Below are 101141 nucleotides of genomic sequence, written 5' to 3'. Positions count from 1 at the left end.
CAGGTTTGATCCCAAATAAATTCGGGTAGAGCTTAGAAGGTTCTTACCTAAAAACCTGGAGAGCAGCCGCCAGTCAAGGTAGATAATATAGAGATCGTGGACCAGGGTCTGTTTCAGTATAAGGCAGTTTCCTACATTCCTATGGGTGATGGGCTCCAAACCAGAATGATCCCTAGCAAACTCTTTTCTACTACACATTACAGCTGCCACTGTGCTGGTGGAACGGAATAAATATTCAAATGTTTCCGGATAGATGGAATCTGAAGCAAAGCCTGATAAGACTCCTACTTTGCTTTCTACCTAACTGAGAATTCAGGTTGTCTTTTTTCCTTCAGTTATCCTACATCTTCTCTTTTTCTTTAGGATGGGTTTACTTCCTTCTCCTCAGTTCTTGCATGGCTGCAAACTAGCCACTTTTGTCCTGTTCCCCCTCCCATTTTTTGGGGGGGAGGGAGATAAAATCCATGAGAAGGCAAAGTTTGGGGTTATTACTTTTTCTAACTGTTGCACAATTTTATGGCTTTTGTAACATTTGGGGAGGCAAGCTGGAAAAGTGGTTTAAAATGGAAGTATAACTGTATATATAAAGGTATATAAAATATAAATATATATATGCATATAAATATATGAATTCTCTATGGAAATTTATTTCACATGAATGCAAAAAAAAAAGAAGGGGAAAAAAAGCAGCTTTATAATGTAAGCAAACAAAAATGTCAGAGAGTGTCCTTCTCATGTTTGTTAACTTGATGTGACCAGAATATTCTAAAATCTTTCAGTATCTTTTGTAAGTGAATCAGAACTGTAAAGCGGTGTGACTGTGTTGGATTCTTTGTTCCAGTTTTTTGAAGCTGTGGCTGTGAACAAAATGATCACTGCTAAAATTTTATGCTATATTTTTGGGGCGGGGGAGGTGGGTTTGTCAGTTTTATTCTTGGTGTTTCAGGTGCAATAAAATAGCTACAAACTCTTGAGTATGGAAAACGCTGATTCTCACTAAATGACTCTCAGAGTCTGCCTTACTCTTTATTTCATCGTGCTGCTTCTACCTTCAAGGGATATCATATCTGGATGACAAGCAGGTACTCAGTAGAAAGGGGGGATTGTGATTTGAGGCCTGTCTGCTATTTTTATTTTCACTGACTCCCTCAAAAAAAAAATCCATTTCTGAGAAGCTGAACTCAGAACAGGTTCACACTCGTGTGCATTTGTACTCTGATTCTCCTGAACTGGTTCCAGAACAAGAGATACAGTATCCCCTGCAAAGGCAAGGTACAATTCTTGATGGACACTAGCTGGTAGCTTACTGTTGTGCCAGCTCCAGTGCATCTCCACCTGTCTTTTTTTTAAATGGGGGCACACAACACTAGTCAAATTCTGTCTCTTTTTACTCAAAAACCCTGGTTGGATCAGCCAACTGATTGCAAAATCAGATCAACCCATTTGTCTTCCAGGTGTGGCCGATGGAAACACTTTGTGGCAGGCTCAAGCAGAAACAGTGATTGGCCCAACGCTTTGATGCGGGCAGTCCTGAAACGTCTGAAGTCAGCAGTGGGGAAGGACGGTGTGGCCAGCAGAGGCCAGAGTCATTGAAAATGCAGCCAGAAAAACCATTCTTGCTGCTTTTGAAGCAACTGGTGTGCCCACAGTGATAAGGCTGATCTCCACTCATGGCTGCCTGTATTGTCCTACAGGAAAAGTAAAACACTTCACTTCCAGAAGCCAAAATAAGTAGAGGAATAAACATTCTCTCTGTGAAAGGATAAAGTAAATGGCCCTTCAACCAATTAACTGAATTCAGCTTTAAGTCAATATATTTATGGAGCGGAATCATGCGATGCAAATTTTCCTGAAGTATACCACATCAGATTTCAGGTTAGATTATTACATGTTTGGAAGATTCCCCTTAGGAGAAGAAACCAGTTCAGTGCATATAGAAAACTAGCCAGATCAGGAAAAGAAGGCTAGCATGGAAACTTCCTGACATCCTAGTCTTCTCTGTGCTAGGAATATTTTCCAGGAGGAGCATTCATACTTGCAATTCTCTACCTATAAACTGAATGTTCCAGTCCAGGAAAATCTGCACCATGTGATTTTTCATTTTTAAACTGGTTGTGGAAGCTATCTTCTTAAACAAACAATGCAATCATAAAATAAATGAATTCTTATTTGTGTTATTTGCAACAATAACATGTTCAGAGAATCAGAGCTTCCATGTTGAGCCGGGGTGACAACATATTTGCAGGTGTAGTGATGGGAAGACTGAACACATTTACTGTAGCAGTAACTCTTCATCAAAATCCAGCAAAGCTAATCTGCATGTGTAATAAACCCCTGCTGGTTCGGGAAGAGCATATGCAGATAGATGCTGCCCATACAGTCAAAAGGGCAGGATAGCTGTGTTTAGCCATGGAGATCTGTGTGCCCAGCTTTCATGGCAAGATTGGAAACCACATGGGCAGCCCTACAGTGCCATAGTGATCATTTGTTATGGAAAGATGGTGGGGAGGACTCTGTGTCACTAATGGACACCTTTTACAGTAAATTAATTACAGATAATAATAATAATAAAATTTATTTCTACCCCGCCCTTTTTCTAATAGGACTCAGAGCGGCTTACAACTAAAAACAACACCATTAAAACATACAGAAGTATACAATTAAAAAAGAATTAAACTATGAGAAAAATTAAAACCATAAAACATACGTTAAAAACAGCTGACAATTTAAAATAATAAAATATTAAAATATTTAAAATAATAAAATCATATAATATAGTCACCAATCCTATGACACTTAATCCTGGTCGTTCTCTATCCCAAATGCCCGTTGAAATAAAACAGTCTTTACTTGTCGCCGGAAGGACAGCAAGGAGGGAGCTAATCACACCTCACTCGGAAGGGAGTTCCACAACCTAGGGGCGGCCACCAAAAAGGCCCTATCTCGTGTCCGCATCATATGTACTTGCGAAGGTGTGGGGAGCACAAGAAGGGCCTCACCTGAAGATCTCAAATCCCGGACAGATTCATGTAGGGAGATACGATCTGTCAACTACTACCTAAAACTTAGTTGTAACCACTAGTTAACAACATTTTAGTAAACATAATTGGAACAACTTTATAAAGTAGTTTCAACTACTTTTTTAAAAAAAACTACTCCCCCGTTGCAAATTTAATTTGAGGATTTTGTTTGGCCCCTGCCAGAGCATCCCAGGGATCGTATCATAGATCAGATCTATCCCTCAGAAACAGAACTACAGTGGTGGAGGGGGAAATCCAGTATTGGAGCCTCTCACATGTCACCAGTTTCTCCAAACCCCTGGCCCAGTGGATGGTGGTGTGGCAAAAAAAAGGGTGTTCTTGAGGCATTCTAAGAAGTGGCTTGACTCCAAAGCTCCCCTGGTCCTCTGACGCCCCTCAGACTTGAGGGGGGAAGAGATTTGAACATGCTTCTGAGCATGTCTATACTTCATCCTCCCTTTTACCTCCCATTGTTTCCAATGCTTTTACCATCGTAATAGATTTGTAAGGTCCATACCAGGGCTGGCGCCATACATGACTGGGCCCTTGGGCACCAGCCTGCCTGGGCCCCCTACTCCCAGCCCCCCCCAGACCGGGCGGGACAGCTCCACCTATCTCTTCTGTCTTTCTGTGAATGCCCTGCATGCTGGGCCCACAGGTTGCTGCCATCAACAAAGATGGCAGCCGAGGCTTCTCTAAGGGTCTGATACCCCCGCCATCATCTTCGTTGATGGCATGCATGCACGTTATGCGGTGTGCACGCACATGCCTGCCATCAATCAAGATGGCAATAGGGCATCAGCCCCTTAGAGAAGACTTTGCTGCCATCTTGATTGATGGCAGCTTTGCGCACAGCACGCAGGACATTCACAGAAAGGGAGGAGAGGTAAGTGGAGCGGGCGGGCACCACAGGCCTGCACGGTCTGTAGGGGGGGTGGGAGCTCCATCTCTGCGATCTGCGGCAGGGTTGGGAGTTGACCCTGCTGAGTGTGGAAGAGGAGCTCTACCCTCACACTCTTAAGGCCTCTGGGCTGCAGGGGCCCTCAACTAGGGCCCAACCTGGCCACCCTTTGGCACCGGCCCTGGTCTACACTTTATGTTCAATGGTAGCTTCAAATCTGTTGTTTTCCATCCACACAAGTAGGCGTTCCTCTGGGAAGGATTAGTGTAGCTGTTTCCTTGTAGCCCTGCCCTCTAATTTTACATTTTTACTTCCTCCAGTTGCTCAGTTACTGGGCATGTGCAAATTTATTGACCTGAGCAGTATTCCTCCTGCCCCCCGCTTCCTAAAGTTTGGTGGTTGAAAAGAAGTGGGGTCACCTGCCCCCCTTTCTCTGCTGCCCCTTCCTGTTTCTGAGTTAATTTCTCCCCGCTGAAAAAACAAATCAACATTAATATCGATTTTTTTAAAAAAATCAATATCAGTGTTTTCTGAAAATATCAATACCAATATTAATATTTTCTGAAAATATCAATATTGATATTGATATTTTTGAGGTGACTTTTTTTAACCCACTTTAATTTTTTTAGGAAACAAATGGAGTGAAGGAAGTGTGCTCGGGGAGAATGGGAGAAAAGAAGGGAGGGCTGCAGCAAACTGTGAAGGGGGGAGGACAAAGCAGTCAGAAGTTGCTAGATAAACCACCAGAAACAAAATGGAATTCATGGGAGAATTAGTGGGCAGAGAAAGGAGAGCAGATGAAAGTGGGGATTCACCCACACACTAAAAAGCATCAAAACAAACTGTCTGCAAAGACATGTCGAGTGGAGTGGAGCCGTATTGTTCTAAACTTTTTGTATTATCAGCAGATTGGGTTTGTACGGATTTACAAATAGCTTGTTTGCCAGTAACGTCATGTGAACCATGTGAATTAAAAGAGGATGCAAGCAGCACTAAACACAGACTAAACCACTGCTTAGATGAGCCCAGAGACAGACAGGAAACAGATGAACAGAGAACATTATTCTGCCCTGATAGCTTGAGGCCAGTAGGGCTTTGGATAAGGTAGAAGAACTGCCTTCAGATGTCCCACACATACACACACCTTAGCAGTAGGGTAGTGGCAAATTCAGAAGTGCAGTGTCCCTTCATGATAGTCACACCCACACCCCCTCCCATTTCTTTTTTCCCCCTGCTGGGTTGAGAATGAGATCCTTGTTAATGCCTTCTCCCACATCAACAGACATCCCAGGAGCCAATCAGCTTGAAAGGGGAGAGTGAGAGCTACTGAGAAGAGTCTTCTCAGTGGCTGACTCACCTCCTTTCACTCTGGTTGGCTCCAAGCAGCAGGAAAGGACAAGGAAGCATGTTAGAAAATTCTTCTCTGTGGCTAATATGCTCCCCTTTCATGCTGATTAGCTCATAGGATGCTGGAGACAGCGGGACCCTGCTGAGATCCTGCTCCCAAAAAAGTAAAGGGTCTAAGACCCCCTGAGTCCCTGGATGACTACACACCTGCACTGTAGGATTTCAGCCTTTACTCTCCTTTTGATAATATTTCTAATTAACAGTACAATCCTAAGAGTGTTTACTCAGAAGCAAGTCTCATTTAGCTCAGTGGGGCTTATTCCCTAATGAGTGTGTTTATGGCACACTTACTATTGAACTCAGTGAGACTGTACTGTAAGACTCTCATCCCAGTGACAAATACATGTAAAAAGGAATCAGAACAGGCCTGTGAGCAGCAACTTCCATGCAGGTCTTTCCCAGCCCTGTGGTAGTGTTGTTCTCTTCCTGGGTTAGGTTGAACTGCTAGAACAGGGATGGGGAATCTGTGGTCCTCACATGTTGTTGGACCATGGCTCCCATAATCCTTGATCATTAGCCATCGTAGCTGATGCTGATGGGTGTTGGGAGTCCAATAACATCTGGAGTGCCACAGGTTCCCCATCCCTGTTCTACAATAATCAGCGCAGCCAGACTCTTTAGAAATGCTGCAAACTGAGCATGGTCCTGGCAGCTAGCTGTAGGAACTGAAAAAGGTTACCAGTTACCACACCCTCTGCTGGTAATTGCCGTATTCTCTTGGAGCCCCCACCCCACCCCCAGACATCTTTTTTATGTGCATTCATGATGATTTCTGCTGGTATCAAGGCAATTGTACACAGCCCTGCTTTCAATACTGTTTGCATCTGCAATAGTTTGTGGGTGGACACAGACATACCGCTTTGTTTCCAGTGAGTGCATGTCCCATAGTTTCCTTCTAAAATCCTGTAACTTCTCATACCACAAATGTTCAAGGGGGAGGGATTGTGTCCTGCTTTTGTTGTGTTATAATGCAAGAGTGCCCCTCTGGATAGCAATAATGAAATATCATTTGGGATGCATCACAGAAGAACTAGTAAAGCGGAATGATGCATGGACAGTCCAACATAAATCCACCACTAATGCACTATCATTGCATCAATGGCATATCGCAGAATACACGTGCAATAAGCCCACCAGTCTCAAGGGACTTTTGGTATTTATACATAGTTTTTAGCATAATAGTATATAATCAATTGTTTACATCTTTTTCCTCCTAGCACATGAAAGTAATTATTTTTACTAGTTACAAACAAAATTGGTTTCATGTTTCCATTCAACTACATGAAAGATAGTTTCACTACTCCCTATGACTGCTGAATCTATTCCTCACTGACCTGTTGGACAGAGTTGACATCAGTTAGATATGTGTGTGCAGTGGTGCATGTGTAGCCCTCTGCTACAAGTATGAATCTTGGGATAAGAACCAAACTAAGCCTTCAAAAATACTTATGGCTTACATGCTAAAAAGGCACTTCATAAGGTGAACAGGAAATTCTTAGAAGCGGTCAAGAGGAAATACATTTTTTGGGAAAGCTTCCTTAATTAGATGAAGTTACTGTATAATTGAGGACAATAGCGTAACATGGATGGAATTATTTTGTGAGTGTTTGTTTATTAAGGAGTGCTAAGTAAGGATACCCCTTCTCTTACGGTATCTACTACTTATAGATTCCTTTGTTAATGCATTTACAGAATAAAAGAAACGAAAGAAATATTAAAGTTAGCCTCTGTGCTAGCAATAATTGTTACTAACAAATTCTAATCTCACTAGGAGATGTTGAATGAAAGTTTGTAGTAGAATATCTGATTACAAATTAAATCTGGATGAAACTGAAGAAGTGAATATGGATAATTGTATAAATCAACGATCTCCGATTCATAAGAACTTGAGGAAAAGCAGTCCAATTGCATCTAGGAATATATGTGACTAAAAATAAAATACGAAAGTTATTGTTCCCAGGTTCTGAAGATACTGGAGAAATGATCTTTACTTGTGTATTTCAGTTTTCAAATGTTGCCTATTCATGTTTTATATGGCACAAGATAATGAAATGTATAAAGGATGGGGAAAAGCCTGGATATGTTTTCTAATTCTAATTCTGATACCGTAAAGAAAGATATGGCAGCTACTAGTATAATGAAATATTAGCAGCCAGCTCAGTTAATGTTGATGAAACATTGGCAAGCCAGCAAAGAAAACCTCTCAATATGAGAATTTTATGAGGGGTGTGGTTTGCCATCGGGCAGAATGGTGGCGTAGAGCCGAGTCTCCCACATTCATGGGACAACTATCGCATGTAAAACCCTGCAAATTGTAAGCAATTTTCTTCTAACCATTAAGGATCCCCAGCAAAAATCCTAAAATTCAGCGCGGAAGCTAAAATTAGTACAGACTCTGCAGACCTGTCAGATGCAGAGAGTGAAACTGACATGGCACCGGGAGGCCAGAAGGCTCTTTAAGGCGGGAAACAGACAAGCTTTATGTCAAACATTAGGACCCAGATGATTACATAGATAAAATTATGAAAGCTCTCTCAGCTGATTGGGCAAAGGCACTACAGCCACTGGAGGGGAAAACAGAAAGCCTTTCAACACAAATGAAGGAAATAACCAAAACGGCTAACGCAGCCATGGATCTAGGTTTTAGACACAATGAAAAGTTAGAGAGGCTAAAAATGGCGACTAAAGAATTAGAGCTGAGAGTGGCAGAACAGGAGGATTGAGCCCGAAGAGGCAATATTCGGGTGAGAGGGGTCCCTGAAAAAGAGGAAGGGGCAGATATGCCCAAGTTTATTACAGACTGGTTTAATACTCTTAATCTGGGAGTGACTCTCTCAGCTGAAGACATCGAGAGAGCACACAGGGCACTGGGAGCTCGCCCCAAACCTGACGGTCCTCCAAGGGACATTATCATTAAATTTGAGTGTTTTAAAATAAAGGAGAAAATCTACAAAGCACTATGCAATCTTAGGGAAATCAAGTACAATAACAATATAATTGATATCTTTTAAGATCTTAGACATGCTGAGTAGGTGGAAAAACTTTAGACCATATGCAGCAGCACTACAAGAGGCAGGAATGAGATATCGATGGGGATTTCCCTTTAAGCTAGTGGTGATCTACGAAGGGAAATTCTTTATGGCAAGCACAGAAAAGCAAGCAGAGAAATTACTCTGCGATCTCCAACTCTCATCTCGCCAAAATAAACAGCAGGACGGATGAGTCTTTGACTCAGATGAAGGGAACAAACCATGGGAACATCAAATGAGTAATAGAAGCAACAACAACAAAAAGACCCTATAGCACAGTCAGAAGGGGAGAGCAGCAGAAGCAGTGATCCTACTCTGGCAAACTCTGATGATTGAGTGCACCTATCCATACCTGCACCCGATCCTGATCTACATACAAGTATGCAGGGTTAATTGAGTAAATTATATAGGCTATCATGGCCACACCTCTCTCATCGGTCCGTGAAGGGAGAGGACCTATGTGCAATTACGGTCCCTGCTAACCCACCACCACCCGAGTGGGTTGAGGCAATTCTCGGCACTGTCTCATGGCAGTCAGCTAACTATGGACTGCCCTCGCCAGTTTGTTTGTTGTTTCTGTTCTGTTTACTTTCTTCCCCATGTGGGTTTATAAGGTTTGGAGTACAGGCAAGGCACCATCTCTCTGGTATCAAAAAAGCAAAACCTCGTTTGAACACTCTCACTCTCCCCTCTCAATATTATGAACATGAGGATTAGTACGCTAAAGATACTCTCTCTCAACATCAATGGCTTGGGGATCCTCTGTCAAACGCACTACAGTAGTAACAGCACTTAAATGCAAACTTCCAGATATAATTTGCCTCCAAGAGACTCACCAGACTAAAAGATTTCAGGGCAAACTTCTGAAAGGGGGCTGGATAGTTTGTGCCTCAAGAACTTCAAAAGCTAGGGGGTGGCCATCCTGGTGGCTAAAAAGTGCCCCCTAGTGGTGATCCGTGGAGCAGAGTGGTAAGCGGCAGTAACGCAGCCGAAGCTCTGCTCACAGCCGGAGTTCAATTCCAATGGAAGGAGGAAGTCAAATCTCTGGTAAAAGGGGTTGAGGTCCACTCAGCCTTCTATCCATCCGTGGTTGGTAAAATGAGTACCCGGCATATGCTGGGGGGTAAAGAAAGGCCAGGGAAGGAACTGGCAATCCCACCCCATATATACGGTCTGCCCAGTAAACGTCGCAAGACGTCACCCTAAGAGTCAGAAACGACTCGCACTATAAGTGCGGGGACACCTTTACCTTTAGTGGTGAGTGATAGTTTATCGGACCGAAATGGTCGCTATGTAATAGTAAATGGTATGATTTAAGGGGAGAAACTAACTTTCTGTTCCATATATGCTCCCAATAAAGGACAACTGACCTATCTAAGAACAACACTACAGACTATAGAGAACTTTGCTCACGGCCCAATCACTATTGGGGGAGACATTAATAGCTGTCTCAATAGCAGGCTGGATCTCAGCAACAGTAAACTAGGGGAGCACAACAGCAATACTGGCATATCAGACCTATTTACATCCCACAACCTGCTGGACCCTTGGAGATTGCTTCATCCATTGGAAAGAGACTACACTTTTTACTCCCAAAGGTTTCATTCACATTCAAGACTGGATCACATTTTCATCAATGAAGAGGCATGGGAGTGGGTAATTGAGGCTGAAATAGGAGTAAAAACTGTATCAGACCACGCTCCAATATCACTTACACTGTACAAAAAGTCAACCTTGAGGCAGACTATCTCATGGAAATTCAACTCCACTTTACTCACTAATGAAAACTTCAGATCCAACGTGAAGGAAACCATTGATCATTACTTCCAAGAAAACAATACTCCGGAGGTTGGGTTGCATGTGATTTGGGACGCTATGAAGGCAGTCCTAAGGGGGCATTGCATCAAAGAAGCCAGCTTCCTCAAGAGAGAATGTCAAAAACATATCAAATGTATCCTGGATGACATAGACAAACTGGCAGAGAGTTTAAAAGGTCTGGAGATAGGAAAATAGGTCAAACATTGAATACTAAACAAAGAGAACTTCAGTCCCTGGAAATAGAAAAGGCACATGTGGCAATGGCTTATACAAAAAGACAATATTATGAATTCAGTGACAAAGATTCTAAACTACTAGCTCATGCCCTTAAAAAGCAACGATCTCGAAATCTCATCCCAGGAATTAAAAATGAAATGGATCTTTGGTTCTAGACTACAGGAAAATTAATGAGGCATTTGCAACGTACTACTCGAAACTATACACATCAGACAAACCAGATGACCACAAAATAGAGGAGTACCTGGCACAAATAGAATTGAAAAATCTCTCTCCAGATCAAATGACTTATTTGAATCAACCAATGACAACTGAAGAAGTCATTGATACTATCAAGAATTTGAAAAATGGCAAAGCTCCAGGTGATGATGGATTCACTAGCGACTTCTATAAGGCATTCAAAGTGGATCTTGTTCCCTGGCTGACTAAACTATTTAATAGCATTCTGTCGGGGGGAACAATACCTGACACTTGGCGTAACTCAAAAATAATAGTACTACTAAAGCCTGACAGAAATCCTAAATCATTGAGCTCCTATCGCCCCATAGCACTTATCAATCCAGAGGCCAAATTGTTGACTTCAATAATGGCTAAGTGACTGAATGTATTTATCAGACAAATTATATCCCCAGATCAATCTGGGTTTATGCCAAGACGTAATATTGCAGATTCAATACGCAGGGTCCTGAATATTATACAAGTTATCAATACTAACAAACTTTTTGCAGCTTTGGTATCTCTTGATGAATTTAAAGCCTTTAACAGGGTGGAATGGGGGTTCCTAAAAAGTTGTTGCATAAGATGAACTTTGGAAAAGCGTTTTCACATCTGATTGACAAACTATATTCAAAATCATCAGCAATAATATGCACCAATGGTACAGAATCTCCCCGTATAGAACTGGGAAGGGGAACTAAACAAGGCTGCCCTCTATCCCCTTATTATTTGCCCTCACTATAGAAGCCTTAGCACAAGGGGTAAGGCTCAACCCAAGGATAGAGGGCATCCATGATGGAGGTAAGGATCATACTATTAACTTATATGCCGATGATGTGTTATTGATGCTTAAGAATCTGGACAGGGCAATCCCCTTTATAAAAGAGGCTCTAGAAGAGTATCGCAGTCTTGCAGGCTTAGAGATCAATTACTCAAAATCAGTAATGTTATGCTTTCATATGTCACTGGCTGAACAAAATCGGTTAAGCACAACCTCAGGCTTTCAATTAAGCCATGGCGGTTTCCGCTATCTGGGAGTATTGATCTCTAAAGATCTTAATCAACTTAGGTGGCACAACTTTAACAAAGTCACAAAGACAAAAGTCAAAGAACTGATGGGTTGGTAGCATCTGAAACTGTCCTGGATGGGCAGGATACCTGCCATCAAAATGGTCATTTTATCTAAATTATTGTTTCTTTTCCAGCTACTCCCGATTTCAGAACCTAAACAGTGGTTTGGCAAATGGCAGAAAGTACTAGAAAAAATTATTGCGAAGGACAAATACAATAGAACAAGTGCAATGACCAGATCCAGATCCAGAAATATGGGTGGCCTGGGGGTACCTAATCTAAAACTATATTATGATGCTTTCCAACTCAGACAGCTTTTGCATATCATTAGGAACTCCGAAGATACAGTGTGGGTAACCATGGAAGTGGAGAGATCAGTACCCTCAATTCGAGCATGGTCCTTTCTGTCTCCATCATGGCCACAACTTAAATAGATTCCTAACCCTTTCCTACAGGCAACCTTTTTGGTATGGAAACAGTGGGGGAAAACGTTAGCACCCAGCCTTTCTCCTCTCACCCACTTCCTAGACCTTCCTGAATTCAGGGATAAAGACAAATATGCTCAATACAAAGGATGGGAGGAGAAAGGCTTATATAGGATTCAGGATCTACTTGTAAAAGGCCAACCCATATCAGAGGACTCACTGCACAGAAAACGAAGATACATCCTATAACTGGATGCATATAGCCCAGATCCGTTCATCAGCATACAAATTAGGGAAAAGAGCTGACACAAAACACACACTTACAGCATTTGAGAAAATGTGTACGAGCTCAGCTGCAGAAACAAAAGGGGTAGCAACTTCAGTATATAAAGTTATTATAGCAGCCACAATGGGCAACACTTTAGGTCTTAAGATGAAATGGGAGGAAGAGCTAGGTGTAGGCATGGATGACCAGCAGTGGAATCAACAATGGTCTAAGCCTCCTATAAGAACTGCCTCGGCTAGAATCCAAGAAACAGCTCTTAAAATACTTTTCCAATGGCATTGGACGCCTTTAAAATTATACCACATAAATAAATCTCTGTCCTCTCTATGTTGGAGAGGGTGTGAAGTTGTGGGCTCTTTTTGCCACATGTGGTGGAACTGCAAACCAGTAATGAAGTTCTGGAATGTGGTTTTTGGGAAAATCTCGGATATGACAAGGCAATTGCTAGCTCCGGATGCAGCCTTGGCCTTGGTGTCCTATACAGAACATTTGAACATACCCATTGCGCACAAAGACCTGGTCATCCTGTTGCTAGCAGCAGCCCGCATGGAAATCTCACTTCAATGGAAATTAGCAGACAACATTTCAACTGAACGATGGATGGGCAGAGTATGGGAAATAGCACTTTCTGAAAAACTAATGCGACACGATAGAAAAGTTTGCGGCATAACAAAAACAGACAAATTTGACAATGTGTGGTACCCGTTCATAGATTATATCAACAAAACTCTACCAGTTTTGTCTCCCCTGTTATCCCAGGTCTTGCTATGGAGAGGGTCTATCTTTCACACTAACACAGAGAAACTTATAGAAGGGCACAGAGAATAAAGTCAATGGGTGAAAAGTAATTATAAAACACCATTTTTTATTAAGGTTTGGATACAAGATTGGATTGTCATTATCATTTGTATATACAATGTACTCCATGTTTGATTATCTGTTCATTTTTCTGTATATCCTGAAAAATAAAATAAAAGATAATTATAAAAAATATATGTGAATTTGGACAAGAAATTTCTAGAATATTATTGGGAAATCTTTAACACTTTAAACAGAAAGGAAGAGGCAATTCTGTAAAGGAAAAATTATATCTTACATCTTCTGGAACAGAGAGTAGCTCAATAAAACAGCAGGGGGGTTATGTGGAATTGTTGTTTTTGTAAGTTAGTAAATCATGCCCAAAACAATAGCCTGATTTTCTTTTAAGACAAATTGAACCCAGCTAGGTAGACTTAGCCAACCCACTCTCTGTCAGCCTTCCTGTCTGCACTACGGGATAATAATACTGACATCCTACAGGGTTATTGTAAAGATTACAACTGGATGATACACGTGAAGTTCTTTGAACAGTTGAAAATGCCATACAATGTTTTGTTTTGTTTGTACAGATGCCACACACACAAACACCTCTCTCTCTATCTGTCTCTCTCCCTCCTCCTTGTAAGTCCACAAAACTGCATGCTGAGAGACAACGCAACAATACTGAGAGACAATATTTTTTAGGAACATTTCTTAAGCTATCTCTGAACATGACATCTATCAATGTCTAAATGTCCCAAAGTTAAAAATAACAGAAAGGCCAAGTTGAAAATGCCACAAACTAAGGTCCAAACAAGTTGTGCCACAGACCCTGTATCAGAATCAGGTTTTGGCTGAATCCGTGTTAGAGTGGCCACGTGTCCTATTTTACAGAGGACAGTCCTCTATTTGAAGAGCTATCAGAGAACAATCCTCTCTTTGAAAGCGTCCTCTGTTTGAAAGGCTGTCCAGTTCAAGTGTGGTTGAAAGATAAAGAACCATAAGAAGGGAGAGCAGGAGGGGCCTTGAAGCTGCCCGTCAACAGTTAGCACCTAGACAGCACACAGGTCGCCTGGTCAGAATCCTCTCTTTGGCGTGGGATGTGTTGCATTTCTTTTTAAATTATAGTAATTGTTTCTAAATGCAGGGCCAGTGCCAGGCAGGGGGGGGGCTTGGGCACCAATACCCCCTCCTGAAGCAGCTGGTGCGGGCTTAAATAGGTTCAGTAACCCCACTTCCTGTGTTGTTAAGCCAGTGTGGTGGTGTACTGTGTGCACATGCCTTCACACACATGGGGCAGCTGGGAATATTTAAGCCCACCCCAGTTGCACTGGGGGGCAGTGTCACCTGAGAGGGGCTGGGAGGGTGGAGCTCCTTGATTGACACCGGCGTTGGGCTGTGTGGCATGATTTGTGGCGCATGTCAATCCCTTTCCTCAGGCCGCAAAACATGCCCCGCAACCTGACACTGGCACTGTTCGTGGAGCTTCACCCTCCCAGCCCCAGCCTATAGGTTGAGGCAGAGGCCCTTCTGAGCCCCAGGGCCCTTGTGGTGGTGCCCAATCTGGCTGTCGCCAACCCTGTCTACATGTACATCTATATAAACAAATTGGCATATGCTAATCTTATGTAAATCTATGGTGCATAAGTGGCCACCCTACCCTATGAACAGGAAGAGTGATTCGAGGTATATTAAGGGAAGAGGGAGTGTGGTGCTTTCTCCCCCCCCCACGTGCCCCATCCCGAAACCACTTTTACCATTAGGGGTCTGATCCCAACCACTGGAGAAAAATGGCTGCAAAGATGCAGCTTTGGGTAGGAAAGAAAGCAGAGGAGGAATTGTTTCAACTCTATGCCTCTGTCCCCCTCACTTTAAAGGTTGTAACTGTGACCTGTATCAGGTTGTGTAGCCATTACGCCTGGTGTGTTGCTGTTTTCCTAAAAAATGAGTGAAAAGAAGCCAAAGAAATAAAAGATTTCAAACGCAATACTGCCTATGGCCGCAAGATGTCAGCAGCTCACTGTGAAGAAGTTTGGAGCTGTAGTTTCCCAGGATTATGCCACTTTGTGTGATGGAATGCTTCCACACCCTATACACCATAAAAAAATCCCTGCCTGTGGAAACCTAGCATCCAGAGATAAAGGTTTTTGACATGCAGACAGTTTTGGGCTGTTTTTTTAAGCATTCAGAGATGCTCCTGCAGTCTGACGTGGTACACAGTCCCTGTAGGACTATTCTTACTGTGACTGTGTATGTATGAAAGGCTGCTTTCAGACATAGGGCTTATTGCATTAGTTTAATGGGTTAAAATGGTAGCGCTTCTGTCCCAATTTTTAAAGTTTCTTTCACACTGCAGTACCTGTTACGTTAAGGAACAGTAGCTTTTTCAGCCAATGTACCGGCATTTCACACAAATGTCTTTCGCATGGCTACAATGAACAATGTCTTGTTTCTTCCCTCACCCTTTGTACACCTGCACACTGTAGTTCCCCACTGTGTAGGAGGTCTAAGATCTCATCCCATCGCCATGCAGCCCCTCTCCTTTAGCATCTGACATATTTTGTTTTTAGTTGTATAGACACAGGGTGTCTGTGTGTGTGGGGGGGGGAATGCTGCTGCTACCCACACCTACCCCGCAATACTGGTACAATTTTTGTCAGGCAAAACAAAACAAAACCCGTTCACCTAAAGGGCAGAAATGCACTGCATGCTGGGATGCCTGTCATGTGAGCAGCTGTAGCTAGTGAAAAAACCCCACAATTTTCCAGTTTCCCAAGCTTGCAAACACATTATTTCTGGTATTATTTATCACAAAAATTAGCACTAAACTTGCACTATATTCCACTAGAATTCCAGAACTAGCTGGTATGTTGTGTGAAAAGTCAAATACAATGCCCAAATTACCAGGTAAGAAATTGTCAGAATAAGGAGTAAAGTGCAGTGTGAAAGCAGCCACTATCTCTAGCGGGTGGGGGTGGGGTAGATATGTTGGGGGACTAGAAGAGATATATTTGCTATGCTATTGAACAGAAAGTGATCTTGTTTTAGACATTGCAGCCCCCAAATTTCTCTTACCCTGCAGTCCTACCCATAGTTCTATGGCCCACTGATATAATGCAAATAAGCATGTTTGGGTTTGGTCTGTTAATTAATGGGACCACTGGTCTACACTCTCCATTTTTCTGAGGGGAATTCTTCATGAGGAAAGGAGTGACTGGCTACCATTGGGCATGGAAGTGAAGTTTCATTTTTAAAGGCCTCATCCCAGAGACAAGATAGAGTTAAGGGTTTGGCCTTCACTCCTGGAAGCCTCACAATGAGGCTGTTCTCTCAGGAAGTTGGCACCTGCTGCTAGAGTTCATTCAGTCCTGTTCCAGGCCTTAGGAGAAGCTGCAACCAAAAGCCAGGGCATTTAAAAAACCTATAAAGTGGTGGAGGAATCCCCCTCCCCCCCCAGCTCTGATTCCCCACCAGTGAACTCACACCTCTCCTTCAGTAAAGTGCCCTTTTCTGTTCACTCAGGCTGTGTATACACATAGCCTTTGAAATCCACAGGGGTCATTTTTTCATAGTGCGCATTTGACCAGCCGGTTTGCAGTTGTACACACCTTTATGCAATAACATAATCTAAAGCGGCGGCTACTATACGGGTTGTCACACACAGGTAGATGTGTTTTCAACCCTCCCTCCCCTCAATTATTGTTTCCACTGAGCTATTTCTTTATTGCAATCTTTCAAAAGAAAGTGGCTGGAAACTGATGTGTTGATATACTGATATACAGGGATATACAAGTCTGAATCCCAGCAAGATGGAGGCAAGTTTGGATAATTGGTCCATTGCCTGCTTTGGATGGGGTCATACTCCTGCTGAAACAGCAGGTTCATAGTCAGGGGGTGCTCCTGGATCCAACTTTGTTGCTAGAGGCCCAGGTGACCTAACCAGGTGGCTAGGAGTGCCTTTTACCAGCTTTGGCTGGTAAGGCAGCTGCGGCTGTTTCTGGACCGAGATAGCCTGCCACTGTTGTCCATGTACTGGTAACTTCCAGGCTGGATTACTGTAATGTGCTTTATGTGGGACTGCCCTTGAGGTTGGTCCAGAAGCTGCAGCTGGTGCAAAGGCCTCCTGCAGATACCATCTTATGAGGAGGTCCTTTCTGAATAACACAGGAAGCAGAACTTTAGTGTTGTGGCACCTACCCTTAAATATTAAGGGATATCTGTTTGCTGTCCCGGACTCCTACTGGGAGGAAGGGTGGGATATAAATAAAATAATAAATAAATAAATAAGACAAGCGCCATCTCTGTTACCTTTTCGGTGCCTACTGAAGACCTCTTTCAACAAGCCTCTGAAGTAGAGACCTTATCCCAGTCCGCATCTTATGTGTTGGAATTGCTTTTAAAGACTTCTTTTAAAAATGTTTTGTTTTAATATGTTTTGAAGTCTTTTATTTTTAAGATGTTTTAGAATGCTTTTAGTGTTTTTGTTTGCTGTCCTGGGCAGGATATTAATTAATTAATTTAATTAATTAATAACATACAGAAGCAACTAAGTTACCATACTGCTTCATATTTTGCCTGTTTCATTTATAAATAAGTTAAACATTGGGGAGGGGATAGCACAGTGCTGCAACGTCAGAAGGTCTGGTGACTTAGGAAAGCGTTCTCTGTGTACACATATATGCAGCAAGCGCTTGAGAAGTGCATTCTCGGCGCAAAAAAGATTATAACCATTCCAGCAGAATGCGCTTTAGATCAGCAAACAGAGCGGGACAGGGATGACATGGGGATGACATTGTGTGTACAGCACCCAAAAAGGCACATACATCACACTGCATGCACATTATCACACATAGTGTGTATATGCCCTCAGTTTCTTTCTTCAATATGAGGACATGGACTCCACTGACCAATCCTATGTCCCTTCTTAGTAAACTCAAATTCTCCCCCTCAAACATCTCTTTCACACTGACCCCTCCAAAATGTATTGTTCAGATCCCCACACCGAAAGGGGTTAGCCTTTCCCAACGTTTGGGTCCCCAGCTGTTGCTGGACTATAATCCTCATCATTCCTGACCATTGGCCATGCTGGCTGGGGCTGATGGGAGCTGTAGTCGTAACAACATCCGGTGACCCAAAGGTTGGGAAAGACTATACTAAAACAAATGACAAGAATAACCTTTGAAAACAATCAGACCTGTCTGAAGGCCCAGCTGGAAGCTGGGAATGCTTACTGATTGACAAGACTGGACCCCATTGAAATAAACGCAAGCTAAATATGTTAAATATGAGGAAAATTTGAGGAGATATTAAGTGCTCACTTGAATAACTTTGTATCTTAGAATAGAAAGATGCCAGAAAAGAGCCTGGGAAATTTCCCCATATCTAGGCTGTTGTATGGTTTGTGGTGCTAGAGGGTATGGAAGGAGGGACAGAATCTAACCCTGCCTTGTTAAATGCATAATAAATAAGAGAGTACTTTGGAGGTCAAGGGAAGAGAGTTAGCTTGTTTTCATCTCCTTGGAGGATTCCACGCATTCCTTCAATCCGTTGCCTTTTCCCTTTGCCTATATGATTATGGAGTGGTCCAGTATGCATGCAATTCCTTCTCCTGCTGCAAACAATTTGTTGTCCCACCTTCATAAACAGACAGCCCTAAAGACCAACAGGAAGATTCTACTGGAATGCAAGAACCAATCAGAGTGCAAGCAAGAATCTCCATGCACTCTTCCTCTCTGTGAGTGACAGGAAGTCCTACATTTCAGTCTGAGTTGTCAGCAGCTTAAGGAACTGAGGTGTATGCATAATGCCAAATGCTAAAAGAAATGCAAAAGGAATGCCTACAGAAAAGCTGCAAAATGGCTTAAATTGACAAGGATTTTTGTTTGTTTGGCCAAGCACTTTTCAACTGCTGCTGTTGTTACCACCATTCTGTCCAAGAAAGCTGTTTTGGAATTAAAGGAGATGGGTAATACTCCCCAAACAAAACAGAGAATACCTGATTTTTTAAAAAAGGAAGGCAAATCACTCCTTACAATTAGAATTACAGAAGATATACCAAAAACTGCCCAGCGGTGCTGTACAAAAGAGGCAACCAATAAAAAGGGAACTAAAGGTGTAAGGCTTAATGTGAGGTTTATCTTAAGAATGGGGGAAAACATGTTGCTCATAAACTGGTGAGAAACACAAAAGTACACAAAGAATGGAACTGTTCCAATTACTAGCAGTGTAACTGCTGATGGAGAAGATCATTGTTAAATGTAAGTGCTGTATTTCTTTAATCACATTTGCTGTTAAAATGCATTCACCACAATATCACTATATGTTGTAATCTGTATTTTTATGAAAGTTTAAAAAACCCACCAGTGAAAATGTCTTTCAAAAAGCATTGCGCAAAGCCTATTTGCCCATCAACTGATTTCTTTTTTGGCCACTTACATTTCAATTAGTAAACAGTTTGCTGCAATCAACACTTGCTATGTGTTTAATCTGGTCTGGTTTAGTATTTAGTATTTGAAACAAGAAGTTTATGCCTTCTTCCCTCTCATCTTCCCACAAATTCACATCATGAGCAATTGTTTTTCACATGGTCTATCATTGTTACCTCAGCATGCCCAAGTCCTTAATACCACCTCCATTCCAGCTCTCTGTAGTAAGGGCCAAAGTCTGTATGACTTGCAGGTGCTGGAGATAAATTTGCAGGTGCTGCAAAATCTTGGCACCTGATCATCATGTTGCAGTGGCCAGTCAATGACTTTATGGAATGCAATATGTTCTGGAAGGATATTGTATGAGCTCTGTTATTTGCAATGCCCCTCTACCCTTTTAAGACTGCTGCCCCATGCACGCTTATTTGGGAGGAAGTCCCACTGGGTTGGATTCAGAGTTCTCGTCCAGCAGGGCTTTGTATGATCAAACTCTGCTGAGTTCAAGTCAGGATTGACCTCAGGATTCGGCTGGTGTATCTTTGAGTACTAGTTGTGGGGAAAGTGCTGTTCTTGTGGATTTCATAGACACCTGGTTGGCCACTGTGAGAACAGGATACTGCAGATAGACCTTTAGTGGCTGATCCAGCAGGGCTCTTATGTTTTTATAACCCATAGAAGAGTATTATTATCATCAGGTCTTTTTTTGTGACAGTACTCACCAGTACAGACTTTTTTTACTGTCTATGGCAGCCATTTTGTGCTAGCACCCATGGCAATTTTATCTAGATATGATTACTGACACCTCATTTTTTTACCAAAAAAGCACTGATTATCATCATCGTTACAATTTAATTATATACCTCTTTTCAACCAAAAGGACCCCAAAGCAGCAAACAACATATTAAAATAAAATATACAACAGAGTACAATACTGTGCCATGAACCAATCAGCAAGTGAAACAATACAAGACAGCAAATCACAGCATTGGAGGGGCAATGAAAAGCCTTCCTGAGCTAGAGGATTGGTTTTCTTTCTTACTCTATGACCCACTTACTTTGGGTTTAGAAACCTATGCAGACAATGAAAAGTGTGAAAAAAGAGAAAAAGCTAACCTTAGCTAGAAGAATTAAATGTACTCTCACCATAGATATAGGGTAGTGGTTGTCAATGTGGCACTCCACAGAGGGTCCATTGCCTCTCCTCCTCCTGAAATTTGTCTTGAAAGAAGCCAGTATTGTATCCAGTAAAACAGGCTGTAGAATGTGCTTGGTTGAAGTGTGTGTGTGGTGCCCATGACAGTTTCTAGCCGCAATGGTATGTTGTTCCTCCACTGTCGGAGACAGTATGCCTCTCTGAATATCATTTTCTGGGAATCACAAATGGGGAGAGAGCTGTTGCACTTGGGTCTTGCTTGTGGGCTTCCCATAGGCATTTGGTTGGCCACTGTGAGAACAGGAAGCTGGACTAGATGGGGTTTGGGCCCAATCCAGCAGGGCTTTTCTTATGTTTTATGTTCCCCAGTTTGCAAATGTGCCCATGAGCCTCTAAGGGTTGCATTCCTTGAATAGTGGAACATGCATTGTACTGCGCATCTGTTGTTTTTTTTGGGTACTCACTCTAGTTCTAATAATCTTCAGGAACTATTTGATGGTTTATGTTTCAGTGGTAGCAGAATGCCCACCTGTAACTGAAATCTGGAATGAAAATTTGAATTACTGAGGCTGGCCTCCATTGAGATATTCTACTCAGTGATATAGATCAGGGCAGTTTCAGTTTGACTAGCCAAACAAAGCCATTTCTTTGCTTCAACAAAATAAGCCAATTTTTAAACACTTCCACTAAGCATAAGCCTTCATCTCTGTCCAAGTGATAGTCTTTTCCTGAAACCCTACACAGTAGCTATTCTCCATAAATTATATATTATATATGAACATAATCATTATCTTCTTGCAAAAGGCTATAATTGAAACAAAGATGTGTGTACATTATTCTACTGTATACACTATTATAAAACTGATTGTGACCAAAACAGTGCTGAAGCACATTGCTGATAGAAAGAATAAATCATTTCTTTTCTGTTTTTAGTAATAATTCCTAGCAGGCCTTGCAGCACCTACCCTGTGGAATTCCCTCCCTTTGAATATTAGGCAGGCGCCATCTCTGCTATCTTTTCGGTGCCTTTTGAAGACTTCCCTCTTTCAACAAGCCTTTTAGGTTGAGACCTATCCCAGTCTGCATCTGTGTTAGAATTGTTCAATATGTTTTTTAATAACGTTTTTAACCCTTTTTTAAAGTTGTTTTTTAAAATGTTTTTAACCCTGTTTTGGTTTAATGTATTTTAAGATGTTTTTATGATGTTTTAAAGTGTTTTTAGCGCTTTGTTTGCCGCCCTGGGCTCCTGCTGGGAGGAAGGGCGGGATACAAATTAAATAATAAATAAATAAACTAGCTATCTGATCCTTTGAAAACATTTACACCAAGAAACAAGGGTTGCTTCCCTGCATTCTAATAGCAATTTTCTGCTTCTTTTTGCCTTATCCGTGGGCACTGCACTGCTAGTAAATGCAAGACTAGGTGGGGTGGATGATTCAGCTGAGCAGCACAGAATCTGGTGAACTAGTAATACTAAAACATTTTCATAACCTCCAGCATTAAAAGACCTTATATAAGAAAAAGCAGTATGAAATAAATCAGTTTTTTAAATTCAGTTTTGGTGCTCCATGCAGTTATGGAGGGAGTTCTATATTTGGGGGGCCACCATAGAGAAGGCCCTGTCTGTTGCACTTGCCTTCTGTACTTAAGCTGTTTTCCCACAGTTTCTGTTTTCTGGGCTCCAGGCAGGGTGAGAAGGATTGGAGGAGCAACCAGGTATAGCCTTTGTATCACATATTACATAACCTATTTACTCTACACATAGATATATTTGTGCAATGTTCCTGTTTTCTACTTATGACACACTGCAGGCTGTGTTGAATGGGTTAATCTCCGGCTGTAGAAGACTTCTAGGTTGGCAGTCCAGACCCTAGGCTAGAGTTGGAGTACTAGGTGACCTTTGGTCACCCATGTAGTAGTTAGGCACAGAGTATGGTGGCCAAAGGACATACTTTTTCTTTCTTTCTTTCTTTCTTTCTTTCTTTCTTTCTTTCTTTCTTTCTTTCTTTCTTTCTTTCTTTCTTTCTTTCTTTCTTTGAGCTGCTGGGCACTGACCTCTTTTATGAGCCTTACCCAACAGCTGAAGGCCATGCTGGCAGGGGCTCATGGGTGTTGTAGTCCAAAACATCTGGAGGGCAGCAGCTGGGGAAGGCTGCCTTTTTATCATCCCATTTTGAAGCTTGGGTCCGTCTGTGGGTCCAGCTTTGCAATCTGCACGGTACCTCAGGAGACTTGAGTATGAGGGAAGACACATTACATTACATATGTACATTGGACATAATATTCTGTTCTCTCTTCTTGCTGACCTTCTTGCCAATTATATGTGTAAATTATGTGTGTTTGTAGTGAAAGTCTGTGTAGGCCCCAATGAAGAGGGTTGCTCTAATGTCCATGTGTCTGTCTGTTGATGATGTCCGTGTGTGCAGGTTTTTTTTCTTCATGGAATGATACGACAGTCACAGGTAACAGCAGCCATAAACAGAGCATGAGAGTGTACACAGGGCAGAAATATGCATTTATCTGTTGGTTGCTTTCCTATCCTTTCTCTGCAGCATAGCAATGACATAAGATGTTGGATGAAATATTTGACACAGGCGCATGGCTCTGTAAATGGTTTATAAACATCTCTTCAGTGAACCAGGAGGAAGTGTTAGATCAAGTTAGGGCAGCTTGGCTTTATTCCCATGAGAATTCAGACTCTGAGGAAAAGTCCCTTACTATGGCAACGGGCTTATCATCTCAACCTTAACTCACCTTCCCCTACGTCCATTATATTGCCATCTAAGGAGGAAGGACTCTCAAGAACCCTCAGTACAGGGATTTTCACAGAAACACCTGTCCAGAAGGCAGCTTTTCTCACTGCTTCATGATTTAGTTCTGTATGGGAACTTCTGGAAGAAGCACTTGAAAAAAACAGTGAGAATAAGGGCTGGTTCACACATCTGACTTGGCCGTGTGTCTTTACATGAGATATGTGGAATCGACAGGAAAAAGAATAATTTGGGAGGGAGGCAATGTGCCTTCTGGGGAATGGGATGTGTTGTCCCACATGTTAGATTTCTGAAAGATAATGGTATATTTCATATTCATGCTTCCATCCTAAACATATTTTCTTCGAAGTAAGTCCAATTAATTTTGATGGAATTAACTTTTATGTATGCCTGCATAGCATTACAGCTCTATTTTAATTTCCAATTTATGATTCAGTTATAATTTGCATGTGAAAAGGGCCTTTGCATCAAGGAATTACAGAATCCAGCAATGGAGAGCAGGGAGGGGGAAACTACTTATTGGGGTGGGTCACTGCCCCCCTGGCCCTGTCTATACCTGAGAACAGCCTCAGTCTGCACTTGCTTGTGTTTACAAAAAGGAAACAGCATCTGGACCTCTACTGGGAGCTAGCAAACTAAAGTGGTTAAAAGACTGAACTGTGAACCAGGATATCTTCACATCTTATCTCTGTCAGAACTCACTAGATGATGTCTGCTGACACGCTATTTCTCAGCCTCAGCTTTCTCCTCTGCAATATAAGGCTCATGATACTGATCTACCTTTATAGGGTTGCAAAGCCAATATAATTGAAGGACTTTGAACATTCCAAGGCACAAACATGTTCTTTTGTTTGGATTAGGGAGCTCTGCATCATTTCAGCTTTTTAAAATCGGTATGCCTGTCACTCAAGCAATTCTCAGCCTGAAACATATACACCAGATGAAATTCACACGAGTATAGGCAGTGTAAGCTGGCTTATCTGTCTTATCTGAGCCAAGCTTTCAAATTATCCATATACCCAATATAGCTTAAGGCAGGGGTGGGGAACCTCAGTCTTGGGGGGTCAACTGTGTCCCTGTGGGTCTCTCTATCTGGCCCTCACGACTCACACACCCCTCCCTATGCCACACTCCCCAGCAGCTCTGCTCCACAGCCTGCCTAGAATGTGCCCTTGGATTGTGATAATGCCTCTTGCTTGCCTGGGTGAATGATAGCGAGAGACGTGTGTGTTGGGTAGAAATCTCTGACTTTTGAGTGGCTGAAACGTAGCTTGCTGTACTGTGCAAAGACAAAGAGGCACATGCATTGATCTGCCCACTTTTGCCTTTGCCCACTCACACCCAGGGCTTGGAAAAGTTACTTTTTTGAACTACAACTCCAGTGCCGGATTTAGACTTGGTGAGGCCCTAAGCTATATAAAGCTTGGAGGCCCTTTGTTAAAAAATTACACCATATATATATATATTCAGTACACTTAAAATTTTAAAAGCCCCCCCCAAAACAATCTGAAATTTTTTGAGGCCCCTGCGGATTGTGAGGCCCTAAACTGTAGCTTGTTTAGCTTATGCCTAAATCTGGCACTGTACAACTCCCATCAGCCCAATCCAGTGGCCATGCTGGCTGGGGCTGATGGGAGTTGTAGTTCAAAAAAGTAACTTTTCCAAGCTCTGCCCACACCACTGGCTCGAGGCCCCCAGAAGCTTCCTTACAAAGAAAGGTGCCCCTCGGACTGAAAAAGTTCCCTACCCTGCCGGGCAAGCTGGAGAGAGACAAGTGACTTCGCTCTACCTGCCGGTGTCAGAGGGTACTCATCTTAGCTATTGCTTTTGCTAGTGTTGTAGCAAACAAGCCAAGGCATTAGGACCAGGATATCTTAAGGTAAGAAATGGTAAAGCGCTTGCTGAAAGACTCGGACACAAAAATATTGGTACAACCATTCTATAGATGGCTCTATAGACCCCAGAGGCAGTAGTTATGCAGCTACCATTGAACAACATGCTCAGTGCTCTTGTTGTGTTGGAATTACTGTCCCCTAACACTCTGACCACTAAGTCCAGTTGCTGATAAAACTTTTTCGTGCCTCTGGGAAGTGCCATTCTCCCACTTAGTTTGCCGTGGAGACAGAACTTGTGCCAGTGTCACAGACAGCAAATAGGGTACCCATCACAACAAGGCATGCCACAAGCCCCACCACTGTGCCTACCCATAACCATTTATAGGACTCCATCACTGCAAACACAGTTTTTCCCTCTCTGATGATCCCTCCCACCCCCAACACTGGAGTTCGTATCTCCTACAACAGTGTTTCCCAAACTTTCAATATGCGCGTACCCCGTTTGAGACATTGATTTTACCGACGTACCCAACTTTCACAAAAAATAATTGGGAGAGGGGTAAGGTATTATAACACATTCGTAATTCCTATAATTTTATATGAAATGTTTATAAAAAAAAAAAACAAAGTAAGTAATAAACATTTTAATAATAGAAATAATATTTCTATAACAAAAATATATATTCAAAAATATAGAAATAATTCATATACTAATAATTAAAATAACTATTATTCAAACAAAAAAACCATTATGGAAATAAAGAGTGTATATCTCAGGAACCAGATGACCTAGAAACTTAGGTGTTTTTTTTAAATTGAAGCTGAGAGTCTGGAGATTAAGGTAAGTTAGCTGGAGACCCCGAGGGGACCCCCCAAAACTGGAAACTCCTGCCAAAAATCATGCAGCAGGTTTACAGAGGCAGCGCTTGCCTGGGCTGGAGGTTTGAATCTCCCACTGTTTGGCTGCAGAGTGGTTTTTCCCCCATCCTGCCTGGGAAGCTACTCAGACACGCAGCCCAAGAGCAGGCAGGGGATTCAAACCTCCCGCCTAAAATTCACAACTGATGAGCGGGCAGGCCAGGCAGGATGGGGGGGAAAACCGCTCTGCAGCCGAAGAGCGGGAGATTCCCCAAGAGGGAAGTGGCTGGCAAGATGGCCGCTGCAGGGCTGAAGATAGAGGAAAAAACCCACTTCCCCGCTTCCCGGTATGAACATATTTGTAGTCGAGCTTACACATAAATATCTTTGTGGTGCCATCTGTCTGTTTGTAGAAGCGTTTTCTGGTGGCCAAAGTCATTGCGAGGGAGTCTGAGTCTTATGAGAAACTGGAGGGGTACACGAAAAGACAAGGAATGCATTGAGAGTGAAAGAGACTACGCGTTGAATAACATCGGGATAAGCCACTGTTATTATATTGATCTTCCCTCACATGATTGTGTGAGAAACTGGAGAAATCACAAGAACTGTATTTTCTCTTAAAAGAAAACACGCACGTTTTTTGCCGCTAAAACCCAATGATAAAGTACAAAAAAAACCATTCGGCCGCGTACCCCTTGAAACCCTTTTGCGTACCACCAGGGGTATGCATACTACACTTTGGGAAACACTGTCCTACAACGTGAATCAGCAGCTGTCTTTCCCTGAAGTAGCATTATTTTCAGGTTGCAAGACTATCCTTAACCACTTTTATTACATGGGGATAAGGATGGAAAGATCCGTCTGTTTTAGTTGTCTCCATATCCCATTTTTCCAATCTTAAATTCAGTTCTCTACATTTCTACAGCGATCTGCAAATATATTTTTTTTAAATTCCTCATGAAAATTCTCTACCATTTTAGTGTGAATTTCTCAAAATAAACACATTTTTGTAGGCAGTTTTGACAAACGTACACATTTTTGCAAGCCACTTCTCATCATTTCATGCCTTTTTGCATGTTATTTTCACTCATGTTTTCATTTTTATGCACACTTTCCCCTAATATATGCATTTTTGTAAATGTTGTTTAATTGGCAAACTGCATCCCAAAATTCTAATAAATGTGAATTTCGAAGGGTGGCTGTGTTTCAGTTCTCATACTGTTTTGGAAATTGCGAATTTGATAAATTCTGCTTGAAATGCGAACTGAATTGAAATTCTCACCCATCCCTACATGGGGATAGAAATATTGCTTGGCTAATATGCCAGAACAGAATGGTGTTATTGTACACGCATGTATATGCAGCAAAGAGTCCAGAAGGACCATCAGTGCCTCCTATTAAAATAAACCCTGGGTGGGATTAATGCAGTGAGATTGTCATAAGAACAATTTGTCCAGTGTTAACAAATATAGGACTTCCCTTTCATACATCGAGGGTGGGGATGTTAAGGGGAGGAAAGCCTTGGTATGATGGCATGGTGTTGCACAGCATTCTCCAGGATATGGCTTTCCTCACTGCGCTGCCACATTTTGTGGATGATGCGCGAGAACCGATGGGTTCACAGTAAGTATTCACATGGAAAAAGACTAGTGAGAGAACTAAACTGAACACATGGGGTCTGTCAGCCATTTCTGTGATTGGGGCTTCATTTTTCCTGCAGCAAACACTGACATGGCAGCTGACTCCTTCTTTGTACAGCCTGGTTTACACTACCTTTTCTCTGTGCAGTAATATATCCCATGCACAACAGAACAGAGGAATGTGACAGTACAAGCAGGTCCTCAGTACAAACAGGCTTGTGAGCTTCCCGTGGGTATCTGGTTGCCTACTGTGAAAACATGGGCCTTGTCCAGCAGGGCCCTTCTTATGTTCTTACCTTCCTATTGCACTATGTACTCACTGCACTGTGTTGTAAAAGTACAGGATTCAGAACATTTTGTCTGTGATCTCTTTCGGAGCCAGCCAGTAACCTATCTGGTAATTAGTTATCTTTCCATGAACCAATAGTGTCCCTCTTTCCTGTTTCTTCTGAAATCAGTGTGTTTCTGGGTTCCCAAGCACTCACCCAATCAAAGGCAATTTGGGCAATTAAACCAGCCTCTCCTTGGGTAAACAGTGTCAAGGTTAGAGCAAGTCATTCATTGTAGTCATAAATCTTTATTGCAACCCCCCGCTTCCCATCCCCCATCATAAACTAAACTTTCCATAAACTCTACATTTATGGTAGGTCTTCTAATGATTAACTTGATGCCTAGCAGCTTGCAGTCTTCCAAAAGATTTGCTCTGCAATAGGCACCAGTAATCCTGGAACCTGAAGAAAATGTGGGAGGTGTCTGCAAGGATGCTTGCAGTCTTCTTAGCGTGAAGTAAAGGCTTATGCACTCATCTGTAGAAATAACTGCCTGATTCCTGCTTTTATTAAGAATGCAGAACTGGGAAAGTGAAGAATCCGCTAGATTCCTTTCCAGTTAAATAAAATTATAAGAACGTAGCTTTCCCCCCTTAACATCTGTAACAGAAAGGAAAGTATTGTTATGCAGATTGAATGATCTTCTTGTCAAAATAGCTTAATTCCATGTTCTAAATGGATTGCATCATTTTTCCAAAAAGCCACACACACTGAAATGTTGGTCTTGGGTTGCAAGCCAATAGTACAAACCTGTCTCCTAGATTAAGGATGCAATCCTAAAGCTGGACAAAAATTGGCTGAGTGGCTGCTAAATGCTGCAAAATGCCAGCACTTCCACTGCTGGAAGACACATACACACACACATACACATATAATGACATGGGTGTTCCACTTGGGCCGGCAGTGAGGGGATTGGGGTGTATCACAGGAATGTAGGAAGCTACCTTATACCAAATCAGATCATTGGTCCATCTAACTTCATATTGCCCATACTGAATGGCTGTGGTTTTCCAGGGTTTCAAATTGGGACATTCCCAGCCCTACCTGGAGATGCCAGGGATTGAGCCTGGAACCTTCTGCATGCAAAGTGTGTGCTCTGCCACTGAGCTGTTGTCCTTCTCTCTTTGGGGCATGTCAGGATGCCTAAGGATCTGCAGGATCCTAAGTCCGTCTTTCCTCCAACATTCTTTCCAAAGGAGCCTTCAAATATGTGCCAGCCCTAGAGGTGGTGTAGTTAATTCCCTCCCATTTATTGCAATGTGAGGGGTGGAAAATGGGGAAAACAGGTAGGACAAAGCAGCAAGCCAGTAAACACAGCTCAAATATAATAATAGATATTTCCAATCTACTAAATTAGATAGATAGAACACAATCACTTTATTTCTGGAGTGAAATTCTTAAAGCAAAGATCCATCTGTAACTGTGTTGTGGGACAGAAATATGGGCCTGTAACAAAATGCAGGATTAAGGAAACAATACAAAATCCGTGAAAATTTGGGATGGAAGTATTATAATCAAAGGCACATCCTGATTGCCACTTGTGTAGCTTAGACTCCCCTTGATGGGAAACAATAGGTTGTTGAAGGTGTGAACAAGCTATAAAGAAGTGTGTGTGTACTCTCTCCTGGCTGGTTTGCACTAATGAATTCCTCCAGGTGATCATGTGCAGGGATCCCTGACTGCATGAAGAAAAGTTAGTGTTTGGACTGGGCTGTGGCATGCTGGCAAGATGGCAGCCATCTCGGTGTTCATACAGGTGCAGGGAGGGGAGTGCAGCTGTAAATAGACTTGGCACTAGCTCACCCCGTCATGCAGCACCCTATTTACACAAAAATGTCTGTGCACAACTATTAATTTTTGTACACAAACAAATGAAGGAATTGGGGTATGAAATGTGAATTAGCCGTTAGACAACAAAGCAGCTTCCTTGAGGCCCTATTGAACTCTATGAGATGCTTTGGGCCCTAACAGAAATTTAGGATTAGGACAGATGACAGTAATATCCCAAGCAAGCTTACTAGCATTTCATAATAAAATAAAATAAAATTCCCCTGAGTTTGGAGCGCTTTAAATCTTCACTGTCTTGCATCATACTAATATTATACCAACAATATTACTTCTAGAATTGTTTGCAATCTTGGGGAACATAGTAAATATGGCAGTGTAACTTCTAAAGGTTTCTTTATCTAGTGCTATCAATATATGTGTCCTTTACTGTGTACAAGAGGACAGGCCCTTACCAAGAGGGCTTACAAGCTGTAGGGCGGAGGGAGGAAATGAGGTGTGGCCTGGGGGGACAGCTGAAGTAGCTGGAACAGTGGAAGGAGGGGGGAGGGGAAACCCACTGCAAGCAATAGGTTCTGACCAATGGCAAGAGCGACCTGTCCTGAGCGTTGCTTGGTAGGCATGGAGGCAGGGCCAAGGGCCAGTTAGAGAAAGAGGGAATGGAAAGGAGGTGGCAGAAAGATCAAGAGAAAAGGAGTTTCCCCACCTGCTATTGGCTCTGGCCCTGCTTATTGTTGGCCTTGGCCCTGCCCACCATCACCATCTGGCTGCCAGATTGCCCCTGAAGGAATGTGGCTCTTGACCCAAGAAAGGTTTCCTCTTCCTGCAGTAGAGCACAGGGATTAGGGCAAGGGAGGGGAACCCTTTTCAGATGAAGGGGCTGCATTCCCATGTGGGCAATCTTCCAAGGGCCCCATGCCTGTGGTGGGTGGGGCTAGAGAAGGAAATGTAGAAACAACACGGGCACAATTTACCTTTGCACGGTAGGCTAGTTTCGACACTCAGACTAACAACTCCCCCTATCTATCCTCACCCAGGCAAGTAAGAGGCATTATCAGAGTTCAAGGGCATATTCTAGCCAGGCAAAAGCGTTCAAGGAGGGCATGAAGTAGGACTAATGGGTGTGTGGCCTGGGGAGAGTCCCAAGGGCCAGGTGGAGAGGCTGGAGGGCAGCATTTGACCCCTGGGCCTGAGGGGGTTGAGCTGAAGGCATCATGGAATAGGTGGGTTTTCAGGAGGAAATTGGGAACATAAGAGCCTTGCTGGATCAAAGGCCCATCTAGTCCAGCAACTTATTCTCACAGTGGCCAACCAGGTGCCCATGAGAAGCTGACAAGCAGGGCCCAAGTGCAACATTGCTGTCCCCACCAACTTGTATTCAGAGGCACACTGCCTCTAATACTGGAAGTGGTACCCAGCCATCATGGCTAGGAGTCACTTGACAGCGTAATCCATGTATTGGTCTAACCACCTTTTAAAGCCATCCAAGTTGAATGGATGAAGTCAGAGAGGTGGCATCATGCAGGTGTTCTGGAAGGTAGTTCCAGATGTCAGAGGCTATGAGAGAGGTGGGAACCATTTCAGGAAGAAGGAGGTCTTGGATTGGCTGGAGGTGGTGGAACTGGAAGAGCGATGATCCCACATTGAAATGCATTCCTTGGAGAACATTGAGGAAAGTAGCATAAAGAGTCTTATTAATTTAGATCAGGAGTCACCAACCTTTTGGGGCCCATGGGCCTGTTTGCAAGCCAGAGGAAGTTTTGTGGGCCCCACCCACATCTCTCAACCAAGCACACACTGCAACCTATTCTGATGGCTACACTAGCAGTGTAGTTTTGACATGAACTTCAGTTTGGGGAGGTCTGGGCACCTGTGCACCTGTGGGTACCATGTTGGTGACCCTGATTTAGATGGTATACTCCTCAGGGCAGGGTCCTTGTCTGTTTGATTTATGTTCTGTAAAGTATAGTGTCAGCAAACAGCAACAACAATAATGGAAATACAGGTAAGTTTAAGAGCTGTTTCTTCTGATATGCTTGTCTTGTGAATTAAGAGGCTAGTTTCCTATGCTGAGATACACTAAAATGAAAACTAATCTGAAAATAAAATGTCATCAGTCCTGTTAATTCTTAGATGGAACAGCATTGTTTCTGTTTTTATGTAGCTACACTGGAAGCTGATCCAGGCAGAGCTTGCTTTGGGCACTGAGGGAATTCACCAAGAAGTGATATCCAAACTGCCTGGAAATTTCACATTGGAAGAAGCAAGCAATAACAAGTGGAGCCTTCTTTTCCACTCTCTGGTTTGCATAGTGAGTACCAACATGAGTGAAAGGTTCTTTACTGGCTATGGGAAGGGGGCTTCTTGTCGGAATGCTTCTGAGTTCCTTTTTCTGGGACAGGAGCTAAGATAAATCTTGGATAAACAACATGAAAATGTAATGTTTTCATGATATCAGTACAGTGCAAACACAATCATTAAAGAAATGAATTATTTGTGCCATTTATATTTTTTTTATTTTTTATTTTTAAATTTATTAGGAACATTTATATCACACCCTTAACCCTAAGGTCACAGGGTGGGTTACAACAGCAAATGGCATAAATGGGAAATACAACTATTAGCCACCAACTAAATTACTAAAACCATTATATCTAACAATCTCACTCATAGCATCTCAGATCTGGACAAGTTAATGGATTTGCCGGCCATTGTTTAAATTATAAGAATCGTGCTGGAGAGTCAAGTCAGATATAAACATAGGGTTGTATTCAACTAAGTCCTATTCAGAGTAGACCCACTGAAATTAATGAACCTAAATTAGTCATGTCTATTAACTCCAGTGGTCCAGTCTGAGTAGAACTAGCATTGAATACCAGTCCATCCAGTATAGTTTACAGCTACTACTAATATTTGAAAGCCCAGCGAAATAAAAAATGTTTTCAGCTGTCGCCAGAACCCCCTCAACATAGGAACCTGCCGGATGTCAAGGGGGAGCTCATTTATACCCCAGCACTGATATATCCTGCCAAAGGCAGCTAACAAACAATAGAATCCATGACAGATAATATCCAAACCACATATGCAGGCTTCTTTGGGAGGAAGAGCGGGATAAAAATCACTCAAACAAATAAAAAAGTAATATCAAAATAAAACCGTATAAAAATCAGGTAGGAGTAGGTTAAAAGTTTTTTTTTTTAAAGCAGCCAGTTAAAAACATAATTAAACTACAAATACAGCTTAAAACACAGAGCACCAGATAAAAACAAATCAGCTCAGTGACCAAATGCCTGTTTAAATACAAAGGCTTTCCTCTAGTGTTGGAAGGCTATCAACAAGGGGAATAGATGAGCCTTCCTCAACTGGGAATTCCCAAAGTCTGCGTGCAACCGCTAAGAAGTCCCTTTTTGAGTTCTTGCCAAAGACACGTCAGATGTTGGCAAAACAAAGAGAAGGGCCTCTCTGGACGATCTCGAAACCCAGTCAAAAGGATAGTACGGAATTACAGGTGGAGATATCAAACACAAAGGTCAGCACGCAACCCTAATGTTTTAAAATATAACTTTATTGGTGGTAGGGCATCTGGTTTGCATGCAGGAGGCCCTAGGTTCAGTTCCTGGCATCAACAGGAAGGTCTGGGATTGGAAGGACTCCCTGTCTGACATCTTGGAGAGCTGCTGCCAGTCAGCCCTGACAATACTGAGCTACATGGACCAGTGTCTCACTCAGTAAAAGGCAGCTTCCTATATTCCTGAAAAGTTGGGAAAGCAAGGGAGAGGAAAGCAATTGGAAAGTAGGCTATACGTTGATATATATACTGCTTCTGATTTGGTACTCTAGATAGAAATGGTACTCTGCTTGCTGCTGCTGCTGCTATTTTCTAATTCACACAAGACATGGGACAACACTTTGTGTGCGTGTGTGTGTGTGGTTCACATTTATACAAATGTAATCAGTTAATTGCATGATAAATTAGTTTAAAACTCAATGACATCAACATTTTAATTGACAGACAGGCTTCACCAGGCATATTTATTTATTATATTTATACCCCACCCTTTTTTCAAGGCCCCCAGATTCTCCCTCCCTCTGCTTTTTAAACTCATAACAAGCCTGTGAGGTAGGTCAGGTGAAAAGAGAATGACTTGTCCAAGACCGCACCCTGTGAACCTCATGGCTGAAAGGGGATTTGAACCTGGGTCTGTCCAGGTGTACTCCAACACTCTAATTTAGAGGTGCAGAATCTTTTTCAGTCTGAGGGCATCATTCCCTCACGGGGAACCTTCTGGGCGCAACATGCCAGTGGTGGAAATGACCAAAGACAGTGGGTGATGTCACTGTAGTCTTTTGCATATCTCTGTGATATAAGGAGCACAGCGGGTTCCGCAGGCATTTCTTGCATATTATTGAATGAAGAGAAGCCATACAACTGGGGAACATTTATAGTTAAGAATGGCCATAGAAGGGCAAGTTAAATCTTAGTGAGTGTGGAAAAGCTGTATATCTCACAATCAGCCACTGTTACCTCATCACAGCGTGAGGTAGAATAGGTACAGGGTGCTGCAGCAGTTTTCTTTCATTTGTAACAGCATCCAACATTGTTCTTGGATGGTACATAAATATTGTAAATGAAAAAAAATGTCATTTGTGCCGGGAAAATAGGGACTCCAAAGGAAGTCCCTTTAATTGGCTTTAATGTTACTTATATCCAATATTGGTCCTCTGAATTTTAGTCTAGTATTTAATTTCTATTTCTTTTCTTTTTTCCTGGAAGAAAGGAAAGCAACAGGGTGTGGGAATCTGTCGACATTATGAACTTGCAGCTGGAGTCCATTATACGCTGCCAATGTTGCCGTCCCATAGAGCTGATGACAAATGGAATTTTTGCTGCAGGGGAAATCTTGACATTTTGAACAGCATTTCTGTTGTGAAAGTGGAAAGTGTGCGCGTGTGTGTACACGCACAGACAGATGTTAATTTTCAGGCAAAAACAATGAAAGTCGAATTATTGATGCTAAGAAGAAAACATTGACGATTTTCAGTCAAAGAAAAAAAGGGGGGCTTTTTCTTCTTTTTTGCTGTGATTCAAAATGTTTGCTTCTTGGCATTAAAAACGTCAACCAGCCGTTTGAAATGGAATTGAGCTTTGGTGCATCCAGGTATAGAATGTGCTTTTGCTGTATGTACTTGTGGCAATATGAACACTTTCCTAATATTTATAAACAAGCATGTAAATAATTAAACACGGGGGAAAGATCCCTGCCCTTCATTCCAAGAAAGAGGTTCTGGGCTCAAGTCTTTCTGGAGACATGCCCATCTATTTCAAAGCCATTTCACTAAACTCACAAAATGCAATCCAGGACCTTAATTTTAACATGTAGCCCCATTTTATCTTATGACAGCATCCATTAGAGACTATGTTACCCTTTCTGCAAAGAAGGTATGTAAAACAGGATGTTGCTCTTCTGAACTATCTCCTTACCCTTTTATTTCCAGTCCTGAAGTTTATTTAAATAATCCACATGGCAGGCAGATTCCCTCCCTTAGATGTTTCTGTGATGAGGTGACCTATCTATGATTTCAGCTTCTTGCGACAGAAAGAATTGAGGGACAAATACTTTGCATCCCTGGGAAAAGGGAGGAGGAAACCATCTGAATACATTTGAGCTGTGACTCTCCATCCCCAGATGATTTACACATAAATCTCTGGTTACCCCTTCAGAACACCTGCCTTAAGGTGGGAGAACAAAAGAGGGAAGGAATATTCTGCAATGTGTGTATGAGGGCCTCGTACCATCAACATTCAAATTGCCATGCATCTCACAACTAGCATTTCAAAGGTTCCCAAGCTCTGATGCCTCCCTTTCAGAAAGACGGGGAGGAGAGAAGTTGGCTACATTTCAATGACCTGATGAGAAAATGTATGTCGTTCCCTCTCTGTCACCCCCCCCCCCATTTCTACATTCTTACTCATTTTTGAAGGCACCTTCAACTTTGCTCTGTTGATGTAAAAGTTCAGAGAACCTATTTAACATGCTGAATTACCCATGTTTGAACTCTGATAATAGAATTTCTCTTTCTCATAAAAGTCTCAGCGGTTTAATTTTTGAATTTGTAACCTGTTAGTCCAAGCTTCATTGAGCAGAAATGTAGTTCCGATTTCAGCCATCACTGTTTCTGGCATTCTTGGGATAACTGTAAATAATTTATTGCAATCCTGCTATCTGTTTACATGTTTCTAAGGCAGGGCTGGAGAACTTGTGTCCCTCCAGATGTTGTTGGACTCCAACTCCCATCAGCTTCAGCTAGTAGGACCAATGCTCAGGGACAAGGGGAGGGGAGGGCAGTAGCTGCACAGGTTTCTCATCACTGTTCCGGTTCACATATGCAAGTTCATTATTTGATGACTGTTATATTCAGTGAAGAGATGTACACATATCACAGAAATAAGCACAAATTATGATACAGCGATTCTTTCACCTCTCATCACTTCAAATACTGTGCTTTCCAATGGCATCAATCCACAATCAGCTGACAGTTAGAAAGCATGCAGTAATCAAGTGCAGAGAGCTGTGTGCATGTGTGAACCAGGCCTAAGACGTGGGTGAAAAAGACAGTGAGTGCAGTGCTGTGAGCTTGGTTGGGCAGTGAATCCACAAGGCAATCAAGATGAAAATTCAGCCCATGCTGTGAGATTCTCAAAGAGTGTGTCTAAAACTGTGCCTAGAGGGGTTGTTGTCAAACAATCAGTTTTTTTAAAGTCAAGCCTAATTAACTCATGATAAGTATCACCAGCATCTAGTTCCATTGACCTGGTTAGAACCATCTTTATGCATTTTATGATGTGTTAACCTTAAGCACACATATGTTCGTATTATCTGGGAAATCAATCCCTTCAAAATATGTTTAATGGGCCATTATTCCACGCTAATCTATACATTTTATTCCAGATTAATGAGACTGCCATGGTCTAATAAAAAACCCACTCATAAAATTACCATTCCACCCATTTTATTGAAATATTAATAACATCCAAGTGATGTGAAGGCCAGCCAGAGACCATGCAACCATGCTGCACTGGTAATATAGGAATCAATCATCTGTGCTGCTGGTGAAAAACAACCACAGATATAGCTTTGCAACACATGCAAGGTATTTGCCTGTTTCATGTTATATGTGTTATAGATTAGTTGGCAGTAAAAAAGACATAACTGTCCACTGCTTTTCTGAGCATATTGGTATGTGTTGACGTGTCCAGACATGTACCCTTAAATGTATTGCAGATATTAAGTCTACCAATGGAGATAAGTATCCTCCTTTAGACTGTCCTCAGTGGACAGACAATGTTGCCTCCTTCTTGTAGTTGACATGCAATGAGTATGAATAGTGGACATATGCTGTTTAGGTGACCTGAAGTGGTTTATTTTCATATGTGTGTGCATTATGTATGTGTAGGGCATAATCTTGGGGGTTATGGTGTGGGCTGCACCTTTGACCCCACCCCTGATGTTGCATCTTCTCCATTCAAAACATGTATTGTACATGGTTGTCTGTAAATAAGTATGGGAGCTCCTGCACAAGAGTAGGTGCTCCATGAAATTGGAACACTTGGCTGTTCTAGAGTCCCAATTGTGCAGAGCCCATACACCATGAGGGTTTTCTCTTACCTTGTCATTTCACCAGAGGCTGCAGAGGGCAGTGAACAAAATGATCATGTCACAGATGCTCATGGGCATGGAAGAAGTGAAGGAAATAGGCAAGGAAGCCTTCCCATGCATGCAAAAGTGGTGTGTGTGTGTGAGCATCTATCACTTCTATTGTGAAGGGTCAGTGTGCTTATTTGGCATACATTCAAGCTCTAATTGAATTGTCACTGGCTGCAGTTTTTGCATTTCATTTCCCGCTGATATCACTGCTTAGAATCCTTGCCCACTCATGTTTCCATAAGCATGTTAGCCTTTATGGTGCCATAAGACTCTGTTGCTTTTGCTGCAAATTCTTTCTGGTACAGTTAGCCAGTGATCTGTGATTTTGGTTTTTATTGCATATATTTGTTATACCACTCTGACTTTTTTTTATGAAATGGAGGTATATACATATTTTTTATAAATAAAATAAATAATTCAACACAGATTAGTATGGCTACCTATCTACAGGATTTCCACACATGCACATCAACAGAAGCTTAAAGTTCCTTGAAGTGGCATGTATGTAAGCTTGGGGGCTTCTCATATGCATCTGCTTGGCCACTGTGAGAAACAGGATGTTTGACTTGATAGGCCTTTGGAATAATCCAGCAGATCTCTTACGTTCTTCAGATGTTACAGGCTTTAAAAGATAAATTAATTGTAAGCATATTGCTCTCGTGTCTTAAGACTAGCGTTCCATTAAAAAAAAACACCTAGAAGACTGGTTATTTTAATATCGAACAGTATATATACACACACACTCAAGAACACACATCAGTAGTTGGAATACATTATAAATGTTGGGCAGTGCAGCTGAGCATTAGAACTGCTCTTTAAAAGGGGATTAGATTCTGACACACAGACGTCACATGTGCACTTACAATACACAGAGATGTGATCAGGAACCTATTAAGTTTTAGAAATGCCAGATCAGAGTTTTTTGTCTATTACATTATTTACTTACAAGGAAACAAGGACTTCTCAGCACCCAAAAGAGGCTTGGTAGAAAGGTTGTCTAAAGCCTGGATTCTCCACTGGTTTTCATTGGGGTTTGAAACACTTCTAGATAGATGCACATTATTGTTGGCAGACTCAGGAAAAAAGCTTATGTGGACAATTAGTCCTACAAGATCATCTGGAGCCAGCCTACAGAGATCCAAAAGATTTCTTTCACTTTTTCTCAGCCAATTATTTTTAGCAAAATCTTAAAATATTGCTCACTAATGGACTGCTTTTTTCCCTCTGATCTATGACTTCAGAGACAACCAAAGAAAAGTATGCCAACAATCGCACAGAAGAACAGAGTATCTGCGCTAGGGATGGGATATGTTAGCTGATGCTGGTTCGAAAGCATTCCGTTGACCTAACAGCTTGGCATCAATTCTAGTTTGTTCTGTATCTGCTAGCTGCTGCTTTCACCTATCCAGATTGTTTTTTTGCTCAGAAAAAATATTGATATTAATATCAATATTTTAAAGGAAATAATATTTTGAAGAAAATATCAATATTCTAAAATATTGATAAATTATCAATGTTTTAGAGGTGGATTTTTTTTAAAAACTCCATCTTTAAAACTAACCACAGAAATTTGCTACATTAAAATCTGATCCTCAGTGTCTGAGAATAAGTGAATTAATGGAAAATTCGGTGCCAATTCCGAACTGGGTGGAATTCTAGCACATCCCTAGTCTGTGTTAGGTAATGGAAACCACAGTGCCCTTCTGCAAATTGAAAGTCCATTGCCCAAATTGTACTGGTTTAAGGAAAAACAGGAAAAGGCCAATTAGAAAATTTAGTCATATGAGGGGGTGGGAAACCCCAATTACTTATTGTAGGGATCTTTTCCCTCCTGTTGGATTAGTGGTACTATCCATTCACATGTCTCACACAATTCAGCAAATCCCAGTCTGTGCTTCACTTTGACTGACAATTAGCCAATAGGTAATGACCTCACACAAAAATCCCTTGTCCATCTTTCTTCACTGAAGGAGGTGGGAAAATTCCTTTTAAAATCCAGCTTTTACCACTTTTCTTCTAAAAGTGTTTTTCTTTTCCTTCTTTAGGAGATGAAAGAATGACAGGTTCATTGCATTGTTTCATAAAATAGCAGTGTTTCCTGCAGTTCTGAAAAATAAACTTAGAATGTTCCATTTGATCTTTCCTGGTTTTTCTGTAAAACACTCTTGAGGAAAAGAGTGATCACTTCTGTGAACAACTGGCAGTGCAAACAAAACATCGCCTAGCTCTCTTTGGTAGTTCAAGCACAATTGCTCCTCCCTCCTACTATTTATGCAACACATGAGTGGTGTGGATGCGGGATAGAATTTAGAAGACAAACTGAATGTACTTTCCCATTTGACAATGATTCAAGCATAAAGCATTTTAGGCCTCACATGTGAAATTCCCAAACTACTGGGTTGTATCCAAGATAGCTCTAAGTAAGCATCCCATCAGTGCAAGGATTTCTGCTTGTGCAATGGGATTTCCCCCATGCCCCCCCAAATCTATTCCAGATGAGATTTGGGGAGGGTGTGGGGCACATAGGTGGTGGGGGGGGGGAAGAGGACAGAAAGTCCTGAAGTGCAAGGGGAAATCATTGTGCTGAAGGGACGAGTTAGTTGAATACTGCCCTATACATTTTGAAAACTGAAGAGCAAACTGAACCGTGGGCTATTTCATACACTAACCCATCCATCTACCCCTCCAGTTTGCATGTCTGCCCCTCCGCTATAACACTTCAGGTTGTGTGTGACATTGGGGCACATATTGCCATAGAAAACTAAGTCCAGTTGATGTGATTGCTCCTCCTTAAAAAGAGAGGAGGTGTCTGTAACTCAATGGTCCACAAGCATTACATGCAAAAGGTTCCAGGTAACACTGGGGAAATTCCCTGATTGACATCCTGGAGAGCTGCTGACACTCATTGTAGACAATCCTGAGCTAAATGGACAAATGACCTAACTTAGTATAAGTCAGCTTCCTGTGTTCCTATGATTGTACAAACTGGGTTTACATGTGCATATAATGGAACATGCAAACCACATCAACATGTTACCTGTATGCTTGTGGTGGAGGTAAGCTTGAACTCTTCTTCCTCAACCACCAAGAGAGTACTTAATGGCATGTTGAGTATATGAACCAACCCTTTATGTGTATATGTGAACATGAGGCAGGCTCACAAACATTTTGTAGAGTATGTTTCATTTGTTTTCTAATGAATCTTCACTTGCAGAAGCACTATTGTGCATTACCCCAGTCAGCTCCTTTATTTGGGTAGTTTTTTCTTGAACACTACTTTCTTTGCCTTTTCTGCATTGATCCGTAGGGAAAAGGGGAATTTACTTTTCCTGGATGAAACATCTAATCTGTACTATGGCAGGATCAGGCCAGGAGCGTAGAATACTTCCATAATGTCCCTATCCCTTACCGATGTCTCTATCTCTTTTGGTTTGTCGTATTTCTGAATTAGAAATCAGAATTCTTTGTTATTAGAATTGACTATAGCGTCTGGGGATTTTCCTGTTATTTATATAACAAATGTCAAACCTTGCAAAGCATTTAGGCTGCAATCCAATGCATGCCTACTCAGAAGTAAGCTCCATTGGGTTGACTGGGACATACTCCCAGGCAAGTGTGCATCACTTAGTTCAGTGAGTTCCCATCTGGGCAACCTTACAAAGGCCGCGGCTGGGTGAAGCTGGAGGCAAAAGTGGAAGCAACCAATGTGAAGTTTACCTTTGAACAGTAGGCTAGTTTCTACACATTTCTCTCCATCCCCTCACCCTGGCAAGAAAGAAGTATTATCAGAGTTCAGTGGCACATTTTGCCACCCTGGGCTCCTACGGGGAAGAAGGGCGGGATATAAATCAAATAATAAATAAATAAATAAAATTCTTGCCAGCCAAAAACACTCAAGGAGGGTGCAAAGAAGGCCAGTGAGGGATGTGGCCTGGGAAGAGTCAAGAGGGCCACATTTGACCCCCACATTTGATTCCCCATCCCTGACTTAGTTAGTAGACCATAGAAAGTAGTGGCCATTTTGGGAACACTGGTCCTTTGGTTAAAAGGACTTCTATGCTGAGTCACACAACAAAAGTTGTAGGCTAGAAACTACAAACAAATAGCTAGGAGAATGCCAAGGGGCAAGATAGTTTGGATCTGTACAGGAGGAAGCTAGTTTATGAGAGACTGGACCTTGACCGTAAGCCACTCATCCGTACTCAGGTGAGGAAGGGAAAACATGGGTGGGGGCAGGAGGCCTGTCCCAGACACTAGAGCAGCAAGACACAGATTCATTGCACATCTTTCTACATTGAACAGAAACCTCAACAACACTGGGATTCTCAGCAGAGTTCACTGCTCTGGGATGCTGAACGCATCTGGAAGTGCCAAAGTGCAACTGTGTGCAAAAGTTCAGGGGTCTGCTCCTCATGTTCTCTTCGCCTTATCCCACATGGGGGTAAGCAGGGAGGCTGCCTCTTCATTCACATCAGGCACTCATCTTCATCTTCTTCAATCTCTTTATCTACCTGAAAGGCTATGTTCTCATAGCTGGTTATCCCTCCATATTTCCTCATATGGACCATCAAAGGTTTCGGCGACTGGCTACCTGCCAGGGTGGCCACATACATGCCAGTTCTGTTCTCCTCCAGGGAAGGACCCCAGTCCATGGTTGGCCTACTAGCTTGCTGGATTCTCTGCAGGTAGAAGAACAAACAAATCACAGGAAGCACAATGATGGCCAACCCAATGTTACTTCAGCAGCTGGGAACCCAAAGAAATCCTTTGCAGTGTATGGGCATCCAAGTGCTAACCAATCCAATCCGCAATTTATTCCTGATTGTCCTGGAAAACAGTTGATAAAGAGTAGGTCTGGATTCATATGGGATTCCAGAAAACCTAAAAGCTCACAGGTGGTATTTTAGTCACTTCAAGTGCCAAAGGCATGAGAGGGATCACCAACTTAAAAAAAAAAAAAAAACCTCTGGTAAAGGTTACCATGATTCAGTTTTAATAAAGCCAATGCCACACTATAGCAGCCTTCGCCAGCTTAATGCCCTCCAGTAGGTTTGGACTACAATTCCCATCAGCCCCAGTCAGCGTGCTGATGGGAGTTGCAGTCTAAAACAACTGGAGGGTATCAGGCTGGCAAAGGCTGCTCTACAGTAACTCATTTGCCTTTCCTAAGACCTGCTTCCAGTGGGGTACACAGTCACCTAAAGTTTTCCTCAACTATAATGTACCTGTTCTTCCATTTTTGCTGTCCTGAGCTTCTGAAATCCACACAAAAGTGGTCTTTCTGTTATAATAGCACTTTCTCAAGTCCTACAATATCATTTAAACATGAATTCACTTTATTCTGAATTCTTCACACACTTCCATCACCCTGGAATTATTTTAAAGTATGGATATTTGCCACTTTCCATTTTTTTTTAATATTCTGAATTGTGATTCCAGTCCACATTCATTCATGGCTGTGAAGACAGAACCACAGTGATTAATTTCTCAAAAATAAGTTAGTGTGATTTTGTAACTGCCCAAGAACTAATGGAAACGCATCCCTATAAATAAGAATGGTGACACAGAGAAATAAGAAATAACCTAATTTAAGTATATTTTAAGACATTAAAAACCTCATGCTGAGGATGGTCTTAAAATGTAACAAATATGCATACTAAATATTTCCTGCCCCTTCCCAAGCGCTTCGGGAAGACAGCCAGGCCTTTTCTGTGTCTGACGCTACTGGCACCTCCTTTTTTTGCTGTGCTTAGCAGCCATTTTGTGCTGGTGAGGACCAGCACCTCATTTTTTTTACAACAAAAGCATTGAAGGTAACAATTACCATGTTCCAATGACACCTTACGTATGCTAGTGTACTTTGTACTATGTCCCTTGGTATGGAAGACAGTGCCGATTTCCACCGGGCTGTTGGAACAAGGAATGGTTTTATATTTGCAGCAAATTAGTAGGCATCTCTTTATGGTAGGAGCAGCAACACAGCAGCCTCATGGCACCACCTGTGGCCATAATTAATTCTAAACGTACTGTTGTGAACACACTCTGCAAGACACTTTACTGCTGTTTGGTTTTCAGGACTGACTGCAGCTACCTGCAGTCTCTTTTGCCTAGAAAGAGCTAGAATATTCCCAAGTCCTGCTCTGTCGTGCCCGAGTTGGAACTCAAGAACAGAATCACTTGATGAAAGCAAATCAGTTTTTATTAGAGTAATTTCCAGACATAGGCTCCTCCGCCTCATGAACTCTTAACATGAACCAAAACCCGCGACATGGAAGAGATATAAGCATTTGCAAGCTGCAAGGCAGTTCCTCATCTCTGTTTTCCCCATGTTCCTTCTTTTTCCTCCATTTGCTCTCCCATACCATAGCTTTGAAACTGGCCATACTGTCCAGAGACCATCCAGGGAGAGAATAGTTTCGTTTCTTTGGCTGGGTGGCCGGCTGAATATGGAGATTTCCTCCTTTAATCATTGAGATGCTTGCCCTCATCAAGGTATGGTCTGCTTCTTTTTCCAGTCAATCAAGAAAAAAATATGGAGAATCTACCTACCTTAAAAATATGGAGAATCTACCTTAATATGTGGGTGCTGAATAGCTATGCACTGATGTGTAATCAGTGGTTCACAGGTAACTTTTGAGGAATTTCTACATAAACCAAAATTTTGTTGAATCTTGAAAATATACATTTTCAAGTGAAAAAGCAAACTTCTAGTTACATAGATGATGTAACTTAAATGTACTTTCCTAGCTCATGAGAATTCCTACTTAGTCGCCAGCTGTGTTTTATAATGTATTTTAGGAATAATTTCATGTCTAAGGATGGTATCCACTGAAGATGTTGTGTTAGTACAAGGATTTCTGTTTGCGTAATGGAACTTCCCCTCCCTCTTTTCTTCCTTCTGTGTCCCCTGCACCTTTCCTATATCTGTTCTGGAGAGCTGGGGGAACCCAGAACAGATTTTGGGGGGTGCAGGGGTAGCGCAGGGGGAGGAGGTTCTGTTGCACAGGCAAAAGCCTTTACGCAAATGCAACTACTTTGGTGGATACCGCCTTAAGTGTTTCAATGAAAGAGCATGGTAGAACATCTCCAAAGCTGCCAAGGTAGTGCCAATGAAGGCAATCCCAACAGTGATACGTATTTTGCACAGCCGGTAAGGCTAATGAGCACCACCACGACTGTTAACTGTTTTAGCTCCAAAGTAATTATCAGCACCTGTGAAAGCAGACAGTTCTGTTAATGCTGCATGTCCTACTTGTTCAGCGATGCACAGCAAATATTTGTCTATTTATTTATTTATTAGATTTATATCCTCCCTTTCCTCCTAGGAGCCCAGGGCAGCAAATGAAAACACTCTAAAACATTTTAAAAACAAAAGACTTTAACAAAACATCTTTAAAACATATTAAAACAAAACATCTTTTTTTAAAAAAAAAAAGCTTTAAAAACATACTAAAATAATTCCAGCACAGACACAGACTGGGATAAGGTCTTTGCTTAAAAGGCATGTTGAAAGAGGAAGGTCTTCAGTAGGTGCTGAAAATATAATAGAGATTATGCCTATCTAATCTTTAAGGGGAGGTAATTCCCAAGGGTAGGTGCCACAGCACTAAAGGTCTGCTTCCTATGTTGTGCGGAAAGGACCTCCTAATGAAATGGTATCTGCAGGAGGCCCTCACCTGCAGAGCGCAGTGATCGACTGGGTATATAAGGGATAAGACAGTCTTTCAGGTATCCTGGTCCCAAGCTGTATAGGGCTTTGTACATCAAAACAAGAACCTTGAACTTAGCCCGGTAGCTAATGGCAGCCAGTGCAATTCTTTCAGCAGTGGGGTAACATGTTGGTGATACCCTGCCCCAGTGAGCAGTCGCACCACTTCATTTTGCACTGTTCACAGCTTTCAGACCAGCTTCAAGGACAGCTCCACAAAGAGCACATTACAGTAATTGAACCTGGAGATTACCAGTGCATGGACAACAGTGGTCAGGCTATTCCAGTTCCAGAAACAGTGGCAGCTGTCTTACCAGCCAAAGGTGGTAAAAGGCACTCCTAGCCACTGAGGTCACCTGGGCCTGTAGCAAGAAACATAGATCCAGGGGTACCCCCAGACTATGAACCTGCCCTTTCAGAGGGCCCCATGCAAAGCAGGCAATTGACCAATTATCTGAATTCAGGAACTACCAATCCACTGTGCCTCCATATTGCTAGGATTCAGACTCAGTCTATTGGCCTTCACCCAGCCCACTGCCAATCCAGGCACCAGTCCAGGACTTGCTTGGCCCCTCCTGATTCAGATGTTACAGAGAAACAGAGTTGGGTATCATCAGCGTACTGCTGACACCTAACCCTAGATCTCTTGATGACTGCTCCCAAGGGCTACATACAGATGTTAAACAGCATTGCGGACAGAATAGCACCCTGCAGCATTCCACAGCACAACTACCGGGGTGCCAAAATGCTATTCTCTGAAAACGACTCTGAAAGTAGGATTGGAACCAGTAATATAGAAACCACAGTGCCTCCAATACCCTTCTCACCAAGTCGTCCCAGGAGGATATCATGGCCAATCGTATCAAAAGCCTCTGAGAGATCAAGTAAGAATGACAGGATCACACACCCCCTGTCCTTCTCCTGATAGAGGCCATCCATCAGAGTGACCAAGACCAATATATTGGAATGGGTCAAGATAATCTGCTTCATCCAAGAGTACTTACAATTGCTGCAACGCAACTCTCTCAATAACTTTTTCTAAAAAGGGAGTATTTGCAACAAGGTGGTAGTTGTCACAAACTAATGGGTCCAGGTGGGCTTTTTCAGGAGCGGTTGGATCACTGACTCTTTCAGGGTGGCTGAGACTACTTCCTCCCACAAGGCACATCGACCACACCCTGGATCCACTTGGTCATATCCCATCGGCAAGCTTTAAAAAGTCAAGAAGGACAAGGGTTGAGAGGACGCATTACTGGCCACATTGTCGCAAGCACTTTGTCCATGTCATCAGGCCACATCAACTGAAACTGATCCCAAGAAGTTGCAGCAGATGTTGCACCGGACATCTCACTGGGGTCTACAGTAGATGTGGATGGGGCATCAAGATTGCTACAGAGACAAGCAACCTTACCTCAAAGTGCCTTGCAAACAATTCACAGTGGGCCTCCGAAGGGTGTAAAACTCCATTTCCTGGAGCTGATATCAATAGACCCATGACAATATGAAAAAGCTCCACTGGATGGCTACTTGAGGGTGCAATGGAGGCAGAGAAGTGGGCCTTCTTTGCCAATCTCCCCACCACGCAGTAGGTACAGTTATGATGTTTTATTCATGTCCAATCAGCCTCAATTCGCCACTTGCACCTTAGCCATTGTCCAGCCTGTTTCATTGCCCTTAGTTCACTGGTGTACCAAGGTACAAACCAGGCTCTGCAATGCTGGAGAGGGTGCTCAGGGGAACTGTATTACAAGCCCAACACATCTCATTGTTCCACAGCAGGACAAGCGCTTCAACAGGGTCACCTGCTCTATCTACTGGAAACTCCCCCAGGGTGTTCAGGAATCCAATGGATTCCATTAGTCTCCAGGGGCAAACTTTGATGCCCCTATAAATGTAATTAGTGTAAATATGGTAACTGCGGGTTTATTAGCGTATATGTGGTAAGTAGACTGAGTGAGAGGGGGGAGTACATGGGTTAGAATGTTGATGAGTGTTGTACGATGATTGGCTGAGCGGCTGGGTGTCTGAAGGTATAAATGTGAGGATGACAGTTGTGAGGGGTTCGAATGCTGAGGGGGGTTTGGAGAGGGTGGTGGTTGGTTCTGGGTTTTTGGAGGGGTGGATTGGATTTAGGTGGGTAGTGAGGCAGGTTATTTTATGACTAAGAAATATCAAGAGTAACACATCTTATGAAACCACACGCATGTTGACTGAACCTTTAAGTAATCTTGTTATTCTCTATGTAAATAAATAGTTCTTGGTTTACCAAAACGCCTGATCCTTGGCTGGGTTTCACAGACCAGAAGGGTGGGCAGGGCTTATACCAAGGTGGGGAAACAGTATCAATGGTGGCAGCGGTGAAGAGATAGTGTAACATCAGCAGGTATCCAAAACAACCCAGGGCTGTAATCTTTATAGGCACAAAGATACAGGGGGGTTGAGGCCTGTAAGTGCACCCAGACACAACACAGCAACAGGGCAGGAGGAGACTAAGGCACAGTCTCAAGGCCATATTGTTTACAGAGAGTGTCAGGTGGTGGTGCCTAGCAGTGGGATCTTGAGAGATCTGTGCTAGGGCCAGTGAGAGAACTGTTAAGAGACCAGGACCCTGAGGTGAGACCGTGCCAGGGTGGTGACCATGGGAGGGGTCCTGACACAGATCATCTTAGTCTGTCCACCACCCCTGCAGGGAGGATTGGAGCCATAAGTCTAAACTTCACCAGGAAGTGGTCTGACCATGACAATGAGGTGACATCTCCCCCCCATCTCAGACCATCCCTTCCTCCAACTGCAGCAACAACCCAAGTTGAGGATATGCCCTGCCCTATGCGTCGGGCCAGTGACAACTTGAGACTGCCCCATGGTCGTCATGAAGGCCTGAGCCGGAACACCAAAGGCAGCCTCAGCATGGACATTGAAATCACCAGCACTATCATTCTGGGCTCCTCCAATACCATAGCCGAGACGGCCTCCCCCAGCTCGGTCAGAGAAGCTGCCGGGCAGCAGGGTGGACAGTACACCAGCAGCAACTCTAGTTTACTGTCTGCTTGGCCTGACACCAGGTGCAGGCCCTCACAGCCAGCTCCAAGACAGAGTGGTTTCCTGGTGACAGAGGTGGAAGTTCCGTAGACCGCAGCAACTCCTCTCCCCCTCCCATCCCTGCAGCCTGTGCTGGTGTTGCACCAAGTATCCAGGTGGGCAAAGCTGGGTCAGATCAGCTCCCCCCAGCTCACCCACCCAGGACTCAGTAATGCACACCAAATCGACACCCTTATCCATGATCAAATACTGGATAAGTGTGGTCTTATTGTGTACTGATCTGGTGTTAAACAACAATCACACAAACCAGTGGCACAGTAGATGAGCAACGAGGAACCCATCCATGAGAGGAGTGGGAGCGAGGGACAAGCCGTAGATAGTCTTGCTCTCGTCTTCCATGGTAGCTCACCACCTCCCCATGGCTATATCTCCCTCTACCCATGATCACTGCAGTTGGGGTGGAATACGCAATTCCTCTGTCTTTGTGAAGACTGTTTATAATTCAAAAGCCATACGCAGGTACTATCCATATCAGTTTGAGATTAGCAGCAATATATGTCATTTTCATGCAAACCAAAAGTGAGGGGCTCTGCTATTTTCCTACAGATCTTCATTTGGGTTCTACATTTGAAATTATTTCATGTCTGTACAGTATGCATATACACCACTAGAGGGAACCTTCTGCCCCAGTAATATAGAAACATGATATTATTAATACTGCAAAAAGCTAGTAATTTAAATGAAGATAGAAAGCGAATGGGGGTGTTGGCATTCAGGGTATCCGCAAAATCAATTTTACAGAGACTGGATGGCATGCAAAGTTCCTTTGCTTTCCTCAGTCATCTGCATGGGTATAGTTGTCCTGGTCTCCGGGGTCTTAGACCCCTTACTTTTTTGGGAGCAGGGTCCCAGCAGGGTCCCTACATCTCCAGCATCCTATGAGACGATCAGCATGAAAGGGGAGTGTGTAAGCCACTGAAAAGAGTCTTCTAACATGCTTCCTTGTTCTTTGCTGCTGATTAGAGCCAATCAGTGTGAAAGGAGGTGAGTCAGCCACTTAGAAAATTCCTCAGGAGCCAACACTCTCCCCTTGTATGCTGATTGGCTCCTAGGAACATTTGTTGTTGCGGGAGAAGGTGTTAACAAGGATCTCATTCTCAAGCCAGCTGCAGAGAGAGTGAGAGAGTGAGAGAGAGAGACAGACTCTCATGAAGGGACCCTGCACTTCTGAATTTGCAACTAGCCTGCTGCTCAAATGGCTAAGAAATGAAATTGACGTCAGGATCAAGGTCTGAGCCTACACCCAGGAAGCTGGTGACAAGAGGACACAATGGAAAACCATAAGCTAAATGAAGCAGATTGGAAACCTGGGAGTCCATATTTTCCTAAACCACATTTCACTCCAATGTGAAATTGGAGTTGCCAATTGAAACAGGGTTGCCAATGTTTAATCCTCAAAAACGTATGGCAACTTGAGCTGAGCGGCTCTGAATGGTGCAAAGGAATAAAGTCCTTTTTTTAAAAGGGAAAGTGCATCTGAGCATAAGCTTAGGGCCATTCCTTTGGAAAAAGAACCAGCTTCAGTTTAAATAACAACAGCAACAGACCAAAGGCACATAGGAAGCTGCCTTATAACCAGGCCAGAGTGTCTGTCCAACCGAGCCCAGACCCAGCTTCTCTGACTAGCATGACCTGAACCCATCTCTTCTCTCTCTCTCTCTCTCTCTCTCTCTCTCTTTTTTTTTAAATGGAAGACGCCAGGGATTGAGCCTTTACACATGCAAAGCAGGTACACTACCACTGAGCTATGGCCCCTTCCCAAAATTCTCATGGTAAGAACAAACAGATTGCCTTTCTCTGAAAGGAAGAAATAGCTTGAGGCCAGATTGCTTCTTAGCATATGTGCATTGCCTCCGTCTACACAGGAATATAGGGAGTTGCCTTATATTGAGTCAAACCCACTAGTCCATCTACTTCAGTACTGTCTATGCTGACTATGCTGACTAGCCACTGTCTACAGGGTTTCAGACAGGGAGTCTCTCCTAGCCCTACCTGGAGATGCTGGGGATTGAACCTGAGATCTTCTGTGCACAAGGCAGATGCTCTGAGCTATGGCCCTTCCCCAAATCTTCTGAAGGTCTTAAAAACAAAAGATGATAATATGTAGAAAGCAGGAAAATAACAATGAAAACAACAAACATTCATTTTCTATGGTTTAAATATTTATGTTCTGGCACCAGATTATGAGGATAAGATTCCAGCAGGGCCCATAAAGCTTTGGCTGGTAAGAATCCAGTATGAATCACTGGCAGCGTCATACTTTCTGTGGCAGTCATGGTGGTAACAACAACACTGGTATTAGCTGCAGTAAATACAGGCTGCAGCTAGCCAAGGGTCCCTGCAGCTGGGTCTGGGAGGGTGGAACTCCTGCTCTGTGATATCCACCAGCACTTGATCGCAGGCTGCAACTGGATGGTGGTGCGGATTGTAGAGCCAGAGCTCTGCTCTCCCAGTTGACATCACCCCCGCGCACACACACAGCTGGCATGCGCTTAAATACGCCCAGTCATGCCACCTCACATGTCAGCTCCACACACCTCTGCCGCCATCTTGGATGATGACAGGCATGGGCGCTGATGTGTGAGGTGGTGCAACTGGGTGTATTTAAGTATGCCTACACACACACACATGGGGGAGGCAAGGGCCCATGGCAGGCTGGTGCCCAAGGGCCCGTGGCTGGCTGGTGCTGGCCTTCAGTAAATACACCATGGCCTCATTTAGAAATAACACTAAATCTATCGTTTAGTTTATGTGAGGGAATCTAAATGAGCTTCAGGCTTACATGCTGCTCCTTACCCTCTCTCCCTATAACACAGCTACAAGGAGATCAGAAGCGTTCACTTCCGTTTGCGGTGCTCCACTGTTTACATGAATTCTAAACCCTATAATGTGGCTAACCTTAACTGTGGTTTACTGAAACAGCCAGTTTTATAAACCAAGGTTTGCAGTTTCTTACTTCAATAAACTATAGTCAATAAACTGTATAAATGTTTGTGTGGGTTTGGACATAGGGCCAGCCAGGATATTTTGTGGCCTGAGGCCCCCGCCATTCCACATATAGAAGCCAACTGGACTGCTAATTGACTCTTACTTCAACACTGGTGACGAAGACAGACTCCTCCACTGCATCTAAGAGCAGCAGGCTGGCACACATAGCTCTATCCTCTAACAGGGTTGAATGACTGGCTAGGCTGCCCCACCCCTACCCCAACATCCATTGCCCGAGGTGGCTGACTCACTCTACCTAATGGTAGGGTTGACTCTGTTTGGATATAACTGTAACTAGTTAAAACAGAAAAGAAAGCCTCCAATCTTCTCCTGATGGCAATGCTGAGGATCCATGATTTCTTGCGATGCCTGGCACATGCCCATTGCATGCTTGGTAATGTGGATCTTCCTTTTACCATTAATATATCTAATGTCACCAACACCTGTGCAACACTGCTGCAGACATAACAAATGCAATGCTAATATAAAGTAGGCCTAAAAGGTACAAAAACAAACACCCCGGGAGAAAAGGTCCAAAAAGCTGCTTACCTGCCAGAGTGTCCCTTCCTCGTGGAGCACAGCAAAAACCATGCCCGTGGGGATCATCAGGCAAGAGAAGATTCCCATCAGGATACCCAGAACTTCAGCCCAGAATGGAAAGCGGTAGGTTCCGTTATATTCTAATGGTTCGTACTTGACTATGCTGTACACCAGCAGGGCCTGAAACAGAGCATCACAAACTTACATCAGATATTCCCCCTCCATTTTGAATTTTATATCCTACAGATGCAGTTTCAATCTCAGAAGGACTGGGATAAGACAATGTTGTGTACACACCATATACATTTAAAGCATATTTAAAACGCACGACGTCCTCCAAAGAATTCTGGGAACTGTAGTTCACCACCACCACCCACAAAGCTACATTTCCCAGCACCCTTAACAAACTACAGTTCCCAGGATTCTTTGGGGGAAGTCGTGCTTTAAATGTTTTGAAGAAATGCTGTTTATTTAAACTGTTTTAAGGGGTATTATATATTTTTCCATTTGTATTGTACTATATTCAATGTGGGAAGTCTTCTGTCTGGCCAGGTGAAAGTTGGTTAAACTGTCACTTCCGAGACCTTAACTGACAGCTGAGGAGATGTCATTATGCAAAGGAGGACAGAGCATATGCATATTCTGATTGGTGGCTGCAGGTTTAGAATTCTTAGTTAGACAATATGATTGGCTGGGGCTAGATTAGCAGAGGCAGGGGCAGAAGAAGTGAATATGTTGCGGGGTGCTAGTCAGTCCATGTTGGTTTGTGCTTGGTGTTTGTGGTGGGCAGTCAGAAGAAGAAGACAATGACAAAAGAAGAAGAAAGAAGAGCAGAGAGGAAGGCAGAGTAAACTGGTGGCTGAAGACTTACTGGGGTAGCTGAATCACTTGGCTGAAAGGATGAGGAAGAAGTAATGAGAGGCAGCGTGGAATGCTAGGCACTGGTAGGAGAGCTAGAGGAAGATTTCAAGACAGGACACCAAAAAACAGATCTACGCTTCAGTAGGGGTTGAAAAGGGCTTCAGCAAAAGCCCTCAGTTACAGTGTCGATGAGACTTAACTGGGATGGAATAAATACAAGGGTAATCTGGCAAAAGAGTTTTAAAAGGCTACTAAACTGCTTCCTCAAAGATGTCTTGTTTTAGTAATACTAACTATATCTGACTGGCTTTGTACCACGTTACTAAGATTATTGGTAATTTAAGAGTGCAAAGGGTATATGTGATATTAAATGGTGGTAGCGGTGTGGGGTTTAGGGAAACCATTGGAGTGGAAGGTTTTTTTTAATAGAATAAGTAAAGGAATACACCCCCCCTTACAACCACAAATGTGTTTTAAATTATGGTGTGTATGCAGCCTAAGATTAGCTGTGAAAAATGCTTCAGAACCAGCATGATTCTGATACCTGTTACCACCTAGCAGAGACTTACTCAATCGGCAGTGTCGATCTTGGAACTGAACCAGAAAGCTGGCCTTAGGGCTACAACATCCAATAAATATATTAATATTTATACTTTTTGCTATTTATTTTTATTCATCCTCCTACTTTGTGAAACATCTTGCCCAGTAATGGCTAGTGTGGTGGAGCAGAGCCGCAGAGCTGCCAACAGCAGTATCACTATAGCTTATCTAGATAGGGATGGGGCAAGGCAGGGTGGTGGCAAGCTTGGGACTATGCAGATGAGCCAGCATGAGCATTGAATTGATTCTGCCAGTTTGTCTACACAACCCTGTCCCATCCAGGTAAGCTGTAGCAACACTGATGTCGAGAGGGTGGCTCCACAGCTTTGCCCCATCACACCAGCCAGAATTGATCTTGCCCAATGAAGAGGTCTGCAGAACCCAAAAGCTTGCTGCTATTTTGTGACATTTTGGTCACTCCTAATAAAGATATTATTCAACTGTGGATTTCTTAGCATCGTTACCGTCATTGTCACTGGGGACAGGAACAACCAGCAGGCTTTAAAGTATATCCCTGGCTTGAAACCCAGCATCATTTGAATATCACGACAGAATCTCTTCATGCCTAGAAAGAACAAAATGATGTGTAAGAAGTGAGACATTATATTAGCTCCCTTGTATTAAATCATTAATGGCACAACCCTATGCACGTTTACTCAGAAGTAAGTCCTACTATGGTTAATGGGGTTTACACCCAAGAAATTGTGCATAGGATGGTAGTCTGTGGAACAAACCCCATTGAACACAGTTCAACTTACTGAGGAACAAACTCCATTGAACACAGTTCAACTTACATCCAAGTAACTATCCATAATGTGCTGCCCAAATAAATGTTTATGGTGGGAACAGACTTGTGACTCACCCCCAAAACAAACAGGAGTTTGTAGTACAGATTTTTTCTGCAGGGTAAACCTTTCATTTTAAGAACACAAGATGATAAATGAGTCAGTAATTGCACACTAGTGGCATTTCTGCCTTTAAAAACCAGCATGCCAAAAACTAGTGAAAAAGCACCTTGTGTGGACTTAAAGGTCATATGAACCATCCTTTTTCTGTCAGTACAACTATGGAATAAACTACTGCATCTGGACATAAAGACACAATCTGTGCAACATTTGCCCTAAATAATACACCTGCCTGATCAAAACTATAAGGAGTGGGGTGCAACCTATTCTGGACAGAGTTGTACTCCCTCAGAAGAAGCAGGTGCGCAGGTCAGGGGATGCTTCTGGATCATTCACTGTCACGAGGCACAAGTGGCCACCGTGATGCAGAGTGTCTTCTACCAGCTTTGACTGGTGGCCCACCTGTGACCTTTTCTGATTACGGATAGGCCGTCTTCAGTAGTCTACACTTTGGTAGCTTCTAGGTTAGACTACTGCAACCAATGATACATTGGGTTGCCTTTGAAGACAGATCAGAAACTGCAGCTTGTGCAGAACTCAGCAGATTATTGACTGGGGCCAAGCAGTCCAAGCATATAACACCTATTCTAGCCCAACTGCACTGGCTGGTGATTCATTCCCAAGTCCAATTCAAAGTGCTGGTTTTGACCTAGAAACCTTATATGGCTCAGCTCGGGATCCCAATACTTTATGGACTGTCTGTCTTCATACGACCCTATCTGGATACTACAGTCATCATCAGAGGTTCTTCTCTGGTTGTCCCCTCTAAGAGAAGTTTGGAGGGCAGCAACAACAGAACAGGTCCTTTTAGATGTAGCTCCCCTAGGGATGGAAAGATCTGTCAATTTAGGTTCTCTTGGTTTCTCATTTTTCCGATCTTAAATTCAGTTCTCCACATTTTTGAAGCAATTTGCAATTTTTTTTCAAAAACTCATGATAATTCTCTTGCGTTTCAGTGTGAATGTTTCCTAATAAACTCATTTTTAGGCAGTTTTGACTTATGTACACAGTTTTGCAAGCCATTTCTCATCATACAATGCTGTTTTGCATGTTATTTTCACTCATATTTATTTTTATTCACACTTTCCCCTAATATATGCATTTTTATAAACATTGGTGAACTGCCTCACAAAATTTGAATAAATGTGGATTTCAAACGGCTGTGTTCTGGTTCTCATATTGTTTAGGAAAGTGCAAATTTTGATAGATTGGGCTTGAAATGGAAACAATCAAAATTCTCACCCCCCCAACCCCCAATCAACTGGCTGGGGAACACTCCTTGGGGAGGCTTGCCTGGTGCTGTCATCTTTCTGGCACCAGGAAGAGAGATTTTTATTCTCCCAGCATTTGGGCACTGAAAACGTGCTGATTTAGAGGACTTTTTGGTAGCAGTTGATCCATCTTCTTGGTTGGGAAGGTCTTGAGATTTTTTGTGGATGAGCTAGTAGTATATTGTTTTTAAAGTTGACTTATTTTTATGTATTGTATTTTTTTGTATTTATTATTGCTGTTAGTCACTTTGAGACTTTTAGCAGCAGTAGTAACAACAACAACAAAAACCTTCGTGCTGTATGAAAGCTAGGGGTGGTACAATCCAAGTTTTAATTTTAACCAATTCCGCATGTCTCTTGAGGAGCTGCAGACCTTGGACTTTGGCAGTCCCATTTACCCCATGAAAGCCAGCGTGTGCCTCTTTGTATTCTCCATGTCATGTTTAAAAATAGAATTGAACACAATATACTCAACAATTCAAAAATTGAATTTCTACACAATCCGCATCCCTAGTCTTACCATAGACACGCGTTACCACTAGGCAGGTGGTAATGACCACCACCATGAGTCCAAACCCAGCACTGTAGTCATCCAGCAGCACCAACCAATACATACCACCCTGGAAAGAAGAAGCAATGAATGGTCAAAGCCCCTACCCAAGATATGGGATTGTCAAGCTAGAGTGTCACAATTTTTTTAAAAAAAGAATCCTAAATAGTAGCCTGCCTTTTGGAATTAGTTTATTTGGGCCAATCCATTCTGAATTACAGGGCAGCAATTTAATAACCTGAACATTTAGAAAGTGTGAACAACAGAGTCATACCAAAGGAGTCATTCTAGGCATTTCATGGAGTTCATTCTCTCAGGGCACAGAAATATTATGATTTGTCTTGCAAGTCACAGGTCAGATTTTGAATCTTGGGCATCAAATAACCACAGTGAACTCTTAATAAATAGACCCCTTTGACTGAATAGGCAAGTCAACAATCTATTTTGCTCTGCCTGTAATCACTTAGACTAGTTTAGTAGAGAAGATGGGAACCCCTATTTCGTTTTTCCCTTTTCCCTCCTTTGTTCTAAAATAAATTTCCCCTGTAAAGTCTCAACTAAATGAGCACCAGAAAGCTCTGACTATTATAGTCTTTGATAGTCCATTTTGCTTACCTCTGTTGTGAGAATGAGTCCCATCAGGAACATTGCAACACAAACAATGCCCGAGAAAAAAGCCTTCTTCGGCCGCAGGTAATATGGGAACTCATCTGTCACCGCAGTAACAATGGTCTCTAGAAAGGCAAACTGCACACAGATAATAACAAATGCTGTCTTGTAAACCACAAAGACCATTCACTAGAAGGCATATAGTTCAAGTACTCCCTCACAGCAGACTACACCCTTACCTGACTGTCCAGGCCAAGAGTCAACAGCATGAAGAAAAAAAGGAAAGACCAGAAAGGAGAAAGTGGAAGCATTGTCATGGCTTGTGGGTACACCACGAAAGCCAAGCCTGGACCTAGAAGACAGGCGAAGAATGAAAAAAGCCATGACTGGGATTATAGAGCCACAGTCAAAGAGACATTACTTAGGAGTCGGGTTTCATGGTGGGTATGCAGACATAAGGGCAATTTAGGGCAAAAAGTTATAGGAAAGGAGTGATCTCACGGAAACAGCCTAAAGTTGGCATAGATGATTAAAGCATGCAGAGTAGAGCCCAGTACTGGACAAAGGCACATTGCCCATCTGAAATACAAGGAAGACCCTTTCCATATTTTAGAAATGCCATTTCAAGCTCTCAAATCATCACTTCCTTTCTGGACACTATTTCTTGACTGCTGAAGTTCAGGAAATATGTTGCTGATACACTGTGATTTAGTATGCTTCCAGATGTAAACAATTTAGCAGCAACCAATCATTGCTGTTCTGTTTTAAACTGGAAGTACAATAGTAACTCTGCGTTCAGATTTCTAACACTCTGTAGCCAAGTGGGTAGTCCCCCTTTCCCCAGCCTCAAATATTGGAGTGGGTGATTTTCAGTGGGACCACTGTATGTAAGGAAAGATATTAAATATTCCCTTTCCCCCACTGCATTATCCATAATTATGATACCCCCCCGAAAAAGCTGTGATTTAGGTTGGAAGTGGGAAAAAAGAATATAAATGCAATATTATTTTGAAAGGGAAGGGTTAAAGTGGTTCCAAAAGATGAGAGACAGAGCATGGAGAAGGAATCACATAGAGCACAATATAGAATGGCTAGAGCAATCTAAATCTGTCAGAATAGCACTGTGATAGTCCAGTGCGGGGAATTTTGCAGCTATTCTGTTGAGGTTTTTTTAAGTTGAATTTTCTGAGCTCTGGGGAACAAATGGAAGCCAAACAGAGAAAACATAAGATGGGGACGTTTTATTCACAGTGTTGTTTATATGCCCCATAAAAAGCAAGTGATCAAAGCATGACTATATCACAATAAGTGACCAGAGTGGAAGCAGCCTTAAGCAGAAATATGTCTCACTCCCCACCCCCAGCCCAGTAACGTTTAATTCCACCTTAGCTGTGCCACCCAAACCTGAAGCTGTATGTGGGCAACCAGGTTTCAGTTTTATTTGGTTTTTATGTTGCGCATCATTTTGCACTCCAATGTATTTTCATTTTATTACAAATTACAGGGTGCTACAGTAACCCGAGGACGAGTACCTTTTCTGCCAGTGGCTTCTTTAGGCCACTTCCAGTCTGTGACAATTTTGTTGGGATTCAATCACATACCAGCAAATTCAGGTTGCACAACTGAGGTAGATTTTGCGTTCTTGCACAATAAACCTGCTTCCCCCCCAGAATTGGATTTTTTTGCAGTAAGGAAAATGACAGGAAAATACACTGGCAAGTGTTGGATAACAATTGCTTGATGCAATGTGACATCATATAACCTCCTTGCAATCAAATCAGAATGAATGCTGAATAAACAGGTATTCTAAACAGGTAGTCTGGAAGTGATCTTAGCTTGGACAAGCCATCAACAATTTTGTACCTGCCACTGAAAACAAGTAGAACCTTAATTGCCAATCTGCCCTTTGAATGTGGAAAAATTCTTGGAGAGGCTCCAGTAAAGTGATTCAGTCAAAACTGTATACTTATCCTTCAGAAACATTTCACTGGAGTTTCAGAAATTATTTGCAAGCCAGTTTCACTATGTAGGACACACACACCTAATGCCTAGATGACCTGCCAGGGGTGTAGTTGTCCAGGGGGACTTAGACCCCTTACCTTTTTGGGAGCAGGATCCCAGCATCCTATGAGCCAATCAGCCTTAAAGGAGAGTGTGTTAGCCACTGAGAAGAGCCTTCCAACATGCTATCCTGTCCTTTTCTGCTGATTTGGAACCAAACAGAGTGAAAGGAGGTGAGTCAGCCACTAGAAGACTGTTCTCAGAGGCTAACATTCCCTTTTCATGCTTATTGGCTCCTAGGGATGTCTGCATTAATAAGGATCTCATTCTCAGCCCAGCAAAAAAAAAAAAAAAGATGGGAGAGGGCATGGTTGTCATGATGACTATCATGAAGGGACCCTGCACTTTTGAATTTGCCACTACCCTACTGTGACCTGTTGTATAAATATGAACATGCACACATACACACACTTGTACAAAAGGTGAAAGAAAGGAATGTTTAGGCCTTACCTGCTTTGGCAACTTCCTGAACAGGTACATCAAGCTCTTGGGACATGTAGCCCAAAACAGAGAAGATAGCAAAGCCAGCCAAGATACTGGTGATGGCATTGCCCACAGTGACTATAAATGTATCCCTACAGAATAAAAAATACAGGAGCTGGATCAGCGGTCTCTGGCTGAGACCCTACAGCAGTGACAGGGAACTGTTTTGAGCCTGAGGGCCACATTCTTTTCTAGGCAACCTTCTGGGGGCCACATACCAGTGGTGAGCAGAATAATGAATGTGGAATTTACATTTAAACAACAGGCTAGTTTCTCACATTCAGACATCCCTCTCTGTCCTCCATCCCGGCAAGCAAGTAGCATTATCCAAGTTCAAGGACATGTTCCAGGCAGGCAAAAGCACTCAGCAACAAAGTCATCCAGTTAGTGCAAGGACTTGTGCTTGCGCAACAGGACCCTCTCCCTGCACACACACCCCATATCAACTCTCCTGGGATTTCCCCCAACCCTCCAGCAGTTTGGTGGGCAGGGAGAGAAAGTCCCATTGTGCAGGAAGAAGTTCTCCTTACACTAATGGGATGACTTTTTATGTATAGTTTATTATGGTTTTAACATGATTACAACAAAACAATACAATCCCTTGTTCCCTCCCCCCATCCCCTTCTCCCTCATGCCCTTTTCTATTTCTTTACATACATTTTCATTTCTTATGCTCAGTTGTTTAACATGTTATGCAGTGTTCAGGTTCATATGCTCAGATAAGGGTTACAATAGGTAAGTGTCAAAGGTCCCGGGTTAACAACTATTGAATTGGAGACGTGCCTGCTCCAGAAACGCACTCTATATTTCTTGGAAGTTTGACCTTTTGTGTCGTTTATAAAGCAGAATTTCCTCATGGGCTGCTAATTGCAGAAGGTTTTATATTTAGTTTTCTGTGTTTGGTGTGATCTGAGCTTTCCAGTGTTGAAGCACTAATGGGATGACTTTATTAGATACAACCCTCAAGGAAGATTCAAAGCAAGGCTGGTGAAGGATGTGGCTTGGGATGGTGTGTACCCTATGGGGAGTCCCAAGGGCCAGACAGAGAGGACTAGAGGGGTGCATTTGGCCCCCAAGCCAGAGGTTCCCATCTCTGCCATACAACGTATCTAGGAAGGCATGAAAAGGAAAAACTAGCCCTGAACCAATTGGCCCGTATCAGGTTGCCATGTTTGCAATCTGTTAAGATCTAGTTACATGCTATTGTGCTGGACTAAGGTTTACATAGAGAACTTAAGAAATATGTCACCTATAGAGCTATGAGGAAATATTTCTGGCTGAGAGAAAGGAGTGGAAACAGAGATATTGTGGGATCTCTATGCTGATTTTATTTGAATCCCCTGAAAAGCAGTCCTGGCTTCTGAGCGCTGAGCATCTCTGCTGCTAACTTAGAGGGGGAGGTGCGGGGGAGCTCAGAGCAGTGTGGGTGCAGAGGCAGGACCATTGGATTGGCACAGCACTGAGCTATCCGCACCTCACACCTCCCCTTCTCAGTAAGCAGCAGTGATGCTTGGTGTGCAGAAGCCTGGTCCACAACACTGCCCTGCCTTTGTCGCCTCACCAACCGCAACTGGAAAGCCCTTCCCTCTGCCATATGTGAAACAGCAACCAACAGCTGCTTCAGACTCCTTTGTAAAGACATCACTTTTTGCCCAGGCTTTCCCTGATCCATCAGATTGAACCCTGTTTTTAAATGCTTTTATACTACTTTTTACTGGTTTTATGTTTTTTATTTTAATAATATTGTTTATTGTTTTTATGTTGCATAGAGATTTTTAAAATATTAAGCTGTTGCTTTGAAATTGATAAAATAATAAAATTAAAATCAATGGAAGAAGTTTGGACTAAGTTAAGTGTAACAGATTTCAATGGGACTAAGGTGTAACACCACCCATACATTTAAAGCACATCCCATGCACATTTAAAGCACATGCCATCCCCAAAGAATGTTGGGAATTGTTAAAGGTGCTGGGAACTTGTAGTTCTATGAAGGGAAAACCACAGTTTCCAAGATTTGGGGAGGTGGGCGTCAAGGGCTTCAAATGTGCATTGGATGTGCTTTAAATGTATAGTATGGAACTGCCCTCAGCCTGGACCCAACCCTATGTTCCCATTCCACTTGTTTTCTAGCTGTTGCATATTGTCTCCTTCCTCTTACTACATCCATGATGCATCTGCCACTCTATACAGCTTCTGTTCTAGGAACAAGAAACATTGCTAAGAACACATTGATCAATAATCACCTATGTATTCCCTCTCCATTACATGTTAAACTGACAAATGTACCTATAAATATTCTGGTGGAAGGTATTATATGAGGCAAAGGTGAGAAGTCCCCCAAATCCTACTCCAAGAGAGTAGAAGATCTGTAAAGCTGCTTCAATCCACACCTGAAATGGCGTTGAAAGCAAGAAATAAAGGAAAAGTCCATTGAAATACAGGGAAGTCAAGACTCTGCGTTGAATAATAAAATAATTAATTCATCTATATATCAAAGGTTTTTCTAATGATGATCATGTGCCAGGTATCTCTTACAACAGCACTGGCCCAATGTAAAGTTGAAAAAGACATTGCTTCTAGTATAGAGACTGTTGAACCTTCCTTTCACAGAATATCCCACCTCCATCTTCTCATGATGATGGAACCTTAAGGAAGAACTTTGCCAAAGCACCAGATCTGCCAATGTCTGCACTCATCCGTTACTGAAGTTAAATGGTTGTAAAGGGCTCTGAAAGTGCCCAACATTGTGTGTCTCCCACTGTAAGTGCTCTCCTTGTTCCCTCGAAGCATGCAAATCCCCCCTTTGCACATTATAACAGAACTGTGAAGCAGGTAAGCACAAATTATACTTTTGCTTTTTCCTCTAATCTGCAACAGAATCCTGTTTGGATGGACCCACCCAAGTACATTTTGAGATTCTATATAGGCCATATAGTAGATCTCAAGATGAATTAATGCATTGGAAGAGGGCATGGTGCAGAGGTAGAGCATGTGCTCTGTACACAGATGTTCTGAGTTCAATCCCTGGCATCTCCAGTTAAATGACACCCTGGAGAGCAGCTGCCAGTCAGAATAGACAACAATGGGCTTAAATTCAGATGTGGCTGAATGACAACTTTAATCAGCCCTAACAAGTACAGCCAATGGCCAGAAATTATGGAAGCTGTTGTTCAGCAATATCTGGAGAGCCAAAGTTTCCCCACACTTGGACTAGAATGACTCAGTATAAGTTCAACATGAGGAAAGAGCAATACTGACAAACAGTGGGGGAGCAGGAATATTTTGTCGAGTTTATTGGGGAGTATGGGGTGGGGGTGGGCACTAAATAGACAGTTGCTGTTAATGACAGTAGCAACACTTCTAATATAACATGTTGTTCCAATTTCAGCGAGGTATATGTTACACAGATGGATCTAAAAAGCTTTTCTTACATAATCTGGAAATGCCACCTGACTTATCTTTGCAAGGACTGTTCAGCTAGTGAATACATCCATGGGAGCCAATTAAGACCCGATTGGTCTATCCAGCCTATAAACTTTATTTTAAAATGAAAGCCTTTTTCTTGTGCATACACCATGCTTGAGGAGCCCCCTGCTGCACACATCTGCCTTCAACATGAAAATTACTTGCATGTGGCAACCAAAATGGCAGGTATGTGTAATTAAGCTCAACTCTACAGTGAAATCACATGACATAAATCTCACCTTGGGAGACAGCAAGAGGTCAAACTGGGGTGTGAGATAGAACTTGATTCCTAACCAGGCTCCTTCTAGGGTCACACCTCGAATCAGGAGCATGATCAGGATGAGGTAAGGAAACGTAGCTGTGAAATAGACAACCTGCAAGAGGAGAGTGGCATTTGATTGAAGCTGCAGTTGCTAATTTCAGTAGCCAAAGAAAAGATGAAAAAGGTTACTGTATACAGGAGAGCTCCATAGAGATCTTGCACTGCTCCATAGACTATGCAGTGCTGTTGTCATGTGTCCTTAATGTCCAGCCAGGGTAATGTAAGGATTAGAGTTTCAGACTAGGACCTGGAAGACCAAGGTTCAAATCCCCACTCAGCCATGAAACTCACTGTGTGACCACGGGCCAGTCACTGCCTCTCAGCTAGTCACTTTCAGTGATGGAGAGTCTACCACCATGAACTTGCTCTTGCCATCAAGGAGTTTCTCATAACGATCAATCAAAACCTGTTCTCCTCTAACTTAAGATCATTAGATCTAGTCCTGCCTCCTAAGATAGTACAGAACAGATATGTGCTCTCCTCTGTGTGATAGGCCTTCAACTGCTTGGAGAATGTCATCATGTTCTCAAGCAGTCTTCTCTTCTCCAGGCTAAGCACACCCAGCTCCTTCAACCGTTCCTTATAGGCTTTGTTTGCCGTTATCACTGGTCACCTTTCTGGCCCCCATTTTAACCCTTTCTAATTTGTCTATATCTTTCTTAAAGTGCAACACCCAGAACTGGGCACAGTACTCAGGAATATGTTGGATTAGTGTAGAATAAATTGGAACAATTACTTTTAATGACTTGGAAACTATGGTTCTATTAATGCAGTCTAAAATCTCATTAGCCCTCTTTTTTTGCAGCTGCTTACACTGACTTCCAGTGCACGGAGGGCAATAGGTGACTATTGTTAGGTAATGACTCCAGCTGGGTGTGGGAGGAATCTGAGACTGTGCTTGTTGCCCCCACCTGTCCCCATAGCCTCTCCTGTTACTCTCCATGTGTTAGAGGGCTGAGCATCTACAATGGGGAGGTGGTTCTACTTGTGGAGTGTGAAGCCAACCCTGCCCCCCTGACATTCTGCCCCAATGTATGGAGAGTGGCTATCCCTCTACATCGCACAGGAAACGTATGAGGGATACTGTCTGGATATGGTATTGTTACTTCTGAGCTATCCTAACATATGAACATAGTGTTTGCATACCATATTTTCAAACTCTGGATTGCTCTCATCCTAGCTATTTTATTTAGCAGAGGACAAATGTGTCTAGCTAATGATTCCAGAACAAATATAACTTCAGTCCCACTGGTGTCTGCTGATGATTCATATTTACCTTTCCAGAGGATTTGACTCCCTTTAGAATACAGAGGTACACAATGACCCAGGCAAGGAGGAGGCACAGGCATAGATTCCAGCGAATTCTCCCAGGATCCCCAATCCCTGAGCTCTCTTGGATGTGTAGGACATAACGGCTAGGGCAAAAGAAAACCGATGAATAGACAGGAGCGTCACTCATCTATTAGTAAAAGTGATGGCAAATCTGCCTTTGAAAATCACCTAAATTAAGAACATAAGAATAGCCCTGCTGAATCAGGCCACTGGCCCATCACAATCCAACATCCTGTTCTCACAGTCACCAACCAGATGCCGATGGGAAAGCCCATTAGCAGGACTAGAACAGCAATGTGTGATGAAGCAAGTAAGAGCAGTTTCAGACATGATGACCCACAGGCCATCAGAGCTTTCTGCTGCACATATGCATGGTGAAACAGACATTGCTATGTGATGATACATACCCAGACAGGATACACAAAAGCAGCCTTTGCCAACCTGGTGTCCTCCAGATATTTTAGACTGGAACTCCCATGCTGCCTGGTGCCAATGGGCATTGTACTCCAAAACATCTGGACAGCACCAAGTTTGGTGAAGGCTGCACAAAAGGATGTCAAATTATAGGATATTTGCCTTGTGTGGGGCCTTTAACTTCTCTGCCTAAAGTGTCTTTGACAATAAGGAATTCAATCATTTCTTTTGAACAAAAGTGAACAATCCCTTCATGGGTTGAAAACAGTCTCTCCTCCTTTACTTTAGTATATTTTAGCTTTACATGGATTGAAAGCTTAGTCAGTCAGGCTTTCATAATTCACAATTCTCATAATAAATACTAGCAGAGAGAGAAACAAGTTGCGCATGGAATAGCTTGCTAAATACGACCAACAGATCTACATATTTGTTAGTGAGCAGCCAGTCCATGGAATGTTTCAAGGGCTGTACTATGAAGATTATACAACAAAGCCATCCATTATAACATCTAGAGCTGGGATCCCCAATGTGGTGCCTGAAGGCAATATGGTACCCTCAGACACCCGTCTTGGTGCCTGCCAAGGTTTCCTGCCACTCCCATTTGGCATTTCTATTTTTTTAAAAGGCTTTTTGTTTCAGGATTGTTTTTTTAGCTTTGGGGGGACATTTGGTTGGGAGGGTTGCCTGCTTGTGCTTTTTTGTGTGTTTTATTTTGGGTTTTTTGAGGGGGAAGGAATACAGGTTATGGAGTGGGGGTGGGGTTCTGAGAATTGCCACTTTTTCTTTGGAAAAATGTGTATTTTATGGTGTCCACAACAGTTTCTTAGATTTCCAAATGTGCTCCTAGACTAGGCCAAGGACCTCTGATCTAGAGCTTGCATCTCTCAGTCAGGTCTGATAGGGGAAACATTCTTGTCATCGCTGATCACCGAAATTTTGCCTGGCCTGTTGTACTTGCCTCCAATATTCCTCACTTGGGCTGACAGTGTTAGAAATGTTGAAAGGAACAGCACCATTCCATGTGCGCATTACATGGTGGTCCAGGCACAGGTCTGTGTTCCACCAGTTGCCGCAGTACTGCCAGGGCAAGTTTTTTGTCAATGAGGCAAAGAGGTAGAATAGAACATAGGCAATGATCATGTTATAGTAAATGGCCACCAAGGAGACAATTAGGATGGTGGCCATGCCAACACCTAAAAAGAAACAGAAATGATAGATTAATATAATGGAAGCAACGCAAGACTCAGGAAACTCCCTGGAGTGCAGCTGTTGCAGTGTTTACAGCACACATTTCAGTACCTGAAAATCTGAGGCAGCCATTACCATATAGATTGGCACCTGACCACTGAAGCAGTGGTTGCACTGGTTACATGATGCATATAGATGGATGGACAGACCAGTCTATTTCCAGTCCATGGACGTTTTTCATGTGTTTATACATCCATTCTGTCCCATTTCCACATTAATTTCCAATTTTTAAAAAACAATCCCTACTAAAGTTAATATTTAAATATGTATTTTTTTCACAAATTACATAAGAACAAAAAGAAGAGCCCTGCTCTATCAGACCGTTTAGTCTGGCATCCTTTTCTCACAGTGGCTAACCAGATGCCTATGAGAAACCCACAAGCAGTACATGAATGCAAGAGCACTCTCCCCACTTGTGGCATTAGTCTGGGAAGTGTGGATAAGATCAGTTCATACTGGAATTTGCAAAGAACAAATTCCTTAAGCATTCCTATTCATCAATAACCATCAACTTCAGTAATTTTATCTTAACTATTATATTAGTCACAAGCTCTAGTGTATTTTGTTGTGTTTAAAAGCACACACGTGATGTGAAAATATCAGCCACATTAGGGTTTCCAGCATTATGGTCTCTTCCCTCTCAACCCAGAGATCAAGCCTGGGCCATTAAAAGGTCTGAAACTACAAAAGAGAGGGTGCTTTTGTTTGCTGCCCTGGGCTCCTCCTGGGAGGAAGGGCAGGATATAAATCTAACAACAACAACAATAATAATAAACTTTGCAAACCATAAGAGTAAATGAGTTTCTATGTTTGTCCCACAATGGGTAAAGACAGCAGCAGCTGCTGCAGCTGTGCCTTTGTACTGACAACCAACCTGGATTTTCTACGATTCAGGAGAGGAGGTGATGGAAACATAAAGGAAGAAGAGTACCGCCTTGCACACACACACCTTTAAATAGTGGGCTTATCTTCCAAACAGCAAGCGGCCCCAGGCTTGAGAACTGGCCCAGTGACAGCTCCATGAAGAAGATGGGAATCCCACAGATTGCCAACATGATGAAATAAGGAACAAGGAATGCCCCTGCAGGATATAAAAACATGGCACAAGACACAGTGGGCATGACCGGAAATTGGGTGAAGGTGGGAAAGTAACACAGTTAAATGTGAGCACTTTAAGCTTGAACAAAGTGTATCTTCCCTATATATCACATAATCATTGAGCTGGAAGGTACATCAAATATAATCTAGGCCACCTCCTGTTCAATGCAGGATCAACAGTGCAGGATTCAACTACAGCATTCCTGGAAGATGACCATCCAGCTTCTGCTTAAATCCTTTCAGCAAAGGAGAGCCCACCACCACCTGAGGCATTCTGTTCCACTGTTGAAAAGCACTTACCATTAGGAAATTTCTCCTAATGTTTAGGTGAACTCTACTTCCCTGCAATTTTTACCTACTAGTTATAGTCCTGTCCTCTGAAGCAAAACAGTACAAGTCTGCTCCATCTTCTGTTTGACACCTTTTCTGATATTTGAAGACAGCTATCATGTCTTCCACACATATTACGTTCTCCAGTTTAAATACGCCCAGCTTGTTCCTCATAGGACTTGGTTTCCAGACTACCCTAGTTGCCCTCCTCTCACACACCAGTTTGCCAATGTCCTTCCTAAAATGTGGTTCCCAGAACAGGCCACAATACTCCAGATGCAGCCTGACCAGTGCAGAATGGAGCAGAACCAGTACTTCCCAGGATGATTGCACTGCCTTTTTAACTTATCTTCATCACAAGTGCTCCCAGGCTACATCTTGGGGACTTGACCTGTATCTTTAAAATCACAAATGAAGCAGGAAAGGGAACACCTGCTTACCTTCCTCTTTTCTTGCTGCTTATTCTAATGAGGAAGATTCCAGGGGTGTAGCAAGCAGGCAACAAGATGGGAAAGAAAAGGGCAGAATATGATGTGCTGCTCCAGCACGTGGGGCACTTTCACATGGCAGCTTATTGTGGACTTGGTGCTGCTTGTGCAGCATGCACATTTTGTGCAGCATATACACACAATGGCATTCACTTCAAAACCCCATTCCATTCTTCCCCCTCCTGTTTAATCCAGATTTACTATTTCCATGGAAAATTCAATAAGTAAAAACAAAACAAAAACATGGAAACAGTAAACCTGGATTAAATGGGAGGAGGAAGAATGGAATGGGATTTTGATGTGGATGACATTGTGTGGATACTGCAAAAAACTTGCATGCATGAGCAGCACTGACTCTACAATACAATGCCATGTGGAAGACACTGCAAATTCCCAAGCTGCCACCTGGCAACTCTATTTCATGGCCTTAGCATTGGAGGCAACCCTCATAAAGAAGTCCATATCCTTCCTTAGCATCATAACTTGTTTGTGAGAGGGACATGGCTCAGTGGTAGAGCATGTGTTTTGCGTGCTAAAGGTCCCAGAATCAATCCCTAGCATCTGGTTAGAAGCATCAGGAAGCAGGTAATATGAGAGATCTCTGGCTACATACACACTGGCTCCAGTGCATCTCCAGCTCTGTTTTGTGAATCTGGGTGCACACGACATTGGCATTGCTCCACCCCTTTCTTCTCCAAGAACTCAGAATTTTATCTTTTGATGTATTTTCCATCCAAGCCAGTTTCACTCCAATTTGAACACTGTTTGATCAATCAAGGGTTGAGACTCCCAAGGGGTCCACAATGGGAGCACTTTGCTGGGGGATGGTCCTAAATCTCTGATGCCAGTGGAGGAGGGGGATTAAGCAGGAAGAGATGGTACAGATGGCAACATTTAGGCTGTGTACATACTAGTCGCCTACAGCAAAGTGCTTTCATTAGCCACACCTGGAGGAGGAACAGATTGATCTGCTGATCAGTTCTGAAATCTGTTTGAAGCTGAATTTTTTTAAAAATGCACTCAATTGATTCCACCAGGTTTTACAGTAAAAAGTGGCAGAGTTTGATTAGTGTCATGTACCCCATTTTCAGAAGAGAGTGGTGGAGACGCACTGGAACTGGCAGAACAGAGAGTGACTTTCTGAACTTAGAGACAGAAGTTCCTAGAGAGGATCCTGTAATGGCTGGGCACAGTTAGGTTTAATGGAAGGGCAAAGATTCATTAACCCAATGATACTATTGTTTGCATTTGCACTAATCTTGCAGTGTAGGAAATCGGGGAGCCCGCACAATGATCATAAGCTGTTTTACAGAAACCTTCAACACACCAGAAACACTATTTCATCTTGATGGCAATGGTTTAATGGAAGTGGCAAAGGAAAGTGGAACTTCTGGAATATAGCAAGTGTGGTAAACACAAAGGGAAAAAAGGGAGTGGAGTTGGACAGATGAAAACTTCACCAATAGGACTGGTAGTGGGTGGAGGAGTGGAGAAACCAGAGACAGACAGCAGGCTTGTGGAAACACATCCAAGTGTAGGGATGTACACCAGAATGTGCAAAATCAAATTGAAACGCAACAAGAAAAAAACAGCCTCACTTTGTTTCACTCTTGCAATGTGTACATAGCCTGTCTCTACCTGAGATCCTGGGGAGAGCCACTGACAGTCACAGTAAACTGTCCTGGACCAGAAGGACAAACAGTGCGACTTGGTATAACACAGCTTCTTATGAAGCAGAGAACTGTTGTTAAACTCTTTTGGCAGGTTGGAAACTGAGACACAGAAAGGCTAAAAGACTGGCACAATCTGGGTACTTAGAGGATATAGCAAGAATTTCAGTGTGAAAGCTGAATCCTCTAAATTACTGCAAGATCGCCTGGAGTGACTGTGATTCAGCCAAGAACCCAATTAAGGTCTAAAGTTAGTTTCCTAATCATTGGATTAAAAAAAAAACCTAGAATTGCCAAAGACTGTCACCTCTATATTGCCCATATTTTCACATTGGCATTTTTCGGCAGACGCCTAGGCATTACAAGATTTTCTGTTAATTCAAAAGGTTCAATTTCTACTCTACTGAAAGCCAGGCAATTTGTCAGAGAAAAACAATTCCACCCACCATTCTTAGAAAAGAAATCTAAAGACAGTATCATCATAAGCCAAGTGAAAGATTCAGCTGAGCGGAATCATTACTTATCTTAATTCTGTCAGCATTCTGGGACTGACACCCCCACTACATAAGCAAAACATTCCTAAAGATTTTCAATGATTGATTAGAATCTTTTTGTTGTTTTTCTTGTGCTGTCCTTTTACATCTTGAATTCATGCAAGCTGCACTATCCACTGACTCAGAAGGATGTATGCCACCTACTGATTCATCAGCATTACTTTTGGAAATACACAGGACATTTGGCAGAGGTGTCCGGCATCATGCTGGAGCCTGCATAAGAATAAACAATTCATATTGACTGGTAAGCCTGTTCCTTGACAAATATGTCCTTCCTGCGACATGTAGCAAATGGGTCAAAGAGGACTAGCACCCATGCATATAATGCACAGTATAGGGCCGTGTGTCCTTTCATCCAGCACTGAGCTGGATCAATATACAGGAATTTGAATTTGCATGACCATGGGTTGAATTTATATCTGGCAGTTTTTGTTGTGAGCACCCTATTTCCATTTTGTTATTTGAAAAATTAAAGAGCCATAAAGCAGAATCATAGCCTAGGCAGAAATTCTTTGGATACCAGCTCAACATCACATGTGTCCCTGGTGTCTTTTATATATATTAAAAAACCTCCATTCCTTCTTCCCAGCTGAAAGTTTCAGAGATGCAGGTGTGCATGACATTTGGGCTGGGGTGGGCAGTGTATGCCTCAGATCAATGTCTTCTATGCAATCTGCAGAGAGACAGTAACCTGGCACGCTCCCTGGGGACTTGTGCATCAGCCATAAACAAATGCACATCTACCCCAAGGGATCTCCATCCTCATTTGTGACTCCATGCTGGGGCAGGACATCAGATGCCAGCTTGGCGTGTTTGCTGATACTGGTTGTGGGTACAGGCAAAACAGCCATCCGCTGGAGTCCTGTGCCATACTGTCCTTTTGTCACTTCCTGCTTTGTTGAAGATGCTGCTGTGAGAGATGTACAACTCCCCTGCCTGCCCACTTCTATTGTCAGTTTTCCATTTAGATATGCAGCTCTTCACTATAAACCATCAAGGCCATGGCAGCAGCCCACAAAAGGGCACGTAAGAAAACCAGCATGGTCTAATGCTTACCTCCCCCATTCGTGTAAGCCCGGTACGGAAACCGCCAGACATTCCCCAGTCCAACGCAGTAGCCAATACAGGACAAAAGGAAATCCAGCTTGCCTGTCCAGTTCCCTCTGTCTTCAGGGTACTCAATCTCCAGGTCACCATCTCCTTGATCACTTGGAGTCATTAACAAGTCTGGAATCACTGGCTGACAAGGGGAAAAAGAAACAAAAAGATGAGGAAATTAAAGACAAGTTTGACAGAGCAGGGAGAAAGAAATGCAAGGGAAGTTTCAGAGAGAGCAAGGGTGAATGGCTTTTTTGTTTTTGTTTTTAAAGGGGGCTTGATAGAAGCTAGAATATCATATGTGTTATATATGTATAAAACAGGGATAGGCCCTCCAGATGTCATTGGATTACAACTTCCATGATCCCTGCCCATGCTGGCTGAGGCTGACAGAAGCTGCAAAGGAAGACTTGCCTCTATCATGGGCTGAGCAAAGTCTGGCTGCTGAGCCCCTCTCCCATACCTCAGAGGTCCTCAGTGGGAGTTGTTGCCTGGTGACACTGGGAAGACTGAGAATGAGGGCCAAATGTGCTGCCTGAATAAACCTGGCACTGTGTCATTTCTGATTATCTGTGTTAACCTTTTTCAGTGTGATTGTATTGTGCAAGTCTTTTGTCAGCCAGTTGGAGAGCCTCATAGGGGCTATCTTACGGAATAGGAGTATTCTAAATAATAAAATAAATAAATAACCAACGTCTGGAGGGCTGCAAGTTGCTCACCCCTGCCATACAAGATCAGTCCTTACCAATTCAGTCACAACCACAGTGAGCTTTGGTCTGGTTTACACATACATGCTCATTGTTCCATGCAGCATCAGGTGGCAACTTGCATGTGTGTATCAGCCATCACAGATTGAACACCTCAGACAGGTTTTTCCTATCCCCTCACATTGCCCCAATGCCCCCCCCCGTGGAGTCAGTTTACGCCTTTCAGCAATGAGTCACAGAGGGCCAGTTCACACAGCTGGCAGCCTCCTGGAGCTGCCTCATCTCTGAGCTCAGCTGGGCTCAGGCGGGGGCATTGCTTGTATGAACCAAAACTCCCACATTGAGGAGTAGAACAGTTGTGTCATTTGTGAGCAGAAGAGCACAAAAAGGCAAATGAGTAATTACAAAATATTATTAAATATTAAATGAATGAAACAAGCTTTTTGAGACATTTCTGTGCTGTCACCTCCAAACATAAAAGCAATCTCCAGTGAAATGTTTTTTTAAAAGCCGGTTCTTAACACATCCCAATAAATCCTGCAGCTATGCCAAGTAGACAGCATTCAAACAAATAGTAGGGAAATTTTTCTAAAATGCCTGAACATTATACCTTAACTATGTTCCTACTGTGCTTAGTCCCACCTTAGTATTTTTTCTATAAATGAAAAGCTCTTACATGCCATTTGGGAAATATAAGCTGAAAGCAAAGGAGAAACATTAGTCTGAGTCTAAACGTCTAATGTGAAGATGGTTATGTGCTCACGATGAATGGACACAGGAAGCTGCCTTATACAGAATCTGACCATTTGCCCACCTAGCTCCATATTGTCTACACCAGAAATAGCCAATGTTGTGGCCTTCAGAAACTGTTGGAACTACACTTCCAATAATGCCTAACAATTGGCTATGCCTACTGGAAATGATGGGAGGAAGAGTCCAGCAACATCTAGAGAGCACCACATTAACTACAATTGGTGTACTCTACACTGACTGGCAGTAGCTCTCCAGGGTTTCAGTTCAAACTAAAGTTTCACCCAGCCCTACTTGGAGATTCCAGGGATTGAATCTGTGATCTTTGGCATGCAAGCATGTGCTCTGTCATTAAACCATGACCTTTCCCCCCGCACAACCCCGCTATTCCTACTAAGATGGAGCTTGTCTAGAATGAACCCGGGTCTTTTTGCACCTGAAGTGAGAATCATGCCCCTTGACCAAGAATAGCCAACATGCTGCCCTCAAGTGTTGCTCTCATCATTCCTGACCATTCACCATGCTGACTGGAGCTGTTGGAGATGGAAGTTTCACAAAATCTGGAGGGGACCACATTGGTTGCCCCTTCCCTGGACCTACAATCCCTCTTGGGCTTTCCAAGATTTTTTAAAATTAAAACTGAGATGCCTGCTTCTTGGGGCTGAATAAAAAGAGAGGTGATGGGGCTCAGTCTTATCTGGAAACCACACATTCTGACTGGGAAGCTCTACCTTAAAATCCTTGGCATGAGGGGACAGGCTCTGGCTACTCAGTGGCGAGTGAAAGGCCCACTGCCAATACTCAGGAGAACTCTTTGATTGTTATTATTAATTTATATCTTCCTTGAACACAGTTCCAGACTGAACACTGGCTCAAATTAAGCGCTGTTCCTTCTCTTTCACCAATAGCTGCCCCTTCAAGCTACAGTTATAGCAATGTTCCTTTTGTTCAGTTTCCATGGAGACAAGTGAAGAAAGTGTAAGTGAGGAAACTGGCCTGATCATGAAGCACAAATTTACCTGCCATATGCTTACAGGCTCTTGTGTTTACATATACACATCTCTGTGCTCAGCCCCAATTATAGAAACATGCCTCTACATTGTCAGACTGGCATCATACTGGTATGTAGACACGTATGTGCATGAACTCACTTAAACAAACACACTGATGTACAGATGTAATTCTGCACCACGAATCATTAAAAATAATTCCAAAACCAAAAGACCCGGAAGCGTCAGAGTGCACTTGGAGTTCCGCCTCCAGAAAGAGACCCCATTAAACTCCTGGAGAAATGCAGACCAAACTGCCAGGTCCGCCTTAAGGGCTGCTGAAACTCTAACGTGGTGTCGGGGATGTGATAGTCCTGACATTGCATCATACACCCTCCAAAGGAAGGCGCATCCAGGTGCTACTACCCTGCATGCCCTGATGAGTACCGCCTGATCCATCACCTCTCCTACCCACACGGCCAGTCGGTAAATGACTTTATTCCACAACATCTCTGTTCAGTGCGCTACACCCCTTTTGACAGTGCAGTTGCGATGGTTCGGCATTGTGGGATTGGTGCACTGATGGGGAAATGTGATATAAAGTCAGCGTTCCACCTCCTGCCTGTCCATCCTGACAACCACTTTTACAAGCACTAGGACAGGCAGGACATATTAATTCAAACAGAACATCACCTGCAGGTCCTGCAATATAGTTTACATCATCGAGTGCAAAAGACCAGGATGACATATCCAATATGTAGGAAAGACCACAACTGACCTATGCACGTGCTTCAGGAACCACAAGTCGGCAATCTTGACCAAAAAAAGTGGAGCAACCAGTTGCAAAACGTTTTAACATCAAGGGTCACAGCCTGTTGGACTTTTCCATAACAGCGATAGAGATGCCAGCAAATCCAACAGCACTGACCAAAAGGGAGAACTTTTGGATATACTCTCTGGACACATTAGCACCACATGGCCTGAACCTCGAGGACAGTACCAGCACTACTTAGCTTCTGCAAATGAAGCCCCTCTGAGCATTCCATCCTCAAAGCTCTATAACTGCCACCTTGGTAACAGCATTTGTATGTTAGCAGCTGATGATGGCGGAAGCTGAAACGTTTTGTTAATATAATAAAAACCTCTGTTTGGTTAATCACAATAACATATATATATATAGACAAGTGTGTATGCAAGCAAGTGCATTATCACATGAACACACACAAGACTGTAATAATCTAACCCTAACACAAAAAAGCAAAAAGTAGCTAAATGAACAGGACAGTGCCAACATCTTTATAAATTAAGCTAACCTGGGGGAAAGCTACTGGGAATACCCTTCGTGCGTCTGTATTTTCCTCTGAGGATTATCACAACCATTTACTTATTTACTGAACATATTTATATGCCACCTCTCCTTCAAAAGACTGTCAAGGTAGTTTACAATGCAACGTTTTGCTGAAATACCTCTTCCCTGTGGCCTCTGACACTTTAGAGATATATTTTTAGGACCCTCTCTAGTTGTGAATGTAATTTGTTTTAAACTGTTTTAATATTGTAATTTATATTGTTGTGGCCAGCCCTGGGATCTTCTGGTGAAGGGTAGGTAGTAATAGTAATAGTAATAATTCAGTGATCTAAATAATATTAGCAATGTTAAACAGCCACAAGATAAAATTAGTTCAGGCCAAAGCTTTCTTAAAAAGCCACATTTTAGCTGCTCACTGAAAAGTGAGCAATGAGGTAGCCATATGGCTTTTTCAATAGACTAGGGGCACTAGTCAACAAAAGCTATCTTGTGTCACTATCTGCCAAATTTCAGACAGCAGGGCCACAGTCGTTAAACAAGTGCTTGAGCATGCTTATCAGGAAGAAGGCAATCTTTAAGGTATCCTGTCTGCAGATCATTTAAGGCCTTAAAGTTAAGACCAGCACTTCAAATTGAGCCTAGAATCAAAAATCATAGCCAGTGCAACTGGACCAGCATTGGGATGATGTGATCAGAATGCCTCACACAGTCTGGAAGCTACATTTTGAACCTACTGAAGCTTACAAATGCTTCGCAGAGGAAGACAGCCGTGAACAGAACATATTATAATAATCTAAACTGGGCACAACAAAGGCCTGAATAACTAGCCAGTCTGATTTCTCCAGCTAGGAACCCAATCAGTCAATTATGATGAAAAGCACTCATGGCCATTGCTGCCACCTGGTAATCCCGTAGTGGTGCTGGATGCAGAAACATTCCCAAAGTGTATACCTGATCATTCAGGGGGAAAGCAGCCCCACCCAGATCAGGCTGAACACCTAAACTTGGTTCAACGGAACCCCAAACCACAGTACCTCCATCTTGTCTGGACTAAGTTCTATTCCATAGCCAAACACCAGTCCAGAACTTCCTCTGTCTCCCTGGGAACAGATTCAAATGAGAGACAAACCTGAGTGTGAAATAATGACACTTCCACCCAAAACTCTATATACCACCTCGGCCAGCAGTTTTATAGAAATGCTGACCAGCAACTAAAAAGAAAACTGGACAAGGAGAATATGGTAAAATTCAGTCTTCCTTAAACTAGTTCTCTCCAGATGGTTTGGATGACAACTCCCATCAGCTCCAGCCAGCATGGTCAGTGGTAAGACATGACAGGAACTGTAGTCCAAAACATCTGGAGGTAACTAGCTTGAGGAAGGCTGGTTTAATGCAGAAAGTGACTCACAGAGATAACTCTAAGAGAAATGTTTCTATAGATCATCATCTGGGAGGAAGGGTGGGATATACATTTAATTAATAAATAAATCATTCAAATACTTTCTTCAGCTTTGGCATGGCATTGCTACTCATAATAAACACTAATTAAGGCAGCATTCTGTCATTCGGTAGGCCAATTTGCATCCCCCTGCATGATGGGAATAGGTTGCGTCTGACTGTGCCTGAATGGGCCAAGAGAAAAAGAGAGAGGAGGTATGGAAACAGATGCTTCTTTGGAAATAACACAACTTCTCTGTGTGCCTATTTGTTTTCTACCTGCTCTACCTTTATATTTTCAAGTAAACAAAACTATGATCTTCCAATTTTCCTTTTCTCCACAGGAAACTGATCTTGTAAGGCTGCTTTGGAACTTGTCACTGGTTGGGGAAGTAAGGAACATGAAAAAAAATACAGAGCACTTCAATCAAGCGAAAGAAGGAAATGAAAAGGTTTTATCAAGATTTATAATGTTTTCCCCAGATAGTTCTGCAACTAGAAAAAAACAGCTTCTGTGGCTGAAATAACCTATGCAATTTTCATGACTTGGTTCAGATTACGTAATCTTTTTGTGTTCACTAAGATTGTGCATATTTATTAAATTCCTTTAATTAAAAAATCAAGTAATAATAAGGAAAAGGTAGCATGGAACATTTGGAAAATATGAAATCTTGGCCAAGAAAGCAATCTATTGGGACAAGCACTTTGGCCAATGAGAAGCTTTTGAGAATTATATGTCTCATCATTATGCAATGTAGGCCTCCAATTTCTAAACCTTTAGCAGTAACTGCTTATATTCCTCCAAGACTTTCTCTGCAGCCATGAGATCTTGTAATCATTCCCTTGTAAGAAAAAAGTAGTGAGGCATCACAAAGAGAAAGCAGGCAAACTAGTTGGATGCAATAGATCTTGTGTTTCAAAGAACTAGTACACCAACCTTACACTTTGCAGAATACTACTATGGGAGGATGGAATAGGTTTTTAAAATAATAATAATAAATGCCTCTGTTTTAGGAAACACTTTTTTCGAACAAGTGAAAAGTCTTTAGGTTTCATATCTACCACATGTTTGGCACAAGATCAATGTTAACTAGTAATCATCAGAAAATTCTGCAAATTACTTGGGAAGATAAGCGGACTAACGTTAGTGTATTGGAAGAAGCAAAGACCACCAGTGTTGAAACAATGATCCTCCAACATCAACTTTGCTGGACTGGCCATGTTGTTCGAATGCCTGATCACCATGTTCCAAAACAGCTACTTTACTCCCAACTTAAGGATGGAAAACGAAATATTGGTGGACAGCAAAAGAGGTTTAAAGATGTTCTCAAAGCTAATCTAAAAAAATGTAACATGAGCATCTAGAACTGGGAAGCCTTGGCCCATGAGAGTCCCAATTGGAGGTTGGCCATTATAAAAGGCGCTATGGACTTTGAAGAAGCACGAGTACAGGGCGAAAGGGACAAACGAGCTAAGCGGAAGGCATGTCAAGCAAATCCTCATCGTGACCATCTTCCATCTGGAAACCTATGTCCTCACTTTGGGAGGCTGTGCGGATCCAGAATTGGCCTCCACAGTCACTTACGGACTCATTGTTAAAGACCTTACCCTGGAAGACAATCTTACTCGGTCATGAGTCATCGCCAATGGCTCGTCATTTTTCTTGTGTCCCATTTACAGCCTACATTATGGTCCAAACAACTTAATCTCTCCATCCTGCCCTCCCCCACATCCCACTTTACTATCCCCATTTTCTTTTCTCTAAATGACCTTCACCTATGAGAACACACTGAATAAGAGAACTCTAAGCTTGGTCCTTGATTAATGTTTTGATTAATCAGTATCAATATCTGAGAAGGACTAATTCATGCAATGAATCAACCTACTCAATCCATTTTTTTACTGCCAACAGGAATTCATAGTCATGTATGAGGAAGGAGTCTGATGAACTAATATTCATTGTGATTTCCAAAAACTCACATACATAAATTAGTATGTGAAAATATCCACAATTCCACATCATGACTCATAGTCATTCACACACACTTTTCAGCTCAAGGGAACTTGTTTTAAAGTTTTTAAAAATAATATTATTTTGCTTTTATTAACAAGAGAAATTAAAGGTAGAGCTGATTGCACACTTTAAAATGATGCACTCTTTCCAGGTAATCTTGGCAGTTACCCATAAAGGCTAAAATAAGTCAGGAAAATTATTTAGCATAGCTTCACTATGATAACTCTTCACTTCCATACGATTCCCAATTAAACTTTTTATATTTGGCAGGATATACTTCAAATCAAATCAAATCTTTATTTACAGTCAACTGACCACAAATACAGAACATAATATTAGGTGTTATGAAATAAAAGACTACATAATAACGCAAACTACAACATACAGCATACTAGATTATAAAAACAACTCCATTAATTTAATTTCCATTAACAATCATACGGGGTCTGGTCAAGATGCCCATGTTCAGGTATTTTGCCACTTGCTCAGTAATTTCATTATCTGAACCCTCAAGTAAAATAATCAGAAGGAACTCAGAGGAATGGCCTGGGAAAAACTGAGTAATAGGATGTATTTGGTCTTTTCTGGCCCCTTCGTTATAAGAACATAAGAACATAAGAAGAGCCTGCTGGATCAGGCCAGTGGCCCATCTAGTCCAGCATCCTGTTCTCACAGTGGCCAACCAGGTGCCTGGTTATAACTACAATTGAACAAGACATGTGAAATAGACTCCACTTCATCATTATCACAGGGGCAGCATCTGTTGTTGGAGTTTTTTTGTATCTGCCATCCAGAAGTTTGGAAGGTAAAACATTAAATCGAGCCAGAGAGAATGCCCTCCTATACTTGGAAATTAATAACCAACTTAGATAGGGTATCCCATCTTTGCAAGGAAGACCTGATAGACCCAATGACTGGGAGGAACAGGGACCCTGTGTGGCTGCAGAGAGCTCTTGGACATTAATTTCCACTAGCCTCTGTTTGACAATCACTTTAGCGCTTTCAAGGTCCATAGAGAGCAAATCAGAAGGAGAGAGGCCTATTGAGGTAACCTTTTTCACCACCGCCTTCATCCAAGATGACCCAGAGGAGTCTCTCATAACCTGATATGTGAGGGAGCTGTGGGTGAGCACAAGACAGCAGTGAAGCCAAAAGTGGATAGCATAAATCCAAGCTGAGCATTTTAGGGAATTAAGGCCAGCCTCTAAGTTAAGAGTAGCTCCAGAGACACATCTGGGGAAACCAAAAATGGACCTAAGAAAAAAAGATTGAGTTCCTTCAAGTGAGCCCCTGAAGTATGGAAACCAAATTGGTGCCCCAAAAAGAATCAGCGGAACTATTTTGGCTTTAAAAACACTAATGGCTGCTGGCAGAAATTTTCTGCCCTTTGTGGGGAAAAAGCGGGTCATTGTACCCATATTTTGCTCAGCTTTAGCCTCAGCAGATTTCCCCTGAATTCTCCAGCTTGCTGCTTCATGGAACCAAATACCCAGGTATTTATAGGAGCAGGATATATTTTTTCCACTGTGAAAATGCACATGTTGGTTTCATAGTGCAGATCATAAATTATGTATTCAGGATGAATTTTATCCAAGTTTATTGTGGCTACCTTGATGAATGGCTCAAATATAGCAGACCTTTTCAATGAGCAGGGAACTGGATCATTGATAGTCCTATGTCAAACCTTACAATTGCATTATTCTAATAAACATCAGATGGAAGCAATAAATGGCCTTTTGGAATAAGGAGAACATTTATAGTGTGTGTGTGTGTGTGTGTGTGTGTGTGTGTGTGTGTGTGTGTGTGTGTGTGTGTGTTAGCACTACTAAAGCCTTTATTTTACTGATTATGATCATCAGTTCCATACCATACTCTGAGTTACTGGACAAAATAATCCCTCACTAAGAAATCCCTCTTTATAAGAAATACATCTATGTCACATCTGAGTCACAAGCCTGGCAGCTGGAGAAATAAACAGACTCCCCCTATTACCCTGGTCCTCAAAATGAATATTTTTCTCCACAGTATTTGTCAAAATCTTGCCAATGGAGCATCAAGTACATGAAAGGTTGCCACACAGAGGAGGGCCGGGATCTCTTCTTGATCATCCCAGTGTGCTGGTCACTGGCAAAAGGAGGAAACAAGCCGGCATAATTGTATTCATCCTAGAATTAGATAGTTCATGCCTATCAGAGGTATTCAGTTCATCCAGCTGAGGCTATGTGGCATCCCTGCTGCACTGTGGTAGCAAAGTATCATTCTTTGGGGAAACTGCCATGGGTTATCTATTTCTCCAACAGCACCAAACCAGAAACAAGTTGTTTTTCAATTCTCTCAAAGCTTGGGATGGGGGTTGGAGACCTGGACTAGAGATGGCATGAAGCCGTCTTCAAAGTTACTCCAAAGCAAAGCAGACTCAATGCTTTATCAAAATCATAGCAAAGCCCTCATTTGCTTTGCCTGCTACTAGCCATTTGGTTCTCTCACTGTCTGTCCAAAGACAAGCCCCAATCAGAAACAGGATGGTGGAGCCTGAGGCTACCTAAACTTAATGAACTTTCTTAGAAAGAAGACTCTGAATTGTGATAGAAATCTGCAGAAGGAGAGAAAATACATGCAGGAATCCAAGGGGAAACAAAGAATGAGGTGAGTCAACTAATAATAGCACATGGTGTGTGCTCATTAGGGCAAACAAACAGGTGTGAAAGACCACCCCATTGCTAAGATGTGTGCAAATCTTTGCACACATGCATTTTGAGTTTCAGGCCTATGCTTCTTTGGGCTATTACAGTTGGTTCTGCTCTGAAGCCTGACATGGAAATGACCATGAAACTAGACAGCCCATTTCAAACTGTTTCAGACTGAGCAAACTGTTAACGCTGTGGAGATATGCTTGGGACCATTTGAGTTTATTTCCATTTCCATACCATGCCACATTATGATCATGCTGTCTTCTCCCATGAGCTGCAGTCTCTGCTTTTACATGTAGGAAAGGAATGTTCTAATTCAAGGAAACAGTTAATCTTGCGAGTTCCAGGACAATTGCTCGAAACTACTCTGACAACTGGAAACCAAAGAACTGTGCCCATATTCTGTTTATGAAAGAGGGAGAGGGAGATTAAGAGAGAACTTGTCTCAAGGTCTGGACAGATAGATAGTTATGCTAGATAGATCAGAATGAGGACCCTCAGGCCCGGGGACCAAATGTAGCCCTCCAGGCCTCTCTGTCTGGCTCTCAGGATTCTCCTCAGGCTCGTCCCTCCCCACACTACATCCCTCACTGTCCTTGTTCCACCCCCTCCTTGATTGCTTTTGCATGGTTGAAATGTGTCCTTGAACTGTCCTTGAACTATTTCTTGCCTGGATGGAGATATGCGTGCAGAAACCTTTGAACTGTGCATGACTTGCAGCAGTGGGCAGGGCGGCATTGCCTGGCTGGCCTCCCAACACTGAGCATTGCTGCCACTTACTGAGGGATGAGGTGCAGGGAGCTCAACATAGTGCAGGAGCACTGGCAGATCCAATCCAGCACAATGCCACCCTGCTGGTGTCAGTGGCTTGAACTGATCCAGATGTTTCTGCTTTAAAATGTGTTGTCATTTGCTTGAAGACCTTGTTGGGTAACAAGCGACTAACAGGTCTACTAAATAAATAGCAGCCTACTGTACAAAGGCAAGAATCACATCTGTTGCTCTGCCCACATTTTTGTCTCGGCACTGGCATGCAGCCCTCACAAGGTTACCCATGAGGGAATGCGGACCTGGGCTGAAAAGGGTTTCCTACCCTTGAGGCAGATGATGCCACAAGAGAAACCCTTTTATCTCCTCCACTGATGGCATTCCACCTATTGCCCCAAGCAAAGCCTCCTTTACTCACCTCCACCATGGCTCCATGAATAATAGGTCTCTTGGCAATGGTTGTAACTTGAGTCCTGGAGCCACCTTTAGCTACAGACATTTAGGGGAATCTTTCTTCCTCCTTTCATTGGCCTGAGCACTATAATCTCTTGAACAAAGAATACTTTTCAGAATACTTTTGGAAAGTATGTAAAACAGACTTCCCTAACCTGTTGCCCTCTGGACAGCTCCAACTCCAATCAGGCCTAAATGGCATGGTCAACAATCCAAAAACAGTAGTTTGAAACATTTGGAAGGCACCAAGTTGAAGAAGGCTGATCTCATGATGTGAGAGGGGGTGCAGATAGAGCAGAGCTTGAAAGGAAAAGAATAGGGAGAGGGGCCTGATGACAGAAGAGGTGAGATGATAGGGCCAGCCCTCCCATTAGGCAGACTGAGGTAGCTTCCTCAGGCAGCTGGTTTGGGGTGACATGAAAAGGCAACCCATTGGTTGTTATTTGTTGTTATGTGCCTTCAAGTCGATTACTACTTATGGCGACCCTATGAATCAGTGACCTCCAACAGCATCTGTTGTGAACCACCCTGTTCAGATCTTGTAAGTTCAGGTCTGTGGCTTCCTTTATGGAATCAATCCATCTCTTGTTTGGTCTTCCTCTTTTTTGACTCCCTTCTGTTTTTCCCAGCATTATTGTCTTCTCTAGTGAATCATGTCTTCTCATGATGTGTCCAAAGTATGATAACCTCAGTTTCATCATTTTAGATAATTGTAGTTTTACTGACTGGCAGGGGGAAAGGAACTTGTGGGCTTTTCTGCCTCATGTGCTAAAATAGCTTGGCTGGCCTTGACTGGGGGGGGCATGTCCTTTGCTGCTGTGCCTTAGACAGCACTGCAAAATGTATTGGACCAGCCCTTGGTGGAGTCAGAAGTTTGAGAGAGTGAAAAAAAGAGGGGGGGGAGGGAGCAGAGAGAATAAATAAATAAAAAATACCATATTCATATCCAACCTTTCCTCCAAAGAGCTCAAGGTTTTTCCTCCCTCTCCACTTTATCCTCACAGCAACCCTGTAAGGTAGGTTATGCTGAGACACTGTGACTGGCCCTAAGTGACTTCTGTGGCTGAGAGGGGATTTGAACTCTGGTCTCCCAGATCCTAGTGGGACACTCTAACCACTACACCACACTGGTTTACACAGAGCCATGTCGATGAGTTAGAGACTGCCCGGGTGATGTAAAAATGGGGAGGAGAAAATAAAAAAGGATTGTCAGGGGGAAAGAGGGAGGAGCCAGCCAGATGATGCAAACCTAGCCAGGCCCAGAGGAGGACTCAAGTGACCTGACCCAATTTCTAGCTCCGGTCATCTCCAACGCGAACAATTTGTCCTTCCTCCTCAAGCTCGTGCTGGGTGCTGCTCTCACCCTGTCCCTTCTTCCACGTCACGATGCGTCTTCAGCACCTGTTACACTTGGGATACAGTGGGAGGGAGGCAGCAACTGATGCAAAAGCTACAGGGAACAGAGACTTTGCACCTGAACGTCCTTGCTCCCTCCCCCAACGCTTCCTTACCGAAATCCTCCCCCCCCCACACACACAGCCTGAATCCGTGAGATAGAAACACCTGCCTACTGAGGAGAAGCACCTGCCGCCTGAGGCCGGGCAGGCAAGAGCGGGGGCATCCAATCATCCGCGCAGCCAGCCGTGTTGCCTGAACTTGCTAATTAAAGGGAACGAGAAGAGCTTGTGACGAAATGACAGCGCCCCCCACTCGCCCCCCAGCTGCCTCACCTCCTGCTTCCTCGACCAGTTCCAGGGGCAGAAGGCAGCGCTCTTCCCCTCCGCAAGAGACAATCCATGGCTCAGGGACAGGGTCTGGGTCCTCGACCTGGGGAAGTGATCAAGGGGCTGCGGAGCCTTGCCTCTTACCACCCAAAAGGCACCTGCTTCGGCTCGCTCTCGCTCTTCCCGCCACCCCCCCCTTTCTCCTTGTGTGGCATCTCATTATGCGCCTCTGGTACAAACTGCTGCCTCGCCTTACCTTCTGAGGATGGTGCTCCTGGCCCTTCTTCATCGTGGAGTCGCGTTGCTATGCACTCCCTGCCTGCCTTCGCTTGTTCGCACTCTCCCGCTTCCACTCGTTCAGAAGAAGGTCTCTTACCACCTCCCTCTCTCTCTCCCTCTCCGACAATGGGGAGGACAGAAGGACCATCCGAATAAATAGAAAGGAGCAGAACGAATCTCCTTCCCTTGCTCTTTTTTTCTGTCCCTCTCTGGACCGGCTTCTGCCTTGACTGAGGGGGTGAACCGGCACAGCGAGAGAAGAGATGTTGCTAACACTATCTAGAATGAGGCAGAATGAGAGGGAGCTGCCAGGGAAGGCTCGGAGCAACAGCGGGCGGGCCGGCAGGCAGGCACACAGCTTTGCTTGAGAATTAGACAGAAATTACAGCCTGGGTCCAGCAGCAAGTGAGGAGTGGGCAAATGCCCATAAAACGAGGGGCTGGGGTTCCTAGAGCGTGGGCCTGCCAATAGCTAACAGAATAGTGGTAAGCTGCCTTACATCTTATAGTAGTCCATCTCCCTCAGTATTGTCTACACTGACTTGCAGCTGCTCTTACACGTAGGGGACAGTCCCATCCCTACCTGGAGATTGATTCTGGGACCCTTTGCATGCAAAGCAGATGCGCTTCCTGAGCTACAGCTCCTCCCCAATGCAATGGTTCCTTTGTATTCAGAGGTATTAGTTATGCCTCTGAATCCCAGTTTCTGAAGGGCTGCTCCCTTCATGTCTGGTTTGTCAGCTTCCCAGAGTCCTCTGGTTCACTCCATTTGGAAAAACAGTGCTAGTCTAGATGTGAGAACTGGAGGTTCTTTCTAGGTAACACAGAAGAACCATTAAGGCACTTCATACAGGAAAGCAAATCAGGTCAGTGAATGTGCACGTTTGCAAATGGAAGGTTCTTCAGCAGATCAACCCGTTCCCTCTCCAGGTGTGGCTAACAGAAGCGATTTGGCGGCTAGTGTGTTCATAGCCTCCTGAAATTCACAGACATATAGATCACTTCAATTAATATAGAATTCCAGTTTGTTACCAAGTGCTCATCTTAACCAAAATTGGAGTAAATGCTATCATCAGCAATGCCAGAAAGAATAATCTACCCTAAAGCTGTCCTCATTTTAACACACTTCCATTGTTTATGCTGTTTGACCTTGGTGATCAACTCCAGGGATGAGCAGACTTCAGGCTTGTTTGATTTACTTTGTTTTTTTCTAGAACCCCAAGATCTACCAACTAGGGAGAGGTGCAAAAAGCATACACTTAGAATTAAAGAACAGGGTGCTTCTGAGCACACCTTCTGAGCTTAGGAGTTATTTTCAATACTAGAACTAACTGAACTAAAAGTCCAGATTGGGATCTACAAGTAGATTTCGATCTATCTTCTGCCCACCCCTGATCTACTCCTTCTTTGTTCCCTTTTCTTTTGACTGTGGCTTTTGTAAGGTCTGATCCATAGAATTGATAGCAGGTTTGCTTGTCCATTATCCTCTTAAGATCATTGTGGACTTTAAAAAATATAAGCTCTCAGTAAGCTGCGCTCATGATGCTATCAAGGCAGTCATACACAACTCCACTCTCAATACTATTTGCACCTGCAAAAGTTTGGGGGAGGTCACACTGCTTCACTTCCAGTCAGTGCATATCCCGTAGCTCCTCCTGAAATCCTGTAACTTTTTATACTACAAATGTTCTGGTTTATATTTGTCCCACTTTTGTTGTGCTAGAGCCCCTCCAGAAAGTAATAATGTGATATCCCTGGAGAAGCATTGCAGAACAAACTAAAACAGAATAAATTCACCACTGATGCTCTATTATTGTGTCAAGATCATGTTGCAGAATGTACCTGCAATAAAGCACCAGTCTGGATGGAGCCATGAGCATCAAGAATGTAACATTATGAACCAGGAACTAAAGGACTTGAGCCCCAGCAAATTCCACAATCTTGAGCAGATGTGATCATGGAAGTTGCTGAGATCAGTGAACTCACTGCTCATATTTTACATTACTCATGGTGATGAAAGTACACAAAAATGCCCTGACTGGGCCTCTGTCCAATGTGTGATATTCTCCCTAGTCTTGCTTGCTGGTGTTTCTTTCCCTTTGGGGCTGTTCTTTGTGGGATTGCATTGCTTCTGTAGCAAAGGAGTACAGAAGAACACAGCTTATTGAGTGTTCTTAATCATGAATGGACACTAGAAGGGACGTGTGTGTGTTTTCAGACAGCAATTTTCTGGGTGTTCTTTGCAGAATTAACAGGAGGTGCTGCTGGCTTATCAGAATAACATCCTCTTCCTAAAACACACACACAGAGCAGACCTTGCCATCACTAGAAATGGTCCAAGACAGAGTGGAGTGCCTTTCTAGTATTTGTCTACTTTTATGGCAATTGCTTGGTTTGAGAACTGAATGCCTGCCAAGACTAATAAAATACCTACAATTCTATTGCTGGTTCGAGCAGTGGAAAGTAACATTTCTGAGTTCCATCAAAATTTTCTGTTTAAGAATGTAGACAGTGGTTGGGCAGTATCAGCCTCAAGTGCTTGGCATCCAGCTTCTGTGCCCTCTCCCACAGCAGTCTCCTCTGTTGCTCTTTTTTTCCTGTTTCCTCTCTCTCTGTCGATAGAGAACCAGCCTTGGTTATCCCAGGCTGCTTTGTTGGAAGAACTACTGCTCTTAACACAGGGCCTCACAAATCCTAAAGGCCATCCCACCTTCTGCTTGCTTGCTTTATTTATATTCTGCCCTTCCTCCCAGTAGCAGCCCAGGGGTGCACTGTATACAATGGCAAGCATCAGCTCCTATTTGCTGACTTCATAATAAATCGGGTCTAGGTCTGCGTTGTGCCATCTGAAAATACGCACACACAAGCAACGGAACAAAAACAGTGACTTCTTGCGTTTGAATGGGTAGGAGCTACATACTGCTCAGTGTTTTCAGTCACGATGTCAGTCAGTCAGTCAAAATTTGTTGCAAGGAGAGCTGAATTTTACTTTCATCTTCCCTTTTTTCTTTCCTGCCTGTCTCTTTCTAATCTGTTTCACTCTGCTTTGATCAGTTACCTCCGCAGTGTTTTTGCACTTCTAAACAGATTCACACTGAACTGTGTCCCAGGAATTTAGGAGACAACACCTAGTGGCTCAGGATCAGGAACACTTGTGACATCTTCCTATTTTTAGCCAGTCCCTGATATGTTTGCTCCCCCTACTGGCAAAAGCATGAATGAAGCATGATTATCTTGATGCAGGCACATGTTGATACCTATTCAAGCAGCTTCTCCTGCTGAAATGCCCTCTTCTGTGCAACTATTCAAAGAACAGGAGTCCTGTCCTCTTATGCACAAATTAGATTTATAGGGTGTGCAAGTGTGGTGCTACACTTAATTTAAATACAAGCAGATATCTAGGTATTTGTTTTGGGGGGGATGGGAGGAAACACCCCACCAGGTTTAATTTGCAAGAATCATGGTGCTGGTGCTCTGTCTGGAAGCATAAGCCCTAACTCCAAATTCTCACGTTAACCTTCAATGCATGAGTTGTGAGAAAAGCACCCTGCACATGCTCACTGGCGTTCTTGAGTCTAGGGGTATGGAACGATAGTGCCAGCAACCATGTGAGCCTGGAGAGTGAAGCTTAACAGCCCAACGTTAACTGTTGGCATTAGATTCAATTGCAGTCAGTCCTCCTGACTTAAATTAAGCACTTGAGATCCCCCAGTTAAACTGCTTTAATATACCAAAGTGAAGGAAGGGAGTAGTTTAGGGTAGAACAGTGAGGGAGGACAATTAAGGCAAAATGTAGAAACAGAAAGTGGGAAAGCAGAGAAAGCCATGAGCACTGTCTGAAAGAGCCAGTCTCCCTAGAGGAGTCTCTTCACCCATGCATTGTTCAAAAGGCAGAAGACACCTGCTGCATTCAGAATGAATTATGCACACAGGGACAACAGTGTCAATGTATTTGCTTCTTCCACATGGAGTGGCTTCACCTGAAAATGCTTTATTCTGTGTTTTGGCAGACTCCAGCACTTTTGGCAAAAATGCAGCAAGTGGAACACAGGAATAGGTTAATCAGGGAAGCAGTATATAAATGTTCCAAATGAATTAACAAGGGCGGAGATGCTAACTAGATGCCAGGAATTATCATTCACAGGACTCAGATTCCCCTACACCCTATACACACTGTGGTCACCCTGTCTCCCCGACCAAAAGAGCCTTTTGCAGAAACAGCCATAGCTCATTTGAACATTTGTACAGCACATGTTTTTACACCTATGTGGTCCTAAATTAAACCCCTGGCATTACAGCCTTTAAAAAAAATGGTGTTAAAGCAACATTGTGAAGGTCCTCTTCCCTAAGATCCAGCAGAGCCATATAGGCAATTAATCTGCCTCAGTAAAATATTCCATCTAATTGCTGCAACTCTGAGGATTAGAAAGCAGAGCTCAAAAATTGTTCCACAGAGTCACAAGTGCACGCAGAACGTATCCTTCTCTAGAAAAGAATTGCAAAAAATGAACAGGACTGACTTAAATCATCCTTCTCGCCTTTTGGATTCAGTGCAATACCACTGAATTGAAAGCACTGGATACTGCCTTGTGGGTGTGTCCTTGATTGATTTTATTTGTTTTTAAGTGGGAGTATGAAAAATTGGGAAATGGTGGCAGTAGATAGCTGATAAAACCAAACTGCACCCCACTCAGGCACTGCTGGTTCAAGGCAAGTGGGAATCTCTCAGTGAAGCTTCTGAAAGTACACACATGTGGGAAGATGACTCTGGGTGAAAGCAGCTAGGCCCATTTCATAACCTGGGCCAAGACATTTGAGCGGGGGTGGGGACAGAGGGCACTTTTATTACCGCTTCTCATCATCACCTGCTCCCTGTGCACACATGCCTTGCGGGAACCACAAGGACCAGCCTGTCGTTCCATGGACTTTTACCCTACTGTGCAAACAGGCAGACGCCTGACAGAGTTTCGGTTGGAAGTTCATCCTCTCAATAAATGGCAGGAGCTGCTGTTGAGCTAGTAAATCCCCATAGTGCTCTCTCTCGCTCTCTCTGTGTCTGCATGTTTGGTTCAATGTTGAGTTAGCTGCTCTACCCCATGCTGGATTGCTGCTCCTCGGGATATACACCACCTGCCTTTTCTTCTCTCACCTATTATCCTCATACCACAAATATTTTCAGTGGTACATGTGCTTTCCTAGCCTTCATTGACACTTGTATATGCAATGACAGGCGTTTCTTTCTGCAAATCTTGACATGTCACAACAAACTACTAGCTTATATAGGTTGCTGGGAGAAAGATGCAGGAAAAGAGCAAAATTATAAAGAAGCAATAGGCAACTGGAGCTCTGGGGCCAAATCTAGGCACCAGCATAGCCCCGATCCCAAGGAGATGCCTTCCCTTCTCTCTCTCTCTTGCTAAGACACAAGCAAAGGCTTTTTCATCTGCATTCTCCCCATATGCAGCTTGGCCTGCACATGGAAGCGAGCAGCTAAAACATGGGGGAAATGATAGTGCAGCTGTGATGCTACAAGGAAGGGCTGTTGATATTTACACTGGGACAGAGGGGGTGGAGGGATGGGGGAAGGAAATTCCTAGGGTTTCAGCTTGGGTGGGTCACTGGATGGGTGGAGCCAATATGGTTGAGCCTCTAAGCACTAGCTTGGTTCAAAATATGGCGTCTGCTGTTAAAAATTAGTTGCTGACCAGGGTCATATAGCCTTTGAAGACATTGTTTCTTAGAGAGAGATAGTCCCCTTGCTTGTAGAGATCAAACTGATATGCAACCTAGACAATGTCATTGCCTGCAGAGTTTACAAGAGGGCAGGAGAGGTGGGGAGAGGGCTTTCTGCAATGGGAACCAGGTTTTCAACTAACCATAAGAAAATACCTGTCCTTTTTCTGTTCCTTTAACAGCAGCTTGATCGGCAGGTGAAGCTTTCTTTTTTTCCAGAACCATATTTGCATTATATTTGCAGCTGAGCAGAGATTTGAACTCTAGTCTCTCAACCAAAGTCCACCACTCTAACCACTATGTCAAACTGCCACTCCATGCTTTTCACAGCATGGGAAGCATCATCACCTGCTGAGGTAAAACCTGCAAATTCCAGCAGGGTAACTGTGTTGGCAAGCCCTCATGGGGAGGATTACAGAACTCAAAACTTCCACATCTCTTCTAACGCTAGCTCACTCTCTCCTTTTCAGCAAAAAATGTGTGTGGGGGAAGCATCTTCATGTATGTTGCTTCCTTTACAGGTGTATGGATAACTTTTTTGGCATGGGGGCTACATTCACCATTGGGCAATCCTCCAGGGGCTGCGTGCCAAAGGTACAAACGGCCAAAAGTGATGTGGTCACCCCACACTCTCATGCACACACACACACATACATACGAGATTCCCCTCCTCAGTTGATCCATGCAGATCAGCTGAGAGAGAGCTATTGCACCCCCCTCTGTTCATCTAATGATCAATCTGATGACAACAGAGGAGGCAGGGCACTGGGTTCCAACCACCCCAGTGCTATCTCTACTTCAGTTTTTAACATTTATTGTCACAACTGCCTAAAAAGAAATTTATGTACCAGACAGTAAACCCACACACACTAGCATAGCACCACTGAAATAACAAACCCTCACCTGCCCCAAATAGCCTCGTTTACACTAGTAAATGCTGGAGATTCCAGTCCTCTTGTGAAACTCGTGGTCCTCGCAGGAGTCAGTGGCAGGTGGTGCCCGCTAGACCTGATAGGACTGCTATGGGGGTGTGGCTAATGAGGTCATGGGGGAGTGGCCAAGTTTTGGTTTTTCCCCATCCTCCTCCCTTACAAACATACTGTGGATACTTAAGCATTACAGGTTTGCATATAGCACCTAACTAAACTATAAAAGAGTGAAAAACAGGAAGCCAAAATGTTAGAAAAAGGAGTCTTTCACACCATACGATCAGTTCTGAATACTGTAGCAGGACATTCCACAAGTTCCTCCAGTATTCTAGTGGTGCAGGGACTCAGCCATTCACACAAAGTATATTTTGGTTTTATAAAAGCAGAGATTTTCTTAACTCAAAATTCCTTCTCCTTTTAATCAACCACATTTACACAGGTTCCACCTCCTTACTTGAAGTGAAATTGGGGCTGGAAGTGTGCAACAATGCCACACATGTCTTGCTAGTTGGATTACCAGTGCCAGGATATCTGTGTTATCAACTACTCTCCTGCTGTCTTCTCTCCAGCCCCCATCATGAAAGACAGTGTTGGGTTCAGAAAGAAAATAAACATCTTCTTCAAAGTACTGCTAAGCTTTTTGTTTTAATTAAAACAACTATAGTAAGTTATTGCTGTTATCCCTATGGGGGTTAATTATCTTGCAGTAACCCATATCAAATTTTCAGATGCTTTAAATAAATAAAAATAAAGAAAAAGGTCCAGTCCAGCCCAGTCCATTCTTGGAGCAGTTTGCCACCAATATTTTTCTCTCCCACCCTGGCAATAAAAAAAGGTCCAGTCCAAATCCAGCCCATGAAGAAACCATATTCTCCCACCACACACACACACACACACACACACACACAAGATGCCAGCCAAATATTTTGTGTGTGCATGTGTGTGTACGTGCTTGAGGTTTGTTACTGAGAATCTCCTCTTCCCCCACCCTGCTGACAATAAAAAGTTCTAGTCCAACCCTTGAAGAAACCAGATTGTCCCCCTATACCACCTTATGATGCTAGCCAAACACTTTTGGGGCAGTTTGCCACCAAGAATCTCCTTTTCTCCCCACCCTGCTGACAACAGAAAGGGTCCAGTTTGGCCCATGAAAAAACCATATTTCCTCCCAAGTGCCATATGATGCCAGTTTTAGAGGCAGATTGCTACCAAGAATCTCCTCTCCCTTCCCAACCACCTACAATAAATAGGGCCCAGTCTGGCCTATGAAGAAACCAAACATGCTTTTAGGTAGTTTACCACCACTCTTCTCACTGATATGTCTATATTTAGCTGATCATGCTCAGAATCGATATATGATATAGGCTAAGACTACGAAATGGGGCTGTTCTTGAAGCAGCCTAGATTCCTCCCTAAATGGCAATGGACTGCCTTCAAGTCGATCCTGACTTATGGCGACCCTATGAATAGGGTTTTCATGGTAAGTGGTATTTAGAGGTGGTTTTACCATTGCCTTCCTCTGAGGCTGAGAGGCAGTGACTGGCCCAAAGTCACCCAGTGAACCTCATGGCTGTGTGGGGATTTGAACCCTGGTCTCCCAGGTTGTAGTCCAACACTCTAATTCCTCCCTAATTTGCTATAGTGGCTGTGTTAGATAGGCCTTATAACAACAGATGGAGTAGGAGCCTTCCTAGAAGGGCTGACAAATGGGCAGACCAAGGGGAGGGACCTCTTTGCCATAGCTACACTGTTGGATTAGGGTTGGCTGAGTGGTGCAGAGAGCTGATTGACCAAAGAACAAGATGCTGATTGGCCAGAGAACAGTAGATTGACATAAATGTTTGTGTGTGGAACAAGAAAGAGTACAGTAGGGACCCACTTTACAGCGCTTCGCTTTACAGCGTTCCGCTAATACAGCAGTTGTCAGTTGCAGAAAGGCCCTGCTCCTATGGCGCTTGTTCTGCTTTTACGGCGTTTTTTGGCTGTTGGGCGCCATTTTGGTCAATGTTAGTCAATGCGTTCCGCTTTACAGCGGTTTTTGCTTTACAGCGGGGGTCCAGAACGTAACCCGCTGTATGAGTGGGGCCCTAATGTATGTGGCTTTGAGATTTGGGGGATTTTTTTTTAATTGCTTGACATTCTCATTGGGAGGGCTCCAGTAGCCTCAATAGACCTGCTTCCACTGTCAGGAGTCTTAAAACACTACAGGCCTTTTATGTCATAGCAGGCATCTGCCAGATCTAATCCCACCCTGGTTATGGAATGGTTCTAGATCCAATGCCATCTTCCAAGCCCAGTTCAAGAGATTAACTTCCCTAGCAAATTTAGGACCTCTCCCTATTAGAGTTACCAGGTCTCCGGTTTTCGGCCGGAGTCTCTGGTTTTTTGGGGGGCCCTCCGGCTCTCTGGCTAGCATCCCTTAATCTCTGGACTCTCAGCTTCAATTTAAAAAAAAAAGTTTCTAGGTGGTCTGGTTCCCGAGATATACACCAAAATGTCAGCCGCCGCCCCCGCGACTGTTTAATCTATTTAACTGATACGACACTGAAGTTGGTTCCTAGTTCCCAGTTCTTTATTTGCTTGAAAGTTCAAAACACTAAAAAAGAAGAGTTGACAACTACAGTAACTTCAAACCAAACTTAACATGTCTCTGAACCCCAAAATATATGTTGGGGTACCCTATATGATATATCACTGTGATTGAGGGACTCTCCCCGTCAAGAATAACAATACATCTATGCAATCAAAATAATCAGGCTTCTGATATTATCATAAATACATAATTATGTCATAAAATCATAAAAAATAAGTAACTGGGGGTGCCCACCCCAAAATCTGCTCTGGGACAGGACAAATCATATACCCCAGGAAAGGGGAGGGTGTCCTCTACGAGATGCCACTGTATCCCACCTGGTCCAGAGCTTCTGCTGGGCGCAGGGCACGGAGGAAGGCATCTATGCAAAATCAAAGCAGACCAAAACATACAGGAAAAAATAAGTATCTGGGGGTGCCCACCCGAAAATCTGCTCTCAGCCAGGACAAATCATATACCCCAGGAAAGGGGAGGGTGTCCTCTATGAGATGCCACTGCGTCCCTCCTGGCCCAGAGCTTCTGCTGTGCGCAGGGGAAGGATGAGGGCATCTATGCAAAATCAAAGCAGACCAAAACATACAGGAAAAAATAAGTACCTGGGGGTGCCCACCCCAAAATCTGCTCTGGGCCAGGACAAATCATATACCCCAGGAAAGGGGAGGGTGTCCACTACGAGATGCCAGTGCATCCCATCCGGCCCAGAGCTTCTGCTGGGCACCAGGCACGCATGGGTGTATCAATGCAAAATCAAAGTGGACAAAAACACATAGAAAAAAATAAGTAACTGGGGGTACCCACCCCGAAATCTGCTCTGGGACAGCACAAATTATACCCCAGGAAAGGGGAGGGTGTCTTTTACGAGATACCACTGCGTCCCACCTGGCCAGAGCTTCTGCTGGGCTCAGGGCACAGAAGAGGGCATCTATACAAAATCAAAGCAGAAAAAGACATATAGGAAAAATAAGTAATTGGGGGTGCCCACCCCAAAATCTGCTCTGGGCCAGGACAAATCATACACCCCATGAAACGGGATGGTGTCCTCTATGAGATGCCACTGCATCCCGCCTGGCCCAGAACTTCTGCTGGGCGCAGGGGAAGGATGAGGGCATCTATGCAGACAGAAAGGGTAGAGAATCTTCTTACTCTTACTCATTTCTCAGACCGCTTTCTGAAGTGAAGGGTCAAATCTGTAAACAAGTTTGGAGCAGCCACATTAAACGATAAGGGCAGGGCATTCCAGGCAGGGGGTTGCCAACCCTGCTTGGATATGGATGTCTTTGCAGAGGATCTCTAGTCAAGCTTTACCACCAGCACAATCCAAACTATATCTACTCAGAAGTAAGTCCTGTTGAGTTCTATGGGGGCTTAGTCCCTTAGTACGTGTGTTTAGAATTGCAGCTTTCAGGGACATTCATCTTTACTCCCGAATGCTCCCATCTAACATCTCCACAACACTAGGCTCCTTTCTTCCTACAGTGACCTTCTGGTGACTGGCCTGGCTTGAAGGCACTTAAACCCTTCTTGCCGAAAGCAAGTAGGCTAGATTAAATGTTCCCTACCCAGGCTCCATCTTTTAGCTAAGATGTCTAGCTTAATATCCAGTCAGATTTTTTTTTAATTGTACGCTCCAAGCAACTGTGATTGATGCTTAATGTATCATGCTTAATGACATCACTTGGGCCTGCCCCGTGACATCACTCGGGCCCATCCCATGACATATCTCAGGCCCGCCCCTAAAATCTCAGGTTTTGGGATGCTTCTGACCTGGCAACCCTACTTCCTATAGCACTTCTTCCTGTACCAATCTGCCTGTGCATTCAAATCAGCTGAATAGGCCTTTCTTGTAGTTCCATCACTGGATAAAGTTCATGGCGTGGTAATATGAGATAAGGACTTTTCTGTGGTGGCACCTCCATTGTGGAATTCCCTCCCCCTCAAAATATGGCTAGCATCATCATTGCTTACCTTTCAACAATGGCTAAAAACACACTCTTTGGCCAGACTTTTGTAGGGACTACCTGATGTGCCAGATGTACATTGGTGATTGTCTGCTGTTACATTATGCATTTTTATTTTATATATTATATCTGAATGGGTAATTGTTCTGATCTTTCTGGCTGTTTTAATTATGAATTAAGAGAGGCATGAACTGATGAGGGATGGGATAGAAACTGAACTAATAAATAAAGAAAACAAAAAGTAAGAGGCACATGAGGATCTCTTGCTGTCAGGTGATTGAGTAGTAACACATTGGATTTGAAGGGAACTAGGGTGACTAACAGTCATTCCTCCTTGTCTTCCTCCTTTCTGTCTGCCCTCAAGAGACACTATGACTCCACATACCATCTTCGAGAAGTACCACCTGCAAAATTGGTCCTGGCCTTCTTACATTAGAAATAATGTATTAGAACCAGAGCTTGGAAAAGTTACTTTTTTGAACTACAGCTCCCATCAGCCTAATCCAGTGGCCACGTTGCCTAGGGCTGATGGGAGTTGTAGTTCAAAAAAGTAACTTTTCCAAGCTCTGATTAGAACAACTAAACTGGAGCCATGCAGCAAAATTAGAGAGTGGCTAAGATGCACCATTGATATTTTCAAAGCAATTTCCTTACTGGTTCCAAAGGCACCAGTGCTAGCTGTCCTATGTACTATGTTATGCCTTCCTCCAATGTTTGTTCTTGGATGGGAGGCTCTTCAGCCTAAAGACAGCCATAAACCAAGATTAGAGGCAAGAGTAACTGATAGTTTATGGTTTGCTGGCCTTGGTCTTTGGCCCTAGGAAAAAGCAAGCCCTTCCCTGCTGCTGCTTTCCTTAGCTGCCCCCAGTGTCAAGATTCCAATGGGCCTTACCAGGCTTCCAGGCAAAGCAAATTAGCCTTAAAAACTGCCAGATGTGTGCAAGTACGAAGGAAGAGAGCTTCTCCAGCATATGTGAAAGATGCATATGATTTAGGTAATTCCTAAGGTATTCCTAAACCTAGATTTTCTGGACGATGGGCATGAGTAATTATCAATCTGTAATAGCCGTTTTCCCCCTACATTATCTCTGTAGCTGGTGCTTACATACTTACAGAAGTAGGACTATATGGTCCACTTTTCTAACCCAGCAAAACTGTTTTTATGTTCTCATAGTGTCTAAAAAGGGACCTGAAAAGGACACAGTCTTAAACCAGATTCTCCGTGTATCAATCCGCAGACTATTCTATGACATTCAGATAACACAAAGTGTTCTATAGGCAGAGGGCAGGAGAAATGAAGATGTTCAAAACCAAAAGTGCCAGCATGACTCAATGTATAGCTTAGTACAACAATCCAAAACAAGTGAACTTAACAGTATGTAATGGAATAAGTATACAGCGCTTCCTCAACCCCCAGCCCCCGAACTATGGAACGCCCTCCCTGATGAGATACGCCTGGCGCCTTCTTTGCTATCTTTTCGGCACCAGGTAAAGACCTACCTCTTCGCCCAGGCATTTTAAAAATTTTAAAAATTTTAAAATTTGAATTGAAAATTGAAAATTTTTAATTATGTTTTATTGTGTTTTTGTATTTTAACCTGTTTTATTATGCTGTACACCGCCCTGGGAGCTTATTGCTATAGGGCGGTCTAAAAATGTAATAAAATAAAATAATAAATAATAATAAATATATATATATATATGATGGCTCAACTTGAACATGAAGCAAAAAGCACCCACCATTTCACCCTGTGTACACACACACACTTACTTATCGGCTTCTAATACAAGTCCAACCCATTTCAGAAATGGGAAAGAAAAGGCAAGACCTGAAGGGACCTGATAGTGTGATGATGCCTGTGTATATACGTTTGTTATTGCTGTTTATGGTAAGTAGCGAGTGATGGGAGGAGTGAGATGGAATGTTGGTGAGTGCTGCGTGTGATTGGCTGAGAGAATGTGGAATGGTTGTTCATATTGGGGTGCTTGGCAGTTTGACAGCTAGACAGGGTTTTGGTTTTAAGATAAGCTGTGTTTATAAATGGTAGAATTTGAGGGGTTTGTAGAATAGGGCTTTGTATTAAGAGACAGTGAGGGACTAATAGTGAAGGGATTAAATACTTCTTATGTTATATTTGTCTACTGTAAACATCTGTTTGGTTTTCATCATCCCATGCCTGATGGTGTGTTACTCGCAGGAGTATAATATAACAGTAAAATTCACACACTCAGCCTCACATTCCTCAGGTATATTTGAACTTAAAGTAAAGGTCCTGGTGGCAGCGAAACTAGTGATGGTTAGAAGGTTTTGCCTGTTGCGTGGTAAAGGCCTAGTAAATCTGGGTATCGCCCTTTAAAGAGAGCTGGGATGCCACAGATACCAGTAGGCTACAAATGAGGCATCAGGTTAAAACTATTCAACTAAGTCCTACTCAGAGTAGACCCATTGAAATTAATGGAACTAAGTTAGTAATGTCTGTTAACTTCAATGGATCTAGTCTGAATAGGACTAGCATTGAATACCATCCCAAAATAGTGACAGCAATAAGACAACAAATTCATAGAATCATAGAATAGCTGGAAGGGGCCTATAAGGCCATTGAGTCCAGCCTCCTGCTTGATGCATTCCTGAACTGTGCTGTCAACTCAGTGGACTAAGGCTGCAAGGGATAATGAAAGGTTTGGTGTGAATTGCAGCCTGTTAACCCAGGGAAGGCTGGGTTACCATTAACTTTCACACTCAAAAACAAAGAGCCGGGTTATTGATATGTACCATACCTTTCAAAAAGAAAGTTAGAGAAAGAGCCATTGCACAAAGGAATATCAGGTTCTAGTCAGTCAGAAGAGTGTTAGTGGAAAGATTGTTTGGGAGATAAATCTGGTAAAGAATGCCTTTCCAAGCCTACCAGCGGTCAAGTAAGAAAATGATCAGGAAGCTTCTGCATGTAAGCAGATGATAACAGATTTTGTTTTTTTTAAAAAAAATCCAGGCTGTCCTAAAACATGCTGCATCAGCAAATGGCTTAGAATTTTAGCACAATAACAGTTCAGTCAGCATAAATATCAGGAAAAAAGGTGCTTTACAGGTTTAAGTGAGCTAGGACCACTGTAGCTGGGAAGAATGCTACAAGAGCATCCATCATCCACAGCATCACCAATAATTTTGACTAAGACCACCCATTTTAAGTAACCAAAGTAAGATGGCCAAAAAAGTTGAAGGAGTCATGGTGCTGGCAGTTTGGATTTCCAATTCATATGGCAACCGACAAGATCATGGCAAACATTCAGTGCTGTCACCCCTGTTACCAAGATACATGATGGTCACCTGTTAAAAATATATGCATGAACCATGCCAGGCAATCCAGTGGTTCACGTCCATGGTTGATATTGTAAAACTATAGATTCCTGGCCCTCACTCCCATCCCCGCACCAAGAGATCACATCTGTTATTTTCCATGCCAAACATTTCTATAGGTCATTGATTCCCCCTTTCCACTTCAAACTGAGAAATGCACAAAACGTACTAAATCACAGAAAGGAAAGAATAGCAAATTTCTAAAACATGTTTTTTATTGTTTGTATAGAGGCTTTAAAAAATTACCTTAAATACAAAATACATCTCCAACCTGAGCAAGTCATAATGAAGAAATATATACATCAGTGTTCTTGACACTAAGTACTGCAGGTACTAGTGTCAAGAGGAAGTACTCAGGTTCCTTGTGAGGAGGGGAGTACTACGAGTTCAAAGCCAAATATACATTAAAGGTGGAGAATGAATGAGTGAGTGAGTGAATGAATGTCTGATCGAGCCAACTGTTGAAGATCTTCATTAGGGAGACATCAGCTTTATCTCCTCTTCTTCAAACTTCCCTTGGCCTTCTGGGATTATAAGATTACGTTTTACTTCAAGCAATGCAATTTAAGTGAATTATGTTTGAATGAAGATAAAGAATAAGCCCACAAAGCTTTGGGGCAAGTCATATTGGTACACGAAATCAACATGACAAACGTGCTCCAAAGTCTTTTTATCCGATTACTAATTTTTCACTGATTAATCCTTTTATTCCCCATGGAAATGAATGAATTGCATCTGACACATTAAGTGAAAGTAACTGCTGACCATGTTCAGGATTTCCATCTCTCTAGGGCAGGAGGGGGGAACCTCAGGCCCAGGGGCCACATCCAGCACACCAAGCCTCTCTATCTCACCCTGGGAACTTTCCCCACACCACATCACCTTCCCAGCCATATGTCCCTAGGCCACATCGCTCACTGGCAGTATTGTAGTGGCAAATTCAGAAGTGCAGGATCCATTCGTGATAGTCACACCATGCCCACTCACAGCCACACCTTCTTTCCCTCATGTCCCTTGCTCTCTGTGTTGTCTCTGCTCCTAGGAGCCAATCAGCATGAAAGGGGGGTTGTGTATTAGCTACTGAGAAGAGTCTTTTCAGTGGGTGATTCACCTCCTTTCACACTGGCTCCAATGAGCACGAAAAGGCAAGGATTCTTCTCTGTGGCTAACCTGCGTCCCTTTTATTATGATTGGCTCATACATAGGGACCTGGCTGGGACCATGCTCCATAAAAGGGGGTCTATGACTGTCTGCAACCCCAGATGACTGCAGCCCTTCTCACTGGCCCTGCTTCACACCCTCCTTGAATGTTTTTGACTGGCTGGAATATGTCCTTAAACTTTGATAATGCCTTTTGCTTGCCTGAATGGAGGCTAGAAAGCTGTGTGTATGTGTAGAAACTAGTCTACTGTACAAAGGTAAAATTTACAATTGTTGCTCTGCCCACTTTTGCCTCTGGCCCCGCCCACCCCTGGCATGTGTCTCCTAGAAGGCTGCTCAGAAGGCAATGCAGCCCTCGGCTCTAGGGGGAAGGGTAATTATCACTGCGCGTCTGAATATGTTGTCATCCAAATATATGCATATATAAAAATTAATAGGTAAATATAGGCAAGTCAGGAGGCAACAACAAACAAACCCCTTGCTGGACCAGTTGGTAATGCATTCAAAGTGATGCTTCTCAGCATCCCAAACATCATATAAGGACATGTAAAGAGGAAATGGGATAAACATGAGTCGGCAAGTTGCTAGGCTGTTGTCTTGAATTCTGTCACTACATCTATCAGGAACTGAAACCGGGTCCAGCACCAGCCAAAATATACAACTCTGTGCCCCTGATTTGACACATGCAAACTATTAAAAAACACAACAAAAGGAAAATCTTAGCATTTGATCTCTGATGTACTAAGAGTCTCTGCTGTGCATAAGCCAACTACTGGCTACCTTTCTCAATACTTTGTTGCCTGACCTAAGGTTCCTGCTTGTTTCATTAAGTCTCGTCAACACCTGATGTCAGTTTTGTCTTCCTCTTACATAGTTGGGGTCTCTTTAT

The 101141-nt window shown here is 43.0% G+C and overlaps 1 protein-coding gene and 1 long non-coding RNA gene across 2 annotated transcripts; one reads left to right on the top strand and one right to left on the bottom strand.

Moving 5' to 3' along the window:
- The first annotated feature begins 18929 nt into the window (after positions 1-18929).
- On the top strand, positions 18930-36374 carry LOC133382256 (uncharacterized). Its single transcript, XR_009761874.1, has 3 exons — positions 18930-19465; positions 32169-32315; positions 34779-36374. It is a non-coding gene; the product is annotated as an uncharacterized LOC133382256 (long non-coding RNA).
- A 5802-nt stretch (positions 36375-42176) lies between these two features.
- On the bottom strand, positions 42177-74896 carry SLC6A7 (solute carrier family 6 member 7). Its single transcript, XM_061621943.1, has 14 exons — positions 74860-74896; positions 71363-71542; positions 67116-67247; positions 65877-66111; positions 64449-64587; positions 63090-63224; positions 61672-61775; positions 59353-59477; positions 57081-57193; positions 56848-56979; positions 56203-56302; positions 53971-54071; positions 52055-52225; positions 42177-42389 (listed from the first exon to the last, which is right to left on the bottom strand). The coding sequence occupies exons 1-14, from the start codon at positions 74894-74896 to the stop codon at positions 42177-42179; spliced, it is 1917 nt and encodes a 638-aa protein (XP_061477927.1).
- Between the last annotated feature and the right edge of the window lie 26245 nt (positions 74897-101141).

Source organism: Rhineura floridana, chromosome 3 (assembly GCF_030035675.1).
Source record: "Rhineura floridana isolate rRhiFlo1 chromosome 3, rRhiFlo1.hap2, whole genome shotgun sequence".
Lineage (NCBI taxonomy): Eukaryota > Metazoa > Chordata > Lepidosauria > Squamata > Rhineuridae > Rhineura > Rhineura floridana.
This window is presented reverse-complemented; position numbering and strand designations above follow the sequence as displayed.

Excerpts from the sequence above, each read along its gene's own strand:
- SLC6A7 (XM_061621943.1), bottom strand. The coding sequence starts at position 74,896 with ATGGAATGCTCAGAGGGGCTTCATTTGCAGAAGCTAA. Across the intron at positions 64,588-65,876 it reads CCAAGTGAGGAATATTGGAG|CCGTTATGTCCTACACATCC; the intron begins GCAAGTACAACA and ends CTTTTGCCCTAG. Across the intron at positions 59,478-61,671 it reads TTCCACCAGAATATTTATAG|GGATACATTTATAGTCACTG; the intron begins GTACATTTGTCA and ends TTTATTCTGTAG.